At 40.2% G+C, this 144,179-nt stretch overlaps 2 protein-coding genes and 2 pseudogenes across 4 annotated transcripts; all 4 read right to left on the reverse strand.

Annotated features, from left to right (window-relative positions):
* Positions 1-13,702: 13,702 nt before the first annotated feature.
* Positions 13,703-26,415, reverse strand: LOC143128010 (uncharacterized). 3 transcript variants are annotated; one of them, XM_076289690.1, is made up of 11 exons: positions 26,170-26,415; positions 26,009-26,044; positions 25,457-25,720; positions 19,127-19,210; positions 18,892-19,002; positions 18,754-18,778; positions 18,574-18,638; positions 18,409-18,453; positions 17,954-18,019; positions 17,384-17,446; positions 13,703-15,095 (listed from the first exon to the last, which is right to left on the reverse strand). In XM_076289690.1, exons 2-11 carry the CDS (start codon positions 26,028-26,030, stop codon positions 15,055-15,057), a joined length of 786 nt encoding a protein of 261 aa, XP_076145805.1. In that variant the 5' UTR covers positions 26,031-26,044; positions 26,170-26,415; the 3' UTR covers positions 13,703-15,054. The 3 variants fall into 3 exon arrangements, with proteins under 3 accessions (XP_076145805.1, XP_076145806.1, XP_076145807.1); XM_076289691.1 differs by lacking the exon at positions 19,127-19,210; XM_076289692.1 differs by lacking the exons at positions 18,892-19,002; positions 19,127-19,210.
* A 12,387-nt stretch (positions 26,416-38,802) lies between these two features.
* On the reverse strand, positions 38,803-107,874 carry LOC143127381 (basement membrane-specific heparan sulfate proteoglycan core protein-like). The gene is made up of 20 exons (XM_076288857.1): positions 107,843-107,874; positions 96,096-96,131; positions 95,441-95,707; positions 94,128-94,394; positions 93,403-93,681; positions 93,049-93,321; positions 90,768-91,097; positions 90,359-90,634; positions 87,900-88,145; positions 53,447-53,779; positions 53,040-53,312; positions 40,919-41,161; positions 40,693-40,809; positions 40,551-40,575; positions 40,358-40,431; positions 40,220-40,267; positions 40,021-40,107; positions 39,540-39,608; positions 39,333-39,407; positions 38,803-39,201 (listed from the first exon to the last, which is right to left on the reverse strand). The coding sequence occupies exons 2-20, from the start codon at positions 96,127-96,129 to the stop codon at positions 39,194-39,196; spliced, it is 3,324 nt and encodes a 1,107-aa protein (XP_076144972.1). The 5' UTR covers positions 96,130-96,131; positions 107,843-107,874; the 3' UTR covers positions 38,803-39,193.
* Positions 107,875-115,031: 7,157 nt separating this feature from the next.
* On the reverse strand, positions 115,032-137,401 carry LOC143127385 (Fc receptor-like protein 5; annotated as a pseudogene).
* Positions 137,402-138,785: 1,384 nt separating this feature from the next.
* LOC143127382 (basement membrane-specific heparan sulfate proteoglycan core protein-like) overlaps positions 138,786-144,179 on the reverse strand; it is a 19,170-nt pseudogene continuing 13,776 nt past the window's right edge.

Raw genomic sequence — 144,179 nt, forward strand, 5'->3', positions numbered from 1 at the left:
TGCATGCATAGTGGTTAACAGCAGTGCAAGAGAGGCCAGAGAGTTAAAACAGTGCACATCACTTCACTAGAGTGATGTTTTCTGGGAGTGTATGATGGCGTCTTCTCGCAAGATGACAACAACTGGCAAGGACTGGAAGAATGGCAACAAACTTGCCTGGGAGGGAAGTATATCTCAATTTTGACTAAAAATAAGCTTCCCTTGTGTAGGAAAGCCTATTAAATTCATGCAGTGAGTAAACAGTAGGCCTACTTATGCCTATGTGTTTGGATGTTGCTGGATAGTGGCTGCTACAACAATGAGGGAGAGAGTGCTGGAGGAGGAGGAGGAGGAGAAGAAGGTCGAAAAGAAGGAGAAGAGAGGGGAGAAAGAGTACAGGCTGGGCAGTCCAGTACCAGGCAGGAGGAGGAGGAGAGAGACAGGCAAGAAACGGATGAGGACATGATGGGGGGCTAGACGTAAAAGCCATTTATTTCATATTGTGCGCACATTTAAACATTTTTTTTTTTTTTATGTATTGGGAGATGGGGGGCTGTGCCCCAGCAAAGCTCTAGGTCTAGAATCGCCCCTGGTCAGTGGGTGGTAATTTTACACAATTTGAGCTATAACTTAGCACATAACCTGCTTTTGTCACTTCTCCGATAGGCATAATGGTTCATTGAATCGCGGGCAGTTAGAAAAAAAGAAAACAAACTTTTCTCCAATCAGGAAATACTTGCTAATTTGGCATCATCAAACAAACATACTGTAGGCATTCAATAAAGTGATAGTGGCGTTCATTCAGTGTGCGTGCGCCGCAGCTGCCCAAAATCAATTGAAACCACTCAAGTTGCACAGATATCGTTGGTAGACTGAGCTTTTGTTCAATATAACAAGTCAACCACGCATTTATAGTGGCATTGGCAATGCATAAGCCCGTTTATACAGTGTATAGAGATGCATCGTAAATATTAATAATAGGTGAAATTTGAGCATTAAATATTCAAATATAATTTGATTATTAAAAATAATAATGAATGAAATTCGAATTGGTTTATGGAAGACGATTGACAGCCCTATTTTGTAGTCGACCAGAGGATACTAAGGATCAAGGAGCTCATCAAGTGCCATAAATGTGAATGTCCGTGAGGGTGCTGGGCTGAGTTTGAAACCTCTATGGTCTTTTTTACCATTGAACTCTTCTACGATGAAAAAGACACACGTATAATGACGATTTCGTCAATTTCACCAAAGTCTGGCAATCCGTGCTGCTCTGTGGGCCAGTATCATTCCTTTATTTTCCTTTCGTATGTTATTCCCTTGGTTGTCACACACTTTGAAAGGTGAATCTGAGATGTTTCCAGAAACCTTTGTTTAATTAATCTGTGCAATCTCCTCTTTGAGTAAATCTACTGGTTGCGTGAATACAGTTGAGACCTCTAGGTCAGGCTTGCCCATACAGGGAGGGCTCAGATGGTAAGCAATCATCAGCTGATGCTTTCATGCCAATGACAGAGGCACACTTATAAAACAGCTTGTGTGCCTGATGACTTGCTTGAAATTTCTGTAATTCTACGATTGGACCAAACAACCTAATCATCTGGGGATAATGTTCCAAATAATGCTGTTTTGGTAACAGCCTGATGTTAGGGAACAACTTTTGGTATCTCTGCCTGTGTTCTATGATTTTGCTTTCTAAAATAGCAAGGGAATCATCAGTATGCACAGGGACTACCACAAGTTCCGCAGATATGCAGTGCTCAAAGGGCCACCTTTCTGCATGGATCTTTGCACAAGACACACAGAACTAATTCCATCAACAATTTCTCCGACCAAAATGTCATCAACAAGGAGGTTTCTTTGATGAAGGATGTCACTAACAATTTTTAAAAGCAATGGACCAGAAGCAGAAAAAACTCAAGAGCTGTGCTTGGCACATGAATCAAATGCTCCAAATTCAGCAGTGAAGCTGCAAATCTCTGCTCTACCATCATAAGCAAGTTCTCAGCATCAAAGTGACCGGTTGATGGAGTGGCAGAATCCCACAGTTCAACATCCTCACTACTCTGCTCCAATTCATCAACAGGGGGAACCTCTGAAATCACGATTACAGGTTTATCAACTAAATCAACTAGTGTATGACGACTGTGTTTTCAGTTCTTGTGTGTCTGAAATGTGGACACTGCTTCAGCAAACCCAGAGTGCCTGCATCTGGAGAGGGAGGCTTTGGCATTGTCAATGACCCTGACAGCAATGTCAAGCTGCATTGAACTAGTCTGCAGAAGCGTGTTTTCTTGGTTAGTGGTCGTAAGAATTTCACACCACTACATGATTTCACATTTAGGTTGACGTGTTTTGTCAAGATGCTCCATCGCTGTGTAGCTCCTGAGAAGAAACAAAATAGCTTCTGCAAATAACCAAAAAAAGCCAGCAGCATCCCTGGACGACTTGGCAGCATCAGCTATGACAAGATTCACTGAACGAGCTGCGCAAGGAACAAACAACAATCTCGATTTAAGTTGTAGCAGTCGGGCCTGAACTCCTTGATTTTTCCCCTTCATGTTTGCTACATTGTCATAGGCCTGTCCGCAACAATTATCAAACGGAATGTCGAGTTCCTTCAACCTGTCTAGAAGGACAGTAGACAGGTTCAGTCCAGTTGTTTCAACCACTATCATATACCCAAGGAAATACTCCTTGATATTTGGCTTTGACACCAAATCAACAATGGGTACCATGAGAGACATTTGTTCATTGTGGCTTATATCAGGTGTACAGTCAAGAATAAGGGCCTGGACCCACCAAACACGTTTTTTGCGCCGACGGCGGCTATTTTCAATACAAATCCTATGAATTTTCCCTGGTGGAAAAAAGCTGGGCTCGTCAATGTCACTTCTCTCTTGCTAGCCAATTGAAATCAAGGAAGGGGCGGGACCTACACTGTCGACAATGTTGGTAGTGGCAGAGAAAAACTCAATCAGTCAAGTCCTATTGTGACTAATATTAAACCACTGCTGCAAACTGAACGCAAATTACAAAGCCTAGAGGGATGACCTATTCTATTGTAATGGCAAATAGATAGATAGATAGATAGATAGATAGATACTTTATTGATCCCCAGGGGAAATTCAAGGTCTCAGTAGCATACAGACAACACACACACATTCACTAACAGCAGAAAAAGTAATTAAAAGTATATAATATAAAAACACAACTAAGCAATAAGGACAGTAGAAGATAAAGAATATACTAAATATACTAAAATACAAATTATACTAAGTAACACTTAATCTAAATCAATTCTAAAAACAGTATCCACATAGTGGTGATTAATCAATCAAGAGGCGCTTACAATGACTGAGGCAGGGACTGAGCCTGTGATTCTCTGTGCATAGTAAGGTAAGGTAAGGTGCTCTGTGTGAGTGAGTGTCACGGTGATAGTGCAATGGTGATAGTGCAAATGAGTAAGTCCAACAGTGCAACAGTGCAAGAATAAGTCTATATATCTATATATATAACTATTTAAGAAAAGGTATAAGTGTGGCCACAGTTCGGCTGTGGCATGGAGGGAGGGGTTATGCATATGTGCTAATATAGCACGCAAACAGTGAGGCAGAAAGACAGTGGTAAAAAGTGGCTAGTGGACAGACAGTATCCGAACATGGAGGGGGTGAAGAGGCAGACAGACTATGCAGAGAAGTCTATCTCTCCTCTTCCCTTCAGTGAAGCATTGAACAGTTCAATGGCCCTGGGGACAAATGACTTCCTCAGTCTGTCTGTTGTGCAAGGCAGTGAGTGAAGTCTCCAGCTGATCAGGCTCTTCTGCTTAACAATAGTGCTGTGGAGTGGGTGAACTCCTTTTGTCGGTCAAAGTCATATTTAGCGAGCTGAGTCCTGAAGGATTGCTGCCATTTCAGTAGAGCTGGACAGTAACGGAGTACATTTACTTGAGTACAGTACTTGAGTACAATTTTGAGGGATCTGTACTTTACTCGAGTATCATATTTGGGGAGTACTCATGACTCTACTCAAGTACATTTGAGAGGCAAATATTGTACTCTTTACTCCACTACATTTCTATCCATAACCGTGAGTACCCGTTACTACTTCTAAAAAAAAAAGGTAAAAAGAAAAATCTCAGAAACCCTCAATTTGTTGTTTCCCTCTCAAACGTGATTGGATTGTGCAGGCGCGATTGATTGGGACAGCCTATCAGCATTCACCTTTAGCTTTCCGCCAAAGTCAACTCCATGGTCAGATTTAGATAAGAGATGAAACCATGGACGAAACAATGGATAAAGACGCAGCAGGTCCATCCCGGGAATGTGCCAACCTGTGCCCCCACCTCGCCAGACTATTTCAATTTTCTGAACAAGTTAATGATAGTTTTCGCTTCAAGTGTTTGAATTACAAAATAGTATTTTGTATTTGAAATATGTATTTTAAATACATGTATTAGAAATACTGCCCATCCCTGGCAACATGGTAAAAAGATGAAAATGACTTGATTTTACTTCCCATTCATTTTACATTCTCCAAGGTATTAACATTATTATTTTTCATAACTCCATGTAGGACGTTTCTGTACATAAATTTAAGCACTGTGGCAGTAGTAATGCAATATTTAGAAAATGTAGGCTACTCTTGTACTCTTGATACTCAAGTACTTTTAAAAACAAGTACTTCAGTACTTTTACTTAAGTAGACATCTGACTGTTGTACTTTTACTTGTACTTGAGTAAAATTTAGCAAAGGGTATCTGTACTTTTACTCAAGTAATGAAGCTGTGTACTCTGTCCGCCTCTGCATTTCAGTTAGCTAGTTAGCATTAGACAATATTCCAAAAAGACGTGCTGGCAGAAGATTTTGGTAACATATCAACAACTATGCGGTACAAAATATGACCGCCGCTCAGTCCTGTACATCCGTTCCGCGAAAATAAATCACACTTCAATTTGTCTCCATATTTTACTCCATCCCCCACTCTTGAAACTTTTGTGTATGCTTGTTTGGCATGCCTGAGTGTGTGTGCGGCTGCACAGAAAGAAGCCTACTGGTGCTGAAAAGGTGAATAGATTGTAGAATAGCCAAAGAAGATGTAGCATTGTTATAAAACCTTTAAAATCTCTAAACAATCACAAGTAGGGCAGTTCATCACAGTTCATCCATTGCAACTGGATTGATGAAAGGTCACTTACACCTGTAGGCTAGGCCTACATTGTAAAAGCAAAAGGTATCAGCATAATGTTATTTATTTATTTGTTTGTTTGTTTATTTATGAACAAAAACATCTCTGTCAGTTCCATGCCGTTTTCAACAGCTATCAAAAACAAAGGTCATTTTTGGATGGATGGATTTTTTGTGAATGTTTCTTCTTCTACATAAGATTTTAGTCATCTTTAGTTCATGTAATACTTTATTGTCAATGCACAAATTAAGTAACAGTAGTCTTAAACGTTATTGTTAATGCACAAATTAAGTAACAGTAGTCTGAAACGAAATGCTGTTTTACATCTAACCAGTGGTGCAAATAACTGACATGTCCAAATGGGCCTTGATTAAATGCGTCGCTAGACACATTTTAACGGGCCAACGTTGAAGAGCTGTTGTCCGTTATTGTTCGTGCAAATATAGGCTGATTCATGTTCCCTTGCATTGTGTAACTGAGGTCCATGTCTAGTCTGTCTTTCACCAGACCAAGCTCAATCTTTTAAGAAATCAAAAAATAAATAGCGGGCAGATCAGGCTGGGTTCACCCAGCCTAGTTCATAGGCACCCGATATTGTTTAATTTTCCGATTGAGATATCCACGCTCTGGCTATTGACCCCTTGCAAGTGACGTCACGCTTTGTTCGCGCCACAGCAAAATAGCCTAGTGGACGGCAAGAACACGAATCAAATCAATGGGTTGTAATGGGACATATCGCACAGCTAGGAGATTATAGTGAGATTTAACCGTAGTAATGCCCTTCCACGACTGTTGGCTTATTGTTTGGAATACAACAACATCCCATGTTCTTGCATAGATATATTTTGGTTTGTTTTCTTTGTGTTTCGGGAGTATTTCAACCACAATTGCATGCTTATCTCCTCAGTGTATGAAGCACAGCAGCGGTTGCTATAGCAACCATAGACTCTGAACAGGACGGCAGATAGCACTTAGGCAAAGTCTTTGGCAAGATCTGAATGTAAACAGATAATGCCGTTCTAGTTTTTTTATTTCCTATTTCTTTCAATTCTTTAACTTAAGACATGTAGGCCTAAGAAGTAAGTTTATTCACTGGGCAACGTACAAACTGACGAGTTACATTAGCCCTAGCACTATGAGCTACGATAAACATTAGCTAGAATAGCTAGCTTCTAAGTGTGGCAGCTAAGTTATTATTTCATGTTCTGATATGACATTCTTAACGTTTTGACTATGTTACAACTGATAAAAGCAAGACAAATAAAGTAACCAAATTGCTTTGCAATATTTTAGTCTAGAAATACTTATGGGTGTTCATTTACCATAATGTTAATTACAGTAGCCTAACGTTACGAACGTTATCTCCACTTGCTGTTACCACCAGTTTTAATAACTTTACATTTGCGATCATGACCCATTTCATCTAACAACACCACTGGCATCTTTCTTTGACTATCAGACCCCAAACAGCAATACATTGAACTACAAAGATGTTATAGTAATCGTGTTCAGTTCATCATAATCGTTATGACATAATGTAATTTGCCGTCCGTCTCCTATCTTTTTGCCGTCCAGCATGGAGCCGTCACGTGACTTAAGTCACGTGTCTGCAAGGGGTGAATTCTAATAGCAAAAATGCATCAGGGAGTTATGACAAAACTGTAACTAACAAACTAGATCCTAATAGAAAGCTGCTAACTTCCCTAAGCTACAGGGGCCTGTACTACGAAGCGGGGTTTCTGGCTTTATCTGGGTAACTTCGAGAGTAACTTGATCACGTGTGGCGTAACTTCCCGATTAACCCGTACTACGAAAGGTGGATAGGTTTTAACCGAGGTATGCCATGGCAATTTACGCTGCATCTCAAACCTGCTCCGACCAGGTTATGTTCTTGGTTAACCCGAGGTTTCCGTTAACCACACCCTTTATAAGTACCACCCCTCCACTAACAATTTCTCCCGAGACATGTCGGCGTGGATGATCCATACGACATTGGAGCGCAAATCGAGGGACTCTCTTCGCAGGGCGAGGGGTTTTAGAGACCGCCAGAAAATATATATAGCCTACCCGGACGATATTCTCTATGAAGATATAGATTGTCAGCCGAGGGAATTCGTTATCTTTGTCAGATGATCTAGGAAGACGTCTCATAGCAATGCCCGTACGTGGACATTAATGTGGTGATGCTGAACATCTGACCAAGAATACTGTATGTCCGAAAATAAATCGGACATAGGCCTACAGTATGCTGAACATCTGAGCAAGAATAAATCGGACATAGCCTACAGTAGGCTTAGGCCTAATAAATTAAAATCACCATTTTAACAAACTTATTGAATTGAATGTCATATTACTGTACCCTGCACATAAAGGCTACACATTTCCACACCAGAATCCGACCGAATGCCTCCCTCAACCCCCTCCATAATCGGCCTTCCACTATTATTTGCGATGGCCAACTCCTCTGCTACTGTAAAACACTCTGGTGCCTTACAGTAGTGTTCAAAGACACCTTTTTCTTGTTAGCTGTAAAACAGAGGCCAAGTGAAGGCTATAACCTATAAGCATACTAGGCCTGCATGTTTTCATAATTAAGAAATATTAATGCAAGCTATGACTATATAAACCACTATTCTGAATAATGTGTTTGTGTTTCATTTTCACCTGCTGCCATGTGCGTTTGGCAATGGTGTTGCATCTGAAATGTTCACAGGATTAGGCATACACTAAATCAGTCAATGGGGCTACTTAAACATTCAATTATCCTTATTACTGTAATCTATATGCCCACTTCTAAATTGTGTTGCATCTGTAGGCATTTCTATGAACTCAAAATAGGCAATTTAATTATTTCAACTCATTAAATACATTCCGCAAGCTATTAATCCTCCGTATTTGAAGAACATGTGGAAATAAAACTTTACTTTTAGGCATTTAGGCTACCCGATCTGCAATACGTTGCCAACAGCCTTGCCTTGCTTTGTTCACTGCCGACGTATTTGATTTTTGTCGTAGAGTGGGTTTTAATTCCCCATAACTTGTCGTAATAATTTTGCATTCCTCATCCGTAAAATAAGGTGAACGCGTCATCACTGAAAGTGGTGATTTGCGCTGCAACCCGCCCCTTTTATGTGAACGCGCACAAACTCCAATGAGGTTAACCCCGGCTCAACAAATCAACTTCATAATCAGCGTCGTAGTACCGATTAACACCACTTAAGATAACCAGGTTTTGTCAACCCCGGTTTAACAAAATAACCCTGGGTTACATCTGGGTAGGTTAAGCTCCCTTCGTAGTACAGGCCCCATGGCTTATAAGGTAGGCCTATTTACAACATAAATTGTCAATAGGCTATGCTGGCGACACAAATAAAATCTCCTTTGGAAACCAATGGCTTACGCCTTACAGTATCAAGCGGACTTAAACTGCCATATCGTGGCGAAAAGTTGTAATAAAATTCACGCAGCTCCATGAGTCAAGGAAAGCGCGAATGAAGTAGCCACTTCTAAATGGGACCCACTACATAGTAGCTTAAGGTGTGTTGCTAAAGCAGCCATAATGAAATGAAGGTGTCATTGTTTGGATACTTCACACACACGGGCTTTTTAATTTCATAGACTACAACTACCAAGCTGGAATCAAAGCACATCGATTCCCCTCTCACACCCTGCACGCACTTAAAACAAAATAAACAGGCGTCTCAGTCTCACGCATGTATAGGCAAAACTGTATCAGACCGGTGTAACGTTGGTAAATCTTCCATTGCACAGAATGATTTTTGTAGCACGTGCAACAAATGACAGTCGAAAGATACAATTACAGTGCTGCTATCAATTTGCTTGGTATAACCGCATTTATAGTTTTCTACAAATGCAATCAATCAAATTGGCCTCCATCACTCAACCAACGCTAACGGTAACACTAGGTCCTTATTGATATTATAAGATTAACGTAGGCCTACCTGCAGTAAAAACCAAGCATGTCCGATAAACATCCTCAGATTTATTTCAGCTTCAAGAAGAAATGGGAATTACATTTCATGTGAACATCATCCTATCCTTATTAGACGTTCTCTGCGGTAAACTAGTCCTTGTAGGAAGCGTCCATTGTTCCAACCCACTTTTAACTTCCAACAAAATTACGTCTCACTACAACGATGCGCCATCTAGTGGACAAACGACAACTTATCGCCAATACTGGATATGCAGCCATGATGATGAATATTTATTTTGGCTTTCTTTTAATGCTACTAAATTTGTAATTATGTATTGGCCGTTCTAATACCGATAGTAAGTGGGTGCCTGTGTGTGTGTGCATGTGTATATGTGTGCACTGCCATCTACAGGCCAATGAGTGTACAGTCACTAAATGTACACCAAACCTAATTTGTTTTAGACCCCCCCATGGATGAAATTCTACCAAACTTGGCATACCCCCAGAAAAATGCCAGGTCAATCATACACATAAAATTTGGTGCAGTTCTGAACATCTTAACTGAAGATAGGGGCGATTAAAGCAGAATAATATTGCATTTTAATTTTTTACCGGGGGGGGGGGTGCAAATCACAAATGAGTGATTATGGGCCAGATTGATGTGGGCCCTTGAGACCAACATACCATAAAAGATTCTTCATCCTCAGTGCCACGGTTCAGGTAGTTATTTAGGAAAAACTGCTTTTTTTGCGGTTCGGGGGGCCCAGCACGGGGGGGGGGGGAGTAGCCCCCGGGGACGAAACGAAATTTTTTTAAAAGTCTAGTGGGGCTACATACCCACCAAATTTCATGTGCCCCGGTGGTTCGGTGTCCCGGGTATCGTTGACCAAAAATTCAGGAAGTAGATGACGAGGAAAAAAAAAAAAAAAAAAAAAACTTTGACAATCCCTATATGACCGCTTCGCTAGCTTTGCTAGCGGCGGTCATAATAAACACTTGACCGAATCGCTCTGAATATGAGGTTGAGGTCGCTGTCGCTGCAAAAAACGTGATTGGTGGACACAGGCCCTAATGGCAGTGCCGGTTCAGACCTCCATGGGGCCCTAAGCAAAATCCTCCTACCTGAACTCTGAGGGCCAAAATGTAACCATTTTTTTTACAGCATCATCCCTCAGTGCTCCCAATACAATCATCCCACCCCATTTTGGATGTCTATGGAAGTTACCAAACATAATGTTTTTCCCCATGAAGGACTAAAAATAATAATATTTCTTTGTGAATCAGTTTCACAGCTATACATGCCCAGTTTCAGGGTCTGGGCTGTTTGCTTTTGATGCTTGCTGTACTCATCCCCTAGCAAAAAATAACTGCAGTTTTTTCGAAGTACAGTTCAGTTATACTACAGTAGGCTACAGTGCAGTATAGTATTTTGATACTCAGAAATCTGCAGTTTGACACTTTGTAAGGGTCTGATTGTGCTAGTAGCCTACTGGCTGACTGTTCTTCACCTGTGTCTGTAGTAGGCTACTTGCCAAAGACATACGCTACTGAACTGGCTCCCCTGATTCCCTTCAATATTTTTTCAAACGTAGACTATTTTAAACAATAGGCTAATTTTAATACTTCATGATATAGGCCTAATTTATCTATAATTATTCCACTGCTTGGTTGAATTCCCCATTGTCCTACGTAATTTAGAATGACCATTTACCGTATGTTATTTGCACACCTATGAAGTAGATCCATTTTTTTGGCCGTATCACACTTGTATATTAATTCGCCGAACTCGTTGTAAAGTTTAAATGAACTTTCACGTTGCATCCGAGCTGTAAAATGCAGACATGGCAACATTGTAGCATATGACGGAGGTGGCTTTTAGCTAGAGGGATGACAGCAGGCTAAGTAAAATAGCGATGTTTCAAAGCTAAAGTTCATCAGAATCTTGGGATACGCCCGCTTGACAACGGGAGAGATAGAACTAACGACTGGCCTTTGGCCGTAGCAACCATCCATTTAGAACTAGTAACGGCAGTTTGTCCTGCAAGTTGAGAAATTAGTTGATATGTGTCGGAAGAAATTAGTTCTACAAACAAGAAAGTTTTAGCGATTAAAACGTTACAATTGTAACAGGAAATGAACACAACGCAAGTAGCAACAGTGGAATAAACGGGATAATGGACTACTCCACGGTGGTCTGTTCACAGAAGTTAATGCACTTAACTTCCGCTTCGCGTCGGGGCCGTTTTACAACCTCGACCGTGCATTAACTTCTGTGAACAGACCACCGTCTCGTCCATTATCCCTTACCTAAAGCTTGACTGAAATATTGTAAAACAATTTAGTTATTTTAAAAATGTATGGGAAGAGGGAAATCACTTATTAGTTACGACGGGTCCTCGCATGTTTCTGCTGAAAAACTGCTAGTTTCATCCCGAGCTGCACGTTATTATGAACGCATTTAAAGAAATACAGTAATATTGGCATTATGATTATTATGACTATGAGGATTTTTCATTAGGCTATTTTTGGTGCCCTAAGCACAACATGTGATGCGCGCGGTGGGAACGGCGGCACTGGTAGTAAGCTTGACCCCAACGCTATGCCATGCCTATGTCAGAGTTTCCGCTAGAAAAAAATGGTGCCGGTCAAAGTGACCGGCAGAGGTTTCGTTTTCCGGACATTTTGATGATATGCCGGTCAAATATCCTATTATCGCTATTCGCTACTTAATTAGTCAAGTTGAGGAAAACTGGAGACAGGCTATGTAGCTTAAAGAATGACATAGGCTAAGCAGGCTGAATAGAATGCAACATGTTCATTAGCCTAACTTATGTAAACATGCTTAACAAGATCTAGCCAGTATATGTTTTCACGGACAGCAAGAGTCCGCTTCGTTCGTTGTTTTAAAAAGGCTACGTTGTTTGTTGCTGCTACCCACGTTATCTCCAGTGGTTCCACTGTTTAACTTGCACAGATGCGCACACAAAAGAAAAGAAAGGAAATTATCCGCGGACCAGCAATCTCCTTGTCGAGGAGGCCCTAACCCTGCAGATCATAGACAGAGAAAGCATAGGCCTACTGTATACTTTGGGTACAGAAAACAATTGCATGTCCAGTGTACACGGAGAATGCAGTGTCTTGGAGCGGCCGCAACCCCGCAACTCGACTTTCAACGTCATGATTCTGACAGATAGCCTACGCCCGACACTTCTACTTTTGTTGAGTTGACCGGACATCTGAGGCTTCAGACGTTACCAATTTATCATCATACATCGCGTCTGGCCTCTGAAAAAACTTTTAAGGCTAGTCTGCCTGGGCCTGGCCATGTTTGAACCGCCTCACTCATTTGTTCGTTGTTTAACATGGACGTTTTAAGCGTGCGCTTCCTATTTGAAATGCAGCATATAGGCTATGCGTGTTGTTTAATAGCTTTAAAACGGTACATTTAAAAACCCTGGCCTATGTCTATTCCAGCCTTACTCAAAACTACTCCAATTAATGTCATTTTGGGCTAAACAAAAGTTTGCATTCGTTATCATTCCTAAATAGACCCTGGGTTGTTGCACCAAACTATACCTTTAAATCTTTCACTTACGTATGGTCTATTGCAGGGGTCGGCAATTACGTTTGGACCCGGGCCAATTTTTTTTCAGACAATGGCATCGCGGGCCATAGCTTTTGTAATGGGGGGGGGGGGGGGGGGGGGGGGGGGGGGTGTTATAGGCCTACTATTTAAATTATTAATTATTATATTATATTAAAATAAACATCATCTAACTTTTAAAATGCATTTAATTTAATTCCATTAAAAACGTTTATTTGCTTATGTGCGCTGTTTTTATGCCGCCTGCTGCATCTCCTGTCGTCTCTCATGAAACAGGCGACTTGCCTAGCAACTTGCCGTAACTAATGTGTAGGCTACAAATATTATTCTTTTGGATGACGTGTAAATGATTAGCTGAACATTGCTATATGCTAGTTATCGATGCAAAATGTCGTTGTCAAAAGCCTTGAAAAGAAAAATTGATTCAGAATGCAGGACCTACAAAGAAGAATGGAAGCAGAGGTATGTGTTGAGCCTGCCTGCATTTCTTAATGCCAAGCCTATTAATTTAACGAAACATAGGCTATTTTTGACCTTGCCCACTGGAAGAGGGAGACAGGACACTGTTGTTGTTTTTTTGCACAAGATTACGCGCACTCGCGTGCCAATACCGTTCCGACCTGTGCGTCATGGATAACTGCAAGGATGTTCCACCTGTTTTGTCACTTTAGTAGGACTATCATCTATACCTCAATAAATGTTTTGAAATTGATGGGATTGCTGTAGGCCTTTTTTTCTTTTTAAAAACATGGGGTTAAAAAAAAAATTCATTCAACAGCAAATTAACGTCATCTCGCGGGCCAGATAGAATCAATGGCGGGCCAAAATTGGCCCGCGGGCCACTATTTGCCGACCCCTGGTCTATTGTCTACTTGTTCACGATCAGGGGGAAAAAATAGAGATTTGGAGGGAAGGAAGAAAGAAAGATAGAGTAAAGGGTTGAAATAACTTTAAAATTTACTCATTGAAAATTTGAAAGTTACACTTGGACCAACAACATAATAAAAACATCATACAGCATAATGACAATATCAGTTCAGATGTTCATATGTGAATGGATGGTAAACATTGAAAAGCATTGGGCGAAAAAATCAGAACATATTAATTTGAAAACAAAATCAGAACATATGAATTGAAAAAAAAAATCTCAACATATGACCACAATGTGATGATCTGAGGTCGTCTTATGGGTAATGCAGTGCAGATACTGTATATTTCTTACTTCACATTCATGGGCTACATTAAATATCATTACAGTAATGAATATTGTAGAAAGAAGCAACAAAATGGACCATGATAAATTTAATCAAGTCAATGTTTCTGATGCTCAAGAATAGACTGCTTGAAAATGCTTGATAAAACAATTAATAAAAATGTGCATGATGCTGGGATAGGTTTGAAGTTGTGTGCTGCAGACTAGTTTGATAGACTAGATGTAAGAACTTTGCCTGACACAAAAAGAGGAAGTGAAAAAAAAAAAAGTTTCAACCGTTTTACCTTCACCTCACGGTGACAGGCGCCCCAGATGCAGGCAGCTCTCAAAAAGGAAATGCATCCGGTCAAAGGGAGTATAAAATAAAAAGATAGAACCCTTTGTTGGCGGCTCCGCAGACCTCAGAATTTAGACTATAGCTTTAGTTTTTGCTCGCTTTGAGACGAGCTATAGAACAAATTCTCTTTTGAGCACTCCCCTTCATATAACAGAGGACAATTTTAAAGAAAGGTTTTCTTGACAAATAGACCAAAACCTCCTTTAAGCATTCACCTTCTCTTGCTGTATGAAATATAGAAGTCAATCTTATGTGCATTTATCTTCTTTAACAAAGAAGGTGTCAATCTTCTAATGTACTAATTTTATACATACAAATGAGTGAATATTGATTAGAAATTGAGATGAGTGTCTCTAATGATGTACTAGTGAGAACAGGCGCGCTCAACTTCCAATCTGAGAGCAATTTCCGGTGCGAGTTATAAAGTGACTGTCAAATTAGAGGAGAAAAACCACACTCAGTTTTTTCTCATTACTTATTTATTGATTAATGCCATCGCCACAGACACATTTCAGCCTAAGCCATTGTCAGTGTACTAAATTATGTACTAAAACCTCTTATTATATGAGCCTACACAAACACTGCAGGCCATGGGTCATTGGAGAATGTGAAAGAAAGAAAAAGACAGACCATGTACACCAGGTGACAAAGACAAAGTAAAAAAGTAATGAACACAGATAAACAAGCTAATTTCACAATAAAATGGGTCATATTCATATTTAAAGAAAATATTAAAAGTTGTGCCCCTCCATAATTGGCTTCTGCAGAAGTATTGCTCCTCAGTATTGGTAAAACTGCTTCAGTCACTTTGAAAGTGGGTGGGCAGAAGGGAGACGGCTCCTGTAGGCCAGAGACATACTGATGTTGAAACTCATACTTTGGAATATATTGCTTGGTGATGTACTGAATACAATATGTCTTAATTCAGCTATGTGTGATGTATGATAAACGCCTTATGTTTCAAAATCTGTTTACAAAATCTCCACCTGCTCAGGTTGAAATTGTAAATAACACACACACGCACAGAGAGAGAGAGAGAGAGAGAGAGAGGGGAGGGGGGAACAGAAACTCTCCACCTGCTCAGGTTGAAATTGTAAATAACACACACACGCACAGAGAGAGAGAGAGAGAGAGAGAGAGAGAGGGGAGGGGGGAACAGAAACTCTCCACCTGCTCAGGTTGAAATTGTAGATAACACACACACGCACAGAGAGAGAGAGGGGGGAACAGAAACTCTTGTGTTCTTGGCTGGTGTCAGTGTGACATACACAGTGTGGTTTTCTTGCATCATCTTAAATTAGCCAGAGCATGTAGAAGTGTTCATCAGTAACTAAGTATAACCTCTCAAACAGGGGCGTGCAGAGACCTTTGAAGAGGCAGGGGCTCAAATTTAACAAAGGGCATATGGAACAAAATTTTCAGAAAACGTGTTAACTTTATTTAAAACTTAATTTTGATTACAACCCAATAGAGAATAGGCTACATGCAAATTATATCAAAATAATTACTATTCCCTAGCCTATAAAGCTTTAATCATCTGAACCTGAGCTGGACATTTTTTTTTCTTTTTTGCATTTAAATTCTAGCATTATGCTATTTCAATGATGATGGTGGGACAGGCTATTATATGGTTTAGCAATTTGCAAAGTATTCTAATGTACTGATAAACATTTTATAAATGTTCATATTTATTCATTATGTATCAAGAAGAATGGGTGTAAATAGCAGACAGAGCTGTAACACATTTTTCTCATTTCTCTCCTTGGTTCTGAAAATTCAATATGAGTGCATGTAGTGTAGGCCTACTGTAGCCAGGGCACAGACAGATAGGTCTTTTCAGTTTTCATTAGGCTATTGTCTACACAGCGATCATAGGCTAAGGCTACATGTTAGACCTATTGATTAAATTCAAAGCTAACTGTAATAGCCTAGAAATCTAGCAAATATGTTATTGTCTAGTCTGGCTTGTCAGGCTATAATTTTAATGTTTATCACAGTGAACTACCACCATTAGCAAGCTGGTGTCTTGCAGATTCCCGTGCTGTGCGTGTGGCCACTGAGTGAAATGACGCGTAATGTAGCCTACTGTAAACAGAGAACGACGTGTGGAGTTGGGTTAGTTAAACAACTACAGTAGCCTATGTCGTCGGCTTATGACGATTTAGAAAATGTTTGCCTACTCTGTTTTATGAACTAGGTCTACTAACCTAAGCTACTATAACATAGAAACCTAAACAGAATATGTTATGAATGTTCAGCCTTAGATTTTCGAAGCTGCCAGGTTATTGAAATGGATGGACCATGACATGGTTAAAACGGGTTTGATAGCCTACTTCATTAAACATGAAACAACTTTATCTCTAAGCTGAATAATATTGCATGTTCAGACAGGCTAACTGCCAAGTGACCTTACCGTGCTCCCAAACGTCTCCTGCAGCATTGTGCCTGCGTGCACTTTCTGAGAGTTCACTGAATGTATGACGTCACGGATTGGTGGCCGCAAGGCATTTCAATTAACACAGAACATTTTTATTTTTGTAAATTTCTAATTTCAGGTTGGCGAATTATTCATTTAGCGAATATTCAGGTTGGAACTAGCGGAAGTATTACACATTTTAAAAAGTAAAAAACGGGTCCTGTCAAAAGGGCACTTGGATATCAAAGGGGCAAAAGGGCAGGTGCTAGAGCCCCTGTAGCCCCCCTTCTCTGCACGTGCCTGCTCTCAAACATTTAAACTTGTTCTGTTATAAAGGACAGATGTGCTTCTGTTACAGTGCAACAATTAGCTGACATCAATGAGAACAACAAATGAATGATGATAAGAGTGAGACACAGATGCAAGCTTGATGTACACTGTTTAGGTCCTTTTGTATATTCAGCTGGGGAGAGAACAGTTTTACCTATTTTAAAAACGTTCTTTTAAAGGTATATTTGGAGTCAGTGTGCAAACATGATGGACGCAACGCATGTATTTATTTTTTAATCGTCCAGAGCAGTTTTGCACAAAACATACATACACAGTGTGCAAAGACCTTAATGTGCTCCCACCCTATAACCCTGATGCCGAGAGAAACCTACCTAGATGTTTAGAAAACAGATAGAGAAGTCAGAGAGATAAAGATACTCACTACATTGAGCTGTGGTCTTGGGTGGTGCCAGCTTCACATACACTGTTTGTGGGCCTCTGGCTTCTTCAATTGGAGAGAGAACAGTGTTATCTTCACCAGGAATACAACATTTAAAATACCAACTGTCCATACATAGGTCCTCAGCCTCAAACCACAAACCATAAGGAATGGTAAGAAATGGATGACTGATGTAGAGGTTGACCGATTGCTGATTTATCGGCCAGTTCTGATCACATGGTTCATATCATCATCGACCTCCTCGTATCACTTTTTGTTGATATTTGTTGAAATGTGCCATCTTGTTTTTAGACCAACATATTTTATTTCGCACAAACTAAAATAAAGAATTCTTTTCTTTACATTTATGTGATTGTTATACCTAATAGCTTCTAGTTTGCATGTTGTCCAACCAGAGCCATTATATATCAATTTTGTTATTGACTATTAACCTATTTTATACAGTCTACTCTATGCTATTACCAATTCCAACACTGTGACTGATGCCATATGCATATGTTTACACTTGGGGAATGCATATAACAGAGAAAGATGAGAGGGAGATAAACTCACCATATGAAGTTGTAGATTTGGGCTTTTTCAACTTGACATACACTGTTTTTGGCCCTCTTGCCTCATTTTGAATTAGTGAAAAAATATATTGTTACTCCAATATATACACTAAAATTCACACAACAACCCACACAACGTGACAATAGGTCTGTTGTCATTTTCTCATCCTCTAATGTTTCTCATCATGTTATGAAATTACAGTTCCCTTTGTGTGTCTGTGACTGTGCGTCGTATGGCCCTTTTCCACTATTGGGTAAAACCCAGGTGTCTGGGGTAAAGCCTCTGGCTTGTTTCTATTTCCATGATTGAAACCGGGTCCACGGCCTCAGGTTGGCCTATAGGGCATGATTTTGCTTGTATTTGTGAAGAAAAACGATCTACATAATATAAAACCTTTGCGAAAGAATGACGGATTCTTACAATTTAATGACTTGTTGCTGTTGCTTACACTTTACCTTCTGTGCAATCATCTACAATGGTTTCATAGATATGATGGTTCACTAAAAAAATAAAAATAATAATATCAATAAAAGCTTCTAATTGTGGCACTTTTGAACTATGGATGTCAGAATTAACAGTAAATGAAACCAGTTCTGAATGATACAAATAGCTCTTCTCACCTCCAGCCAAATTCTGGTCTCGATGAGTGCTTCTCTCAGCCTGCCCACTAGAGGGAGCCGTAGATCTATATTGATCAATAACAAATTAGTCAGTGAAGCTTAGTAAGTTAGTTGCTTTTCTAGTTGTGGTATTTAAGAATAGTTTGCTATTTGTGTCAGTGAGGCAGCTGAACTACTTACGGGGCCCTTGGTACGACGCCCAGAGCTGCAAAGAGACACACAGTCCCAATAAATGACATTTAATCCAAGTGCATTATCTGCTTAAATTCATATGAATAGTAATATATTGTAAATAAATGACAAATGGGCACAGTTTACCTCTCAGTTTTAGAAAGCAATATGGACAAATTTTAAAAAGGAAGGCTGTGAAGAGTGATCCCAGCACTACCCCCGTGACCACACCCACTGCACACTGATTGGATTGTTGATCTACGATGAGGCATTTGTGTGTTTACAAAACAGATAGAAACAGGTTCAGATATCAAATGTAAAGAAGTATATACATTAAGTAAGTATTTAATATCCTGAATACATTTTAGATAAAATCACACACCCCTTCCAGTAATGCAAACTGAGTTACTGGAAGATGTCAAGTTGGACGAATCCTCTCCCTGGCACCGGTATATGCCTTCAGCAGCTGTATGTAATGTGGTTCATGGTTAATGTGGTTTGTCTTACAGAATGAATCTGAGATGTCTCTGTACCCAACTTACATGTACCGTATGTGCATAATTTACACCACTGCTTGGTTGAATTTCCTATTGTGATGCGTTGTTTAGAACAGGGGTTCCCAAACCTTTCCATGACAAGGCCCCCCAAATACCAGTCTGGCCAAGGCCCCCCCTTTTTGAGAGATGTTTATTAAACTCATCGACAAAACTACGCCAAATTGAAAAATACATTCTCTGTGTTAAGCCATAAGCATGTTGTGTGGATTAGAGTTCTCAACGGGCCTGAAAATTACAACCCGACCCGACCCGGCCCGTGGCTTTTAAAGCCCGGACCCGATGTAACCCGACACATCAACATGAATTATCTGCCCGAACCCGGCCCGCGGCCCGACGTAAAACATAGGCTACGTTTTGACTGTTAAACCCTGACTTTATTTAGGTGAAGATTCAACACATTAGCGTGACAATTTACTTAAAACGGTGATTTTCTCCTCTTCTGGCGTATCGTGACGGAAGAACCATGCCAACTTTGGATGCGGTTATCTTAGCGATACTTTTTGCAATAGGCTTACCCTCGATACCGTTGGAAAGCTTAGTTCATGGCCGTTCATGTGAGCACAATAACTTAATTTTGTAAATTTTACCAAAGCGACTGGTTTCGCCTTGCAGGGTCACATATTTAATCAGCACCTTGCATTTTGAGCATTGCACATAACCTGTAGAATTTTCATCAGAATCCAGCACCACTCCAAACACTTTCCAGACCTCTGATTTCCCCACTAGTAGCGACGATGAATTCACCTGCGGCAAGTTCAGCCTACTTTTCACCAACTCCATCTTCTCCAGGCTAAAGGCGTGCACGCAGCGTCTGCCCCTGCCCCTCTCCATGATGCACGTTGCACGCAGCAGCAGACTTTCTTTACGGTGAACAGCTGCGATGATTAATCATTTTTTTTTTTCACTGAGCAGAAAAGATTAAGCCCGAGGTCCGACCCGACCCGAGTCATTTGCTTATATTTTCGACCCGAACCCGGCCCGAACCTGCGGGTCCCGTCGGGTTTGTCGGGCCGACCCGACCCTTTGAGAACTCTAGGGTGGATTAGTTTGTGAAAGGGTCAGGGGGTCAAGTGTGACGCAGGAGAGTTACAGGAAACAATGCAAGACTGAAGAGTTAAGAGTTCAGCAAACTGGATAACTTTATTAGCCTAGAAATCTAGACGCACCCTAGCAGCGGCAAATTAATTTGCTCAGCCTGTACGTCTAGTAGCAAACCATAGGAATTTCTATTGGCTGACGCCGTGGACGTCATCCAATCACAGCGCTCTATTTTGTTAGAGTCTTAAGGCGGGCTTAACAGGATGACGACAGTCCTACGACGGTGAACAACAAGGAAGGTGGCTATGGCGAACGAAGAGCGGTTGTTTGAATCGGCGTTGGCGTCAACTTTGGAGGAGTTGGACTTGTGCTTTTCTTTGAAAGTTGAGCAACACAATGCACTTAAGTCATTGCTTTCGAAGAAGGATGTATTTGCCGTTTTGCCAACCGGATACGGATATGGTCGTAGCGCTGGCCTATTGCATGCCTAGGCAGTTTGAAAGACAATTCTCTGCCCGCCCCTTGGATTAAGCGAGGTGAATGGGTCGATTCCAGACTATACATTTCAATGATATAGGATGGCCCGCCAGGCTATAACTTTATACCTCTGTGTTGCCGTGTTCTTCTATGCACCAACTTGTATAACAAAGCACTTTGCGATGGAGCATACAGTGTGAGAAAATTGCATTTGGGCTTTCTACCGGAAGAGAGCTGTCAATCCAATGTCATTCCCAGTCACAGCCGCGGCCCTGTCTGAACACACTCCATCACACCAAGACCAGCCAAGTCCATTTGCTTTAAGACCTACGAACACGGCCGGGCGAAGCAACGGCGATTTATGGCAGGTGACCGGCAAAAAGGAATAGAATTTATTGAAGTGAATGGTGCAACGCACACGGCAAGTGGAACGACAGGGCGATCGTCGCCATCACTCGACCCCTTTCTATTTTCAGGGAGATTTTGATACGTCATGATACAAAACAGCTGTCTGGTCAGTGTATCTCCACTGAATCGATAGGTGATCGCGTCGCCAGCAGTGTGTGTAGTAAATCGATTACAGAATTCCACCGTCGTGTTTGACTGTTGCATCGCCGGCTGTGTGCGGTGGGCTCATGGAGGTATTATATATAACTGGAGAGAGTGACTAAGTCCCACCCCCGTTCATTTCAATGGCCCATGCTAGGCTAGCTACTTCAGCCAAAAAAGCATGAAATTGACCGCAGCCATCTTTACGAAAATGGCGTTTCATGGGTGTTCGTTTCCGGCACCAGCTAGAATTAACCTATTAGATTCCACGTTACAGACGAAGACAACTTAAGGTACAACGGTATGTCGTTGATGAAGATTGGCCATTCCCTCAGAGGAAAAGAAGTTGTTCGGGAACGCGCTTCACCTCGTTATAAGTGCAAATTCATTTAATTGGTTGGGAACATTTTGGGAATGGTGGTAAAGTTTGCCCTGTCTCTGAAGTCCTAGGTTATTTAATGTGATGTTCATATGTGATAATAAACTATGCAAATCAATATTGACTCACTTTAGGCTACACAAATAATGATCCCTAAATGTATATTTGGACAGGCTGTATACTAATTGCGCAATAAGCTATTCAACGAAAATGACTATAATTATGTAGACATGGGACGAAGAAACTTGTGGATAGCTGGGATTTTTGCTGCACCCAGTGTGAATTTGCAGCTTGTTAAACCTAGGCTACATTTGCAGGCAGACGAAATGAAGGCAACGCAAATTAAACTTACCGATAGAAGCGCAAATCCCTCGGGTATTGAGGTTCGAGCAGGCATTTCAAGAGTCTGCAACTGTTGTTGGATATTTGGCTTTTGCTTCGACTGGCAGCCTGGCCATTTAAATCAAATGCATGGCCTAATCATGTCAATGTTGCAAGAAAGCAAACTAAATAAGCTTTGTTTTAAATGACTTGGGGAGGTTACATGATCCCGACGTTGCGTTGTCATGGACTACAGGTAGGCTACTACAGCGTTTTAAAATAGTTTTCATACACAACGCAATGAGTAGGCTAATAATTGGATATAGGTCATTGCTATGCATACAATTGTCATAGTCAGTTACCTTGTCAACTCACAAATAAGGCAAATAATAGTATATGACAACATTTACTTTTTTCTTTTATTTACCACAAAGTCTGGTATAATAAGCCTAAACAATGTAGGCATTAAGTCAAGTATCAGTAGCTTAATCCAAGTAGTTAGTTGTTTTATTTGTCATCTTCCAGAAATGCAAACCAACATGGACGCGCGAGGACGCTCGTGCCCAACACTAAACTCGTGCATGAGCTGTCATCTACCAATCAGCATGTAAAAACCGGTGCCGGAAGTTGCAACCATGTAACGCCATGTTTTCAAAAATGTCGGCGGCCAAATGCCATGCTAAGTGGCTGAAGCTAACCCTTCAAATCCTGACCCCCTGGGTGGGCTACAGTGTACTCGTGCAAAACGTAAAAAATATCTCTCCCTTTGGCTGTAGGCCTACTTTCAAAAAGGTTTCCATTTTAGCAGAGCTAACCAGCTAGATAAATGACAGGAGTACTCATGGATGTCACACTTTACCAGGGCTACGCCGACAGTTTATGTGATGATGAAGGTGTTTGAATAACAGCCAATAAAAAGATTATCATGGAAAATAAAATGTTCAGATATGCGACAAAATGATTGTAATGGTATTTTATAACAATACTCATAATGATGTTTGTACGCTTTTAATTAATTTATTTTTTGCTTTTATTTTTCCTTCCACTTTGCTTCATCCCCCCTGCCGTCTGATCGCGACCCCCACTGGTCAATTATTATGACCGCCGCGCAGCGAAGCGGCGGTCATATAGGTTTAGTCAGATTTTTTTTTTTAATTATTTTTTTTTTTTTCTTTTTCGCATGCCCAAATTTCTGTCAATGATTCCCGGGACACTGAAAGACCGGGGTACACGAAACTTGGTGGGCATGTAACCCCACATGGATAGCATGGAACCATCGTTTTTCGTTTTGATCTGTAGCCCCCCCGCTGGACTGGACCCCCCGAAAGGAGGGTAGGGCAGACACAGTTTTCTGTGAATATCTCGAAAACCGTAGGGTTTAGGAGGACCATTTTTTTTTTGTATGTTGATCTCAAGGGGCCATGTCAACCCATTCCATAACCACTCATCTCATGTATAGCGCCACCTAGTTAAACACAAAAAAGTAAAAATGAGGTGTTGTAATTGAAGGTATCTGTGACCTAACAAAGTCAAAACTGTACAAAATTGGAAGTGTAGGATCATTATGACACCCTCTGTATGCACGCCAAGTTTCGTGGAATTCCGTTCATGGGGGGCCACACAATAAATTAATTTATGTTACTATACACCAACTGGCCTGTAGGTGGCCGGAGACAGTTTTCTGTGAATATCTCGATAACCGTAGGGCCTAGGAGGTCCACCTTTTTTATGTATGTTGGTCTTAAGGGGGCATGTCAACCCATCCCATTACCACTTATTTTATGTATAGCGCCACCTAGTTAAAAATGAAAAAGCAAAAAATTAGGTGTTTTCATCACAATATCTCTGGCTGACAAGGTCAAAACTGCACGAAATTAAAAGTGTAGGATCATTATGACACCCTCCGAATGCATGCCAAGTTTTGTGTATTTTCGTTCATGGGGGGCCTTACAATAAAATAATTTATGTGTACATTTAGTGACGTACACCAACAAGGATTCCCGGGACACTGAAAGACCGGGGTACACAAAACTTGGTGGGCATGTACCCCCACATGGATAGCATGGAACCGTCATTTTTCGTTTTGATCTGTAGCCCCCCCGCTGGACTGGACCCCCCGAAAGGAGGGTAGGGCAGACACAGTTCTCTGTGAATATCTTGAGAACTGTAGGGACTAGGATGACCATTTTTTTCTGTATGTTTGCCTCCAGGGGTCATTTTAACCCATTTCATGTGCACACCTCTGCACAGATACACACACACACACACATACATTCACAGTAATCATACGTATGACACATACTCACACAGTAGACATATGTACGCTTGCATGCACAGGCACATACGCAGGCACAAACACAAGCACGCACGCACACACACACACACACACACACACACACTCACACACACACACACACACACACATAACATAAACATAACACAAACAATCAAGAATTTCTCAGAATTATAAACAGGCAAGATGGAGGTGGGGTTGTATAAAATGAATTTTACATGTGAAATCTATGAACTAATCATGTTTTGGTACTTGTTGTCTAGCAGATACCAGTGAGAATTGAGTGTGGATAATGCAATTTAGTGAGACAGTTAGAATCATATAGGCCTTTCAGCGTGATTTCTTTTTGTGGAAAAAATGTGCTGGACTGGGCGGCGGTCATATTTTGTACCGCTCTGCGGTACATCTAGTTGTATATTGATTTGTTGAACATGTGACGTTTAAATGAACTGTCATGTTGCATCAGAGCTATAAAATAGCAATCTGACAGACGTTTAGAACATAGCAACATTGTAGCATAGGACTGAGAAGGATTTAGCTCAGTCACAACTAGTAACGGCAGTTTGTCCTGCAAGTTGAGAAATGAATTGATATGTGGCAGAAAGAAGTAGTTCTACAAACAAAACAGTTTTAGCGATTACAAAGTAGAAATTATAATAGGAGATTAACACAATGCAAGAGGCAACAGTGGTTCGGTTAACAGAAGAATAATGTGAGTATGAGGTGTAACGGCATCCTCCGCTGCGCGTCGGGCCACATTACCACCTTGAACATACATTATTTTTCTGTTAACCCAACGCCGTGGCATCCATTATCCCTTACATAATATGTATAATATGCACTATATGGATTGTTTCCTTTGTTCTTATGTGTGGTTCATGCTTGCATGCATGTATGTATTTGTATACATTTGCCACTTTTTTCATTTCTGAATGAACTCTGCTGAAGGCACGTCTGGCTTGTCCTCTTCACCTGTTCCCTCCTCCTCTTAGTCCCTCTTATCATTTAACCTGGCTGCAGGAGACCCTCTGTACCACTGCCTCTTCAAGAAGTAAGAAAGTATTTTATATCAGATAGATGTCAGATAAAATCACTCACCCCTTTCAATAAGGTAAACTGAGTTGCTAGGAGATGAAGTGAAGTTGGGTGAACCATCTCCCTGGCACCAGTACAAGCCTTCATTAGCTGCAGACATGCTGATTGTGATGTTGTTATGTATAGTCTTAGAGAATAGATTTGAGATGTCTTTGTACCATTTATATTTCCAGTCACCGCCAGGCTCAATCACACATATCAGAGTGACATTCTGTCCAGTGGACACAAGATTTTGTGGCTGCACAATCAGTACGGCTGTGGGAATATCTGTGGGAGTAGAAGGAAGAAAAAGTAAAGGAATGTGAATTATGTTAGGTATGGAATGTACATTTAATGATGCATCTACAGTAGGAAACAACAGAAAACATGATAAAAGTACACACATAATAAAGACATTACTTTTCAGTGCATTATCGTGTGGTGCATATTAAGTGAGCACAATCCATGAAACATCATAACCTCAACTTCAGCTTTCGAAATACTCTGACTCTGTTCCATTGCTAGGCAACACTAGTAATAGGTGTAAAGTGTGACTCAGAGTCTAAATGTAATTACCTGCTGTAGGACCACAGGACATTAAGGATCCCAGCACTGAAAGACACAGTAGAATACTATAAATACTGTAGCTCTATGTAAACTTGGCATTTATGCACAGGAGCTGTGAAGACATTTTTTTTTCAACTTAAAGACATGCTGTCAGTGTTCAGTACACTCACCTGCTAAGAAAAATAGTCTCTGCTGTGGAATCTTTTGATGCACCACACAGGAGGCAAGCTGACATGTTGAATCTTCCGTCCATGAGCTGAAAACCACCCCACTATCATGTTCTCAGAACTGGGGGATTACTACTAGTTAGCAATATTTAGTGACGGTATTCAGTGATGATTTTTAATCATTTTTGCCGCTGATTACGACATGTTTTAAACTTCACTCAAGGTAGTCAGGCAGTTAACGAGCAATGTCTCATTTGGGAGTGTGTGTGTGTGTGGGAGGGATCTTCTGTGTGGGTTAGAGAATTCATCACACACATCCTTAATTTCAATTCCCTGCATAACCAGTGATGCAGGCCATTTCCCAAAGTCAAGGAAACATACTCAATGGCCGCCTTTTTAAGGACGCCACGTCATCGAACTCCCCTGAGCACTGTTCCAATGTCAAGAATGCTCTGAAAGTTGCACCTTTTCATTTAAGGAGGTATCTGTGGATCCTCAGGTGAACAAAAATACCCATAATTTATTGCGTTGACATTCATCAGATCAGCGCCGCTACTGAAACAGAAGCATGCAGTGAAAAGCAGAAGCGCTCGGGCGGAACAGCGGTGACGTGCACGTCCACACTTGCTAGTCTGTTCCAAAGTAAAGTCCGAGAAGGAGGCCTCTAGCCTCAACTTCGTAGAACCCGACTCGCAAGGAAGCATTTTATCAAGGAAGTATGCTCAACTTTGGGAAACAGCAGCAGTCTAGATTGCAGTGGTGGGTGTTTTTTTTTTCATGTCCAGCGTTCAAATCACTCACATCTTGTTAGTTGTATGTATGTTGTTAGAATCTGCATAGATTTGCAAATCACATAGACTACACCACTGAATCCTGAAAAGATGTTACACGGTGATACCTATTCCTGTTCATGACAGTTGCTATTGACCCTTCACGGTCCACGTCACAGGAAAATGCCCACACATGTCAGTACATATAGCCATATATGGTGGGCCAATGAATCTCTACCCACTTGCTAACAACGTTGTCTACCCATTCTGTTATCAGCTCAGGATCAGGCAGATAATAGCCATTAGCTAAGACTAATTTCTTTAGGCATGGTTTGTGCTCCTTGGGTGACAATGCATACCTTGACAGCTCAACATGCTGGTCTATTAGCTGCACTTTTTTCCTGACCCCATGCTGCGCGCCCATCCAATTGGATATTTATAAACATTGAAGGGGTAAATATTTATCATTTGTTGTTCATACAGGAGTATTTTTGCGCACAATAGGTGATTTGTGTGTCATTGCCATGTTGGGATGTTTTCACACTATTTTTAAAATAGGAAATACCCCTAATTTCAAGGTGAGTTCTCATATCAAATGCAAATACAACTCAAATAAAATGTACTAAAATACAGGTTGCTGTGTGATAGTTATTCAGACAGTTGGCCATGCATTCAAATTTGGACATTTTAACTTGTTGATTTGTGGTGGCTCTTAAAGACGTAGGATGATGCCTGGTGTTATCCCTTGGGCAATTTCATAGTTAATATATATAGGAAATTGCCCAAGGGAATTCACGGGGCTCCCTCCTAAGTAATTCACAAAACCAGGCCTGGCCCCATGGCTGCCGGACTACACTAGCTGTTTTGTTACGTTTCTCTTCCCTCTTTCATGTTGAGTCGGTTTGGCAATATAGCTTTCAGTTCCTTGGTAACACTTTACTTGGGTAATCCAGTATCCACCCACAGAGGCTTAGATCATCTATTAATACTCAAGTTCAGTACTGTATGTGACATTTGTGTTGAATGTTACCTTAACCAAATCCAACCCCTAGCTTTTACCTTAACCATAAATCAGAACATCTGTAGATATTGTATAGATAGGCCATCCAAGTTAGGTGTCATCAGTTCCTCAGCTAATATGAGGCACACACGAATGCTTTTTGGCCTTTTCTTTCACTTTCACTGTATGTACTGGTATGTCTCCATATAAAATACAGAACAGTGACATGGCATTTCCTCATAATTCATGCCATATTCAACTGCTTGTTACAATAGCATAATATAGCATGACCCTAACATAACATGTAACCTGTATGCCAGTTGTAAATTAATTTCAAAATGCCTTATTCACTATTCACCATGGCACTCTAGTACACGTTCAACTGAGCATACAGACATTATACAGTATGAATGACCATCAAACAACTTCACAAACAAATGTAGTAATAAATCATTTTATCAATAAAGAAGGGTGTCACTGGAGATATTTTCCTAAAAACGAGAGAGAAAAGATAACATGGTGATTCATTTAATAATTTTATGATTGTATACTAGGGAGAAATCAACACGGGCGCTAACTGCATATGATGGAGAATAAATACAACATCATGTCACACAGCAAGGTTAAGTCATAAGGCATTCACAATAGAGTTATATAATGATCTCACATGATCAACTTTTCTGTGGTTATCAAAGTAACAATGACACTTCTCTCCTGCAATAGTCACAGAAATTAAACAAAAAAAGACAAACTAATTACTTGTGACAAGCTGACTCGGTCCCTAAACATGAAGAATCATTCATACAACTCTTTACATGCACACACACACACACAAAGTGCTCGGACATAAATACTTCTATATACCTACACCTTTTTGTCTTTATACATTTCTACAATAATAGTAATACTTTTACAGTACATTGAAGCACAGAGGCAGAAAGTGGTTAAAGGTACAACATATGTCAATAGCAAGAGCAGGATCATTCAAAGAAATATTCAGACCAACTAAAAAGCAGCAGAAATATGCCCACAAGATATCAAAACTCATTACAGTCTGTCAATACGAAAGACAAAGCTGATACTCAGGCCTCTGCTCAAGGTCCACCAATCAGTAGCCAGTTGGAAAAGGTTTAGATTGACTCAGCCAGTGGCTTCCCACTTATCAATCTGCAATTACAACACCTAAAAGCATACCATCAGCTTTCATAGGTGATAAAACAAAACAAATGTCATCATTGGGCAGCACAGAAGAAGGTTCTAGAAATTAGCTTTGAGGGATCCCCCTGGTGGCCACTAGAGATATTAACTGACTTGGTTTGTGTGCCGATGGGGAGGGAGGGTGGCGTTATAGATAGCCCTTTTCCACTGACAGAGAACTGGTTCTGTTCCCATTCACGAACCAACATTTAGACCATTCGGAGCATTTTGCCCAAACAAAAACGGTTCAGAATGTGGCACTTTGGTTTGGAGCTGGAACCAAAAAAATAGTTGTTTTTTCCTGCGAACCGGAATGGTGTACCATTCTACCATTCAGAGGGATGAAGGCTAAAAACATGAGTTTTCCCAGTGTTCTCAGTACCACATTTGCTCAACCCTGCTAAGAATAAACAGGCACGTAAGTGCTGCCACCCATGCAATTCTAATTAGTGACTAATTGCTTCCTTACTCAACGAAACTTCCCCTTCAAGCGGAAACTGTTGTTGTCTTCTAGAAATGCTCCCTGGGGGGGGCACCAACAAGGAGCACCCAAGAGCAACAGAGGCAAGGAAAAACTCCCTTACCAAGGAAGAAACCTTGGGCAGATCCACGGCTCAAGGGGCTAACCCAACTGCCAGGGGTCTTGGTGTGTGACATTAGACAGCACAAGAGGTGTGGACTGCTTGAGGGTTGCAACAGTGTTCTTTGCAACATTTCTGTTCAGAATATTGACTGTGGAAGCTCTCACCCTTGTGATATATTTTGTAAGAGAGGAGTTTGGGACAAACTTAGATCTTATTTGATCCTATTTGATTATTTCTCTTCTTCCCAGCAGGTTTTGAGGTAGGACCTCTGAGCATTCGTAAGTCAACATGTCGTGTTTTGAAATGCATTTCCTTCATGATAGTTTGGGCTTCTTTCAGTATCACATCAATAGTTAGCTGTTATTCATATTGAAAATTAGCAGTTCTTCATGAAGCATCTGTCATGATGAATAGGCAGGTATAAATAGGCAAGTGCAACTAAATGCTTAATGATGCTTATTGTTTTGCCAACTGTCGTTAATCTATCAGAAAAGTTAATCATACACCTATGAGGTGGATAATACTCCGATGGTTCTCAAATCTCACACAATGGGATCAGTTCACACCCTCACATGCCACACCTTGTATTTCTTACAAAGGTTCCACTGGGTGATAATACTGTAAGAATTCACAGGGATTACATCAAACTGCTACAGTAACAATTCTACTGTGTTTGTTGCCATTGATCTTTAAAATATTTTGTAAATAATGAAAGCAACAACCATTACAATCAAGGCAATAGAGAATATGGTTTATGTAAGTTTGTGTGCATGGGTATTATGTTTTCATCAATATAGACTATGTCAGTGAGGGTGAAAAGCCTACCAATCATGAGTGAGTTAATGTGGGCTCTGTGTAGGCCCCTGATGAATTAAATCAAATCATCAAAGAATTATAAAGTCAGATACATATACTTGCAAATTATACGTACACTATAAATTAAACCTTTACATAAATCTGCATTTGGAAAATTTAGGAGAACGCCTAGTGCAAGCATCAAGTTTAAGGCGTACAATAAAGGAGTTCAACATTGAGATACAGGACTGAGGACTGGCTGTCCCTCAGGTTATGGCAGGCTGCTACAAATTTTGCAGCCACAATGGCCACATCCTCGTTTTCTCAGAGGATGTAAGGCAATTTACCCTCATTTGTCAAAGTTCGAAACTCTGGGAGACACACACAGAGAGAGAGAGAGAGAGAGAGAGAGAGAGGAAGACCCTGGGCAGGACTAAGGTTTATCTCAGTCCAGATAGCTTACAGAGCAAAAAAAAAAAAAAACTGCTCAGATGTTGCATTTTTACATGGTTGGATTTTTGACCAATCTGTGTAAAATGTTCCCATTTAAACCTGTTAGCGCGTCAACATTTCTATTTTCTTGCTAAATCAATTTCATCATGTCAACATGTAACTCAATAATGTTCTACACCACACCCCATTATCATCATCAGAACACAGACTGATACCTGACATGTTTGTCTTTTTAGAAATTGTACCATGAGCATGACTCTATAGCACATGTCTCAAATATTTTTTGTTCCATTTTCTTTTTTTATCCTGGTTTATCAGAATTAAGGAAGACCAAATCTAAAAGATGAAGTGCATTCAATGCTGAAAAGGCCCCGTGATTTCACTAAAAACTTTACTTTTGTATGAAACAGGAAGCAAAAATAGCTGACAGCCACAAATGTTCATGACCTTTTCCCTTGGAATAACAACTTGGTTAAGCGGTTTCAACCAAAGACAATTCAGTTTTTTTCTGTTTTGTTATTAACTGCTTTATTTATGTAGCTGTTTTTTGTATGTTTGGCTGTTTTTTGCTTACAACATAACTCCATATCTCGTATTTCATCATTGTGACCCTTGTTTTAAAATGTAGAAAACGATCTAAACTAGATGTACCGCAGAGCGGTACAAAATATGACCGCCGCCCAGTCCAGCACATTTTTTCCACAAAAATAAATCACGCTCAAAGGCCTATATGATTCTAACTGTCTCACTAAATTGCATTATCCACACTCAATTCTCACTGGTATCTGCTAGACAACAAGTACCAAAACATGATTAGTGCATAGATTTCACATGTAAAATTCATTTTATACAACCCCACCTCCATCTTGCCTGTTCATAATTCTGAGAAATTCTTAAATTGTGTGCATGTGTGCATGTACATGTTTATGTTATGTGTGTGGGTGTGTGTGTGTGTGTGTGTGTGTGTGTGTGTGTGTGTGTGTGCGTGCTTGTGTGTGTGCCTGCGTATGTGCCTGTGCATGCAAGCGTACATATGTCTACTGTGTGAGTATGTGTCATACGTATGATTACTGTGAATGTATGTGTGTGTGTGTGTGTGTGTATCTGTTTGTGCACATGTGTGCACATGAAATGGGTTAACATGACCCCTGGAGGCAAACATACGGAAAAAAATGGTCATCCTAGGCCCTACAGTTCTCAAGATATTCACAGAGAACTGTGTCTGCCCTACCCTCCTTTCGGGGGGTCCAGTCCAGCGGGGGGGCTACAGATCAAAACGAAAAACGACGGTTCCATGCTATCAATGTGGGGTTACATGCCCACCAAGTTTTGTGTACCCCGGTCTTTCAGTGTCCCGGGAATCATTGACGGAAATTTGGGCATGCGAAAAAGAAAAAAAAAAAAAAAAAATCTGACTAAACCTATATGACCGCCGCTTCGCTGCGCGGCGGTGATAATAAAGGAAAATCCCATGAATGACTTTTGATTGGTACTATATATCAACAGGGGTTTTTGAATCAACTTGAGTGCCTCAAGGAAAATTCTGTCTAGGGTGTTGAAGTGTTGTCAGTCAGTCAGATTCTCTAGCATTTTTAGAATTTTAATAATCACCCCAGTGGGCCATTGAGAACATATGAACTCATATGTGACAGAAATAAGCATGTGTGTAAAGTCAACAGTAAAGTCAACATCACTTTTTCATTGTCATTTTTGCTGAGTGACATTTGAATGAGTTGACGGTCATAATTAAAAATTAAGAGACCACTGCAAAGTTGAATATGACTGTCAACTCATTTTAATGTCACTCAGCAACCATTGGATGATATCAGAAAAATGTGCAGTGGTCCAAAGCTGTATAATATTGCTATATTATATTGTACTGTATAATAAGTTATATAGTATTGCATTGTATGTGTATACCTTTGCACACCAGTTCTCTGGAGTCCTGGGCACACCAACTCTGGAAAACTAGCCCACAGATCAGCAGCTCGTTGAACCCCCAAACTGCGTCAGGCCGGCCCATTGCTGGAGTGAATCCATCCTCTCGGAAGGAGAATCACCAGCTGTGTCCAAGTCCAAGCGCTCTCTGACCAGAAGCTGGAAGTGCAGCTCAGTAGCAGACAGTCAGACAGTCAGTGACAGATTTCACAGACCTACATTATGTAGTCCAAGACTCCCCAGCCGGCTCAAGCGGTGTTACAGTAAGTAATGTCAAGGTAACGTTAGCCTGATGCAGATGGAAAAACTAACATGCTTTCTAGTGACACCATGGCAGCTTTGTCACTCCACACACTTTGTGACATGGAACACTTTCATTCAAATGCACTATTGGGTAACCCTTGCTTTTACAGTTATCTAATGTATCTGGTAAGTACATAGTAAATTATAGTATTGTGTAGGGTAATTACTACAGATAACATGTAGAAAAATGCCAGAGAAACTACATCTGAAATACTTAGTAATTAGGGTACTGTAAATGAAAGGATAAATGTCACTCACCCTAAGAATGTTAACTATAACAACAAAAAAGTATCGTTCTGGCTGATATTAATGACAATGTCCACATACTCAATAACAACATTAAGAACAATATTGTTTGGGATCACTTTAAGAGTGATTTTAACCGGCACCAAAAAGAGATTGGAGAAAAAAGATGGGGGAAATGGTCCATTTAGGTAAATGACCTAGAACTGTCAATGTAGGCTAATTAGCCATGCCTGACTGACTATCACTTGTATACTTTATCTTTATGACCTCATGTTGCTATATTTTCTGTTTTTTTGTTTGTTTTTCTTGTTTCTTCTTTGTAGCTCTGTCTGCTTGTTTCATTTTCTTTCCTTCATTTAACCCTTTACTGTTATTGTGAAAAAGCATCATAAATAAAAAGTTACAAAAGAAAGAGTTATTTTAACGATAAAAATCCGACAGGTGATTAGAGAGACTTTCCTCATCATTGGACACCGTGGACGCTAATAGTTATAGTTATTATTACAGATTCCTGGTGTTAATGGCCCTTTACCACTATGGTAATTTTTTCCCATTCCATATGATTTTCAGTAAGGCGGGGATCACATTTGCCAGTGGCAAGCGGCAGGTTTCCTAATTGCTCTCTATGGTTCGGTCAGTTAAGGCATTAATTAATTTTAGTTAAGGCGTTAATTGCCGCTGGCCAATATGATCCCCGCCTAAGTGGGGCATACAATTCAGTAACAAACTATTTCCAATCCTATCTGTTGTTTTCCAATATAATTTATTTGTTTTGCGTTTTAAGTTAATGGCAATCTTAAACAGGGTCTCCCAAAGTGACACTGTCAGAAAGAGAATTCTCACAGGACGTGGCGGCTTTATCCTCATACCTATCTAAGTGTTTATTATACAAATCTACATTCCACCTGATACACAATACCAACAGCCAAATAAATAAAACTGACGTTTGAAAACAACCGATGTTATAGAATGACACTTTAGATTCTCAATGTGAATAACTCATAAATGTCAATATTTCAGACAAGGAAATTCTGTCAATGCATTGTTTTTTCAGTTTACTGAAGCCAAATAAGCTTGAAGCCAACCATCTGTTACACCCATGTTTCTAAATGGTACCTTATGCAACAGTGTGTTTCCTTTAAGGGAATGTTTTCATATCCAAGAAATTGAGATAGCATCACAGTAAACTTCCTCCATTAAAACAACCATCTGCCTCTTCTTTTGCACGCTACACTTGTCCACCAGACGACGCAACGACGGTGCTGGAAGGTGGTGTGTATTCTCGAGACTCCTCTCATTCCTACGATGTCTTCGTGTCCAGCAGCCTTCCTTCTGGCTCTGGTGGCCATGATGCCTGTCCAACTCCTACTTGTATCAGGTTAGTCTGTAACAATACCTTACGATATAGAATTGTTTCCTGAAACAGGTTAGATGCACCCGATCATATTATCTTGTGTCATGCAGGTTATGAGGGCGAAGATAATCAAAGTAGACTGCCAGGCGGTGAGTACCACAAGCTGCTTTTAAATATATTTTGTTTGGAGTGAAATGCTATACTGTATTCTAATTAGTTTACCATTAAGGATATCTTTCTCGTTCTCGTGAGGGCATCTTCTGGTGTTTTTTAACATCCCTTTTAGGATGTGTATAAAAACACCTTGTTTGACCTTGTATGTTAAACAATCTGAACTGACCAAGCAAACTGTTTCTTATGATTCGTATGTGACTGTATACAGTACATTTTCTCTGTTTGATATCTCCAGTGATTTACCTTTTTCTTTCCTTCCCCATTCATAGGCTATGATACCAGGCGCCAACCACGAATAATAGGTAGTAAACATGTACTGTAAATTCCTTATGAGCACTGAGGAATTTGCTTATATAGCCTACTGTAAATGAATTAGTTATCAAGTGTTTATCCTTGACAAGTAGCTCTTCATTTATCATTTTGGAGCTACAAACATTACAAGAAAGATGATTATTTTAGCTCTGAAAGCTGTTATGATTCCTAAAATTGTTATTTTATGGAATTTGTAAAACAATGACAACTAATAGTAAACCATATGAAGAACCCTCCAGAATTATTGGCAACTCTGCTAAAGTTGACCGAAAACCAGTATATATCTGTTGGTGATTTATTGTAATAGGCAGCCATGGCCTACTGGTTAGTGCTTCGGACTTGTAACCGGAGAGTTGCCGGTTCGAACCCCGACCAGTAGGCACGGCTGAAGTGCCCTTGAGCAAGGCACCTAACCCCTCATTGCTCCCCGAGCGCTGCTGTTGTTGCAGGCAGCTCACTGCGCTGGGATTAGTGTGTGCTGAGTGTGTTCATAGATTTGGATAAATGCAGAGACCAAATTTCCCTCACAGGCTCAAAATAATCTATACTTATAATCTATTTATAAGTATAAGTACTTATAATCTATACTTATAATCTCACAATGAAAAAAATGAGGAAAAATACAACCTTGAAGGGAAGAAAAATTTTTTTGAGACAAAGGAAAATCTCATAAAGAAATAAATATTTTTTAACTAAAACATGTTGCTCACAATTGGCACCCCTGAAAAATCCTATAAACAAGACCTAACAGAAGCACTTTCCTATCTATTTTCAATTTATTTAAGTTACTGTAATCAGAGTGTCTGTGAACTTTCAGAAGTAGTTAATTACTTTCTTTTTCACTATGGTATGGAAATAAAGTCACACAGAGGCTAAATCCTCTAGATATTTTTCAACATTGGAAAGACAAGAGAATACACTAAATTTAAATAAAAAGAAAGTGTGTTGACGTTTGTAAGTCAGAGAATGTCTATGACAACTATGTACTTTGTTGAAAATGCCTATATTTACAGTTAAAACAATTATTAAAAGGTTCTAAACATCTGGAAATGTGACAAACATGCTTGCAATAATTGTGAGCGATTTGTTTTTATTAAAAATATGTATTTCTTTATGAGATTTTCCTTTTTCTCAAAATAAATTTTCTTCCCTTCAAGGCATTTTTCCTCATTTTTTTCATTGTGACATTACAATAAATCACCAACAGGTTACGTTTTATACTTTTTTTAGTCAACTTGAGCAGAGGTGCCAATAATTCTGGAGGGTACTGCATTATGATAAAAAAATCTGTCTTAACAAAAAAGGTGGAGTCCAATAGCAAAGACCCCTAAAATAGGTCATCTTTTTTTGAAAATGTGTATGTTCACTCTTCCTAAAGGAATTTCCAGGACCCAGCCAAATGATCCTAATTACAAGTCTACCTCACCAGATAAGACAGTAGACATAACATCCTGCACAAGTTGAGAAAAAGACTTTGAAGAGCGATATCACACTCTGAGTATCTGATGGGGGCATCTTCTGGCGTAGAATAATGCACTTTCATTTTGGCCTGAGAGACAGCATAGTTGATCTGGTAGACTGTATTTAGACTAACTAATAGAAAAGTACAACATTTCATTTGTGTTAATTTCATAGTTGTTGTTTGATATGATAAATGTAATTGTGTAAGATAGGTAGGATAGGTATGTTTTGACCTTTGTGTGTGAGTTGTGTTATTTAGGAAGTCAGTCAGAAATTCTTGTGAAAATCTGAAATGACTGACCTTTTGAACAAATTTAGCAGTGCCTTCACTTTGCCAATGTCCAATGCAAGCACAAAGTGTAAGCTGGCGTAAAATAAAGGACTTCAACATTGAGCTGTGGAAACCTTCTTGTGGGACTGAAATAATGTAAGTGTCTTTTCGCAGGCCTCATATATTTGAATTCAATTTTAATTTGCATTTTAGATTAACTATTGACTATTAATGTTATGCAATTACTGATATTTTCTCAATCTATGTGTTTACTGTGTGCATGTTTGTGCATTGTTTAGCCTATGTTTGTGTGCGGCTGTTTGTTTTCCAGACTGAGCCTAGAAGAAACACAGGTGTGTCTCAGTCCTGATGGTCACCAAGGTAAAAGGCTACTCAGTTGTTGGAATAGGTAAGGGATATATGATTTATTTCTTATTTTTTTTGCAAAACAGCTGCATTTACATTCAGTAATACTTTGATCCAAGTTTGTAATTGTATAAAATTATCATTATAATGGCATGGTGTTACATTGACCATGTTTTCAGTTGCATTTTTGTTAATACCACATACACATGTATGCTTCCATTCATAATAATACTAATTTAACTGTATTGGCATGCAGCAGTTTTTAATGACACATGGGATGCTGAATATGATACTACAGGAAGTGTTTATTACTCTGTACTTTTTAGAATTAATCAAAACCAAAACCATAAGAAGAGATGCATCAGACGAAGAAAAAGCCCATTAAAGCAACCAACCCCCTGATTAATTCCATTCCTTTATGAAGCAGGAAATTGAAGCAACTGACAGATATTTTCCTCAAACATTTTATATAATCATTTAGTCAGTCATCTTTTTCCATGCCCTATCCCTTGTCATATTCTCATGTTAGCCAGTTGAAATAATAGTCACATGCAGCTAATTTATTAGGCAGAATTGACCTCACCAGTTATTACTGTATATGATGAGTGTATGCATATGTTTTTTTTTTTTATGCTATAAGTGATTCTGCTGGATTCAAGTTGTCTTGAATGCAACCACACAGGACTCTTCCATTGACTTGCATTGTATTTAAGACAGTGCCACACATGGTACAACGTGGTATTACAAGACAACCAGTCAGACACTAGCTGGCTTGCATGCCAACTGGTGGATTATAGGCAACACAGTTTTTGACATTATCAAAAAGGCTGTCTGTACACAACTGTTGCTATTTCTTAACATGTTTATGGTTAAAATTAATATATATTATTTTCCATCTATGTATAAATGTACCTGTTTAACTCAAAGTATTGAGTTTTGATTAAAAACACAAATGTTTCACAGATCTGCTGTGATTTCATCAGACGTCAAGGTAAAGGTAAACCCTGAAGGACAGTGATCAGATTCTGCACATGTGCTCTGTACTAGACCACTCTGAAAGTTAAACTAGTATCACTCAAATCACTTTATTACCCTTCTCATGTCCTCCTTTTTGTGATATTGACATGTAAAAGGAATGGTAAGCGCTTTAATCAAGACAGATTGGAAAATGGTCATAGCTGCTCAAAGATGTTGCGATCACAATTATTATGAAAAAAATATGATTTGGCAGGTGCCCCACACATGAGATGATAAGTACAGTATACTGTACATCACCTTCAACATCACCTTCATAACCATATGCCCCCCCCCCATTGTTGGAAATTCATCATGACCAAAATGCCCCCATGTCAATGGCATTTGTCAAACTTCATTGAAATGTTCCAATAAAAAGATAAAGATACATTGATATTCTAAATCTCCTGTTTTTGTTTGGAAATGCTGAAGCTCACAGTTCCCACAATTTATAACTTGTGGCCTCAAATGTTGCAGATCTCTCTCCGTCTGTCTGTGTGTATTTGGAATGTTTTGCATTATACAGTTTTTCACAATTGCTAAAACACATTTTTTTTTAACCTGTCACCCTTTTCTCAAAACTATTCAGTTTTGTGTATGTGTGTGTGTGTGTAAGAGAGAGAGAGAGAGAGAGAGTGTGTGTGTGTGCTTACAATACTTTGTGGCTTCTCTTAAAGTAACATGCATGGTAGCATTACATTTTGGCACACTTTATACTTTTTGAAAGTAATGCTGACATTCATCAAAATCTTCTGGTTTTCAAACCCTGAATGACACGATGGTCCAGCTTCAGTGATCTGTTTAAAATATGTTTAATTTAAATATTAAACTGAATATTAGTTAGCCTACATTTCACACAAAACTATTGCACTATGACTTAGCCATAAAATATCACCATTGTGCAATGCTGAATAAAAAAGAGCCCTACCTTTTGTACTAAACTCCTTTGCTCTAACATTGACTGTAGCGTATGTTACATCGCCATTTGGTGGCTGATCTTCCCCTGTAATTCAATTGACATGGGATCTTTTACATTATGAATGAATATGTAATTGGCACAATTAGTTCAACTGAACTGTATAGTCTGTTGCAATTATGAATTACTGAATGATATTAGATAGAGAGAGAAAGATACCTTTATTTTTTGGCTTCTTTGCTGTAATGTTAACCTTAGCGTAGATCACATCACTGGGCACATGTTCATCTTTAAGGAATGGAGATTTTACTGAATCAAAATCCACTGTACTCAACAACTGGTAGAGAAATCCACCCTTAGCCATCAACATGTGCGATTCATCACAAATAGAGATACATCTATTTTTAAGCTAGATGAAGTGTAACAGCTCCTAACACTTGTTATTGCTATTATTATGGTTGCAGTGGTGGGTTGTGTTGTGTGTGAGTAAGACAGAGAGAGAGAGAGAGAGAGTGAGTGAGTCCATGTGTGTTGGCACTCAGGATAAACTAAACATGTTTCATCTGAACTGTTTACTGCTTTGAGTTCTGAATACACATGTTCTTTAGTTGTGTCCTCATCTCCTGTTAAAAATGAAGAGAACATTTGGCAAAAGAGAATATTTGTAATGGGATTTCTCTAAAACAAATGTCTAACTTACCACTGTTGATTTTCTGCTTATTTTTGATCGGTTTCAGTTCAAGTTGAGCATATGTCAAATCAGTTGTAGATCCTGTTGTATCCTCATCTGGAGCGTTGTACAAATGATATTGAGCATGTTCAGTTTAATTCAGAGATAAAGTCAGAATAGCAGTTACAGAATTCAAATTCAAAATTCAAATGAAAACAAAAAGTAATACCTTCTCCTCCATTTTGCATGTTGACTGTGTCATACACATGTGTTATGTCTGTAAGAAAGAATTTGATAAATACAGTACCTAGATGCACTCTGTTCAACACATATTTCATGCAGATAATTTTTTATTCAATCAACTGACCACTCTCCAGATGAGTACATCCTTGCTGATTCAGGTGTTGAGTTTGGTCATTAAGTCTCTGATCTTGATGAGCGCTACAGGCAGACAAAGGCATTCAATATGAAGATATTAGCGGTATACAGAGAAAATGTGTACCAGATAGCATGAATTGTGAAATGACTGTCACAAAGGCAACAAAAGAAAGGAAACTCACAAAGTTGTTGTATGATCATGCAAACCTGCAAAGAGATGTATAACACACAGAATGTTTACATAATGTAGGTGGATTGCCCAGCAGTGATTATTCTAGCAGTGATTTTGGGGTCTTTTGTTTTTGTTCTCAACCTCACTCTTACCCTTGACTTTTTTGGAGCAAAACAGCAGGGCCAGCATGATAACCAAAATTAAGAGAGTCACCAGTACCACAGACACAGCGACTAGCACGTGGGAGGACCCAGGCTCTGAGAATGAGGCTGTAGGCACAGAAGCATTACATTGGTCACAGCAGTCCACAAACTGTTGTATTAAAGTTCAATAGTCTTAGATTTACTGTTCTTTCAATTTCAGAGTTTTAGGCCTTACCTTTAACTGTAACATAGGCCATAAGTGATATTCCTTGTGTGTTGTCACATTGGTAGTAGCCCTCATCCTTCCTTGAGACAGCAGTGATGGTCATTTCTCCACTTGTATGGTTTTTCAAAGGCAAGCTGTCTTTAAAGAAATTAGCGTGGAATTCAGCTGGCTGAGAGCGATACACACAGCGCAGACTCAAAGGATCTCCCTCAGTCACTGGGTAGGCAGGGCTGTCAATGATCACAGGCCCATCTGATAGAACACACACAACATAAACAACAAGTTGGATGCACATGTTAAATAAAAGGCCTACAGTCACTGTTAGCTTCAGTGCGGCCTATAGTGACCGTTAGCTTGTCCCATACAGCACTATAACCCCCAACCCCTCAGAGCAAGCCAGCAGCAGTCAACAGAAGAAAGCAAACACCACAATTTTTAAAACAATACATACCAAACAATGTAGCATGTGTAGTGAATGTGACAGGCATAATTCACCTTTGTTATTAAAGGGACACCAGGCAAGCCTGATGCTTTTTCTCTACGAAACTCCCCCTCGCTCGGCCTGAAGCTCTTTTCCTTTTCTTTGCGTCTTCTGTCAAGGGTTTTCGCTGCTTCTTCGCCGGCTCTTTTATACACACGTTTGCAACAATCTCTAGCATTTTGTTAACCTGCCTGCTTCGGTCGGCGGGTAGGATACACTGAACTTGCAAGCGGGATATTCTTCCTACAGGCAGTAGGGGCGGGCGAGAGAGTCTTCATTCGCCCTGTAACGAGTAATTTAACCATATACCGACTTACGAAGATGAATAATTAACACAAAAACGTTGCCTGGTGTCCCTTTAAGTGTGGTTCTACACACCGTTCATATTAAACGCAGCACTTTGTTCTGTCTGTAGTTACTTCATGTAAGTATGACTGTTTAGGGATCGGGGTCCCTTTAAATGTTATGAATGTGTGATGACATCTAGCCCCATGCCTGTTTTGTTGCTGGACAGCGGCATTTTTGATTTCAGTGTTTTTCCAATGAAAATAAACGACACACAAATTTGTGTGCTTAACATGAGAAATTGTCTCTTGCGATTTACTGCAATTTCCACACATACATACAATAAATGGATGCATCAAAGGCTAAGGTAATTTAAAACCCTAACAAAACAAAAGTGGAGCTGGGGTATTTGTTTGGCAAGCTGATGATAGTTTAGTGCAACCAGATGATAGTTTACGCGAAATTGTCTCTTGCGATTTACTGCAATTTCCACACTGGTGACCCCGACGTTAGTCTGCTGGACGTATCCAGAGACACGACCATGACCGCGAACGCTGTTACCCTCAAACTCCCCGAATTCTGGGAATCGTCGGCGTCGGCATGGTTTGCCCAGACTGAAGCGCAGATCACGTTGTGTGAGATCACCGCAGATACAACAAAGTACTACTACGTTGTGTCGGCTCTCGGAAATTCAACAGCATTCAGAGTGGTGTCTCTTCTTAAAAACCCTCCGGCACCTGAGAAGTATATAGCACTCAAAGCCCACCTGTTGAAAATGTTTGAACTGTCAGACGCTGAGAGAGCCAGCAGGCTTTTCTCCCTTCAAGGACTGGGTGACAGCAAACCGTCTGAGCTCATTGACCATATGCTGGCCCCCCTATGGAAGCTGCCAATGGTAGCCCCATCCGCACGTATGGAACGAGGTACGTTGAATTGTGTTTCGCAGGACAGCAATTTGGCTGGGACTTTGTTACAGCAAAGGTTGCCGTTCCCCTCCTCGGAGCCGATTTTCTGTATGCACATGGACTGTTGGTAGATGTAAAGAACCGCCGTTTGATTGATGCCGTCAGATTTTGTTCTTATACGTGCACGCTCAGCGGGACGGACTCCATACGACTCTCTAGAATGCTCTCAGCCTCAGATGACTTCCACCGTCTACTTGCCGAGTTCCCAGCGCTCACTCAGCCCACTTTCTCTGCATCCGCCGTGAAGCATAGTGTGGAGCAACATCTCGCCACTACTGGTCCACCCGTCTACGCCCACGCTCGGCGCCTCGACCCAACCAAGCTTGCCATTGCAAAGGCTGAATTTGCAAACATGGAATGCCTGGGTATAGTCCGTCGATCCGACAGCCTGTGGGCATCACTCCTCCACATCGTCCCCAAACCGGGTGGCGGCTGGCGCCCGTGTGGCGACTACCGGCGGCTTAATGAGGCAACGACACCTGACCGATACCCAGTCCCGAACGTACAGGATTTTTCAGCTCACCTGGCAGGTAAGGTGATTTTTTTCAAGGTGGACCTCGTCCGGGGATATCATCAGGTGCCGGTACACCCACTGGACATTCCCAAAACAGCCGTGATCATGCCGTTTTGTCTTTTTGAGTTCCTGCGCATGCCTTTCGGCCTCAAAAACGCCGCCCAATCTTTTCAACACCTCATGGACTCATGGACTGGTTTTACGGAACCTACCTTTTCTTTTTGTGTACCTGGATGACATCCAAGTACAAGTATCAGCACCTGGCGCACCTCCGAACACTTTTTGAGTGACTTGAGTGACCCCAACACGGGCTAATTGTCAACCCCGCCAAGTGCCAGTTTGGTCTCTCCACCGTTGACTTCCTGGGACACAGTCACTAAGGACGGTGCAGTCCCTCTCCCATCAAAGGTGGAGGCAGTAACACAGTTCCCACGCCCGCTCACTGTCAAATCCCTGCAGGTGTTCCTCGGCATGGTGAATTTTTACCACTGCTTCATCCCTCGAGCTGCTCAGCTCATGCGGCGCTTGCACGAGGCCTTGAAAGGTAAGCCCAAGCACCTTGCGGACTGGTCAGAGAGCAGGGACAAGGCATTCGCTGCCACTAAGGCAGCCCTAGCAAATGCCACCATGCTGGCGCATCCTTCTTCAACAGCCTCTATCGCCATCAATTCGGACGCCTCGGACTACGCTGTCGGTGCTGTCTACGAGCAGTGGGTAGGCGGGGCCTGGCAGCCGCTGGCTTTCTTTAGCCATCAGCTGCGTCCCAGCGAGCGTAAGTATAGCACTTTCGACCGGGAGCTGCTTGGTCTCTACCTCGCCATCAGACATTTTCGTTCCTTGCTGGAAGGTTGACGCTTTTGTGGACCATAAGCCACTGACTTTTGCCATTGCCAAGGTGGCTGAGCCGTGGTCCGCCCGCCAGCAACGTCATCAGTCCTACATTTCAGAGTTCACTACGGACTTGCAACATGTTGCTGGTAAGAACAACTACGTGGCGGACTGTATGTCACGGGCTGTGGTGGGGGCAGTCCATCTTGGCTTTGATTACAACCGCATGTCAGCAGATCAGACCACAGACCCGGACGTGCAACTCCTGAGGACCTCAACTACAGGGCTGCAGATCGAGGATGCTGGCACCATGCTCCTGTGTGACGTCTCCACAGGCAGTCCTCGGCCAATCGTTCCCACAGGATGGAGTTTTTGATGCCATCCATGGTCTCTCCCACCCAGGTTCGAAAGCGTCACAGAGACTGGTTGCAGCAAAGTTTGTCTGGCACGGCCTCAAGAAGGACGTTAGGGACTGGACTAACCCCTGTGTTGAGTGCCAACGGGCCAAAGTACACCGTCACACTAAAGCCCCGCTGGAGTTGTTCCCGGTTCCAGAGAGACATTTTGACCGTGTGAATGTAGATCTGGTCGGCCCTCTGCCATCCTCTCACGGTTTCACATACCTGTTAACCATGGTTAACAGGACCACCCGCTGGCCTGAGGCTGTGCCATTGACGTCGGTGGCGACTGTTGAGATGACACGGGCATTTATCGGAACCTGGGTTGCTAGTTTCGGCACCCCTTCGGATATATCCTCTGACTGAGGCACGCAGTTCACGTCTGAGCTGTGGAATCCACTCTACCGCACGACTGCATATCACCCGGAGGCTAACGGACTCTGTGAACGTTTTCATAGGTCAATGAAGGCTGCCCTGCGTGCCAGCCTCAAAGACAGCAACTGGGTCAACAAACTCCCGTGGGTGATGCTGGGCATCAGGACCGCGCAAAAAGAGGACCTACAGTCCTCATCCGCCGAACTTGTTTATGGACAGCCGCTGGGGGTCCCAGGGGATTTTGTCCCTAGCACCACGGTTCCTTGGTCTGCTACTCTCCAGCGGTCTACTCTATTGGACAATGCGAGGCTTTTCGCACCTGTACCTACCAGGGCTCCGAACCGGTTCAAGGAACGAAAACCGAAAACGCATGGAATTTCCGAGGAGCGGAAACGGAAACGAAAACAAAATGGTCTTCAACTGTTCCGGAACAGAAGCGTTATTCTGAAATCCACAAAACCGGTTAATAACGATTTTTTTTTTCGTTCTCTATATATTTTATAAAATTTCACAAAAGCATATCCTATGTCAGGGAGACTATTTCCGGTTGTGCGAAAAACAAGCCAGCATCTACACTGTTAATGTGAGCTAACAAGCCGCTATGTAGCCAACTACTGTAGGCGAACAGCCTAATAATTTGATTTCTGCAGTTTGAAAATAAAAAAACTAATAAATGGACCTTTGGTCCAAATGTGTATATTTTGTCTTGCTGTTGTAATGTAACTTATCCGTCTGCCACTTCGGATCTTAGGCCAGCTCGTCGCGTAGGCTCCTGAAACTGATTTGGAAATTGTTTGTAGCCTATGCGTAATAGCCTATTTTGGCTGTCCACACCTTGTCGTTTTAAAGTCGGGATTTGAAATGTTTGCGCAATTCTATGTAGAAGAGATACTGTAAACGGGAAATTTGAGATAGGCCTTGTCAGCAACAGACAGGTTCGTTTATAAACAGGGTTGGAATTATAGCGCAAGCCTTTAAGATCTCCATATGGATAAAACTTAGGCTACAACCAGGTTTAGCACGTATCCAGAAATATTTTTGATAAGAAATTATTTATAGGCATAGCAAGGCCGTAGTCATGATATCAACATTGGGGGGGACCAAATCTGTGGTGGGGTCTGAGGGACCCCCAAACAGAATTTCAATACATTTCCTACCATAAAAAAATATTATTAAAAATCACAAACAAGTCGTTAGTTAGGTCAGTCAATTAGGTTATTCCAAACTTTTGACGGACATAGGCATGGCATGGATGGATTATGAACCCCTGGACACAGATGCCCCCCCCCCCCCCTCTCTGGTGAGTTTTGTGAAATGAGAAGGGTGGAGAAGAAGCAACTTCACTGGTCCATCCCTGGACCCATGACTCCATTTGTTTTCAAAATGTATACTTTAAAAGAAATTACAAACTAGAGTATATTATGATAACCTCTATATTACACAGAATGTGGTTCTTTGATTTATTACTTACACCTGAAGATTTTTTCTAAGGCTTAGACTCATAGGTTTGGAGCCTAATAAGATTTTGTCTTTTAATTTAGATTTTATTATGCTGGCGGCTAATCACACAATTTTAACATAGTTTGAAAGGGACAGGATTCAGGAATAGACTACTAAGACAGGTCCCTCTACTGTCTGACTCACCTCATGTTACCCCCTGTATGCATTATAGACTGCCCAGCTAGCACAGTTACATTGCCAGTACGTTGCTGCAATGTAACTGAATGACCCAAAATACATTGCCACAACGTCGTATCCAACGTTGCCACAACATGCAAAGTGAAAGGTGAGAATTCGTAACCGCAACGTCACTCCCCAACGTTGCCAATCCGTAACTGCAACATTAAGTTACGTTGCAGCAACGTGGAATTGAAAGGTGCCGTTTCGTAACCGTAACGTAAGTTACTGACGCCACCAGTCCTGTTCAGCAACGTTGCCACAACATGCAAAGTGAAAGGTGACAATTCGTAACCGCAACGTAACTCCCCAACGTCGCCACTCCGTAACCACAACATCAGGTGACGTTGCAGCAACGTGGAGTTGAAAGTTGCCGTTCCGTAACCGTAACGTAAGTTACCGACGCCACCAGTCCTGTTTAGCAACGTTGCCACAACATGCAAAGTGAAAGGTGACAATTCGTAACCGCAACGTAACTCCCCAACGTCGCCACTCCGTAACCACAACATCAGGTGACGTTGCAGCAACGTGGAGTTGAAAGTTGCCGTTCCGTAACCGTAACGTAAGTTACCGACGCCACCAGTCCTGTTTAGCAACGTTGCCACAACATGCAAAGTGAAAGGTGACAATTCGTAACCGCAACGTAACTCCCCAACGTCGCCACTCCGTAACCGCAACATCAGGTGACGTTGCAGCAACGTGGAGTTGAAAGTTGCCGTTCCGTAACCGTAACGTAAGTTACCGACGCCACCAGTCCTGTTTAGCAACGTTGCCATAACATGCAAAGTGAAAGGTGACAATTCGTAACCGCAACGTAACTCCCCAACGTTGCCAATCCGTATCTGCAACATCAGGTTACGTTGTAGCAACATGGAATTGAAAGGTGCCGTTTCGTAACCGTAACGTAAGTTACCGACGTCGGCAGTCCTTAACAACAACTTCAGGGTACATTGCGGCAACGTCGCAAGTGGAAGGTTTCATTACGTAACCGCAACGTAACTTGCCAATCCGTAACCACAACAATAATAAAATTATAGTATGTGCCTTACATGACAACTACCCTTCTTACAGCACTTGTACATAGGCCAATTAATACCTGTAGGCACAGCGAATGCTTTGATCCGGGTGATATTACTGTTACTGTGGGAGAGAGACAACCTATGTAACATCAGATCACATCTTCATGGTTATCCATTTTGCTATTAATTACATACAGTCTATGTATGAACTTACCTTATGTGTGTAGCTGATTTTCAACCATTCAGGCTTATGTCCTCCAACAACATACACGATGGAATTGTCAGCTGGACTTTTATACTGGGTTAGAACTAGTAGTTTCACGTCCATGGTTTCTTTTTTTTTAAATAAACCATTGAATTTATTGTTCAAAACATCATAGTTGAGCCTAAGCTAAACTGTTTCAACCATATTGTTTCAAAATCAATAACAATAATAGCCTATAAACGAGGCAACTGACTTGCAATGCATGCTGGGAAGCAAACCTCAACATGAAATAAGAGACACCTTAGGCTACATTAGTTCCCCCCTCATTATGAAATACTTTTTACAGTTTTTCACCGTTTTTCTCATTTGCTAAAACACTAAAACCCATGGGCTGAAGAAGGTTCTCAGTTGCCTGAACTCATTTAGCTACTGTAATTGTTCAGTCTGTTGTCAATACCTTAAACCATTTCACAGTTGCAGATCCCACTTACACTTTTCAGCAAAACTAAACACATTCGCATTCTCAAAACACATTTTGAACTCTAATGCACATGTCATCCATACTGGTAAACACAAGTGACAACAATTACAGTTTTTTTTAATTGCTAAAACACAATTTCTGAAACCTTGCTCCATTTTCTTAAAGCATTAAACACAAAACCCTATTTACAAGCACTATTTACAAAACCTCTGACTCCTCTTGCAAAATCAAACTTTCGCCTCAAAACAGGAAACATCAAGTAGAAATTACTACTTTGCTTTGCTCTTTGCATTTTTTTGTTCTTCCTCCTCCTTGTACCTCTATTTTTACAGTATCCTGCATCTCACAAACTTGTCCTTTGATTCTTGTTCTTTGTTGATATGAACTTGCACCAGTCAAAATCTATTGAGCAGTCAGTACTGTAAACAAATGGAAAGCACAATGTTCAGGGCCATACGATTTGTTTACAGTATTGTACAGTGTCCAATAAAAATCCTCTTTCTTGCCATCCTCCCCTTCCTCCTCATCCCCCACTTTGCATATGCACTCGTCTTCTTACATAGTTTCTTCTATCCATTTTCATTCCCACCTTCAACAACCTGTTTGCTCTCTGAACTGGCGTATATTGGTTTTGTCACATCATTTGAAACAAGTGAAATCAATTTTGAGTGGTTGTGTTTAATCGATGATATGTGTATGTCTATTTCTATTTCATTTTTGCCACTTGTGTTTACCAGTATGGATACAGTACATGAGCATTAGTGCAGAATGTGTTTTGAGAATGAGTGTTTAAAGTTTTTCTAAAAATTGTGTTTTACCATGTGAAATGGTTTAAGGTATTGACAACAGACTGAATAATTAGCTTAATGAGTTCAAGCAACTGAGAACTTTCTTCAGCCAATGGATTTTAGTGTTTTATCAACTGAGAAAAACTGTAAGTACTCCTATATTTTAGATGTTACATGTAATGTACATATACTGTATATATCACCACATATGTATTGTGCATACATTGTATGTGCATGGTCTCATATATACATATATATTGTAACATATATGGTGCATATATGTTACAATATATATGTACATATATCTTTACAAATATTACCAATACATTTCCCCATATACATCTGAATACATTATGGTGGATATTTCTAACTAATTTGGGGCAGTCATGGCCTACTGGTCAGGACTTGAAACCGAAGGGTTGCTGGTTCGATCCCCGACCAATAGGTAAAATGCTGACCTGATCACGATATTGTGGCACCATTCTTCATGGTAGCATTAGTGCAGAATGTGTTTTGAGAATGAGTGTTTAAAGTTTTTCTAAAAATTGTGTTTTACCATGTGAAATGGTTTAAGGTATTGACAACAGACTGAATAATTAGCTTAATGAGTTCAAGCAACTGAGAACTTTCTTCAGCCAATGGGTTTTAGTGTTTTAGCAACTGAGAAAAACTGTAAGTACTCATATATTTTAGATGTTACATGTACTGTACATATACTGTATATACTGTATCACCACATATGTATTGTGCATACATTGTATGTGCATGGTCTCATATATGTACATATATTGTGCATATACATATATCTTTACAAATATTACCAATACATTTCCCCATATACATCTGAATACATTATGGTGGATATTTCTAACTAATTTGGGGCAGTCATGGCCTACTGGTCAGAACTTGAAACCGAAGGGTTGCTGGTTCGATCTCCGACCAATAGGTAAAATGCTGACCTGATCATGATGTTGTGGCACCATTCTTCATGGTAGCAAATGGCAACATCATCAGCTGACCAGTTCACAATGTTGTGGCAACATCACTCACAATACTACATGGCAATGTCATCGGCTGACGTCGCAGGGACGGTTCCCATGGCACCAAATGGCAACGTCATCAGTTGACCCGTTTACAACATTGTGGCAACATCACTCCAAATACTACATGGCAACATCATCGGCTGACGTCACCGGTACATTTCCCACAGCACCAAATGGCAACGTCATCGGCTGACCTAATCACGATGTTGTGGCAACATCACTCCAAATACTACATGGCAACATCATCGGCTGACGTCGCGGGGACGTATCCCACGGCACCAAATGTCAACGTCATCAGCTGACCCGTTTACAACGTTGTGGCAACATCACTCCAAATACTACATGTCAACGTCATTGGCTGACGTCGCGGGGACATTTCCTGATACTAAATGGCAACGTCATCAGCTGACCTGATCATGATGTTGTGGCAACATCACTCACAATACTACATGGCAACGTCATTGGCAGACGTCGCGGAAACGTTTCCCACGGCACCAAATGGCAATGTCACCAGCTGACCTAATCACAATGTTGTGGCACCGTTCTTAACGGTACCAAATTGCAACATCATCAGCTGACCAGGTCACAACGTCGCTGCAATGTCACTAATGGTACCAAGTGACAACATTGTCTTGCAAAGTAGCTGTGACGTTGCAACAACGTAGCCAGAAGGTAATGTCGCTGTGACCAAATGACAACTTTATGGCGACGTTGCTGCAATGTCATGTGTTAGCTGGGTGGCTTCTGACAGAAATTACGTTTTGTGCCAACATGTAGAAACACTAGGCCTACTACAGCCTTTAATTGGTGAATGGAGGTGCAAATTCCTTTCTTTGGTTATTGTCCGCGATTCACATTAACTGGCTATCACGTATTGTAAACGTCGCCACATTTGATCACGTTTTACCTGCATGTTTGCGCGATTGAGTGCGCATCTAAATAATATGCAGGATGCAACAATCATTTCTAAGAGGCCTATAAACTGTAATTTCTGGCATTACTACTAGCATATGAATGCATTATTTCTGTTGAAAGACGTGAAAGAAATGACACAGGCTTGCACAAATTCATCATTTAAAATAAAACGTTTCACTTTCGTGAGAATAGGCTACAATATGGAAAATGTTCCCTTTCAGTCTGATCGGCTCCAAACATGTATGGGATTTCCTTAGCCTGTGCTACACCTTTCCAAGAAGTTTTGTGAAAATTGTACCGGTAGCTTTTGCGATATTGTTGACAGCCCTACCTCACTGCAGTAGGGTGCAGTAAATGGAAGCTTTTGATAGCGCACGCCACTAACGAAAAACGGAAAATCACCAGGACAAACCACTCAGGGGTGTAGGCTACTCTGGAACCATAAGTCACTAATTTGTGCATGATTTACATTTGATTACATTTCAGATACGTGTTTGTTTCCTGTAGGCCTAGTATAGCGCTTTATTCTTTCTTTATTTTTTACTATGTCCGAATATTGGGGGGGACATTTTGATCATATTTGAATATTGGGGGGGACACGTCCCCCTCAATGTCTATGGTGACTACGGCCCTGAGGCATAGGTTAGGCCTACAGTAAGTCTGTAGGCTATGGGATGGACAGCCCATCTGAATGTTTTTGGATGCCGCCTGTGATTTATTATTTTTGGGCATAGCTACGATATAGGCTAAATCAAGGGGAAATAATGAATACGTCTATTCTAAGGTAAAGTCCACAAAAATAGACTTGATAGGCCCGAACTTTAAGAACGAACAATATTTTGCGGTCCGAACCGGTTCAGGACCGATATGTTGGTGGCGGAACGCATACAAGAACGAAAACGTTAAACATAGGCCTACCTGAACCGTTCGGAACGGAACGTTTGAAAAATAATTTTGTTTTCAAGCCCTGGTCCCTACTTCCCGTCACGGCCTCCCTCAGTCGCACATTCCCACTGGGCTTCAGACGGCTGACTATGTTTTCATTCGCCACGATGCCCACAGAGGACCGCTACGCCCGCCCTACGAGGGCCCATTCCGTGTTTTGGGCGGCAAACTGGAGCGCCTCTCCATTGACCGCCTCAAACCGGCTCACTTGGATGTGGCTAGGCCTGTTGACCTGGCCCAGCCCCCACGACACGGATGGCCTCCAGCTCTGCCCCCACCCCAAGCCCCAAACCCCAAACCCCAAGCCCCTCCCAAGCCTCCCACACTCCATGCCCCACACCCGTGTCATGACGGGACACCTGCCGCAGTTGGATCTCATCGACCTCCGGTACAGCACAGCCGTTGTGGACGGTTAATACGCCCACCTCCCTGTTAACTTCTGATATGGTGAATTCTGGGGGGACGTGTGTAGTGAATGTGACAGGCATAATTCACCTTTGTTATTAAGTGTGGTTCTACACACCATTCATATTAAACGTTGTTCTGTCTGTAGTTACTTCATGTAAGTATGACTGTTCAGGGATCGAGGTCTTTTTAAATGTTATGAATGTGTGATGACGTGTAGCCCCATGCCTGTTTTGTTGCTGGACAGCACCATTTTTGATTTCAGTGTTTTTCCTATAAAAATAAACAACACACACATTTGTGTGCTCAACGTCAGAAATTGTCTCTTGCGATTTACTGCAATTTCCACACATACATACAGTACAATAAATGGATGCACCAAAGGCTAAGGTAATTTAAAACCCTCACAAAACAAAAGTGGAGCTGAGGTATTTGTTTGGCAAGCTGATGATAGTTTAGTGCAACCAGATGATAGTTTACGCTAGGCAGACACTGTGCATTTTTTTCCAGCCATGACAGTATCCGACTGATTTGTGACAAAAACTGTCAGACCACCTTAATTCAATTGGGGAACTGTGTATGAATTAGGATCAGCTGAGCATCAGAGACTACAGTGCAATGCCGGAACTAATGCTACACTTGATATCCAGTATCAGGCTAAATTAATTATATACAGTAAGAGAGCCCAAACTACATGACCTTACCCTGCCAAGTTATCATGGTAGAGAAACCCTTCAGATGCTGGGGTAAAATATAAAGCAGTGATACGTGACATATGCAATATAAGAAATATGTTGTTGTCTTACTGTGCACGGTTATGTTGACAATGTGACTGTACTTGCTGTTGTCTGACTGACACCAGTACACGCCGCTGTCAGATGCGTACAAGACAGTATGACATCGAGGACCCGATGCTGCTGTCCACGAATATGGACACTGTGATATTTCCGGTTTCTTGGTAAACCACCTCAGTCTCCATCCAGTAGAGTTGCCCTGCACCTCACAGCTTAGGGAGAGAGAGTCACCTGTGAAGTGCTGGGTTCTATTGGGTTTAATCACCAAGGAGGCTGAAGGAACACCTGAGGAATCAGAACAAATGGAAGCACTGTATTTGTCTCAAAAGTCCCCTGATGCCACACCCTTGAAAATATATGGGCAAATACACAATGGTGCAATTATGATAAGCACATACTTATTTAATGACTGTACTAACCTGTGATAAAAAGAGGCTGAGGTTGGCTGAACTCTGTGTGATAGGCTGACTCTCCTCTCTCTGCTCTGCACACATAAACCCCTGTGTGTCTAAGAGCAGCAGGGCTGAGAGTGTAGGATCCTCCAGTTTCTCTCTCACCATTAGAGAGAAGCTCTAGATAGTATGTTGTGCCTCCATATGTAACAGTGGGTAATCTGTTTCTAAAAGGAACATATCTGTACCAGTGGAATCTCCAGCCTGTAGTGGAGCCTCTAACCTCACAGCTCAGAGTCACTGAGTCTCCTTCAGTCAGCCAGGGCTGTGGAGGTCCTCTAAGAACTGGCTTTGGTTTTTCTATTGAAAGAAAAACACTATTATGGTTAGTGACTAATTTGAGTTTGTAATGGTGCTAGCAAAGCCATTCTATGAAAACACTGAAAGAAAGAGTAAGTGCAATTTAAATTATTCAAAATATTCAAAATATTTTTTTTTATATAAAAAAATATATTTTATAAAAAAAAATATATAAAATATTTTATTTTTTTGCATAGTAGTTTATATATATATATATATATATATATATATATATATATATATATTGTTTTTTTAATGACTCTTGTTGAACCTATCAAAAGTTGTAGTTGTATAAAAGTAAAACTTACCAATCACATTCAAAGTAAAAGCTTCACTAAAGTCTGACTCCATCTGGTTGTTTTTTTGTTGTCCCCTGCATGTGTAGTTGTCTTTGGATATATAAGTAGCAGTGAAGGTATAGAGATGATTTACAGACCAACGAATCCCATTCCTGTACCAGCTGTACTCCCAGTCATGGTTTTCCTCTGTCTGGATGTTACACCGTAGGGTGACTGTCTCTCCACGGAAGATTTGTGTCCAATTAAGCTCCAAACTCACAACAGCTTTTGGTCTCTCTAAGGGCATATCATACAAATACATATACATGTGCACAGAGTTAGTGTAAATAACAACTAGATAGAGAGATAGATAGATAGATAGACAGACAGACAGACAGACAGATAGGCAGGCAGACAGACAGACAGACATGCATAATACTCACCAGTGACATTTACCCACAATGCATTGCTGTACTGTGTGTAGTGGACTGGGTCTCCTCTCCCAGCTCTGCACCAGTACTGTCCTCCATCAGATACTTTAACAGAGTTGATGCTGTAGGAGTTTATTTCAGACACACTAACATGCTGTGAGTCCAGTGTGGTTTTGTAATAGTAGAAGAGCCACCCAGCAGACTGCAATTCACAGGTCAGCGAGACATAGTTTCCAGTGAGAACTGGTGCAGAGCCCTTGAGAGAGAGTGTAGGTTTGGGCGGAGAACCTGAAGCAGATCATATTACAAATATCAGTCCTCTGGTTGCACTTGTGCACTCTCTCTCTCTCTCCCTCTCTCTTTCTCTCTCTCTCTCTCTCTCTCTCTCTCTCTAACACACACACACACACACACACACACACACACACACACACACATACACATCAACACACATACACACACACACACACACACACACACACACATGAAGATAACACTATATAGTCAGTAAGTGAGTGAGTGAATGAGTGAAGAAATGAGTGAACATTTCGAACACAGCTTAGAAGTCCTATAGTTCTGCCTGTGAACAGGTGATATTCACTAATTAGCTGAACTAACTGTCTGAGAATCTGTACTAATTGGAACCAGCTAATTTACTAACAAAAGGTTGGAAGAAATATGTGGTAGGATTTTTATCTTCAGAGGTAACTAGGTATTAGAATACAGTGGTCTCAGTGCATCAGACAATACATGAAGGAAAACCAGGATCACTCACCCGTCACTTTGAGAATCACTGATCCACTGGTGTATGATATTGTGGGTCTATCTCTCCTCTCCCCCTGACACATGAACTGGCCCTTATCAGATTCAGCAGCTCCTCTGATGGTGAAGGTGTTTCCATTTGACTCAAACACAGGATTTGAACTGGGGGCTTTGTACAACTTATACGTCCAGCCATCAAAATGGTATATTGTGCACTTGAAATTGACAGTCTCTCCAGTGAACACAGGACTCTGTGGCTCTACGGTTAGCATTGTCACAGGCAGACCTATGGGGACAAGCATAAAGTAAATACCAGCAGCACCTCTCTTCTCCCCTGAGTGAGCAGAGGGAAACAATCTAACTGAAGCTATGATAATTTAAAGACATGTACATGTTAATTGTATTACACTGTATGTGCTATCTATCTAGAGTATCTACAGTATCTATCTATCTATCTATCTATCTATCTATCTATCTAGAGTATCTATCCATCTAAATGTTTGAATAAGTAATCTATGGAGAATGGTGTGAGGATTATACACTGAAGCATTGCTGAATACAGAAAGCATTGACAACACCGCAGTTACCTTGGACAACAAGAATGATGATTCCACTGGTCTCTGATGCTGTGGGTCTGTCTCTCCTCTCCCCCCGACACCAGAACTGGCCCTCATCAGAGTAACCAGCTCCACTGATGGTGAAGGTGTTTTCTTCAGACTCAAACACCAGATTGAGATTTGGGCCTTTATACCACTTATATGTCCAGCCACGGTGAGACTCTATCTCACAAATCAGAGTGACCGTCTCGCCAATGAACACATGTCCCTGTGGCTTGATAGTCAGCTTAGCTTTAGGAAGACCTGTAAGGCATGGTTGAATACATTTAGTAAACATGCTGGTATGGGGCTGGCAGTGACCTAATAGCCAAGCATCTGGTCTTCCACTTGGAAAAGTTGTGACATACAGTACATATACTACATTTCAAATGAGCCATATGACCAAATTAATAAAATGTGATTAAGTATTGTTTGTTTATAGTAGTTAAACATGCTACAGGCAGCCTAACCTCACCCCCATCCCACAGCGGATAGTTATCTTTTATGGTGAATTGACACCTAAATGAATCACTGCAAATGACATTACTACAGTATGGAATACCAACCTGTAACAGTTAGAGTAAGAACATTACTGTAAAGATGACCATGTGTCGAACTTGCAACACAACGGTGCATCCCACTGTCAGACTCTTTTTGGAGATGCCTCTGAAATATGTTTTCGTGATCCCATGTAGTAAGGTCAAAAAAATGGCCATTAATGTCTCTGCTCTGCCATTTGTACCACCAGTCATGACTGTTCTTCCCTTTTACGCTACAGTTAAGGTGGACAGTCTCTCCTCGGAAGATTGTCGTTCTGTTGGACTCCAGAGTCAGAACAGCTTTGAGTTCAAATGCATCTGTCCCAACACAAGAAGTCAGTGCATGATGACACATGGCTTAATACAACACACATCAACACACTAATAAAACTATGAGTACCATACATTCTGCAATTATTACAATATACATTTAATTGTATGGAAGTACAGTATGACATCTCATATCAGAGAGAGAGAGAGTGAGAGAGAGAGAGAAAGAGAAAGAGAGACAGAGAGAGAATGGTTGGTCACTTTGTAGTTTGTAGATTATGAACAAATCATTACCTTCAGTGTTCCCAAAGTAGATGTGCATAGTAAAAACTGAAATATATATATATATATATATATATGAGCACCACTTGGGCAGGGACACATACATATAAACAAATAAACACAATGAAAATCACCTCACACACAAATCTGTACAATTCCTTTGCATCTCAGCTCATAGCAGATGGACTCAAAGGAAGTTACACAAAAGGAAGAACTTCAACCACACACATAAACACATGCAGCTACGGACATATATTCATATAAGTAATTATTTTAGAAAATAAAATCATGTGACCACAGCCTCTTTCACAACTGCACTTGGAAACGTTACAATTCTGTCTTTTTTACACCAAAAACACACATTGTATGTACACTGTTAAATCTAATAGCTATCCTTACTTAAAATGTTTAGTAACTCAGTTTTTGTCTTTTGTTGATTATGTTGATTTTGCCTTTTGAGATTACATGCCTAAAATGAGTACGTGTATTGAAGGTGTGGTACCTAATGTTACATTTCCCACAATGCATTTCCAGAATGCCACAGTCCCAGCCCTTGTAAAGATATCAACTAATCCTTACTGAAACTCAATCTGAAATTACAACAACAAAGTGGCAGTGACAATAAAGGTTATATATAGTATTGTTGTGTGAATTTATCTTGATGCATTACACCATCAGTAGATGACTGTCCAAAACGGGTGAAGCATGGCAGGCATGTGCCAGGAGACTTGCCACACACCAGCTTGAGGTGGAAGTGAGGGTGTTAAAGATCTTATTACACTGGGGAATGATTAGGGGATCAGACGGAGTCAGCCAAGAGTCCGCATTAAAAAAAATTGCAATTCAGTGTCCCCATAATTTCACAGAGACATTATGATTGATTTCTGGACCAGAGAGAAGATATACTGGTTAGCCACTAATACCTACGGAGCCCGGTGGGGTGTACTACGAATCTCGATTAGTGGGTTAGCGAGGTATGTTGCGTTCAAACCCAGGCTATGCTGTGACACGAAAGTGGATCTGTTTTAGTGTCACTATATCACCATGGTATCTTATGCTGTCAACCAAACCTGGTCGGGAGGAGGTTATGTGCTAAGTTATAGCTCAAATCGTGTAATCTACCGCACACTGACCAATCAATTGTCTTAAAAACGAAGTTATCTCACGTGTAGGATTCTGTCATATATCTTACAGGTGGAGCTCCGCCTCTACTAACATTTTGGATCTCGAATGCGCTTTAAAAGTGCTGTGCATGCAAATATCCCACTATGGACGTGCATACCATACAACAACTGGGGCCTATTGCACAAAACTAGGATAAGGGATTAAGCCGGGATATCTTGGTTATCCTGGCTCAATTTATCCGTGATCCAGTTGCACAAAAGCGGGATAGGGGGCAGCAGGATATGTTATGGTATAAATTACCATGGCGATTTATTCTGTGGAGCTAGCCTGCTCCAGACCAGGCTAAGTTCCAGGATCTATTTAATCTCATCCCTTATCTCAGTCAGGAGTCACCACAAACGGAAACCAATAATTTTTCCACTGCCCACTACACATTGTTATCACATATACCTAGACCCACTGTCATTATTTAAACGTTTGTGATCATTAAATAACTTTTACATACTCGCCATTCCCGACCTGCATATGCGACAATGTGACGTCACGGGAGTGCCTAACCATTTCACGCGTGGTGGTCGCGGAACTAGTTGCAATATTCTCCTTAACAGAGGTGTTGCTGTTTGTTGCTGTTGTGAGAAGGCTATCTACCTACTTCACACCGTAGAAGAAGCAACGACGCCCCTCTAGTTGCCATGGTGAATCAGTGAATCTGTGATCGGTGGCGGGGTCTATTTGAGGGAGCCGTGAGCGCGCACTTATCCAGGATAGGTTTCACCTGGCTTGATGAATCCGTGTCTGCTCATCCTGGCTTGCTCTTTGTGCAACCAATTAAGCCTGTACGATCGTGTTTTGGATTCATTGAGCGCAGCTCAGTAACTTATCCCGGATGTCTTAATTCTGCTTTTGTGCAACGGACCCCTGGTGACAATTGATTTATTTGATGTTATAGGTTAGACACAAAAAATCACCGCAGTGTAGATTAAGCTATCGCTCATGAATGCGGAAGTAATTGTTTTTAAATAGAGGCGGTCTTGTGCGTCTCCACGTTACACGATTGGCCAAAGTCATCCCAACACCGAGAACGCGCACAGATCTGAGCTGAAAGCCTAGTTTGACAAATATATCACATAACTGCAATCGTAGTATCACTTAACGTATACCCTTGAGTCAAGGCTTTGTCAAGCCTCGATATGTCTACATAGCCTAGATATGTCTAACGTGCTTCGTAGTATACCCCACGGGAGAGCTCACTTTAAAGCAACACCAAAGAGTTTTTTGTACCTTAAAATAATGTTTCCAAAATCGTTTCAGTGGTTCATCAACTCGTAACAGGGTGAACGGCACTTTCTGCATTCGCTTCGCGGCCCTCTATCGGCTATAACCGCACTATGTAAGTTTGCCGGATCGGGTAGCGGATCTAGTTCGATGGAATGAGACATAAGAAACTACAAATTTGACTTGCATCTGATGTCGCAATACATCGTACTTTCATAAAATCATGCAACATATTCTACCTTGTCTGTGGACATTTGTTATTTGCAAAGCTGGTGCTGGATAAACAAATAGTGCGTGCGACAGAGGAAAAGTTCTTTGGTGTTGCTTTAAGTGATATTTTTTCTGGTCTTTTTTGACCTACCCATGTCAAAACACATCTGGTGAACTCGGATTACTGCTCTATATAGTACACAAAGCTTCTTTTTCCCAAAAATACATTCTTTGATTTTATAAATATTTTCTAATGTAAAAAAAATGCTTTAAATGCTTTAAATCTATTATGTGGCTTGACCTTTTGACCTAACCATGTCAAAACACATCTGTTGCACTCGGCTAACTGCCCTACATAGTACACAAGGCTTCTTTTTTCCAAAAAAGCACTCTTTGATTTTATATTATTTTTTTACTATTCAAAAATGCTATAAATCTATTATGTGCCTTTACCTTTCGACCTACCCATGTCAAAACACATCTGCTGCACTCAGCTAACTGCCCTACATTGTACACAAAGCTTCTTTTTTTCAAAAACGCACTCTTTGATTTTATATACATTTTTTACTTTTCAAAAATGCTATAAATCTATTATGCAGCTTGACCTTTCGACTTACCCATGTCAAAACACATCTGTTGCACTCAGCTAACTTGCCTACATATTACACAAAGCTTCTTTTTTTCAAAAACGCACTCTTTGATTTTATATAAATTTTTTACTTTTCAAAAATGCTATAAATCTATTATGTGCCTTCCCCTTTCGACTTACCCATATCAAAACACATCTGCTGCACTCGGCTAACTGCCCTACATAGTACACAAAACTTATTTTTTTCAAAAACGCACTCTTTGATTTTATATTAATTTTTTACTATTCAAAAATGCTATAAATCTATTACGTGACCTGACCTTTTGACCTACCCATGTCAAAACACATCTGCCGCACTCAGCTAACTGGCCTTCATAGTACACAAAGTTTCAAAAACTCACTCTTTGATTTTATATAAATTTTTTACTATTCAAAAATGCTATAAATCTATTATGTGAATTGACCTTTTGACCTAACCATGTCAAAACATATCTATTGCACTCAGGTAACTGCCCTATATAGTACACAAAGCCTATTTTTTTCAAAAACTCTTTCTTTGATTTTATATTATTTTTTTTACTATTAAAAAATGCTATAAATCTATTATGCGCCTTCACCTTTTGACCTACCCATGTCAAAACACATCTGCTGCACTCAGTTAACTGCCCTACATAGTACACAAAGCTTCTTTTTTTCAAAAACTTACTCTTTGATTTTATATAAATTTGTTACTATTCAAAAATGCTATAAATCTATTATGTGCCTTCACCTTTTGATCTACCCATGTCAAAACACATCTGCTGCACTCGGCTAACTGCCCTACATAGTACACATAGCTTCTTTTTTTCAAAAACGCACTCTTTGATTTTATATTAAGTTTTTTACTATTCAAAAATGCTATAAATCTATTATGCGACCTGACCTTTTGACCTACCCATGTCAAAACACATCTGCCGCACTCAGCTAACTGCCCTACATAATACACAAAGCTTCTTTTTTCCAAAAACTCACTCTTTGATTTTATATAATTTTTTTACTTTATAAAAATGCTATAAATCTATTATGTGCCTTCCCCTTTCGACTTACCCATATCAAAACACATCTGCTGCACTCGGCTAACTGCCCTACATAGTACACAAAACTTCTTTTTTTCAAAAACGCACTCTTTGATTTTATATAAATTTTTTACTATTCAAAAATGCTATAAATCTATTACGCGACCTGACCTTTTGACCTACCCATGTCAAAACACATCTGCCGCACTCAGCTAACTGGCCTTCATAGTACACAAAGTTTCAAAAACTCACTCTTTGATTTTATATTAATTTTTTACTATTCAAAAATGCTATAAATCTATTATGCGAATTGACCTTTTGACCTACCCATGTCAAAACATATCTATTGCACTCAGGTAACTGCCCTACATAGTACACAAAGCCTATTTTTTTCAAAAACTCTTTCTTTGATTTTATATTATTTTTTTACTATTAAAAAATGCTATAAATCTATTATGCGCCTTCACCTTTTGACCTACCCATGTCAAAACACATCTGCTGCACTCAGTTAACTGCCCTACATAGTACACAAAGCTTCTTTTTTTCAAAAACTTACTCTTTGATTTTATATAAATTTGTTACTATTCAAAAATGCTATAAATCTATTATGTGCCTTCACCTTTTGACCTACCCATGTCAGAACACATCTGCTGCACTCGGCTAACTGCCCTACATAGTACACAAAGCTTCTTTTTTTCAAAAACGCACTCTTTGATTTTATATTAAGTTTTTTACTATTCAAAAATGCTATAAATCTATTATGCGACCTGACCTTTTGACCTACCCATGTCAAAACACATCTGCCGCACTCAGCTAACTGCCCTACATAATACACAAAGCTTCTTTTTTCCAAAAACTCACTCTTTGATTTTATATAATTTTTTTACTTTATAAAAATGCTATAAATCTATTATGTGCCTTCACCTTTTGACCTACCCATGTCAAAACACATCTGTTGCACTCAGCTAACTGGCCTTCATAGTACACAAAGCTTCTTTTTTTCAAAAACTCACTCTTTGATTTTATATTAATTTTTTACTATTCAAAAATGCTATAAATCTATTATGCGAATTGAGCTTTTGACCAACCCATGTCAAAACACATCTGCTGCACTCAGTTAACTGCCCTACATAGTACACAAAGCTTCTTTTTTTCAAAAACTTACTCTTTGATTTTATATAAATTTGTTACAATTCAAAAATGCTATAAATCTATTATGTGCCTTCACCTTTCGACCTACCCATGTCAAAACACATCTGCTGCACTCGGCTAATTGCCCTACATAGTACACAAAGCTTATTTTTTTCAAAAACGCACTCTTTGATTTTATATTAATATGTTACTATTCAAAAATGCTATAAATCTATTATGCGGCTTCCCCTTTTGACTTACCCATGTCAAAACACATCTGTTGCATTCAGTTAACTGGCCTTCATAGTACACAAAGCTTCTTTTTTTCAAAAACTCACTCTTTGATTTTATATTAATTTTTTACTATTCAAAAATGCTATAAATCTATTATGCGAATTGAACTTTTGACCTACCCATGTCAAAACATATCTATTGCACTCAGGTAACTGCCCTACATAGTACACAAAGCCTATTTTTTTCAAAAACTCTTTCTTTGATTTTATTTTATTTTTTTAATATAAAAAAATGCTATAAATCTATTATGCGCCTTCACCTTTTGACCTACCCATGTCAAAACACATCTGCTACACTCAGCTAACTGCCCTACATAGTACACAAAACGTATTTTTTCCAAAAACTCTCTCTTTGATTTTATATTAATATTTTACTATTCAAAAATGCTATAAATCTATTATGCGCCTTCACTTTTTGACCTACCCATGTCAAAACATATCTGCTGCACTCAGCTAACTGCCCTACATAGTACACAAAGCTTATTTTTTCCAAAGCCCACTCTATGATTTTATAGATGTTTTGGTAACACTTTATAATAACTACACACAATTCATCATTTATTAAGCCTTTGTTACTTATTAGTTAATGGTTTGTTCATCGTTAGTAGTTTCTTGTTCATACAAAATTTTTATCATCAGTAAAGCATTTGTTCACACAATTATAAATGGTTTGTTTATAGTAAATAAGCCTATCCAAAAATATGTTTGTAAGTACATGATACTTAATAAGTAATGAAACAACCACTTATAATGAAATCATTTTCTTATTATAAACCAGTTGCAAACTATTACAAAATGCTTTGTTCATCATTTGTAAAGCATTGTTCCTATGTTGATTCTCATAAACAAAGTATTTGTACACACAATTATAAATAGTTTGTTCATAGTAAATAAGCCTATATCTAAAATATGTTTATGAATTATTGTTAATACTTAATACATTTTGCAATAATATTTTGTTGATGAAGTAATATTTCCATTATTTAACAGTTGTTACATACACATGCACTAATGATTAATTAGGGTGAGGATACATATTTTATAAACCACTTCCTAATACTATAATTCATGATTAACTCAGGAGTTACAAGTGGTTAGTTAATGATATTTTGTGAGCTTATCTAAAGTGAGGACTTTCTATGCCTTGCAACACATTTTCAAATGAGTTGTAAAGATTACATTCACATTCATTCATTTAGCAGACAAGCGACGTAAACATATCAATTAAATTGAAGGCCATTGACATAACAATGAAAGCCGGGAATCGAACCCCCAACTTTTCAGGCTACTGCATGCTAATCCTGCTCCTTATCCACTACACTACCTTGGCCCAGACAGAAACCCCTACAACTATGCAAGAGTTTCTGTTTTCTTCTACTACACACTGTTATTAAACATCTGTAAAGTATTATTAAATGCTGTATTCTTCGTTTGTAAAGCATTATTCCTACATTAATTCTCATCTGTAAATCATATTTACACACAGTTAAAAATGGTTTGTTCATAGAAAACACGCATATCTATATTATATTTTTGAATTGACTGTTGTAATACCACTGGGCAGAGGTAGTGTAGTGGATAGGGAGCTGGGTTAACATGCAGTAATCCATAAAGTTGGGGGTTCAAACCCCGGCGTCCACCAATGTGGCCTTGCCCTTTAATTTCATTGACATGTGTCGCTTTGGGTGAAAGTGTCGGCTAAATTGATAAATGCATGTGTAAACTTTATAACTCATTTGTAACTGTGTTGCAAGGCATAAAAAGTCCTCACTTTAGATGAGCTCACAAAATATCATTAACTAACCACTTGTAACTCCTGAGTTAATTATGAATTATAGTATTAGGAAGTGGTTGTATGTATTCTCACCCTAACTAATCATTAGTGCATGTGTATGTTACAACTGTTAAATAATGGAAATATTACTTAATCAAAAACATATTATTGCATCATTTATTAAGTATTAACAATAATGTATAAACATATTTTAGATATAGGCTTATTTACTATGAACAAACTATTTATAACTGTGTGAACAAATGCTTTACTGATGATAAATTAGAAATTAATAATGATGAACAAACCATTAACTAATAAGTAACAAAGGCTTAATAAATGATGAATTGTGTGTAGTTATTATAAAGTGTTACCGATGTTTTATTATCAAAAAATGCTATAAATCTATATTATACATTTATTGAAAATATAAAAAAATCCAGTTGATTTACACAGCCAAATGGAACTTTGGATGGAAAACAAAATATAGTTAACTTAATAAATATAAATGATGTATGTCTACCTACAAAGAGGTAGCTTGTTTTTTTGCATTTTTGAATAGTAAAAAATTAATATAAAATCAAAGAGTGAGTTTTTGGAAAAAAGAAGCTTTGTGTACTATGTAGGACAGTTAGCTGAGTGCAGCAGATGAGTTTTGACATGGGTAGGTCAAAAGATGTAGGCGCATAATAAATGTATAGCATTTTTGAATAGTAAAAAATTTATATAAAATCAAAGAGTGAGTTTTTGGAAAAAATAAGCTTTGTGTACTATGTAGGGCAGTTAGCCGAGTGCAACAAATGTGTTTTGACATGGGTAGGTCAAAAGGTCAAGCCGCATAATAGATTTATAGCATTTTTGAATAGTAAAACATTTATATAAAATCAAAGAGTACGTTTTTGGACAAAATAAGCTTTGTGTATTATGTAGGGCAGTTAGCTGAGTGCAGCAGATGTGTTTTGACATGGGGAGGTCAAAAGGTCGATTCGCATAATAGATTTATAGCATTTTTATAAAGTAAAAAATTATTATAAAATCAAAGAGTGAGTTTTTGGAAAAAATAAGCTTTGTGTACTATGAAGGCCAGTTAGCTGATTGCAACAGATGTGTTTTGACATGGGTAGGTCAAAAGGTCAAGCCACATAATAGATTTATAGCATTTTTGAATAGTAAAAAATGTATATAAAATCAAAGAGTGAGTTTCTGGGAAAAAAAGAAGCGTTGTGCATTATGAAGGGCAGTTAGCTGAGTGCAACAGATGTGTTGACATGGTTAGGTCAAAAGGTCAAGCCGCAAAATAGATTTAAAGCATTTAAAGCATTTTTTTTACATTAAAAAATATTTATAAAATCAAAGAATGTATTTTTGGGAAAAAGAAGCTTTGTGTACTATATAGAGCAGTAATCCGAGTTCACCAGATGTGTTTTGACATGGGTAGGTCAAAAGGGCAAGCCGCATAATAGATTTGAAACATTTAACATTAAAAATTGTATAAAATCAAAGAGTAGGTTTTAGGGAAAAAGAAGCTTTGTGTACTAGAAAGGGCAGTAAGCCGAATTCAGGAGATGTGTTTTAGTATGGGTAAGTCAAAAGGTGAAGCCGCATAATAGATTGAAATCTTTTATCAGCCTAAAACATTAATAAAATCAAAACATGGGTTTTTGGACAAAAGAAGCTTTGTGTAATATAGGCAGGCCTTGTTTAAACACATTAAAGTTGGTTTGACACAAATTTGACCCTCGTAGTCAGTGCTAAATAGATTTTTCGAATGTGTCGAATATCCAACGTCCAATATAAAACCAACTTTACCACGGTCTTCTTTTCCAAGGACGTCTCCCATTCAAGTAGGCTAATAACAAGCCCGCATCAGCGTATAGTCTCAGTAGTTTAGAAGAAACAGGGTCTTGGTGTAGTTGCTGGCTACAGATCTGCATCTGTCTGCCACATTGCTAATTTTTATTCTACTCACAGGATTACAGTGTTTGGATAGTCCTCTACTTGATGGTGTGATGCATCAACATAAATTACACTTACATTGCACAACAACAGTATATTTACTGTAGCTTTTAGTGTCACTGCCACTTTGTTAAATATTGTATTTTAAGATTGAATTTCAGTAAGGATTCATATGTGATTCCTTTAGATCAGTGGTTCTCAATTTTTTTCTGTCATTCCCCACTTTGGAGGTGAGGAATTTTCAAGGCCCATCTGACCCCATCAAAATGGTAATATTAATAATGAATAATTTTTTTCGCGTTTTGGTTCCACGTTACATTTCCCGTCTCAATCCGCTGGATCAGATGCTATTTTAATTCATATGTCGGTCTGTTTATGACTCCTATGTTTGTGTGTGGCTATTTTGTTTTGAATCTATAATCTTCTTTGTCAAAAAAGAAAGGCATTATTAAAGATAGGCACAAAAAAACGAATTTCCTCCTGTTCATCGCGCCCCACTTGTCATGTCTCTATTCCCCACTAGTGGGGCCACCCCACACTTTGAGAACCACTGCTTTAGATATGCAGGACGTGGCTGTGGCGTTCTGGAAATGCATTGTGGGAAATGTCATATTAGTTAGCCGAACTGTAACATTAGTTAGCACAACTTCAATACACATGTTGGGCCTTTTCATGACATTCTAAAGTGCATCGTCACTCGTCAAAAGTCTATTCAAATTTAGTAGGATGTCCAGTTCACATAGACCTCTGAAGTTCGCCTACAAAAAAGATCCAAAACGGCCATCTTTGCCCATATAAGGAGATCCGGTTGTTAATTGAAGCTAACTACCTATGGCAAATTGCATTGCAAGTTAGCTCTGGAGTAGTAAAAATCTAAGTGTGCCGCCTTCACTTACCGGAGATCACAGTATCCACTCGAAGGCAGAGGACAAAAGTGTGTTCAGGAAACCGTCTGCATTTCAGACTTTTTCATCCCCACGAGACTTTAACAGGTGCGATTATTCAAAATCCCCATGTTATTTTCCCATAGGAAAAATCGCCAGATACCGGATGTCAAAGATGGCAGCTTTTTTGTAGGCGAACTTCAGAGGTCTATTGGGAGGGGTTTCGTTCTCAAAAGTGAAGCGCATGGCGTAACAAGGTGTTCCTAGGTCTTTTAATCATTCATATGGGTGTGTTTGGGGCGTAACATAATTTTAAACCAATGAGAATGACATCTGTCATTCCCTTTAACGGCGCAACGCGCGATATGTCAAATAAATGCATCGGTATTTTGGCATTCAACGGCGCATTTGAAGGAGGCTGCTTGCGAGACCATGGAATAGTCATTCTTAAACCATGCTTTACTAAAACCTAGCATAGCTTTCACGCATTTGCACTCGTCTATTATTATGACCGCCGCGCAGTGAAGCGGCGGTCATATAGGTTTAGTCAGATTTTTTTTTTTTTTTTTTTTTTTTTTTCGCATGTCAAAATTTCCGTCAATGATTCCCGGGACACTGAAAGACCGGGGTAGACGAAACTTGGTGGGCATGTAACCCCACATGGATAGCATGGAACCATCGTTTTTCGTTTTGATCTGTAGCCCCCCCGCTGGACTGCACCCCCCGAAAGGAGGGTAGGGCAGACACAGTTTTCTGTGAATATCTCGAGAACCGTAAGGTTTAGGAGGACCATTTTGTTTTTGTATGTTGATCTCAAGGGGCTATGTCAACCCATTCCATAACCACTCATTTCATGTATAGCGCCACCTAGTTAAACACAAAAAAGTAAAAATGAGGTGTTGTAATCGCAGGTATCTGTGACCTAACATAGTCAAAACTGCACGAAATTGGAAGTGTAGGATCATTATGACACCCTCTGAATGCACGCCAAGTTTCGTGGAATTCCGTTCATGGGGGGCCACACAATAAATTAATTTATGCTACTATACACCAACTGGCCTGTAGGTGGCCGGAGACAGTTTTCTGTGAATATCTCGAGAACCGTAGGGCCTAGGAGGTCCACCTTTTTTTCGTATGTTGGTCTTAAGGGGGCATGTCAACCCATCCCATTACTGACATGGTCAAAACTGCACGAAATTGAAAGTGTAGGATCATTATGACACTCTCCGAATGCATGCCAAGTTTTGTGAACTTTCGTTCATGGGAGGCCTTACAATAAAATAATCTATGTGTACATTTAGTGACCATGCACCAACAAGGATTCCCGGGACACTGAAAGACCGGGGTACACGAAACTTGGTGGGCATGTAACCCCACATGGATAGCATGGAACCATCGTTTTTCGTTTTGATCTGTAGCCCCCCCCGCTGTACTGGACCCCCCGAAAGGAGGGTAGGGCAGACACAGTTTTCTGTGAATATCTTGAGAACCGTAAGGCCTAGGATGACCAATTTTTTTCGTATGTTTGCCTCCAGGGGTCATGTTAACCCATTCCATGTGCACACATGTGCATAAACAGATACACACGCACACACATACATTCACAGTAATCATACGTATGACACATACTCACACAGTAGACATATGTATGCATGCACATGCACAAACACACATACGCAGGCAAACACACAAGCACGCACACACACACATACACACACACACCCACACACATAAACATAAACGTGTACATGCACACATGCACACAATTCAAGAATTTCTCAGAATTATGAACAGGCAAGATGGGGGTGGGGTTGTATAAAATAAATTTTACATGTGGAATCTGTGAACTAATTATGTTTTGGTATTTGTTGTCTAGCAGATACCAGTGAGAATTGAGTGTGGCTAATGCAATTTAGTGAGACAGTTAGAATCATATAGGCCTTTCAGCGTGATTTATTTTTGTGGAAAAAATGAGCTGGACTGGGCGGCGGTCATATTTTGTACCGCTCTGCGGTACATCTAGTTTGAACTCATTGGCAAAGTGAAACTAACTTCACCAAGGAGTCAGTCAACGACAAGACAGTTATATGCAGTTACTTTCACTATTGACTGACAATGGGTTACCATCGAAAACATAGGCTGGAAAAAGCAACACTTACCCTAATGTTGCTCAAATGACTGAATAAAACAACATTTATCCTGCAGAGGAGTTGCTTATATCTCGTGACAGTGCGTCTTCAGCTGTGCTCCATACGTGTCTCTCGCCTCTCCCCTTCACTTTTAACCGTCATTACCAATTTGCAAATGATGGTGAATAACTACTCATCATGAGATGTACAGTATTTTGTAATATCTTTATTCTAATTATGTTTACCATTGTAATTGTTACGGTTTTAGGGTGCAGTTTGAGATTAATGGGAGAAAGCTGCCGGGAAAAAAAAAAAAAAAAAAAAAAAAAAACAGTGGTGGCGATTTCACTTTCTGACGGGTTAGCAGAGGAATCAGCTGAAGTCAATCAAGCCTCTTTCCATCGCCTCAGCCTGCAACGTCACGCGGGCGACGCATCTCCAAGACAGGTGGCTAATTAAGTACAAAGCGGGAGTGAGTAATGGAGGCACGACAGTAAACGCTAGAGCAGACGCTAGCAAATGCTGAAGCAAACTGCAAAGGATTACCTGCGTAGGTAGGCTACACGAAGTTCTGTGCAATTCTGGGACATCTAAAAGCTGGAGAGACTGACGGTAAGGGATTTATGCCACTTTGAGCAATGATTGTGCTCGAATCAAATGCACGCTTTAACTGGCTTGGGACATGAACGTCTGTGGAGTTGCGGTTCCACCTGCTGTCCGTGCTTTTAAGTAAATGCACAAATTGTTATTGCATAAGCCTAGCGATTTAAGCAATGTTTGCTAATAGAGGGTGCTAATGGGCCTGTGAAATTTTAAGCTACTGTTTGCTTTGGGATGATTGTGGGGTTCTACTGTATGTCATGTAATATGGGCTATATGTGTTTTCTACTCGTATGTGGTTTCTACTTCAATATATTTTTCTACTCATAGATATATTTTTCTACTCATAGATATATTTTTCTATTAAATTAGGGATATTTTTCTACTCGTAGATGTATTTTTATTAAATTAGTTTGTAGTTGAACATTCATTGCCTATTTAAACGTCTGGTTATCCATGCTTATTTACTGCTATGTTTGGAACAGCCATTTCAATCTATTTTTCTATTGAGTAATTCCCGAATGTTACACTTGGAAATTTTGAAGTAGTATTTATTACATTTAGATATCAAATGCTGTTGAAAGATGCGTAATTTTCTGTATTTCTCATGGAATGTTGCACGTGTTTAAATGTTTACTGTTGGATGTATGGCCTCATCTCATATACTTTCTGTTCTCCATTTTTTTTGTCTGTCTTTTAAAGGTTTTTCACCTGGTGAAAAATGACTGTTCATAACGGCTGAATGTGAAGTAACTGCATAGTAGCATAGCATAGCACAGTTTATTTCTCAAGTCATTGAGTGGAATCCAGCATTCTTAATCTCCATAGATGTCCTTCCGTTTTTCAAGTTGAGGAATTTGCACAAAACACTAGGCACAACTTGACAGTGAAAAACCGTGGGGGCAGGAACTGGAAGAAACATGTCCGAAGAAGCCGTAAAGACCGTCGAACACCTTAAGATGGAGAGAACCACATCGAAAAGAGCATTCTCTCGCCTTGCAAACAGGTTAGTAAGAAATTATGAGGACATGGCTGAGGAAGACCTGAAGGGGGCCCTCAGTGGACTCACGATGGCAGCAGAGAAGGTCCTAGGTATAAATGAAGACTTGGAGGCCAAACTCCTTGCAGACATTGAGGCCGGTCTGGACGCTGGAGAAGAGGCAATGCTGTCGGAACAGCAGAAAGCTGACATAACAAAAACTGCAGGTGACTGCGAGAAAAAACTTAAAACAATCAAAGCTCTTGTCCAAGACACACTGTGGTCCAGCTATGGAGCCCTTGAAGTGTTGACTGTGCTACGAGTGGCAGAATCAGCCTGCAGAAATACCATCACAGTTGACCTAAGTAGCAAACAAGAGGCATATGAGTTCATGCTTACCAACCTACAAGAGCTTGCAAGGTCAGCAAAGGAAGTCCACAACAGCTGGAAGAAATGGATCCCCTCTGACCAAAAGAAAGATCTTCAAGACAGGCTCCAGGAACTTCAGCTGACTATTCCTAAGCTCATACTCAGAAAAGCTGATTTCATTCAGGAAAGGCTGAAGGATGAAGAGAGAAGACAAGCACCAATAGCCCTCCCAAATCTCCCTGTAGCAACCATCAAGCTAAAACCAACAGCCCTGGTTCTCTGGAAATAGGCGTGATTTCCATAGGTGGAGGAAGGACTGGGAAGCACTGCAGAGGCAAGGTGAGCCAACTGGGTCTAAGGAAGTGAAGAAATTCCAGTTGCTGGACAGCCTGGAAGAAAAGGTCACCAGAGACCTTCGACTCACTGCCTACAACACAGCAGAAGACGTTTTCCGTGTCCTTGAGAATCGCTATGGCAACCAGACCGCCATCGCCATCGAAATTGTGGAGGAGCTACAGAGGATGCCAGCCACAAGGAGTCATCAGCCAAGAAAGATTGTGGAGCTGATCCAAGCGGTAGAGAAGGCTCTGCAAGACTTGAGCGATCTAGGAGACACAGGAGCAATAAAAAATCCACTGGTCATAAACTCGATCGAAAGTAATCTTCCGGACTCTCTGAAGAAGGAGTGGCTCATGTATGTGGCAGATAGTCGAAATGCTGTGACCCATGACAACCGATTTGACACCTTGTTGGCATTCCTGAAACAGCAAGAGAGGATTTATGAGCAGCTAGAGCAACTGATGGATGATGAGGCAAGGAGGGAAGCAAGACCTGAGTCTAAATATGCCAAGACAAGGGCCACCAAGTTGGATGATTCCCATTCAGGATGTGTAGTTTGTGGCGATTGGAAACACAGGACTAGGCTGTACTTCTGCCAGCAGTTTCGAGCACTAAAGCCTGTAGAAAGAGAAGCTGCAGTTAAGAAGCTAGGAGCATGTGAGCGGTGCCTTGAAGTACACGATGACCTGGCATTGTGTAAGCCCACCTTCCTCTGCAAACATCCAGAGTGCCAGGATGGACATGAGCCAGAACATCATTATTACTTGTGCCCCAACACCGACACAGGAAGAGGTGCAAGCCAGAAAAGGAGTGGATGTGATCCCGGGAAAGAAAGGGAAAGGTACACCGCTGACCAAGAGGACTTCTTGAGGAAACTCTCTCCAGAGCTTGCAAACCAGTGCAGAGACGTCTTTTCAAACACTGCCTCAAGAACCATGAGTATATCAACGGAGCAATCGAGCCTCCTCATAGGAAGTGGGATACAAGAATCGCCAGTCATCATGATGCTTCTTAAGGTAACTGCAAATGCTGGACAGAGAATTGGGGCCTTGATCGACTTGGCATCTGATACAAACTACATTACACACAGGGCTGCAAGAAGGCTGAACCTAAAGAGTGAAGATGTCACCCTCATTGTTCATGGTGTTGGAGGGATGAAGGTCCGTGTAGAGACAGTGGTACCTCTTAAAGATCAGAGTAAAGACCCCCAAGGGTGCCCTCAAATCTCACCAGCTAGTTTGTTACGGACTAAACAATATTGCAGATGTCCACCAAGGCGTGACAGCGCGGCAGCTGCAGAAGTTCTTCTCAGATGTCCCTGTTTATGAGCTTGAGCGGCCCAAGGAGATCAGCCTACTGATAAGCCACCGAGAGGGTAAGCTGGCTCCTCAACGCATCAGAGTCATCGGAGATCTTGTGCTGTGGGACGGGCCCCTGGGGAAAACTGTTGGAGGTACGCATCCGGACCTTTTCGAGAGCGTTACCGTGTCCACCCATATGTCCAAAACCCACTTTGCCAGGTCAATGAGAGCAGTTGCAATAAAGTATGAAGAGCTCGCTGCCAGGATCCCAGAACAACTGCCATCAACTAGCCAAAATGGCTGCAACTTTCAGGAGTCTAAGACTCTTTCCACCAACCATGACTTCCTGGAATGGTGGAAACAGGACAACTATGATTTCCTGACATCACATGACGACCTTGACCACCTGAAATCCACTGCCGCAAGTAAGGAGCAAATCCAGAAGACTGGAGGATTTCAGCTCAAATCATGGGCATGCTCTGAGCAAAGTGGGAGGCAGGAGTCTCATGAAGACCCGGATGACAAACTGAAAGCCACGGTCCTCCCAAATCAAATGGGTGACTGCGACAACAAAGCTAAACTAACCCTCTTGGATCAGAAGGAAGATGCTGTGGAAGCAGGGGTGTCTGGAGCCGTGTTTGCCTCCGGCCTCAAGGGGTACGTCAAGATGCACAGCCGGACCGAAGGTGGAAGATGGCATCACCTTGACAGCCAGATTGTCCTTGGCGCAACACAGAGAGAGAGCTATGGTTACCAAATCTTTTTTGCAAATCATGTTGGAGAAATCCGAAGCAACTCACAAGTCCGAGACCAGAGGTGGGTCCCAGGTCCACAAAAAATTGCTGACTTGATCACAAAAGGAGGTGGCCCCAAGAGCCTTGATGAGGATTCAGAGGGGCAACAAGTTCCTGAGCATACCTGTGAGTAGATGGCCCATCAAATCCTCTAGGGGAAATGCTACTGCTGCTAGTGAAAGCATCATCAAGGTGCAGAAGAAAACCTCTGTCTCCGCACTGACAAGGGCCCTAGAGATAAAGCCACTACAGGACCAGAATCTATCTCAAATAGGGCAACAAAAACCACCTGCAGGGCCAGCGATCCAGAGCCTTATGGACGTTACGTGGTTCAGTGTCTTACTCAGGCTGGTTGAGACCATTGCATGGATCTGGAGTGCTGTAAAAAAGAAAAAGGAAAAAGTTCCTTGGATCAAACCAGGCCCTGAGAAGACCAAAGTGGGAGGCAGTCCTTCACCGGGACTTCCGGGCCTAGTTGCCCTGTTGCCTGTTGAAGAACAAATTGCAAATTCAAGTTAGGTGACCTACCTCAATTGGAGTTTGACGTTGAGTAGCGACCTTCCCAGTATGAATCAGGGAAGCTCGAGTGGGAGGTGTTACGTCAAACTGGATTTAGGGTGCAGTTTGAGATTAATGGGAGAAAGCTGCCGGAAAAAAAAACAAAAACAAAAAAAAAAAAAACAGTGGTGGCGATTTCACTTTCTGACGGGTTAGCAGAGGAATCAGCTGAAGTCAATCAAGCCTCTTTCCATCGCCTCAGCCTGCAACGTCACGCGGGCGACGCATCTCCAAGACAGGTGGCTAATTAAGTACAAAGCGGGAGTGAGTAATGGAGGCACGACAGTAAACGCTAGAGCAGACGCTAGCAAATGCTGAAGCAAACTGCAAAGGATTACCTGCGTAGGTAGGCTACACGAAGTTCTGTGCAATTCTGTCCCGAAGTTCTGGGACATCTAAAAGCTGGAGAGACTGACGGTAAGGGATTTATGCCACTTTGAGCAATGATTGTGCTCGAATCAAATGCACGCTTTAACTGGCTTGGGACATGAACGTCTGTGGAGTTGCGGTTCCACCTGCTGTCCGTGCTTTTAAGTAAATGCACAAATTGTTATTGCATATGCCTAGCGATTTAAGCAATGTTTGCTAATAGAGGGTGCTAATGGGCCTGTGAAATTTTAAGCTACTGTTTGCTTTGGGATGATTGTGGGGTTCTACTGTATGTCATGTAATATGGGCTATATGTGTTTTCTACTCGTATGTGGTTTCTACTTCAATATATTTTTCTACTCATAGATATATTTTTCTATTAAATTAGGGATATTTTTCTACTCGTAGATGTATTTTTATTAAATTAGTTTGTAGTTGAACATTCATTGCCTATTTAAACGTCTGGTTATCCATGCTTATTTACTGCTATGTTTGGAACTGCCATTTCAATCTATTTTTCTATTGAGTAATTCCCGAATGTTACACTTGGAAATTTTGAAGTAGTATTTATTACATTTAGATATCAAATGCTGTTGAAAGATGCGTAATTTTCTGTATTTCTCATGGAATGTTGCACGTGTTTAAATGTTTACTGTTGGATGTATGGCCTCATCTCATATACTTTCTGTTTTCCATTTTTTTTGTCTGTCTTTTAAAGGTTTTTCACCTGGTGAAAAATGACTGTTCATAACGGCTGAATGTGAAGTAACTGCATATGCCTGCCTTTGAATTCAAAGAAAATAAAAGAAACAAAAAGAGGAAACAAAGCACAGTTTATTTCTCAAGTCATTGAGTGGAATCCAGCATTCTTAATCTCCATAGATGTCCTTCCGTTTTTCAAGTTGAGGAATTTGCACAAAACACTAGGCACAACTTGACAGTAATCGTGCAATTTGTAATGCTTTGCATGGACGTGCACTGGTGTGCGTTCATGAATGATAGAAGGATGGTGCGTGCACCTGCCAATATGACTGTTGACATGCGCTCTTAAAATAGCATATGAACAACTCGCCATTGACTTCTGACCAGGTTTAGGTGGTGTATGATAGCGATTTTTAGACAACGCGCCAGGTCCCTCCCTAGGTTGTTAATTGCCACACCCCTGGGCGCAATGCTTAAAAAATAAAGGTGCAAAATAACGAATTCAACTTCGCGCCGGTGAATAACGAACTTAACGCCATGCGCTGGTGACCCAAAATACAGCCCGTTGTGTTTAATAACAGTATACTTTACTTGTAATGACCAAGTTAGGTGAAATAGGAATTCTCAGTAGTGTAAGTGCACTACACTAAGTAAGCATTTGTTTGCCCAATTTGCAATTCCTATTCCAGATTAGTCTGTTATTTCAAGGGCAATTGTTTTGCATGCTTTACTTGTTTGTTTACTTTTCCACCTGATAATTAAGTAACACTCATTTTAGGCAAGTAATCTCAACAAAAGACAAAAACTGAATTCCACTTACTAGAACATTTTAAGTAAGGAAACCTTACTTACCTTATAACCACACACACACAAACAAACATACACCATGTCTCTTTCTCAGAGTCTTATAGATAGAACTCACAGATGAGCAGGAACAGGCATCTTGTGTCCATGCTGTCGTGTATCTTCAGCATTCTGACAGATTCAGATCCAACATTACCAGCACAGTTTTAGACAGTTTCAATCTGCTGGGCACTCACTTCCTCTATATAATGAACTTTCACCCGCTACCTTTATGTATTGCTTCATAAAAACATACTAGAAATGTGGAAGATTATGTTACATTAATTGACTTTGAAAAATGATTTGATAGTTAATAAAGTTAAAATCAAAGACTCACCGATAATTCCTTATATCCATGTTGATCATAATCAGTTAAGATGTTTAGTGCTATGCTGACTGACAGCAAAGGATGTTGTCGCCAGTAACAGGAAGGAAATCAAATGTTGTAATCATGGAAGTGACTTTGCTGGCACACTCAAACACATTTCTCTCTCTCTTTCTCTCTCTAAGTGTGTTTGTGTGTGTGCATGTGAGAGGCTTACACTTATTTTAGAACAGCTAAAATATTGCTGTTCTAAACGGGTTACTATTACAACATTTCATAAATTAAAGGCACAGCAGAGAAATGGAACAATTTATTCATATACAATCATTGTTCCGCCAAGAAATATATTTCCTCAATCAAAATGGTTGCCAACCAATGTTGAAACGCAGCTACTCTCTTTTGAAAGAATTGAAAGAAATGAAATGCGATCAAGATGTATGTTTGTGCTGGATTTTACAATGCCATCGAACGTGATTCAGCCAATCAAAATCAAGGACCAGAACTATCAATTTTAAAATTCATGTTATTCCTTTCTAGCTATGCATCAGAGTTTAGAATGCTTCAACAAGTGGTTGGCATGGTTCAGATGCAATATTTCTTTGTCCGTGCCAGAGCCTTAGGAGCTCTCTCTAGGGCTCTGGTCAGTGCCATTGAGAAATTTCATTAGAGGACACCTAAAACAGATACAATAGGTAACATACTACAGTACTTAGATGCCCATTTTGTGTGTGTGTGTGTGTGTGTCTGTCTGTGTTCTTGTTGGTGTGTCAGGGTCACAATATGACAATGTAAGATATGGAGGCAGAGGTCATGTCCCTAATGTGTCTCTTGCCAGATACCAGGTGCCTGTTTCTGTTATATCTGAAGATGAAAGTCAAAAGTAAAGACCCTGATATATCACTATAGTGCCCACATACTGTTTCTGTTTTACTAACCTTTGCCGTTGAACACCACTTGGTTTAACTCACAGAGGAAAACACTCTCCACCTCTGTACACACTGTGGTGAGTTAAAAGGAAGTGCAAAACCACAGAAAGTACCATACCACTCTGTTCACTTTTCATTCATAGCTCCTGCCTGTGTTCTCTGTTTTGTTTGTAACACATTATAATAGCTACCATATAATGTAATCATTTAAAACAATCTCTATTTTTCTAGTCATACAGAAAGTAAGGAGAGCCCTTGAATGGAAAGGCATACTTTATAGTGACATATCTGTAAAATAAGGGAGGTGGGGTGGTGTTGATGGCGGTTATAAAGAAAACATGGAAAGGTAAGAGTAATGTGTAAACAGCAGGTGGGCATAGTATTTCCTACATTTGATTTCAACATCCTTATTTTGCTGAGTTGTCTCTGGACTGGGGACTCTTGTCATAGTGTAGGTATATAATGTGCTAAAATCTGCCTCAGGGAGGTAGCTTTAACTCTGAATGACACTGAGAGTTGCAAATATGTTTTAACTATTTTATTGACAATTGACCAATACGGAGATTAGGCTACTTACAACAAATGCAAACAAACTAAAAAAGATCAAAAACACAAGAACTGATAGGCTAACTGAAATAACTGATATCGTTCTTCCAAAGAAACTCCATAGACGGAAAAAAATCATCAAATATAAAAAGCAGATAAAGGAAAAAGAACGGCTTAAAAAACCTTAAGAACACAGTTTTTATGCAATCATATGTAGCCTGTATTTCAAAATATGTCTCTGCGAAAGTAAGAATATATATTATTTGGATTTCTTGTTTTCACCAGCAGTGAATCAATGCTCACAATATAGAAATCTGCTCCATGCTCTCAGACAGGGTCGTAGTCACCATAGACATTGAGGGGGACGTGTCCCCCCCAATATTCAAATATGACCAAAATGTCCCCCCCAATATTCGGACATAGAAAAATAAAGAAAGAATAAAGCGCTATACTAGGCCTACAGGAAACCAACACGTATCTGAAATGTAATCAAACGTAAATAACGCACAAATTAGTGACCTATGGTTCCAGAGTAGCCTACACCCCTGAGTGGTTTGTCCTGGTGATTTTCCGTTTTTCGTTAGTGGCGTGCGCTATCAAAAGCTTCCATTTACTGCACCCTACTGCGGTGAGGTAGGACTGTCAACAATATCGCAAAAGCTACCGGAACAATTTTCACAAAACTTCTTGGAAAGGTGTAGCACAGGCTAAGGAAATCCCATACATGTTTGGAGCCGATCAGACTGAAAGGGAACATTTTCCATATTGTAGCCTATTCTCGCAATGATCATTTTAAATTATGAATTTGTGCAAGCCTGTGTCATTTCTTTCACGTCTTTAATGCATTCATATGCTAGTAGTAATGCCAAAAATTACCGTGTATAGGCCTCTTACAAATGATTGTTGCATCTTGCATATTATTTAGATGCTTATTGGTGTGTCAGGGTCACAATATGACAATGTAAGATATGGAGGCAGAGGTCATGTCCCTAATGTGTCTCTTGCCAGATACCAGGTGCCTGTTTCTGTTATATCTGAAGATGAAAGTCAAAAGTAAAGACCCTGATATATCACTATAGTGCCCACATACTGTTTCTGTTTTACTAACCTTTGCAGTTGAGCACCACTTGGTTTAACTCACAGAGGAAAACACTCTCCACCTCTGTACACACTGTGGTGAGTTAAAAGGAAGTGCAAAACCACTCTGTTCACTTTTCATTCATTGCTCCTGCCTGTGTTCTCTGTTTTGTTTGTAACACATTATAATAGTTACCATATAATGTAATCATTTAAAACAATCTCTATTTTTCTAGTCATACAGAAAGTAAGGAGAGCCCTTGAATGGAAAGGCATACTTTATAGTGACATATCTGAAAAATAAGGGAGGTGGGGTGGTGTTGATGGCGGTTATAAAGAAAACATGGAAAGGTAAGAGTAATGTGTAAACAGCAGGTGGGCATAGTATTTCCTACATTTGATTTCAACATCCTTATTTTGCTGAGTTGTCTCTGGACTGGGGACTCTTGTCATAGTGTAGGTATATAATGTGCTAAAATCTGCCTCAGGGAGGTAGCTTTAACTCTGAATGACACTGAGAGTTGCAAATATGTTTTAACTATTTTATTGACAATTGACCAATACGGAGATTAGGCTACTTACAACAAATGCAAACAAACTAAAAAAGATCAAAAACACAAGAACTGATAGGCTAACTGAAATAACTGATATCGTTCTTCCAAAGAAACTCCATAGACGGAAAAAAATCATCAAATATAAAAAGCAGATAAAGGAAAAAGAACGGCTTAAAAAACCTTAAGAACACAGTTTTTATGCAATCATATGTAGCCTGTATTTCAAAATATGTCTCTGCGAAAGTAAGAATATATATTATTTGGATTTCTTGTTTTCACCAGCAGTGAATCAATGCTCACAATATAGAAATCTGCTCCATGCTCTCAGACAGGGTCGTAGTCACCATAGACATTGAGGGGGATGTGTCCCCCCCAATATTCAAATATGACCAAAATGTCCCCCCCAATATTCGGACATAGAAAAATAAAGAAAGAATAAAGCGCTATACTAGGCCTACAGGAAACCAACACGTATCTGAAATGTAATCAAACGTAAATAACGCACAAATTAGTGACCTATGGTTCCAGAGTAGCCTACACCCCTGAGTGGTTTGTCCTGGTGATTTTCCGTTTTTCGTTAGTGGCGTGCGCTATCAAAAGCTTCCATTTACTGCACCCTACTGCGGTGAGGTAGGACTGTCAACAATATCGCAAAAGCTACCGGAACAATTTTCACAAAACTTCTTGGAAAGGTGTAGCACAGGCTAAGGAAATCCCATACATGTTTGGAGCCGATCAGACTGAAAGGGAACATTTTCCATATTGTAGCCTATTCTCGCAATGATCATTTTAAATTATGAATTTGTGCAAGCCTGTGTCATTTCTTTCACGTCTTTAATGCATTCATATGCTAGTAGTAATGCCAAAAATTACCGTGTATAGGCCTCTTACAAATGATTGTTGCATCTTGCATATTATTTAGATGCTTGTTGGTGTGTCAGGGTCACAATATGACAATGTAAGATATGGAGGCAGAGGTCATGTCCCTAATGTGTCTCTTGCCAGATACCAGGTGCCTGTTTCTGTTATATCTGAAGATGAAAGTCAAAAGTAAAGACCCTGATATATCACTATAGTGCCCACATACTGTTTCTGTTTTACTAACCTTTGCCGTTGAGCACCACTTGGTTTAACTCACAGAGGAAAACACTCTCCACCTCTGTACACACTGTGGTGAGTTAAAAGGAAGTGCAAAACCACTCTGTTCACTTTTCATTCATTGCTCCTGCCTGTGTTCTCTCTTTTGTTTGTAACACATTATAATAGCTACCATATAATGTAATCATTTAAAACAATCTCTATTTTTCTAGTCATACAGAAAGTAAGGAGAGCCCTTGAATGGAAAGGCATACTTTATAGTGACATATCTGAAAAATAAGGGAGGTGGGGTGGTGTTGATGGCGGTTATAAAGAAAACATGGAAAGGTAAGAGTAATGTGTAAACAGCAGGTGGGCATAGTATTTCCTACATTTGATTTCAACATCCTTATTTTGCTGAGTTGTCTCTGGACTGGGGACTCTTGTCATAGTGTAGGTATATAATGTGCTAAAATCTGCCTCAGGGAGGTAGCTTTAACTCTGAATGACACTGAGAGTTGCAAATATGTTTTAACTATTTTATTGACAATTGACCAATACGGAGATTAGGCTACTTACAACAAATGCAAACAAACTAAAAAAGATCAAAAACACAAGAACTGATAGGCTAACTGAAATAACTGATATCGTTCTTCCAAAGAAACTCCATAGACAGAAAAAAATCATCAAATATAAAAAGCAGATAAAGGAAAAAGAACGGCTTAAAAAACCTTAAGAACACAGTTTTTATGCAATCATATGTAGCCTGTATTTCAAAATATGTCTCTGCGAAAGTAAGAATATATATTATTTGGATTTCTTGTTTTCACCAGCAGTGAATCAATGCTCACAATATAGAAATCTGCTCCATGCTCTCAGACAGGGTCGTAGTCACCATAGACATTGAGGGGGATGTGTCCCCCCCAATATTCAAATATGACCAAAATGTCCCCCCCAATATTCGGACATAGAAAAATAAAGAAAGAATAAAGCGCTATACTAGGCCTACAGGAAACCAACACGTATCTGAAATGTAATCAAACGTAAATAACGCACAAATTAGTGACCTATGGTTCCAGAGTAGCCTACACCCCTGAGTGGTTTGTCCTGGTGATTTTCCGTTTTTCGTTAGTGGCGTGCGCTATCAAAAGCTTCCATTTACTGCACCCTACTGCGGTGAGGTAGGACTGTCAACAATATCGCAAAAGCTACCGGAACAATTTTCACAAAACTTCTTGGAAAGGTGTAGCACAGGCTAAGGAAATCCCATACATGTTTGGAGCCGATCAGACTGAAAGGGAACATTTTCCATATTGTAGCCTATTCTCGCAATGATCATTTTAAATTATGAATTTGTGCAAGCCTGTGTCATTTCTTTCACGTCTTTAATGCATTCATATGCTAGTAGTAATGCCAAAAATTACCGTGTATAGGCCTCTTAGAAATGATTGTTGCATCTTGCATATTATTTAGATGCGCACTCAATCGCGCATCCATGCAGGCAAAACGTGATCAAATTTGGCGACGTTTACGATAGCCTAGTTAATGTGGATCGCGGACAATAACCAAAGAAAGGAATTTGCACCTCCATTCACCAAGTAAAGGCTGTAGTAGGCCTAGTGTTTCTACATATTGGCACAATGTTGCGCGGGTTTGGTCACATGCGGCCCGCGGTCGCCCGATATTTTAATTTATCAACCCGACCGCAACTCGGACCGCGAATATTAATTAGGACAAAATTATACCCGACCCGCGATCCGACCCGCTTATTTACAAAATTTGTGCTTTTGGTTATAGCCTGCATGCAGTGTTACAGTAGGCTATTTCTGTAAAACAAAATAATTTATTTGCGAAACTTTATGCAGTAGAACTACACGCAGTAGGCATGCAGGACATAATGTTTGCGCAGGAGAGAGAATGAGAATAAGAGCGCAAGCACTCACGCAACCACCAAGGATTAGAACACTAGGATAAGATTTGAAGGCCATGGACATACATCTTTCTTTCGAAAACAGAAATGGTGAGGCAAGGTAGGCAAGACAGATACATTGCTGGTCAAAACGTTAGCGTAAGAACTGGTTGATAATGCTGAATGAAGCATAAAGCTTTACTAAAGCACGTCCACTGTTTAAAGTCACAAACACAACGAACTAAGGTAACTTTTATGCATGCGCGAACCTACATACCGGTAGATATGGCTGTGTAGTCTGTGCCATAAGATTTATTCCTGCAGGCTGCCCGTTTTGGCTGTCATACTTTTAAATGGCTTCACAAGAAGTAGGCCTAGACCATAACTAATGTCATCTTCTTTAACAACTTTTCCCAATATTTCCCATAGCCTATATCGCTTTTCCTGAAGGGGTGTCTTTATTATTTTAACTCGCTTCTTGCTTGTTGCTACTGTTGACTTTACTTGATGCTAGCCTTCTCGTGATATTTTAAAAAGGCCTTTTTGTAGAAAATATATATTAAATTAATTTTAACTGACCCGCCCGCAAATGACCCGAATATCATTAAAATATTTTGTTTATGACTCATAACCGCGGGTGACCGCGGTCATCTGCGGGCGACCGCTTAATTTCGGGCAGACCGCACAACACTAGTAGCCTATTCCTGAATCCTGTCCCTTTCAAACTACGTTAAAATTGTGTGATTAGCCGCCAGCATAATAAATCTAAATTAAAAGACAAAATCTTATTAGGCTCCAAACCTATGAGTCTAAGCCTTAGTTTAAAAAAATCTTCAGGTGTAAGTAATAAGTCAAAGAACCACATTCTGTGTAATATAGAGGTTATCAAAAGATACTCTAGTTTGTAATTTCTTTTAAAGTATACATTGGGGGGGGGGGGGGGGGCTTCTGTTTGGGGGTCCCTCAGGCCCCATTACAGATTTGGTCCCCCCCAATGTTGACATCATGACTACGGCCTTGCTCTCAGACACCTGTAAAGCATCAATACATAGGAAATGTATTTAGGATATCTTTGGCATGCCATAACATACTTTACTCCAGACATTAGATGGTGTTGTGATATCAGGTGATCCTCTCACCTGAAGAGGTTGGGTGCTTCACTTCAGAGTAAACCGCATCCACTTGAGACTCTTTGACTTTGGCTAGAGATAGATAGATAGATAGAGAGAGAGAGAGAGAGAGAGAGAATAGAGCATGGATATTATATCGTATTCAAAGAAAGCTTACAAAAATAAATACCAATGTCAAATATAGAGGACAGAAGTAAACTACGGAGCCCTCCGGGTGACATGGGGAAAAAAAACATGGGTTAAAAAAAAAAAAAAAAAAAGTAATGGGGAAAAAAAACATGAAGAAGAAAAAAAAACGATGCACTTTTGCGGGATCTCATTGCGGGATCTCGCAAAACTTTTTTTCTACTTTTGGAACTTGCTGGGCTTCCTACTTGACCCCAATAGGTCCACAAACCATACCGCCAGATGGCAATCGTATCATGATACTATGATTGCTCTATCACTGTTACGTGTTGTGGGTTTTCTGGACACATTACATAGGCCTATGACACGGGAGGGAGAGGGAGACACCTGCGTGCAGACACGCACACACACCAGGCGCATAGCAAGCGTGGGGGATGTGGGTGTTATAACGTACACAGTTTTGCTGGAACACGATTCTATCCCCCACACTTTTTGTCAGATTAAATTGAAAGTAAAATATGGAAATAAACGCTCCCGTAAAGATTTGGAACCGTATCTATAACGCACACACAGAGACACAAATAGGTCTGTTGATTTGATTGAACGGTCATCCAGCCAATCACATCAAGTTAGGTGAAGAACCAGAGCCGCTCTGATCAAATTCAAAGTGTACGTCTTTCAAGGCTATGCTGCTGCTTGGGTCTGCATTGTAACGTCTGCAGTGAGCAGATTTCAGATAGAATTGAAATGATAACTGTTACCGCATTATGCTAATTTAGTAAACCAAAATTCACTGTCTGACTGACAGTTTTTGTCACAATGCAGGGAGTCTAAAGTGAAAGCGGGGTGCGTGCACCAAGGCACCTGTTTCTGCAGGAAAACCTTTGGCTACTGTTCTCAGAGCATTATGCTTTCTCTGCCTATGATCTGCAGCTTTTCTCAAACTATGGGCCTCCTCAACAATTAACCTACTACTGCTCCACGTAGCTGCGAAATTAAGTTATGCCCGGTGCTTCACACGTCTGCTCATTTACAGCATACTTATTCATTTGGTGTCATCAACTATATAGACATAGCCCAGTCAGCACACATACAGTACGTCTCCAAGACGCTTGGAAAGGAACAGCTTAATTACATCGCGTTCCATTTAGAACGTCTTATTTGATCTGATCTTACAAACGGCGGCGTCAAGACACATTTGAGTTCTACATCGGAGATAGAACGCTTATGATCGCTCATGCAATGTGTACGTCCCTGCAGCAAGTGAAACTGGAGGTAACGTGGGCTAGAAGCAACAATAGTTTAAACAACAACGTGGCTTCCTGTAACTATCAATGGAAAAATGCATAGAAACTGCTAATCATAATCTTTAAATTGACATTAATTAAGCTGGCTATATGCAACACAATTTATATATATTCCCTTTGCATATGTTTGGGTAGACTTCAAACGTTTTTGAATTTGAGCTTACAGTTCTGTGTCCTTTACATTTATTAAATAGGTATCAGTGATACCTCGAAATTAGGCTGCTGTCTGTTAGGTAATTTATTGTAGCCTGCTGTGTGTGCGTGTCTGCACGCAGGTGTCTCCCTCTCCCTCCCGTGTCATAGGCCTATGTAATGTGTCCAGAAAACCCACAACACGCAACAGTGATAGAGCAATCATAGTATCATGATACGATTGTCATCTGGCGGTAGTGGTTTGTGGGCCTATTGGGGTCAAGTAGGAAGCCCAGCAAGTTCCAAAAGTAGAAAAAAAGTTCTGCGAGATCTCGCAAAACTTTGCGAGATCCCGCAATGAGATCCCGCAAAAGTGCATCGTTTTTTTTTTTCTTCTTCATGTTTTTTTCCCCATTACTTTTTTTTTTTTTTTTTTTTAACCCATGTTTTTTTCCCCTGTCACCCGGAGGGCTCCGTTGTAAACATACTTGTCACACCCTTTTTCTTTCCTGTAACCTGAACATAAGTTAAGTCATTGTCTCCCGTTTCATTTTCTCCTTTAGAAAATACACATCAGAAATAGAAATCATTGCATATTCAAACAAATTACCATGGATGACTATGTCCAGTTAACATATTTTTGCACATATGGGTGTTGGGACTGGAGGAAGGAATAACAAAAAAAAATGTCACCGATTTTACCTGTGACCTTCACTGCTTTGAGCTCTGAGTAAACTACATCTGGCTCTGGTTTACCTCCATTTTCTGTTGTCAGAGAATGCAACATGAAGACAGATACCTGTTTATTTAATGCATTGTAGTGCTACTATTAATACTAGTAATGCTAGTATATTCTCATGTATACTGTAGGAATTTAAATGCTGTTTTACTTCTCCTCTTCTTTTTGACTTTGTCACAAGTACTCTTCTGATCAATGGTGGCATACGTCACATCGCTCTGTCCTACTGTGGCAGCACCTATTGGAAAACACATACAAGTTTTCAGTAGTTTGTGTGCAGTGTTACAGTTTATTTCATTGATCAGCCAGTGAGATGATCTGAGAAATGAATGGCCAAGGGATAGATCTGATATAAAGGTACCCAAAACAGTTTCTAAAGTTGCAAAGTATTTGTATTTTACTCAACTGTCATAAATACCACTCATGGCTTGCACCATATACCCTAGACATGATACATGTGGATTTGCTTACAAAATATAATCTCGAAAGGGCCATGTCAACTGACAAGGTAATATTCCACGATTTCCTGTAAATAGGCTATTGCACAATTGTTGCAAACTAATTTGTGATTGTCCAGGTCAGAGGAGAGCGATGTTGCAAGGCTGGTTTTCTATGTATTTGTAATCTGTTCATTTACAATTGTGTATTGTATAGTTTATATTCCTCTTTCTGGTCAGCTGTACCGACAGTGTCATACAGATTTGTGGTTCCTAGAGGCAGAAAAATGTATGCACATATATAAAAAAAACATTTTATCCATATATATATATATATATATATATATATATATATATATATATGATAAACACATGAATGATAATATAGTCAGATAGAAAACAATTAACTGACCACTGTGCAATGGTTCATATCCTGTCTGATCTCCTTCATTTCCTGCAGATTGGCTCAGGTCCTGATTCTGACTGGTGTTGAGCTGTTGTTGGCCACTAGATGGTGACAAAAGCCAGTGTTACAAACATGCAAGTAAAAAATGTAAGTAATCGGTATTGATTTTTTTGGGGGGTATTTTTACAATAGAAACAATGTATCTGTGATGCTCCTGGGCTAAGTAGCTACAGACTTAAAGGTTGTATCCGCGATTTCAGGCCCAAAAAAGGCCCAAACATAAATGATCACATTCATCTAATTTTTCCTAACGATCCGCTAGCTGTCTGCCCCATAAGCAGGCTGTCAAAAATGCGTCTCTGTAGGCAGCCTAGGCTCCGATATCTGTACACAATTGCTACCAATAAGGGTTGGCAACCCACTCAAAGGCAAAATAAAGTGTTTCAACCAATAACCGACAAGATGCATGCTTAGGAGAGTTTTAATTGCACGGGATGGAGGGGGAGGGAGTAGCGAGCTAGCTCTCTATTTAGTTTGAACATCAACAGAAGTGACGCATCCCCGCTATCGCTGATACAACCTTTAAAAGCTGAACATGTATTTATGGTGATCCCAATGGTGGGTGAATATACACTTACGGAGGAGGTGTTTGTATGACACCTGCTGTAGGACAAGAAAATCAACATATCATTTTAATCGTACTGCAGTATAACCTTTCACTTTAAAATGAGATCAACATTGTAGCTTGGTTTACTTTTCCTTCAGCAGTTGGATGCTTTAAGAGCTCCTACCTTTCAGCTTTTTGAAGTGAAACAGCAGAACCAGGATTATGATGAGCACGATCATGAGCACCAGTCCAACAACAACACCCACAGTTACCAGCAGAGAGGACCCAGAATGTGGTGCTGCAACTGAAGAGACAATCAAATTAGCATCTGTGATGAATGAGATTATTTCATGTATTTACTATACTGTATGGGAGTATTTCAGATTTACCATTTACGGTGATCCAGCTCTCTGGTGACTCTCCTCTCTCTGGGTTGCTGCACTTGTAGAGGCCTTCATGAAACTTTGAGACTGCAGGGATGGTCATCTCTCCTGTGGTGAAGGTCTGCAGGAGTGTCCCATCTTTATAGAAGTCAGCACTGATGTTTGATGGCTGGTAGCTATATCTACAGCGCAGAATCAGAGGATCTCCTTCAGTCACAGGATGGGCATGACTCTCCAGGATCACACGACCAGCTATGCAGCACACAATTGTCACAATAAATGTTTTACAGCACATTAAAGTTATTTGTTTCTCAAGGCTACATACTGTACAGTAGATTATGTTTTTAAACCTAATAATGAAGAGCAATATTCTTTCAGCTTTACTCATTGGTTTCTATTCTTTCATTTGATAAGTGTGCATGTTTCACCCTGATCTTGTTAACATTTTAAATGGTAATGGCACAGTAAGTACAACCAAACCCCATACCCTCATCATTGCCATACTGATTTAATATCCAGCCATTTTAGAAATACAATTGCAGTAAGACATTAGTAATGACTAGTTAGTTAGTAGTGGTTATGATATTTAGCAGAAAAAAGTGACTGTCTAAAGCAACTTACTGCACAATGACATCAATTTATATTACATTAGCATTATACTTGGCAAAGAAGGAGAAAGCATTACAATGTACAAGAAGTTTAAAAAGAGGGAAAAAAGGGAAATATATCACATATAACAATCTTCCACAGAACAGTGATGTTATAACCCCATTATGGATATAACTAGATGTACCGCAGAGCGGTACAAAATATGACCGCCGCCCAGTCCAGCACATTTTTTCCACAAAAATAAATCACGCTGAAAGGCCTATATGATTCTAACTGTCTCACTAAATTGCATTAGCCACACTCAATTCTCACTGGTATCTGCTAGACAACAAGTACCAAAACATAATTAGTTCATAGATTCCACATGTAAAATTCATTTTATACAACCCCACCCCCATCTTGCCTGTTCATAATTCTGAGAAATTCTTGAATTGTGTGCATGTGTGCATGTACACGTTTATGTTTATGTGTGTGGGTGTGTGTGTGTGTGTGTGTGTGTGTTTGTGCGTGCTTGTGTGTTTGCCTGCGTATGTGTGTTTGTGCATGTGCATGCATACATATGTCTACTGTGTGAGTATGTGTCATACGTATGATTACTGTGAATGTATGTGTGTGCGTGTGTATCTGTTTATGCACATGTGTGCACATGGAATGGGTTAACATGACCCCTGGAGGCAAACATACGAAAAAAATTGGTCATCCTAGGCCTTACGGTTCTCAAGATATTCACAGAAAACTGTGTCTGCCCTACCCTCCTTTCGGGGGGTCCAGTACAGCGGGGGGGCTACAGATCAAAACGAAAAACGATGGTTCCATGCTATCCATGTGGGGTTACATGCCCACCAAGTTTCGTGTACCCCGGTCTTTCAGTGTCCCGGGAATCCTTGTTGGTGCATGGTCACTAAATGTACATATAAATTATTTTATTGTAAGGCCCCCCATGAACGAAAGTTCACAAAACTTGGCATGCATTCGGAGGGTGTCATAATGATCCTACACTTTCAATTTCGTGCAGTTTTGACCATGTCAGCCAGAGTTATTGTGATGAAAACACCTAATGTTTTGCTTTTTAATTTTCAACTAGGTGGCGCTATACATGAAATAAGTGGTAATGGGATGGGTTGACATGCCCCCTTAAGACCAACATACAAAAAAAAGGTGGACCTCCTAGGCCCTACGGTTCTCGAGATATTCACAGAAAACTGTCTCCGGCCACCTACAGGCCAGTTGGTGTATAGTAACATAAATTAATTTATTGTGTGGCCCCCCATGAACGGAATTCCACGAAACTTGGCGTGCATTCAGAGGGTGTCATAATGATCCTACACTTCCAATTTCGTGCAGTTTTGACTATTTTAGGTCACAGATACCTGCGATTACAACACCTCATTTTTACTTTTTTGTGTTTAACTAGGTGGCGCTATACATGAAATGAGTGGTTATGGAATGGGTTGACATGGCCCCTTGAGATCAACATACAAAAAAAAAATGGTCCTCCTAAACCTTACGGTTCTCGAGATACTGTGTCTGCCCTACCCTCCTTTCGGGGGGTGCAGTCCAGCGGGGGGGCTACAGATCAAAACGAAAAACGATGGTTCCATGCTATCCATGTGGGGTTACATGCCCACCAAGTTTCGTCTACCCCGGTCTTTCAGTGTCGCGGGAATCATTGACGGAAATTTTGACATGCGAAAAAGAAGAAAAAAAAAATCTGACTAAACCTATATGACCGCCGCGCAGCGAAGCGGCGGTCATAATGATATGTACAATATGTTAACAATAAATCATGTTTTGTTCATGACAATGAAATAAATATGTTTCAAAAAGATATCAATATTTACTGAAGGTTTACTCACTGTGCACTGTGATGTTGACAGGATTACTCTGCCCTCCAGATTCAGACTGACACCAGTAAACTCCACTGTCTGGTGAAGATGCTACTTCTGTTGTACAGGTGGATCCTGCTTCTGCCCAACCACTGGGACACATTTCATACTCTGACCATCCTGTGAACCATCTCAATCTCCATCCAGTTAAGTTTACGCTCCCCACACAGCTCAGGGAAAGAGAGTCAAGAGCAAAATGATGATTTGTATTGGGATGGACAACCAGGGAGGATGGAGGGGAATGACCTAAATCAAATAGGGAAAACAGTTTATGACACAGTCTGAAAATGTTTATTTTAGGACAAAACAGCAGCTGTGTCCTGGGCAGTTTGTTTTACAGTAAAACTAATCGGCATTGCAATAAAAAAGTGTACATCACCTGTGACCCAGAGAGGCTGAGGTTGGCTGAACTCCGTGTGAGAGGCTGACTCTCCTCTCTGTGCTCTGCACACATAAACCCCTGTGTGTCTAAGAGCAGCAGGGCTGAGAGTGTAGGAGCCTCCAGCTCCTCTGATGTTGTCTGAGAGATCAACATAATATCCTTTGCTTTCATGTGACATATATGTCAACTCAGGCCTGTAGGCGGCAGTCTTGTACCAGTGGAATCTCCAGTCTGTAGTGGAGCCTGTAACCTCACAGCTCAGAGTCACTGAGTCTCCTTCAGTCAGCCAGGTCTGTGGAGGTCCTCTAAGAACTGTCTTTGGTTTTTCTATTTGTGATTAGAATATTTTCATATAAAATGTTAAAGACTATGCCATAGACATATGCAGAAAATGTACTGTAATTATTACAAAAAAGGAAAATGACTCACATTACAGTCACAATGTTGTAATACCGTTTTTCCACAATAGCTAAAACACTAAATTCTCAGTTGCCTGAACACATTTCTTGAATTGATCACCCTTTTGGCAAAACCTTATCAGGTTTCACATATAAAACACAATTTGCAGATCTGAGACTCTTTTGGCAAAACTCTAAACACATTCTCATGCAGTAAAACACATTTTGCATTGTGATGCACTTGTGATGCATAATGGTAACCACAAGTGGCAAAGGGTAAACACAAATAAAGTAAAAATGTTATATGTTAAACACAACCACTCAAAATTGTTTCAAATGATGTGACACAACCGATATAAGCTTGCTCAGAGTGTTAACAGGTTGCTGAACAGTGCAGGTTCATATCAACAATGGACAGAAATTATCAGTGAGGCATTCAGAGTATATTGTACATACCCACCTCTTATTTTACCACTACACCCCTGATGACAGTGTTCCAAAGGGTGTCATTTCCAGTACAGAAAGTACAGAATGCAGTAGAATGTACAGTAGCCCTCTAAATTGGACTAGGCTACATGTGAGAAAGAAGTGCCAACGTAGGTGCTCCTCTAGTGGATAAAATGTGATGCAGTGAAGTAAAGGGCTTGCACCAATTTAGGAAAGTTTCCTAATGGATCCACTGCAGTGGAAAATATGTGGTAGGTGCCTTTACAATGGGATACACTTGAGGTTCCCTACAGGTGCTTTTCTGATGATACAGAAATATTAAGTGCCCTCTTAGATAGTACTGCGCTAACTGCGGCACTACTATGAAGTGTCCTTGCAATGAACAAATCCCAGTTTAATGAGATGTAGTGCCCTACAGTCTTCCTTACCATGCACCCTCTACGGAAGGTTTCTCCAAAGTCAGTGCCATGACGCGAGTCTAGGGTGCCACCAAATACTTTTTCTGTATTTCGGCAACTAGGGGCAGATCAGGCTAATATCTAGCTGACATTTTGATGTTATCTCATCTGCACTGTCCATATTTTCATTTTCAATGGGCTCTTTAGGCCTGGGCATTTGGTGTTGCAATAATAACATGAGCAGCATAGTCACCCTCACCCTTATCTTAGTCACAACGGAAAGGACAGTCATGTAGGAGGGCAGAGATGTGGGGTCTCTCACACGGATGATGTGATATGTCTTAATTGGGCCCCTCAGTTATATACCATGGGCCATGTTATTCAACCCTGAATGAGGCCCCTCAGTCAAATAACACAGTTCATGCTGTGATAATCATGTGTGATATCATGCTTTGTAATTGGCATCTTTTTTCACATTGCCATTCATTTTTGAAGCATTCTACCCTTTTATCAAAACTGTAAACACAAACCCCCATTTTTTTCTGGATTTCCAGTAAATGTTGTTGAATCCACTGAGTTATGCAATCTTTTTGCTTTATTTGGTTTAGTTTCATTTTTTAGATACAAAATGCAGTTACTGTATTTTGAAAAATGAAAATGTCTCCAGGAGCTTTATGAGCTGCCCTGAACACTGTGTCTTTTATGTAGTGTCTAATGACTGCTCAGTAGTGTTTTCATTTTGACTGCTGTGTGAGATGATCTAAAGACACTGTTTGGTTTTGAGCACAGGTATAACTGTTTTGAGTCGATTGTTCAGTTTTGCAGAGGTCATCAGAGGTTTTGTGAATGTAGTTTGAGATTTGGTGTTCGTGTTTACAGTTTTGAGAAAAGGATGGCAGGTTTTAAAAAAAATGTTTTTGCAGTTGTGAACAACTGTAAATTAAGTTATTATCGTTGTAGCAGTACTACATGCATCAACCACACACATGTACAGCATTTCCTTCTAGAAGAAACACACAGCAAATGTCCACTCACCTGACACTGTAATTCTGACAGGTTCACTGGTCTCTGATGTCTGTGAGTCTCTTCTGTGTGTTCCTCTGCAGCTGTACTCACCACTGTGGGACTCTTGAGCATTATATATTGTGTACTCGTGCCATGAATTAGGTATCACAGTCCTGTTTTTATACCAGCTGTATTGCCAGTCTCTGTGTTGATCTCCCTGTATGTCGCATCTGAACTTGATCCTTTCTTCACGGAAGAAGTCTGTCCAGTTGGACAGGAGGGTGGCAACAGCTTTGGGACTTTCTAGTCAAAATAGAACTCACAAAGTCATTTCAGTTATAGTTTTTCCAATGTCAGACCTATACTAAACGCCACACCACTCACCTGTGATTTTCACCCGCACCTCATTGCTGTGGTGTGTGTAGTAGACTGGGTCTCCTCTCCCAGCTCTGCACCAGTACTGTCCTCCATCAGAGACTTTAACAGAGCTGATGCTGTAGGAGATTCCATCAGTCTGGGCCACAGGATCAGAGGTCTGTGTGCCTCTGTACCAGTAGAATGTCCATCCAGTAGACTGGCCCATGTCACATCTCAGGGTAACTGAGTTTCCTGTGAACACTGGTGCCCCTCTGTATGTACTAATGGTTGGAGTTGGCGTTTCTTCTAGATTGGTTTGTTGGAAATTAATGTAACCACAGTCAGTAGTACATATTGTTTAATGTATGAACACATTTTATTAAATGTCAGGTCTGTCACATGTGGCACTTAAGATGGCGCTGTACAGTTTATCCCTTCAGAAAAATCACTTTCTTCTTTCTATACTCAGTACTTACTGGATGCTTAATTTCTGGTAGGGGATATTTGACAAAACAGTAACACTTATACATACATTTCTACATTTTAAAACACAATTTATTGAAAGTCACTAATGCCAAATACCATGCCTCTATTCTTTGGACTGTGAAATGGTAACAAAAGTTAACTCTTGTTACCTCACCATTCTCCATTACCCTTCAAAGACAGCATAATTCCATTCGTTATTTTGTTCTGCCAGAAGATTCCATTGAGTCTTCATGCTGTTACACAAACCGATTTCAAAATTGACTCACCTTTGCACTTGATGTGACTATGCTCACTTAAAGATGATGTCTGGGGACGGTCCTTCCTCTGTCCAGAACACTGGTACTGACCAGCCTCTTGTGGGAGTGTGATGGTGATGGTCTCACTGTTCCCGCCTGGAACTGGGCTGTTGTCTCTGAACCAGGAATACTGACCCCAGTCTGTGTACTGTGCTATGTTACACCTGAGAATGACTCTCTCTCCAGAGTAAAAAGGACTCTGAGGAGACACCACCACTGTAGCAGCTGTAGGTAAAACTGTGGGAGTAAAGACAAACTAAATGGCAATACAGTGAATATCAGCACAATGTTCAGTCATGTTTAGATGATCAGTACATTTAATCAGACACAACCAAGCACACAAAGGTCTTCTCATTGATTTATTGATACATAATAATTATATTGGAACGACCCCCATTACCACCAGTCCCATGTTTCCGTCGTCTTGCATGTATATGTCACTTACTATTAATTTCTGTACAAACCAAGACGGCGGATTCCTAAAGAAACGCAAGTTCCCACACCATTGGTGTATCTAAATTAGCTATGTACCAAAAATGACATTTTACCGTGACTCGAAGAGCTGTAAACAGTGGTGTAAAGCTGCGTGTACAAATGCGCTTGGAACTCCAGTGGAATTTTGAAGTAGCGACGAGAATTCTCGGTCTAACCGTTCATGTGCCGTGTGAAAGGGCGGAAGTAGACGACCCACCAGGCCAGCACTAACCTCCGAGCGTGGTAAACAAAATATTTCAGGCAGTAAAAGCCCTGGTAAGAACCAAACCAGATTTTGTTCAAATCTACACACCTATGGCTACTGAAAAATGTAAGGTTCATTTATCAAATGTTATTTTGAATTATAAAAACATTGTTGTTTTAGAATTTTCGAACGGAATGGGTGATAATTGGAGGTGTTACGATAATACGATTTGAATGTGTGTTATGAGTGGTTTCAGTACATTTAGATTTGTTTCATGCTCTCATGGTTAACTGTTTAGTGACACAAGTGATGGTGGACACTGTTTTGGTGACATCCAGCATTTCATTACATTCATTTTCAGTCTGCATTGCATAATTAAATCAGACTGATCCACAAAGATATTAAAGTGGTTGGAGTGAGAAGTATCCTCGTCTGTTTTTTTATGAGACACACATGCACGTCATCCTGATCATGGCAGGAGGGTTGGGATCTTATATGTAGATGCAACTCAGTAGCACAACACTCTGGCACATTACAATACAAATAAAGTTCTTTTGGCTTCTGAAGGAAATTAAATTGTGTTGATCATCCAATGTTGACTTACCATGATATGTAATTTCAGTAGATGGACTTGTAGATGATGTCTGGGGATAATCCTTTCTCTTTCCATAGCACTGGTACTGACCAGCCTCTTGTGGGAGTGTGATGGTGATGGTATCACTGGTCTGACTGGAAACTGTTTTTTTGTCTCTGTACCAGCAATACTGATCCCAGTCTGAGAACTTAGTTATGTTACACCTGAGAATGACTATCTCTCCAGAGTAAAAAGGACTCTGAGGAGACACCACCACCACTGCAGCTGTAGTGGGAGCTGAGGTAGTAAAGACAAACACAAATGGCAGTACAGCGAATATCAGCACAGTGAACAAAGTTCAGTCACATTTAGATGATCAGTACATTTAATTGCACACAACCAAGCACACAAAGGTCTTCTCATTGATTTATTTATACATAATAATTATAATAAGATTTTAATGTGTGTAATGAGTGGTTTCAGTACATTTAGATTTGTTTCATGCCCTAATGGTTAACTGTTTAATGCCTAACACAAGTGACGGTGGACATTGTATGCACTAAGAGGAAAGTGAGATTCTGCACACAGTGTCCACACCCATTACATTCATATCAGTGAAACAGCACCAACAATATATTGGTAGGGTGTCAGGCAAGTGTATCAATGTATCAAACAGCATAAATACCTTCTGAAGATCCGATGTGGATTTCTGCACTCATGACTGATTTCAAAAGGGGAATAGTGAGAGAAAAGCAGTAGAATTTTAGAGAACTCTTTAGGAAACCTTGCAGAGGAAATTCAGATAACGTCACATATAATGTGTACCTGTATTTTCTCTCTCTCTCTGTCACACACACATGCGTGAAAACACACTCACACGCAAGCACACACACACACACACACACACACACACACACACACACAGCTGTCAACTAGTCAACATCTACAGGTGTGCTATAGAGTCAATCATCCCATACTGCATCACGCAATGGAAACCTTACTGCAGAGCACTACACAGAGAATTATCAGTTCACTGCTCCCATCTCTGGAGGAGATCCACAGAAGCCGATGCAGCAGCAAAGCAATGAACAGTTGCATAGACCTGACCTACCCGAAACATTGCTTTCTCACTCTTCTGCACTCTGGCAAGAACTATGGATCTCTTTATGCTTGCACCAGCAGGCTGAATATCCCCCAACCTCCCATCCCTGCCTTGCCCTTAACCTCCCACCCCAGCCTGGGTGCAATAATTTGTTCATATATGTATTACGGATAAATAATGTAAATAATACATACATAATATATGTATAATATATAGTCTGTGCAATATTAGTTCAAGTGCAATACTATGTAAAGGTATCCAATGCATTTTTTCCCACTACTGGGCTCCACCTGCAGTTGTGGAGTTTATGTATTTAAAACAACTTTCCTTAATTTAGGGATTAAACTGATATTTGATTTTTGAAGTGATACTGTTGAATTAAAAATATAATCAAAGAATTCCACAGCACCCCTAGACTGGTGTACATGGCAGTCGTGGCCTACCGGTTAGGGCTTCGGGATTGTAACCGAAGGGTTGCTGGTTCGATCCCCGACCAGTAGGAAAAATGTGGGCTTGGGAAGTGGCTGAGCACTGCTCTCCCATGCCCTCCCACATCCACGGCTGAAGTGCCTTTGAGCAAGGAACCCAAGCCCTCACTGCTCCCTGCGTGCCGCTCTAGATGGCAGCTCACTGCTCCAGGTTAGTGTGTGCTTCACCTCACTGTGTGTTCACTGTGTGCAGTTTGTGTTTCACTAATTCACAGATTGGGATAAATGCAGAGACCAAATTTCCCTCACTCTCTCAAAAGAGTATATATATATATATATATATATATATATATATTATATATATTAGAGTATGGCCTCCTGACACCATCAATTATCGGCGGTTCATGGAACTTTTTAACTAAGTTTCAGTAAAAATGTGTCAGAATGGGGAACATTTCACCATGTAAATGCATCAGAGTTCTACAGAAGTCTAAAAAAAACTTTGTGTTTAATTACGTTTCATCAACCTGCAGTCATTCTCAGACCATAGCCAATGCAATATTGCTAATTGCCCTGTTCATAATATTTAGTACTGTTCACCACAAGCCAAGAACTCACTGAAACATGTTTGAAATGGGAAGTTGACACTGGTGGCTGTTATGGACACTGGTGAGAGGGTGAATCTGCACTGACATTCATCTAAGGTGCTACTATGCATGTTGAGTTGAACCGCGCGGCTCAGCCCGGCACACGCCCGGTCTCAAACTCCCGAACAGCAGCACCTTAGAACTGAAGTCTAGCGTGCTGACAATTGAGCTAAATGTCCAGGTTGCTATCTTTCATGCCAGCACTACTCTTAAGGTATCGGGAGGGAGGTTTACCAACGTACATACTGCACAGCTACGGACCAGCTGGCTACAGTACCAATACACTTATCCCCCTAAACTTGCAGTTGAACTGCGTGGCTCAACCCTGAAAATGCCTTGACTCGAACATACGAACAGCAGCACCTCTGATCGGAAATCTAGCATGCTGGCAATCGAGCATAAAGCCCAGGCTGCTAACTCTATCGCCAGCACTACTCTTAAGCCGTTGGAAGGCAGGTTTACCATCATACATACATACTGCACAGCTATGAACCAGCTGGGTACTGTTACACCAGCTCCCTGTTTGAGGTCATTACAAAAGTGCATGAATCAGGGTTTTTCTCAACTGCTACAAAATTCCCCACAGAACTTAAAAGGAGTTCAAAGTGATGTCTTCAGTGTGCCATACTTGTGTGTTAAATCTGGAGAGTTCTGGCTGCAGGATCTATGTTAGCTGTGTGACTGGTGGTCAGGAAGTCACGAGTTGCCCATCTGAATGGCCCATTCTGATCACATGCATTGTTTGCCTATTGGTGACTAAACAAATTCCCAAATACAATTAGTTACAATTCTAATAACAAGCACACTGTAGAGACATATGGTTTAGACTCCCAATGAGTATTTCATTTAGTGAGAGATTCATAAACAGGTCGAGGTCAATCCAGTTATCTTAACAGTGGCAATTTATCAATATTAAGACAATGCTCTCAATGAAAAGAACATACAGTTGAACTCATACGTTTATGAACCCATGCTAAAGGTGACTAAAAAGAGGAATAATTTTTTTTTTTCGAAATTGATCTTAATGTCTTAAGTAAAAAATTAGGAAATATCCAACCTTTGACGACACCAATTTTCTTTGTGAATGAATAATGTATCTTCTAATGTAATAATGTATATTCACACCCCTATGTTAAATTCCCATAGATTTTTATTTTTAAAGGCCAGTTATTTAATGGATCCAGGGTACTATACATGCTGATAAAGTTCCCTTGGCCTTTGGAATTTAAATAACCCCACATTATCACATACTCTTCACCATACCTAGAGATTGGCATGATTTTTATTTCAGTTCAGCCTAATAGCTGGTTTGATTTGCATTGAGAGAAAGTACCCCCATGCCATTCATGAGATACCCTGGATCAAAAACTGGCCTTTAAAAATAAAAATCTGTCTGCCTCTATGGGAATTTAACTTTAGTCTGCTGCAATTTTTAAAGACAGCACTAACACTATTGCTTTAAACAAAGAAGGCACAGCAATCATTTCACACCAAACCTCCGAAATCAGAAGTCTTCTTGGTATGGCTAACTACTGCTCCAGATTCATCAAAGATTTCTCTACCATCACTGCACCTCTCAGAGAGCTGACTAAGAAAGGAGTGCCATGGCACTGGGGTAAAAACATTCAGCAGCTCTTCAAGCATTCAAGGAGGGTCTGACTAGCAACATGTCCTACTTTGACCCAAAGAAAAACACCAAACTGATTGTGGACGCAAGCCCATTCTGTTTAGGTACCATTCTTCCTCAGGAAGAAAAGGGAGAGAAGCACATCATAGCATATGGCAGTCCCGTGCTCACTGACGTTGAAGGGCGATACTCACACAACAAACTAGAAGCTCTGGCCATCATGTGGAGCTGTGAGCGTTTCCATCTATATCTCTATGGACATCCGTTTACCTTAGTCAGAGACTTTCTAATGAGGAGACACAGCTAGGGTTGCCAACCATTCGTCCCGTATTTGAAAGGAAAAAGATGTGTTCCGTATTAAACTGATACGGAACGCATTTTGTTCCGTATGATTGAGTATCAACTTGTGCAAATATGACAGATCACTGGAACGCCGCTCAGCCAATCAGAATTGAGCTGAGCCTATTATAATGGTGGAAATCTTTCCCTGTTTGTACATTAAAAAATGTGTGTATCTTATGTCTTATTATTGTGTGATTTGGGTTTTACAGTACTTTCCAATCTGATGTAATGTGAGACTTTGTTCCTAATGACATTCTGATCATGTCTGGTTGAATGGCTCCTTCATGTCTGGCCTGTGAAGGGTCGGTGCTTTCCCTTCTCGACCGTACGTGGTCTACTTCCCTTTTCCTTGGTCATATATGGTTATGGTCCTTTCCTGTTGATTCACACCTTTAACTCCTCTACTTTAACATTTAGTCTGTCTCCCCATGTCTCATTCTTCGCCCCCTGTCTGACAGTTCAGCTTACAATACATGTCGCACCTTTCCATACCTATTAATAAATGCAGTAGTCCTGAGACTTAAATATATAAATGTGTTATTGAAACAAGGAAAAAACACCACAAATGTAGTATATTATGCGTTCATTTTAGCAAATAGTGACTCATTCTAGTGCGTTCATTTGACAAAATGTAGTAAACGGACCCACAATTTTGTAAAATGTTGCACGATTTTTTAATATACGTCTTGCAATACACACACACACACCACATAGCTTATATCAATATCCCCCGCCCCCAGTAACTGACTGGATGCCAGTGTACTGAAGTATAGCCCTCCCCCAACCCCCCCGTTCCTTATTTTCATATCAGAAAGTTGGCAACCCTAGACACAGCACCATGGACGGATTATGAACTTTCGGGCCCCTGGGCCCAGATGTGTTAAGGGCCCCCCACTATTTGTTGCATATGTGGGAAGGGGGGTTTGGGGGTCCTCCCCCAGATTTTTTTTTTATTTGTTTGATTTGATTTCCTGTATTCTGGTGCATTTTGCGGATGGCCAATACTAAATTCAATCAGATTCATAGCCTACATCCTGATTTGTTGATATTGAGGAAATGATTCCATGCAATGGCTTGGGCTTCAGGGCCCCCTGACCCCTTGGGCCCCTGGGCCTTGGCACGGTAGGCCCGTGCAGTAATCCATCCCTGCACAGCACTCAAAAAATCCTCCATAGAAATGCATGGAGTTTGTAACGCCAATATGGCAGTTGTGTACACATATCCCGGCCCTTCTGCGGCAAAAAAGTCGACATGTGAATAAATTGTGCCAATCATGTGGTGTGTTATGAACACATTGTGCCAATCATGTGTTGTGATCTCACCACTGGAGCAAGGTTAGTGTTGTGAAGCCATGCGCACGCGCATTTCTGTCGAAATAGATGCCTGATAAGTGCCCAAAAAGCATTACAATATGGCCGCCGGGTGAAGGGGCTTGCCTAAAAGGACATTGCCTTAGTGACTGACCACAAGTAATTAGAGCTGATATGGAATAATCCAAGCTCAACGCAACCTGCCCAAATAAAGCAATGGGGACTCAGGCTCCAGCCTTATGACTTCCATATTGTCTACAGAAAGGGTGCCGACAATCCAGCTGATTACATATCAGATTCCTATGCAAATGTCCGAAAACACAAGAGCATTAAAAGTTCCTGAAGAGTATGTCAACTTCATATCTCAACTGGCCACACTTAAGGCGATGACATTGGAAAAGAAAAAAAAACAGACACATTAAAGGACAACACTCTACGACAGGTTAGTGCACACATCAGGAACAAGTTGTAGCACACAAAATGCCAAATGCTGCTGCATGATAGATATGTCAACAGAGAACTCACACTGTCAGCAAGCGACGACCTCATATTCAGGGGCTGCAGAATTGTCACTACAGCAGCGAGTCCTAGAACTTGCACAGAAAGTCCATCAGGGCATTGTCAAGACCAAAGTCCTCCGCCTAGAAAAAGTGTGGTTTCTCAAAATTGACCATCAAGCTGAGGCCATCAAAGCTGAGGCCATCATCAGAAATTGCATGGTGTGTCAGGCTAACACTCCAGTCACCAGATCAGAACCACTCAAGATGTCTGAGCTAGCTGAGGCGCTGTGGCATGCTATAAGCGCAGACTACGGTCTCCTTCCATCTGGAGAATACATGCTGGTGATCGTGAATGATTACACCTGCTACCCGGTGGTGGACATCGTCTGTTCCATCTCCACCAATGTGGTAATACCCAACATGGACAATGCCTTCTCTATGTTCGGAATACCACGGGTCGTTAAGACAGACAACTACTTAGAAACACAAACCCATGTATCCAAAGTTTTTAACTATTAAACATTCATTCACATGTGCAGCAGGGTAATTCAAGACTGCCCCTTTAATTCCTAAATTACCTATAGCTGTTCAGTGAAAGGGAAGTTCATCATAGCAGTTTGAAGACAACCTTCTTCCTCATTTGTCTTTCACACGACTTTGATCTACGCCATCTTAGCTCACAACCTCCCAATTCCCAAGTACATTCTAAATAAAAGTGAACTGTAGAGAACGGTATCATTGAATCGCGGCCGAAAGAAAAAGAAACTAAACATTTCCCAGGCCAGAATAGGAAAAATTTCTTAATTTATTGTTATCAAATAAAGAGGCATAGCATTAGGGGCTAGTGGTGTAAGCGCTCATGCTTGTGTGTGCGCATCTGTGTAAGTTAAACAGTCACCACTGGAGATAACGTGGGTATAGCAGCATAAAACAACGTCGCCTTTTTGAAACAACGAACGAAGCGGACTCTTGCTGTCCATGAAAAGATACTGGCTAGATCTTGTTAGGCATGTTTAAGTTAGGCTAATGAACATGTTGCATTCTATACAGCCTGATTATGTCATTCTTTAAGCTACATAGCCTGTCTCCAGTTTTCCTCAATTTGACTAATTAAGAAGCGATAATATGATATTTGACCGGCATATCATCAAAATGTCCGGAAAACGAAACCTCTGCCGGTCACTTTGACCGGCACCATTTTTTTCTAGCGGAAACTCTGAAACACGCATATCTATATTATATTTTTGAATTGACTGTTGTAATACTACTGGACAGAGGTAGTGTAGTGGATAGGGAGCCGGGTTAACATGCAGTAACCCATAAAGCAGGGGTCGGCAATTACGTTTGGACCCGGGCCAATTTTTTTTCAGACAATGGCATCGCGGGCCATAGCTTTTGTAATGGGGGGGGGGGGGGGGGGGGGGGTTATAGGCCTACTATTTAAATTATTAATTATTATATTATATTAAAATAAACATCATCTAACTTTTAAAATGCATTTAATTTAATTCCATTAAAAACGTTTATTTGCTTATGTGCGCTGTTTTTATGCCGCCTGCTGCATCTCCTGTCGTCTCTCATGAAACAGGTGACTTGCCTAGCAACTTGCCGTAACTAATGTGTAGGCTACAAATATTATTCTTTTGGATGACGTGTAAATGATTAGCTGAACATTGCTATATGCTAGTTATCGATGCAAAATGTCGTTGTCAAAAGCCTTGAAAAGAAAAATTGATTCAGAATGCAGGACCTACAAAGAAGAATGGAAGCAGAGGTATGTGTTGAGCCTGCCTGCATTTCTTAATGCCAAGCCTATTAATTTAACGAAACATAGGCTATTTTTGACCTTGCCCACTGGAAGAGGGAGACAGGACACTGTTGTTTTTTTTTTGCACAAGATTACGCGCACTCGCGTGCCAATACCGTTCCGACCTGTGCGTCATGGATAACTGCAAGGATGTTCCACCTGTTTTGTCACTTTAGTAGGACTATCATCTATACCTCAATAAATGTTTTGAAATTGATGGAATTGCTGTAGGCCTTTTTTTCTTTTTAAAAACATGGGGTTAAAAAAAAATTCATTCAACAGCAAATTAACGTCATCTCGCGGGCCAGATAGAATCAATGGCGGGCCATTGTTTGGCCCGCGGGCCACTATTTGCCGACCCCTGCCATAAAGTTTGGGGTTCAAGCCCCGGCGTCCACCAATGTGGCCTTGCCCTTTAATTTTATTGACATGTGTAAGCCGCTTTGGGTGAAAGTGTCGGCTAAATAAATAAATGCAAGTGTAAACTTTATAATTCATTTGTGTGTTGCAAGGCATTAAATGTCCTCACTTTAGATGAGCTCACAAAATATCACTAATATATTAATGTGATTAACTATCATTAATCACAAATATCATTAACTAACCACTTAACTCCTGAGATAATCATGAATTATAGTATTAGGAAGTGGTTTATAAAATATGTATCCTTACCCTAACTAATCATTAGTGCATGTGTATGTAACAACTATTAAATAATGGAAATATTACTTAATCAAAAACATATTATTGAATAATTTATTAAGTATTAACAATAATGTATATACATAGTTTAGATATAAGCTTATTTACTATGAACAAACTATTTATAACTGTGTGAACAAATGCTTTATTGATGATAAAATAGAAATTACTAATGATGAACAAACCATTAACTAATAAGTACAAAGGCTTAATAAATGATGAATTGTGTGTAGTTATTATAAAGTGTTACCTGTATTTCAACATATACATAAATAAAAAATATGTGTGTCTTACAGAGCAGTAGAAAAAGTTGACTTGGTCCCATGCTGTCCTCTCTGTGTCTAAACTACTTCCTGTCTCTGAAATGTCTCTTAGTCTAGTGTGGTTGCACTATTAATAGATGCATACTTTTGATAATGCAATTCTCTCTTGTACTCATGCTGAATAAAGTAATACATGTTGGTTTTGATGTGTCATATTTAATGTATATGTTTGCTTTTTGTAGGCCTACTTTTAGCACTGTAGGCTGTTGCAATATTTACGTTTTTCACAATCGTTTTGATGCTTGTGTCAACTCTGACGTTACTCAGAGTTAACACCCGTGTCTGAACAAAAGCACTCTGGCCAAAATGACACATTTTGCTTGCAAAAGGCTGTTACTCTCAAAACACTTAAAACATGCAGCAGAAGCAAATCTTGCCTTCAAACAACACATCCTGTCGTCAAATCACTGTGTGATTTCAATCAATCATTACACACTGGACAACAATATGCAAAATCTAGTTCTAAAAATTAGCATTTTTGCTATGTCTGTTCCATTTTTCTGGTATCAGAAAAAACTGAAAAGGCAAAATGTACTGAATAAAAAAATATTTATTTATTTATTTATTCAGTCATTTTTCATCAAAATAGACCTACAGTAAACATCTTTTGTGCTGTTTTCTTTACCAAATAGGCTTTACAATAATTTCTCTAAATGTGCCTTAGATCCTTAGGCTATTAACCTGGCCCTAGCCAGATGAATTTCGCTCCGCCCAGCTCCACTCATCCATCTGGAACCGATCCATTGAAGTGTTGCTTCAGAAGGCTGGGCCTAATCAAAAAATGCTTGCATATGATTGAATAAGCCACTTGTCCATCATCTATTGACGTGCTACTTCAACCACTCACATCGAAGCTAACCCGTGACGCTGATAACAGTCTCACAGTTGCTTACGCTATGTCACATCTATGAAACTCCCGCCCTGCGTCCTGATTGGCTGTACCATAAAATCGGTTGCAGAAATCACTCTCAATGGAAGAGGTCCCAGATGGATGTGAGTGAAGCTAGGCGGAGCTAAGCGGAACGAAATTCATCTGGCTAGGGTCCGGTTATTAGGCTATAGCCTACTTGCAAATAGCAACACAGGACAGACATGGCATCTCTTATGGATAATGAATGATTGCTGATTAAAGAATTGTGCAAAGGAGTTTCACACAGATGTATCAAAGATTCAGACTTGCGCAAGGAATCTCTACTACCTGTGAAAAGATGTTTTCCTTTTATTTAGCACGGGGGACTTTGAATAACATCTGTGTTAACTGTTTTGCAAAAGGGTGTGAGAACTGTGTGAACCCAATGAAAACGTATGAACACATTTGCAAGAGATGACTTCTGCTGTGCAAATTAAGTGTTCATGAAGACCAAGTGGATCCCAGTTTCCTTAAGCAGGTCAAAGCAATCAAGAAAAACTGTAAAGATCACTAACACTATCCCTTTGAACAAAGAGGGCACAGCAATCATTTCACACCACACCTCTTATGTGGCTTGCAGGCTACAGTCACATGAGCCCACGGCTGTGTCTCAGGTCTTTCATTGTTGTACCACTCCTGTCATTTTGACTCAAAGCTTCCAGACTCAGACTTCCCACTACAAGTTTACTGTAAACCATGGCAATGTTGGTCAGAATACAGTGCTGACTGATGCTATTAGTCTCCATAAAAATATGTGATAAATCATGCTAGTGATATATAGTTAGTTAGTTTAAATATCCAACTTGATTGCATGTCTGCATCCTGACTCCGTCAAACCACATTCAGTTCTTCAAACTGTACCCATACCAATTTGTCTACCGATGCAACAGATCAACAGAGGATGTCATCTCCACAGCGCTCCACCTGGAACTCACCCACCTGGACAGTCCCAATACATATGTTAGAATGCTGTTCACTGACTCCAGTTCAGCATTCAACACTGTGATCCCCTCCAAGATGATCTCCAAGCTCTGACAACTCACTCAGCAACTGGTTATGGACTATTATGGATTTCCTTACTACAGACTGCCGCAGGGCTGTGTTTTGAGTTGCACAGTTTTAAAAACGAACGTTAAGGGTTGTGCATGCCCATAGCCAGCCACTCTGAAACAGTCAAAGGCGATTCAAAATGAGTCAGAAAGTCGAGACAGGACCTATCGTCAAAATGTCGGTGTCCACCACTCTAGTTCATCCAAAACAAATCAGAAAAGGGACTCAAAGTGCTAAATACCGGAATTATCCTTTAACCAACATGGACTTGTGAGGATGCTTGTGCCCAACACTAAACTCGTACATGAGCTGTCATCTACCAATCAGCATGTAAAAACTGGTGCCGGAAGTGGCAACCATGTAACGCCATATTTTCTAAAATGTCAGCGGGCAAATGACATGCTAACTGGCTGAAGCTAACCCTCCAAATCCTGACCCCCTGGTCTACACAGATGTTTTCTGTATGTGACAAAAAATGTTTTAGCTTAGAATCTGCCTAATATCGCTTAGAATACCTTTAAACATATTGCCATTGTGGAATATATATTGAGACATCATGCACATTCAAACCACATTCAGTTCTTCAAACTATATTTTAGAGAAGTATAAGTTTAAGTTAATAGGTGCCTGAAAAAAGGGGAACATTTCACCATGAGAACACTGTGCAAATGTAATGACATCACCAGTGTGCATTACATTCACATCACACAGTTGGATCTCCAGTCCATCATTATGCAGTAATGCACATAATAGCAAGTCTGCATCACTAACATGAACAAAGATACAATGAAACCATGCTAAAACTGTAAGCTAAAACTGCCCTTTCCAGCAAAGACAAGATCTCACTGAAGCATGTTTAAAACAGGATGTGGTGGACACTGTGGTTGTTCCGTGTGTAACTGCCTTCTCGGCTTCAGTTAAGATCTAAAAATATGTGACAATTTACTCACAATTCAGGATTTTAAGTTCACAATGTAATATTCTCACCCCTTTGAACATATGTGTGCAGCGTGCTAATCATAAACATATTTAATATTTAGCAACAACAGTCGTTGCTTGCACGATTGTGCATGTTTGGATTCAATGTGCGTGCTGAGGAGGTGTGTGTCCATTGAGACAGAGAGACGAGCAAGGAGGGGCTGTAAGGACGAGTTACAGTGTTTAAGTGTTCATCAAACCAAGCTATTCAGTTGTTCAGTTCATCCTGACTGGTTTTGAACTAACCACAGACCAACACAGATGCAGCAACATGGCTGGTGTGCACGTGACATAATTCAAGACTGCCTCTATAATATCTGTATTGCCTATTGCTGTTGTTCAGTGCAAAGTTCATCACTGGAGTTTGAAGATGACCTTCTTCCACATTTTTCTTTCATATAACTTTGATCTATGCCATCTTAGCTGCAACTTCCCAATTCCCAAGTACAATATGTTACAATTCTAATGACAAGCAAACTGTAGAGACATATGATGCAGACTCACACATGAGTATTTTAGTTAGTGAGAGATTCAATTAATGGCATCTACAGTACACAGGTCATCTCAACAGTGCATTTTACAATTCGTCACTATCAGAACAAAGCGCTCAAACAAAAACATACAGTATATTGACATACACAAACAATCTATGTGTACATATACACATACAGTAAACTTGAAATAAAGTTATGCTTGTCAGACTTACAGAGCAGCAGAACAAGTTTCCTTGGCGGTCCCATGTTGTCCTCTCTATGTGTCTAAACTATTTCCTGTTTCTGAAATTTTGTCTCTTTATCTAACAGAAGTGGGATTGCACTGTTGCACCATTAATAGAGGTTTTGTGCAAAAAATGTTCTCTCTTGAGCTCTTGCTATAAAGTAACGCATATACTGTACGTAGAGGTTTTGATGTCTCTATACCAGTGTTTCCCAAACTTTTTTTCTGGGGACCCACTTTTTAAAAATGATAGACCATCGCGACCCATTTCACTTCAGATCTAACATGCAACCTGCATGCAATCATATTGTTTTAGGCCACAGGTTCTCAAACTTTTCTTGGGGGTATTCTTGCATGCTACACAGTCGTCACTCTTCAGCATAGTAAGCTGTTCCTATATTTCTAAAGAGAGATGTTGTAGGCTACGTTGCGTTGCAGACAAATGGATCCATAACACATCAATTCCTATGTAAACATAGCAAGTAACTCAAGTCGTTATATTGTATGTAGCCTATTTGTGGAGGTTTCTTTATTTGGAAAGTTGAATCCGCATTTTCCTCTGGAGTTAAACGTTTGTTTGTAGGCCGTATACCATGGCTGTGTATTGATGTTGTGGGAAGCTCGGAGCTAAGCGGAACGAAATTCATCTGGCTAGGGTCCGGTTATTAGGCTATAGCCTACTTGCAAATAGCAACACAGAACAGACATGGCATCTCTTATGGATAATGAATGATTGCTGATTAAAGAATTGTGCAAAGGAGTTTCACACAGGTGTATCAAAGATTCAGACTTGCGCAAGGAATCTCTACTACCTGTGAAAAGATGTTTTCCTTTTATTTAGCACGGGGGACTTTGAATAACATCTGTGGTAACTGTTTTGCAAAAGGGTGTGAGAACTGTGTGAACCCAATGAAAACGTATGAACAAATTTGCAAGAGATGACTTCTGCTGTGCAAATTAAGTGTTCATGAAGACCAAGTGGATCCCAGTTTCCTTAAGCAGGTCAAAGCAATCAAGAAAAACTGTAAAGATCACTAACACTATCACTTTGAACAAAGAGGGCACAGCGATCATTTCACACCACACCTCTTATGTGGCTTGCAGGCTACAGTCACATGAGCCCACGGCTGTGTCTCAGGTCTTTCATTGTTGTACCACTCCTGTCATTTTGACTCAAAGCTTCCAGACTCAGACTTCCCACTACAAGTTTACTGTAAACCATGGCAATGTTGGTCAGAATACAGTGCTGACTGATGCTATTAGTCTCCATAAAAATATGTGATAAATCATGCTAGTGATATATAGTTAGTTAGTTTAAATATCCAACTTGATTGCATGTCTGCATCCTGACTCCGTCAAACCACATTCAGTTCTTCAAACTGTACCCATACCAATTTGTCTACCGATGCAACAGATCAACAGAGGATGTCATCTCCACAGCGCTCCACCTGGAACTCACCCACCTGGACAGTCCCAATACATATGTTAGAATGCTGTTCATTGACTCCAGTTCAGCATTCAACACTGTGATCCCCTCCAAGATGATCTCCAAGCTCTGGCAACTCACTCAGCAACTGGTTATGGACTATTATGGATTTCCTTACTAACAGACTGCCGCAGGGCTGTGTTTTGAGTTGCACAGTTTTAAAAACGAACGTTAAGGGTTGTGCATGCATAGCCAGCCACTCTGAAACAGTCAAAGGCTATTCAAAACGATTCAGAAAGTCGAGACATGACCTATCGTCAAAATGTCGGTGTCCACCACTCTAGTTCATCCAAAACAAATCAGAAAAGGGACTCAAAGTGTTAAATACCGGAATTATCCTTTAACCAACATGGACTTGTGAGGATGCTTGTGCCCAACACTAAACTCGTACATGAGCTGTCATCTACCAATCAGCATGTAAAAACTGGTGCCGGAAGTGGCAACCATGTAACGCCGTGTTTTCTAAAATGTCAGCGGCCAAATGACATGCTAACTGGCTGAAGCTAACCCTCCAAATCCTGACCCTCTGGTCTACACAGATGTTTTCTGTATGTGACAAAAAATGTTTTAGCTTAGAATCTGCCTAATATCGCTTAGAATACCTTTAAACATATTGCCATTGTGTAATATATATATTGAGACATCATGCATATGTTTATGGTTATGGGATTTGGCAGACGGTTTTGTCCAAAGTGACATACGTCAAATAAGTCAAGACAGTTTTATTTTTATAGCGCATTTAACATGCAGAGTGCAACACAAAGTGCTCCACATCAGGCACGGCGCCAGGATTCCAGCTTTGGATGGGCCAGACCAATTGTGGGTGGGCCTTAAAAAAAAAAACTTTATCAAATCACTGTTTAACCTAATAAAAATGTATACTGTTATATTATTTGTGCAATAGAGATTTGAATAGCTTGATGCTCTTTAAAGAGTTTGTTGCATTGTAAAAAGTTTCGGTGCATAGGACGGACGTACCTATCCTCGATCACTGTCCTTGGTTCTGACCAAATAAGAGAGCTTTGGAATTTCCATTACGCACCATACCTGGCTGTGCTTTAGCGCATCTCTCTAATAGACCTAAGGCCTATAGGCTGTAAAAGTGGAAATCTAATATTTCCCCCAAACATAGTTTAGTTCTGCTTGTATAACATGAGGTCGAATATTTCATTTGTTTTAGGTTTTCAACAATACAGATCAACCACACTGCCCGACAGTTTCAATCAATATGCAGGGCAGTTGAAAACATTCGGGGCTTAGCCCATAGAGTCTAAACGGTTTTCATAATTTCAATTTTGCCTGACTTGCTGCTAGGGGTGGGCGATATATATATAGTCTGCGATAATATCGTGATTGTTGTTTTAACGATGTGCAAATTGACATTATCAAGTATTTAAATTACTCGAAATCACGCATTGAAGACTCATTGATAAAGGGGTATATAAGTTTAAGAAGGGATAGATTAGAGGGAAATGGTGGAGGGTGTGCTATTTTTCTAAGACAAGGTTTACAATATAGAGAGTTAAGGAAGGGAAATGAGTGGGAGTTTATTGCAGTGGAGGTATGGACAAGTGAGGGAAGTGTTAAAATAATTAACTTTTATAATCCATGTAAGCAACTGGAAATTGGGCACTTGCAAGACATTTGGGGTGAGTTAAATGGGAAAGTTATTTGGTGTGGAGATTTTAATGCACATAGCATATTATGGGGAGTAAAGGATGACAGTAATGGGAGCATTGTTGAGGAATTTATGGAAGAGAAAGAGCTAGTGTGTTTAAATGATGGAACTGGGACAAGGATAGATGTAGCAAGGGGGACAGAGTCTACAGTAGACATTACACTAGCTACAGTAACAATAGCTAGGAAGTGTAGGTGGGAGGTAATGAGAGAAAGTACAATGGGAAGTGATCATTATCCTATACGAATTCAAACAGAAATGGAATTGACTGTGGAAAAGGTAGTGAGGGAGGGGAGATGGAGGTTGGAAGAGGCTGACTGGGAGAAGTTTAGAGAAATCAGTGAGTGTTCTTTGTTGTGGGTCAGAGATGATCAAAAAGTTGAGGAGTTAAATACAGAGATAAGTAGCACTATAATTCAGGCAGCAATAGAGGCTATTCCAAAGTCTAAACCCACAAAGTTGTGTAAAATTGTGCCATGGTGGTCAAAAGAATGTGGTGAGGTAATACGGAAAAGAAATAGAGCTTTTAAAGAGTTGAAGAAGACACATAATTTTCAAAATCTAGTTGAATATAAGAGACTACAGGCAATAGTGAGGCAAACAATTAGGAGATATAAAAAAGAGTATTGGAAAAGGTTTTGTGACTCAATTGGAAGGTCAACACCAGTGGAGAAAGTATGGGGAACTATAAAGAGAATGAGAGGCTGTGGGAAAGAGTTTGGTTACCCAGTAATGAAGAATGGCCAAAATAGTGTTACTAGTAGTGAAGCTAAAGCGGAGCTAATAGCAAAGACACTAGTAAAAGTACATAGTTCTGAAAATTTAAGTCAAGAGGAAAGAAGAGGAAGGGAGGATACTATTGCAAGATATGGGAGTATCAGTCAGGAAGGTGATGGTGAAGATGGTAGTGCGTTAAATAGGGTATTTACAATAGCTGAACTTAATAATGCCTTAAGGAAGCTGGGTAAGTCAACTCCAGGAAGGGACAGTATCTGTTATGTCATGCTAGAACAGTTAAGTGATAAAGGGAAAGAGATGTTGCTAAATTTGTACAATAAGGTATGGATGGAAGGCACTATTCCAAGAAGTTGGAAGGAGTCTATAATTATACCTATAAGGAAGCCAGGGAAAGATCCAACAGTTCCAGAAAGTTATAGACCGATTGCTTTGACCTCTCAGATGGGGAAAACTATGGAAAGGATGGTCAATGATAGAATGGTATACTACCTGGAGACTAGAGGTCTGATCAAAAATTATCAGAGTGGGTTTAGAAGAGGAAGAGGAACAATGGATCCTATGGTGTGTTTGGAGTATGACGTAAGGAGAGCTCAGACAAATAAAGAGACAGTATTAGTGGTGTTCTTTGATATTGAAAAGGCTTATGATATGCTGTGGAAGAAGGGACTGCTTATCAAGTTAAAACTAATGGGAATAAAAGGAAGAGTTTTTAGCTGGTGTAAGGATTTCTTAACAGAAAGGAAAATAGCAGTTAAAATTAATGAAGTATTAAGTAGTTAAGTAGTTATTATGAAGTAGAGAATGGCACTCCTCAAGGGAGCATCATTAGTCCTTTGTTTTTTTCTATAATGATTAATGATGTGTTTAAAGATGTAGGAGGCTCAGTCGATGTAGCTCTGTTTGCAGATGATGGTGCAATGTGGAAGAAGAGTAGAAATGTTGAATATGTTGTTAATAAAATGCAACAAGCAATTAGTCATATTGAAAGATGGGCATTTGAATGGGGATTTAGATTCTCAGTGGATAAAACAAAGACCATGTTTTTTACAAGAAAGAAAATAAGTCCAGATTTAAAACTTAGGATATATGGATCAGAATTAGAAAGAGTAGACTTCTTTAGGTATTTAGGTCTATGGTATGACAAGACGCTTACATGGGCAATTCATGTCCAAAAAGTAGTGGAAAAGTGTAAGAAGGTCTTAAATGTTATGCGTTGTTTGAGGGGAGTAGAGTGGGGTGCAAGCAGACCAGCTATGAAAACTATTTATATAGGATTAATAAGGTCAGTGTTGGATTATGGATGTTTTATATATGGGTCTGCTTCTGCAACTCAGTTAAGTAAGCTGGATGCAATACAATATCAGGCTCTGAGATTATGTAGTGGGGCATATAAAACTACTCCTGTGGCTGCTATCCAGGTAGAGATGGGAGAGATGCCTCTTAAGCTAAGAAGAGAGCAGTTGGCCCTTGTTTACTGGGCAAACCTTAAGGGCCACAAAGATGACCATCCTTGTCAGAGGGTTCTAATGCCCTGCCAAGAGAAGGAAAAAAAACAAAGCTCATGTTTTGGTTGGATAATAGGAAATGTTGCAAGAGAAATGGAAATTACAACGCTAAGTGTAAGTCCAACAGTAGCATATTCAAATGTTCCTCCATGGATGTTTAAAGAAGTAGCAATAGATTTAGCATTATTGGAAGAAAGGGAGAGTGGAGTTACTATTGATAATTGTGCATTTGAAATGTATGTCAGAGGAAAGTATGGAAATAATATTCATGTGTACACAGATGCATCAAAAATAAACAAGAGAGTAGGAGTTGCATATGCAATTCCTGAATTACAGTTGGTAAAGGCTAAGAGAGTTAGTGATGATCTTGCTGTATATACAGCTGAATTAATTGCAATATGGTTGGCGTTATTATGGGTGGAGGAGTATAGATCTAAAAGTGTAGCAATATGGTCTGACTCAAGTTCAGCGTTATTAAGTATAAGGAATGTACATTCTGAATCTAGGCAGGATATTATATATGAGATAGTGCATTTGGTAAATAGGTTAACCAATTCAGGAGTCAACGTCCTTCTGGGGTGGGTTTCAGCCCATGTAGGAGTAGTGGGGAATGAAGTGGCAGACAAGTATGCTAAACAGGCAACAAAACAAGACAGTATAGGTGTTCAGGTACTATATAGCAAAGCTGAAATTAAAAACATGATTAAAGCTAAGAATAAGGAAATATGGCAATATTTATGGGATAATGAAGTTACAGGCAGGCATCTGTATTCAATTCAAAAGAATGTAGGATGGAGTAGGAGTACCAGCAGAAACAAACAGGAGGAGGATATTGGGTCAAGAATGAACATGTCATAGTACAGTGTCCTAAATTCCAACAGGAACGACAGACACTTATAGAGCAGCTAGCACAAGAAAAAATAAGTCTGGACATAACAGATATACTGCAAAGAAATTCTGGGGAACAATGCTTTAGATGTGTTTTCAATATTTGAAAACAACAGGTTTATTCCATAGAATTTAGAGGGATGTAGTATTCAGACTCACACTCCTATTCAGAAGGTGGCGGTAATGCACCTACAAGCTGTTTGCCAACCGCCAAAGGAAAAAAGAAGAAGAAGAAGAAGAATTGAAGACTCATACATTCCCAGGAGGTGTATGCGGGAGAAGCCCCTGGCTGCAGCAGAGCAAGTGTCACGTGATCAGTGGGTCACAACGTTGTCACACACATGTTTATTTTGTGCAGCCAGAGTAGCCTACTTGGGGTTTTATGCGGCTACTTCTGTTCAAGTAGCATTGATGAGACAGTCACGTTTTTTCCTACACGTATTATATGGAGAGAAAACATTAGCCTTTGAGTCAGTTGTAAACAAAGAACTATTCTCATGTAACTCTTTTGTAAATCTCCTTCATCTCCTGGTTACAGCGATACAACGAGACTGCTTGTGCACGTTTAAGGTACCTAAACAACGACTGTTGCAACACTGTCCTTTACTGGAAATTATTTTCACACTTTCAGATCACTTGGAGCTAGCCTAGCATACCGACAAGCTAGATCCGACCCAGAACCTCACCTATCTGGCACTGCTGAACTTGCGCAGAAACATCACCAGCTCACCACCAAAATATTTTTGAAAACTAAACATTTAGACTATTTTAGCACAGATTATGAGATTATTTGCCGCTTTTAAATAATTCTTGACAAAATTAAAATATATTAAAAGTTTTTTATTATTATTATTTTTTTAAGAAAGGTTTTGGGTGGGCCTGTTGAAAGTGCCTGCTCCACATATAAGACACATAACAAAAACACAAAAAATGCCGGACGGAGCGGCATAGTCGCCAGCGTACCCATGACACCAAGACATACGAGACAGACAACAAACAAATTAACAGATAAAAAGTAAAAAAGAAAATAAATTTAAAAAGAAAAAAATCATGTTAAATTAGTTCAATTTCCAAACTGGCTGAAAATGTCCAAAGGCAATGATGACCCGCGTGAAAACTGTGCACGGCTGTGTCTTCACAACCGATGCAACGCCAACAAAGTTCTTTATAGCAGCTAACTGACCAACCCGGAGAATTCACTGCCAGTCTGGAGAGCACTGGAAGAACAAGACAGTCCGAAGTCGTGATGGGCGACCCTGCCGATTAGCAGCTCGGTGGTCCTACAGCAGTCTGTTGTTTCATGGTTATTGATTGACGGTGTCAGCAGAGTTCCTTAGCACTCAATCCAGATTCCAGGCACCTAATGGTAGATGCTAGCATGGCAGCTCGCATGTCAGCCACAGCTCGGTGGTCGTGGCAGCTAGAAGGGCAGATTAGGCCCTTGCCCTGAGCAATCCCTCCGTCCAGACATTGGATGTGCAGCGTCGTTCACGGATGGATGAGATGAGAGACTTCAGAGACACAAGGCAGGCTAACCAAGGCAAGCTCATCAGCCCAAAGGAAGCTAAATTAGTTAACGTTAACGTTAACTTGATGTTGTTGACGATGTCAGCTGAGTATGTTTATCAGAAAAAAGAACTAAGAATAACACAAAAACTATTGAAAAGAACATAAATAAAGAGTGATTACATTTAACTAGAAAAACTAGATGTATCGCAGAGCGGTACAAAATATGACCGCCGCCCAGTCCAGCACATTTTTTCCAGAAAAATAAGTCACGCTTGTCAAATTGTGTTAATTTCTTACTTTGTTCCTTTTTTGTGTGTTTGTAATTGAGTGTCTGCAGAGTGTTTGGTTGTTTTTGTATATGTGTTTTGTGTGTGTTTTTTTGTGTGTGAGTGTGTGTGTGTGTGCGTGTGTTTGTGTATGTAGGTGTGTTTGTATGTGTGGGTGCATGTGTGTGTGTTTGTATGTGTGTTTATGTGTTTGTGTGCATGTATGTGTGTGTGCATGTGTAGTGTGTGTGTGTGTGTTTTTGTATGTGTGTGTGTGTGCGCATGTGTGTGTGTCTTTATGTATGTGTACATAAACAAAGCAAATCAGGGAACCACCTACTCTTTGCGATAAGTGCCATGGGATCTTTAACAACCATGGTGAGTAAGGACCTCAATTTAACATTCATGCAAAGGAAAACATCTCCTGCAGAACAGTGTCCCTGTCACTGCAATAGGACATTGGGATTGATATTTGTTTGGTGGCTTTTGGCCACAGGGAAGAGTGCCACCTACTGGCCAGCCACCAACACCGCTTCCAGAAGGAACCTACTCTTCCAAGGAGGTTTCTTATCCAAGTACTAACTAAGCCTGCTTAGCTTCAGTAATTCAGCAAAGTCAGGGTATCTGCTGGTCTGGCTGCTGGCTAAAAACAAAAGGTGAAAGGCATATAGGATTCTAACTGTCTCACTGAATTGCATTATGCACACTTAATTCTTACTGGTATCTGCTAGCCAACAAGTACCAAAACATGATTAGTTAATAGATTTCACATGTAAAATATATTTTATACAACCCCACCCCCATCTTGCCTGTTCATAATTCTGAGAAATTCTTGAATTGTGTGCATGTGTGCGTGTACATGTTTATGTTTGTGTGTGTGTGTGTGTGTGTGTGTGTGTGTGAGTGTGTGCATGCGTGCATGTGCTTGTGGGTGTGTCTGTGTGTGTGCCTGTTTGTGTGCATGTGCATGCATGCATACATATGTCTACTGTGTGTGTATGTATCATACTACTGTGAATGTATGTGTGTGTGCGTGTGTATCTGTTTATGCACATGTGTGCATATGGAATGAGAGAAAACTCTGTTGGTGTACGGTCACTAAATGTACACATAAATTATTTTATTGTATGGCCCCCCATGAATGAAAGTTCACAAAACTTGGCATGCATTCGCAGGGTGTCATAATGATCCTACACTTTCAATTTCGTGCAGTTTTGACCATGTCAGCCAGAGATATTACCTAATTTTTTGCTTTTTAATTTTTAACTAGGTGGCGCTATACATGAAAAAAGTGGTAATGGGATGGGTTGCCATTGCCCCTTAAGACAAACATACAAAAAAAAGGTGGTCTTCCTAGGCCCTACGCTTCTCGAGATATTCACAGAAAACTGTCTCCGGCCACCTACAGGCCAGTTGGTGTACAGTAACATAAATTAATTTATTGTGTGGCCCCCCATGAACGGAATTCCACGAAACTTGGCGTGCATTCAGATGGTGTCATAATGATCCTACACTTCCAATTTCGTGCAGTTTTGACCATGTTAGGTCACAGATACCTGAAATGATTAGCATTAGTAGCAAGATACATGAAATGAGTGGTTATGGAATGGGTTTACATGGCCCCTTAAGATCAACATACAAAAAAAAGGTGGTCCTCCTAAACCCTACGGTTCTCGAGATATTCACAGAAAACTGTGTCTGCCCTACCCTCCTTTCGGGGGGTCCAGTTCAGCGGGGGGGCTACAGATCAAAGCGAAAAATGATTGTTCCATGCTATCCATGTGGGGCTACATGGCCACCAAGGCTCGTGTACCCCGGTCTTTCAGTGTCCCGGGAATCCTTGACGGAAATTTGGCCATGCGAAAAAAAACAAAAAAAAAAACAATCTGACTAAACCTATATGACCGCCGCTTCGCTGCGCGGTGGTCATAATAAATAAAATTACGAACATTACATAAAAACAAACAAAAACATGATGCCAGACGGAGCGGCGTGTCTCGCCAGCGTCCCCGTAACCTAGCAAATAATACTTAAATTTAACACGGAACAATTTAAAATGTTGGTCAGACGGCATTAAGGAGAATAGCAATAATAAACAACAAAGTCAATTCAATCAATCTTGAAATACCCAAATCTATCAAAGGAACGGAGAGCACTGGGCAATTCATTCCACCAACATGGAACCACTGAGGGAAAGAGTCTTGAATTTGACCTAGCGTTTATGACTAGTCGACACAACAGACGCTCATCAAAAGACCGCAGTGGGCGGATGGGGATGTACATCTTGATCATTGAATTAAAATAACAGGGAGCAGATCCAGTCAGTGTCCTATATCACCATCACATGTTAGTGTGATATTTTCAAAGTTTCATATATGTTGTTATTTCCTGTAATTTAAAGTAAAATAAACATTACAAAAATATTTGTACCAAATGTTACAGAATATCATACATCATCTGAGACCATTCATAATAACAAACTTACTTGGTTGTAGAGGCATGTAATCTGCTTTTATGGTGTCATAGACATCGGTGGTACCTAAAGAGACAAGAATATGGTTATAGATATATCACAATTATATTATAAATTTGATATTATTTCTGTCGTCACAGGCAACCACTGTTGGCGGCTGTGTTCATTCAACCATGCATTAAAGGTACAGTCAGCGATGGTACACTATTTGAAACATAACATTTTTCAACACATTCAACAATCATCTCCTCGACCGCTAGCTGCCCATTCTGTGAGTACACTGTAAAAAAGTCTGGTCTCTGTTGTCAGCCCAGGCTCTGAAAACTGTCCCTGTCTGTCCCCCAAACAAAAATGAAACCTTTCGTGGAATTTCTCTGGGAATATTGAAGGAAGGGGTGAGCTACCTCTCTATTGTGTTTCATTTGGTTCTTGGTTAAAATATAATGTATTGTAATGAACTGAGCCTAGCTGTTATGACTGTGCTCCCATGATGCTGTGCAGTGTGATGTGTGATGTTGAATGTTGATGTTTAACCATGCAAGTTGCCAATGTTGTACTGTATGTCATGTCTGTCGTGTTTATGTTTTACGGTGAGTTGGAGTGTTACAGTAAGAGCCAGGACGGTTTGGCTGGTGTGTGTTTGCAATGCAGCCTAGGGCAGATGTTCAGTGCTGGGGCATAAGGGCCGGGTCTGGCCCGGCATTAGTGTTCGTGTGTTTAAGTGTTCTAAGACAACTTTGCCGTTTGTTACAGTATGTTGTTTTGGTCAAAAGTGTCTGCTAAGTGCTAATACATTTAAATAGAAATATAAACATAAACATAAACAAACGTTACATCCTGTGTCATCACTGACCTCACCTTTAAATCTACATACAAAAAAGCGACATTTTACCTATTCCAGACAATATTCGTCCGATGTAACATGCAGTCATTATCCAATAATAAGCAGACAACAGCAAGTTTCAGCCACAGATAATTCATTAAAATGTAAAGCTAAACACTTGTCGAAACATTCAATGTCGTGCTTGTCATCCTCAAGTTGTGAGGGAGGACCAAATGTTACAAAATATGTAAAATATGAAACTATTTTTTAATGATAATAAACTTACTTTGTTGTAGAGGCATGTATACTGCTTGTATGGTTTCATAGACATCAGTGGTACCTAGCAAGATAATGGTTGTAGATTAATCACAATTGAATAATAAATGTGATACGAGTTACTGTACTATTCTCATGGGAATGTCAGCTGCTTGACCTCTTTGCAGTGGCATATATTCTGACTCGGCCCCATCTCTTCCAGCAGGCTGACTCTGATCCTGGTTTGGTCTGTGATTGGTATGTTGTTGCTGTTGACCACTAGAGGGAGACAGAGATCTGCACTGAAGCTTCATGAATGCAAATCAAATGAAATCAAATATTCCCTCCATCTGAAAGTTATCGTTCTAATTTGTTCTAGTTTGTTCTAATACTCATGTTAACAGTTCCAGCAATGAATACTTTATCAGGGTACCCGCGGAGTCTTAAAAGTATTAAAAAGTATTACATTTCATTTTCCTAAATTAAGGCCTTAAAAAGTATTGAATTTCACCTCAAAGTCTGGAATTTTTTCACGGAGGTCTTAATTTTTCAAATGATCAGTATCTAAGGTATGAGCTACACCAGGCGCGTAACTGAAGCGTTCAGTTCGCGACGCGTAAAATTTTAGATGAATGGTCTATTTTTTTCGAACGTACGCCCCACTGTCACGTCTGGTGTAGCTACTTCCATTGATTATAATGGAAGCTAATTATTGCAGGAGACGCAACGCGAACGGAACGCTTCAGTTACGCGCCTGGTGTAGCTCAGCCCTAAGTCTAATATCCTCACGTAGCGTAAATCACAAGGATTAAAGTTCTCCGTTGTACGACGGATTTCCGTCAATTTGATTTTAGATGCAGATCCGGTGAGAAAATCACCTTTTCTTTTCCTTTTTTTAAGGCAACTACAAATATAAGGTCCGATGAATGAACGTGTGTGATGGTAAATGTTTAAAGACCTAATAGTGTTCTTGAGAACTTTCTGTGTCTCAATCAGAGATCGCTCAAGAAGATAAGTCAGCCATGAGTTTCGCTTTGTTTATGTTGTAGCTACACGCTTGTCTCATTGGTACGGAGCCCTCCGGGTGACATGGGGAAAAAAAACATGGGTTAGAAAAAAAAAAAAAAAAAAGTGGGAAAAAAAAAACATGAAGAAGAAAAAAAAAACGATGCACTTTTGCGGGATCTCATTGCGGGATCTCGCAAAGTTTTGCGAGATCTCGCAAAAACTTTTGCGAGATCTCGCAAAACTTTTGCGAGATCCCGCAAAAGTTTTGCAAGATCTCGCAAAACTTTTTTTCTACTTTTGGAACTTGCTGGGCTTCCTACTTGACCCCAATAGGCCCACAAACCACTACCGCCAGATGGCAATCGTATCATGATACTCTGATTGCTCTATCACTGTTGCGTGTTGTGGGTTTTCTGGACACATTGACCTCTGAAGTTCGCCTACAAAAAAGAACCAAAACGGCCATCTTTGCCCATATAAGGAGATCCGGTTCTTAATTGAAGCTAACTACCTATGGCAAGTTGCATTGAAAGTTAGCTCTGGGGTAGCAAAAATCTAAGTGTGCCGCCTTCACGTACCGGAGATCACAATATCCACTCAAAGGCAGAGGACAAAAGTGTGTTCAGGAAAACGTCTGCATTTCAGACTTTTTCATCCCCGCGAAAGTTTAGCAGGTGCGATAATTCAAAATCCCCATGTTATTTTCCCATAGGAAAAATCGCCAGATACCGGATGTCAAAGATGGCAGCTTTTTTGTAGGCGAACTTCAGAGGTCTATTACATAGGCCTATGACAAGGGAGGGAGAGGGAGACACCTGAGTGCAGACACGCACACACAGCAGGCTACAATAAATTGCCTAACAGACAGCAGCCTAATTTCGAGGTATCACCAGGGTGCGATTTGTAGGGGGGGATGGTGAGGATTTCCCCAACTCTGGTTTTCCTATCCCTACCTCTGCTAAATTATTTTTATCTCTGGTGGGGACAAGGATTAAACCCCTTGATAGCGATGAATGCAACTTAACTGCTAGCCTACTTAAACTCTTGAAATCTAGCGATCTTCAGTGTCAATACATCAGAGTAGGCTATTCAGTAGCATTCGGGCAGACGGCATTTCTGAACGTCATCGAACACAAAAACATTGTAACATTTTCAGTCCCTCTCAACATTTTAGTGCGGGAACTTCCGCAGGGAAAACAGCGCTGAACCAAACATGAAACGCGCTCAGAGCAGCATATCGTCTTACTTTAAACACCTAGTAGGCTAGTTTGCGGAGGACGAACGAGAAAGCACTCGTTTGATAAATCAGCCAGTAGGCTAGGCCTAGTAGACAAATAACTTACAGAAATAATCTGTACAGCAAAAACAAATGTTGGTGGCGGGTATTTAAACTATCTAGCGGGTGTTTTAACAGCTGCAAGAAATAGAAGCTTATGGCCCATATATTCTGGTTCGTAAATTATTTTCATAAAACTTCAAGTTGCCCTATAACTTCTCTCCAAACTCTTCACTGCACTGTAGCCAATTAACTGACAGTATGATAGTAAGCTATTTCTTTTCTGTAGGCTTCAATAAACACATTTATTTTTTCAACTTTTACAATATTACGCACTTGGCTACTGAACGCAAATCTGCAGGAGAGAGAATGCACGCAGCCTACGCAGCGTGTAGCGCAATGTGTAGGCTATTTGTATACCAACTAACACTGTTAGCCAATTCACTAACTCAAGACTTCAGTGTCATCATATACAACATTTTACATAACAAATACAGAAAGGATGGAGGCAGCAAAGGTAGAGGAGTCATTTCAGATGGGTCAAGAACAAGGTGAATTTGTATGTTTATCAAAACGTAGTCCAACCCTGCATTAGAGGAGCTGAGCACAATCGCTGTTTAAAGTCATACACAACGGTAAACTAAAACTAAGCTAAAGGTAAATGTTACAAAGTTGGCAAAATTAATATAGGCTATTATTAGCTATGAAATTATTCGTTCGTTCATTTTTTTTTTTTTTTTTTGGGGGGGGGGGGGTTACAAACATATTCAAAATCCCCCCCTCTGTTTTTTACACAAAATCGCACCCTGGGTATCACTAATACCTATTAAATAAATGTAAAGGACACAGAACTGTAAGCTCAAATTCAAAAACGTTTGAAGTCTACCCAAACATATGCAAAGGGAATATATATAAATTGTGTTGCATATAGCCAGCTTAATTAATGTCAATTTAAAGATTATGATTAGCAGTTTCTATGCATTTTTCCATTGATAGTTACAGGAAGCCACGTTTTGTTTAAACTATTGTTGCTTCTAGCCCACGTTACCTCCAGTTTCACTTGCTGCATGGACGCACACATCGCATGATCGATCATAAGCCCTCTATCTCCGATGTAGAACTCAAATGTGTCTTGACGCCGCCATTTGTAAGATCAGATCAAATAAAACGTTCTAAATGGAACGCGATGTAAGCTGTTCCTTTCCAAGCGTCTTGGAGACGTACTGTATGTGTGCTGACTGGGCTATGTCTATATAGTTGATGGCACCAAATGAATAAGTATTGTAATTATGTTATTGGTAGTCGGAGGAGGAGTTACACACACACACACAACTCGGGATTTACTTTTCACAGTTTATTCACAAGAATTAATTAATACACCACTACCTCCCACACACAACCACCCCGCATTCATACAACCCGCTTAAACTAGCCCTCTCTATGGCCGAGTTAAACTAGGGGAAGGGACTGGCCATTAACCCCGGCCGGGGGCTAAACTCAAAGCGCGCACACACACACACGCGCGCGCACACACACACACACACACAGTAGGCCACACTAGACTGCAATAACAAGGCAATCAATAGACTGAGCTAGATCACAGGGTCCTATGACCGGCTTTAAGAAAGTACTGGTTTAGTCCGTACAGCAGCTCCAGCCTGGAGCGTTATGAGACTGACCGTAAGTGTCCAGAGATAATTCAGAGTCCGCAAGTAGCCTAATCCACAGAGTTCGCAAGTATCCACAGTGTTCGCAAGTAATCCACAATGTTCGCAAGTAATCCACAACGTTCGCAAGTAGCCATTCACTATATGCTGCAAATGAGCAGATGTGTGAAGCATCGGGCATAACTTAATTTCGCGGCTACGTGGAGCAGTAGTAGGTTCATTGTTGAGGAGGCCCATAGTTTGAGAAAAGCTGCAGATCATAGGCAGAGAAAGCATAATGCTCTGAGAACAGTAGCCAAAGGTTTTCCTGCAGAAACAGGTGCCTTGGTGCACGCACCCCGCTTTCACTTTGACTCCCTGCATTGTGGCAAAAACTGTCAGTCAGACAGTGAATTTTGATTTACTAAATTAGCATAATGCGGTAACAATTATCATTTCAATTCTATCCTATCTGAAATCTGCTCACTGCAGACGTTACAATGCAGACCCAAGCAGCAGCCTTGAAAGACGTACACTTTGAATTTGATCAGAGCGGCTCTGGTTCTTCACCTAACTTGGTGTGATTGGCTGGATGACCGTTCAATCAAATCAACAGACCTATTTGTGTCTCTGTGTGTTCGTTATAGATACGGTTCCAACTCTTTACGGGAGCGTTTATTTCCATATTTTACTTTCAATTTAATCTGACAAAAAGTGTGGGGGATATAATCGTGTTCCAGCAAAACTGTGTACATTATAACACCCACATCCCCCACGCTTGCTACGCGCCTGCGTGTGTGCGTGTCTGCACGCAGGTGTCTCCCTCTCCCTCCCGTGTCATAGGCCTATGTAATGTGTCCAGAAAACCCACAACACGCAACAGTGATAGAGCAATCATAGTATCATGATACGATTGCCATCTGGCGGTAGTGGTTTGTGGGCCTATTGGGGTCAAGTAGGAAGCCCAGCAAGTTCCAAAAGTAGAAAAAAAGTTTTGCGAGATCTCGCAAAGTTTTGCGAGATCTCGCAAAAAGTTTTTGCGGGATCTCGCAAAACTTTTGCGGGATCTCGCAAAACTTTTTGCGAGATCTCGCAAAACTTTGCGAGATCCCGCAATGAGATCCCGCAAAAGTGCATTGTTTTTTTTTTCTTCCTCATGTTTTTTTTCCCCACTACTTTTTTTTTTTTTTTTCTAACCCATGTTTTTTTTTCCCCCATGTCACCCGGAGGGCTCCGTACATTGGCCTGGGGCGGTTGCTTAAAAAAAAAAAAAAAACACGTCTGGAGGACGGTCTAAAAGTTGGATTACAGTGACACAATCGAGACAGCTGATGAGGTTCCCCAATCCGTTTACCTTTTTTGGATATGCTTTTGTGAGCTCTATGTGCAAATTCGGAGGCTGTGTTCTTTCCATGCATCAATGTAGACAATTTCTTACTATCGCGAACTAGGGGAGCTCATTCATTTTGGGTGTCACCTATGACTTGAACAGATAGCCTGCTATGCCACCCGATGTACTATTATTGTTACAGTTTTTAATCAATGCAACTAACATTATGTGTAAAGCGACGCAATATAAACCGTAGCCTATGCCTCCCGTCTGTTATGACATGTACAACAATGTTTTTCACAATTTCCGACGGAAGGTTTTGACTGAGCGTGTTCAGTTCAGAGCGTGAACAGTTCGCGACATTATTATTTTATGTTAAGTAAGGGGGTCAGTCGTGTTTATGACGTACAGACAGCCTTGTAGCCTATTTTGCTTAGGCCTCACTTTTAACGACAGTAGGTTGTGAGCGTATGTTGACAAAAAATAACCATGCAATTAAAATAGTCAACTTAAAACTTTGCTATTATTAATGTATAGCACAAAACCATAACCAGTAGGCCTACCAGAACCTCGCATATTAGCGTCATGATTTGTGTACGTTTATCTATGGCTGACCGTTTTTGCGCTAAGTAGGCTACGCATGTTCTTTCATAGCGCAACACGACCTGTCCCTCACCATATCGCAACCTCTTGTCAACCTTATACAATCTGTTGCTGAAGACAAAAGCGCCCTCTCCAGATTGTCGTTATCAGATGCGCAGACCTCCTGCATGAGCACACACAGTATTGCTGCTCATTGGAAAACCGAGTTGTCTGTAAAACTCAAAATTACCATGTTTTCATTAAATGCGGATGAGGCAACAAATGGAAATATGAACAGTATCTAGACTGTTCTGATTCATTACTTGGTGATGAGGAAATGTGAAGTCTTGCAAACTTGATTTTATAGATTTTACTTGGTGTTGAATTGCATATTAAGAAAAAAAATCTCCCCTTTAAATATGTTTGGCCTGAAGTAATTAAATAAGAGTTTAAGTTAAAGCCTTGCTACAATATTGCTGCAGTAGAAAAGAACAGCAATGGCTAATCAGCAATGGTCAGGGATGGTATTGAAATATTGTTTTGTTCATCAGGAAAACTCAATCTCAATCAAGAACACTCTCAATTCGCCTTATTCACATGGCGGCCATTGGCGGCTAAAACGAGGCTACAGGGTACGCAAACCATAGGATTGTTATGTTCTATGCATCCACCTGTAGGTGGCATTAATTATATAGTAACTTAAGAGTACCCTGTAGCCTCGTTTTGGTGTTTATTTGGTGCTTTACTTTGCTGTTTGCATGTTTTTGTACATTAAAAACCAATAGGTCGCGACCGCAAAATGGGTGCTATCTCTATAGGTAGATATGAACAACGTATGACTTATGCCCTGAAAAAAGTTTTTTTTTTTTTCACTTTAATCCCTGAAATCAACTAGGTTCTATTCCGTGTAAATTTGTCCATGAAGCAGGACATTCAGTCACGTTACTACCACGACAAATTTTTGCGTTGCCACTGCACTGCTGTCATGTTCATGTTGGCATGTTCAAACACTTGTAAATAGTAATTATTTGAGGTTTAATCTTACCTTTAATATTATTTATTCTATCCGAATGGGTGCGATGTAGGTATTAAATTTCATCTGAAGTGGTATTAAAAAGGTCTTAAAAAGTCTTAAATTTAGGTCTGACAATTCTGGGGGTACCCTGTTTATGCAAAAAATTCCTCTGATTATGTACACTTACGGTAGTGTTGTCTGTGTCTCCAGACCTGCTGAGAGAAACCAAATATCAGCATTTCAACTCAATTTTGCTGGATAACAGCATTCTACTGCTCCTAGAGATTAACACTTTATCTTGGCTCACTTTTATTGTGTGCTTTTAATGGTGTAGCTGAGTCTCTGACTACCTTTCAGCTTCTTGAAGTGATACAGCAGAAACAGTATTATAATGAGAACGATCATGACCACCAGTCCAACAACGCTCAAAGTTACCAGAGAGGACCCAGAATGTGGTGCTGCAACTGAAAAAACAATCAAATGACCCTTTGTGGTGAATGAGATTATTTCATGTATTTATTATTTGTGGGTTTATTTCAGGTTTACCATTTATGGTGACCCAGCTCCCTGGTGACTCTCCTCTCTCTGGGTTCCTGCACTTCTAGAGGCCTTCATGTGACTTTGAGACTGCAGGGATGGTCATCTCTCCTGTGGTGGAGGTCTGCAGGTGTGTCCCATCTTTATAGAAGTCAGCACTGATGTTTGATGGCTGGTAGCGATATCTACAGCGCAGAGTCAGAGGATCTCCCTCAGTCACAGGATGGACAGGACTCTCCAGGATAACGTCACCATCTGTGCACAATGGGATATACCACATTGTCAAATTTGACAATACCGATAGGAAATGCCAGCAATATTTTAGTATTTGTTCCAGTTCTCATTGGTTCAGCAAATGAGTGGGGGTGGGCAGCGGTGATGTAACACCTAAGGAAGTGGTAATAGCCAGGAAGTTGTCAGGTTCCCACTGTGCCCCTGAGCAAGATACTTAAAGGTACCGTCAGAGATAACACATTTATTACATTTATTAGCAGACACTTTTGTCCAAAACAATGTACAACACCAAGGACAAACAGACCAGAGAGGTAGCTCACCTCTACCTACAGTATTACCAAAGAAACTCCAAATAGAGTTTCGTTTGGAGGATAGGCTACCTCCACTTTTTTCCCTGTTTTCCTACAGGGGTCTTCTGAAAATTTACTCACCTGTCAGTACAGTGATGTTGACAGGATTACTCTGCTCTCCAGATGCAGACTGACACCAGTAAACACCACTGTCTGTCTGAGTTGCTGAGCTGATGTGGCATTTGGATCCTGTCTTAGTCCAGTCAAAGGGACACACATCACGCTCCATTTTACCCGAGGACCATCTCAATCTCCATCTAATAAAACTCCCGCTCTGCTCCTCACAGCCGAGGGAAAGAGACTCAGATGTGAAATGTTGTGTTTTATTGGTACTGACAACCACAGATGCTAAAGAAGAAAGGCCTAAAACAAAGAGAGAAAATGGCATATGACACGGTCTGAGAGACCCTGTTCAAAACAGTGTCCATTTTGAAACACATTAGGAGCAGTTAAGAGGTTACTCACCTGTGACCCAGAGAGGCTGAGGTTGACTGAACCCTGTGTGATAGGGTGGCTCTCCTCTCTCTGCCTTGCATGCATAAACCCCAGTTTGTTTAAGAGCAACAGGGCTGAGAGTGTAATTGGCTCCAGCTCCTCTTCTGTCTGAGATTTGTGACCACCCAGCGCTGGTCGGAACAGTGACAACAGTCTTGAACCAGTGGAATCTCCAGCCTGTAGTGGAGCCTCTAACTTCACAGCTCAGAGTCACTGAGTCTCCTTCGGTCAGCCAGGTCTGTGGAGGACCTCTAACAACTGGCTTTGGTATTCCTGTTTGTAACATTTTAATTGAAATAAAAGGATGATTGTCGATTGCTTCAACTCTATAATGCAAATACTAGTTTTCTCAAAGGAACACAATATAGATTCCCCTTTGTGTCAAATTGCAATGTACCGGCTACCAACAGAGCCCATTCAACCCGTCTAAAACTGACAAAAAAGATGATGGTCCTCCCCGCAAAATATTAGTTAGATAGCGCAATGTCATGGCCCAGTTAGTTACACAGTGCAAAATCAGGTGCACATCGGCAATTTCAGAGACTTCATATTGTGCATCAATGGTATTTGGCTTTCACAGAATCATTGTTTAACATTAGGCTACTCTTTCATTCACTCACCAGAAACTGTAATGATGATGGCTTCACTGATCTCCGATGTCTGTGAGTCTGCGTTGCGTGTTGCTCTGCAGCTGTAGTCACCACTGTGTGACTCACGAGCCCATTTGATTTGGAATTCTGGCCCAGAACTCACATGCTTTAGCTCCTTCCCATTCTTATAAAAGCTGTATAGCCAGTCTGAGGGCTCTCCCCCATGTATGCCACATCTAAGAGTGATGGTCTCTCCACTGAAGGCATCTGTCCAGTTAGACAGCCGAGACACAATAGCTTTAGGAGACTCTGCACAAAACAACATTCTCTGAGTGAATATTATTTTAATAGAAAAAAAAAATGCTGCATTTTTTGTATAGCAATATTTTACTGTGTGTCATAAATAATCCCAAACATGCTAACTGAGTTATTTGTTTTATTCTGTTGACCTACACTTCTAACTTCTATGATCCGTGGTATAATGTAAATTAAAACAATTCAACTTCCTGAAAGGTAAATAAAGGGGTAGTGTATTACCGAAAAACAAAGCCCTCATAGCACTGTATTATCATCTCACCTTCAGTTTCCTCAGTGGTGACACATGGAATCAGAGCTGAGAGAGAGAGAGAGAGTCTGTGAGAGAGAAAGACAGCTAGCCCTTTAATGCATAACCTGGGTCAAAAGTGACCCGGATGACTTAAAATGTTGAATATTTTTGCGATAAATTGATTTTATCATCCAGTATTCCATGAATTCCTCAATTAACTTGTTTTTAACCATTACATATCTCTATTTTCATTTTTCCATTCTTTATTTTTTAGAAAAGTCGTTTATGTATCACTACCCCTTTAATGCGCAACATGGGTCAAAAATGACCCGCATTCATTTCCTATGGTTATTCATGCATACATGTGTTTATATTTGCAGTATTTTAGGAATTTATTTATTTCATCAGTCAATATTCCAGATATAAATGTAATATCTTGTTTTTGATTATTACAAATCATAATTTTTAACTTTTTCCTTTTTTACATTAACAACAACACAGTTTTTTCATTACTTCGTCCAGTTTTCAGACATGGGTCAAAAATGACCCGCATTCATTTCCCATGCTTTTTCATACATGGCTGGGTATTCCTTTGCTATATCTAGTGAAATAATGTTTGTATCATTTAATATTGCAGTTCATTTTACAGTTGTTCAGTAACAATCTTTTTGATTACTTCAAATAATTACACATATAGTTTTTCTATTACTAAATCAAGTTTACAGACATATGTCAAATGTGATCCCTGTGTGCACTTTTGATTAGAAGCAAAAACAAGATATATTAAAACAATTACTTTGATAAAAGTATTAGGTTGTAATTGTTTTAAACAAAATAACAACACATACTATAGTTGAAATATGTAAAATACACATATTTCATCTATCATATCTCACTTTGTCACACATGACATCACTAATAACCAATCACACGTATTGAAATATACTATATCTGAAGAGAACTGTGGTGAATGTGTCCAAATAAACTGAAGCTGATTAAGTAAAACACATGGGTACACTAAATGGCCATTTCAGCACTACATGACATTAACATTACATGTTTGCCCTTGTACACAGTCCTAGTGCATTGGAAACACCGCTTCCAACTTTTAGTATTCTTGGTTTCTGTGCAGCTCTAGCTCCTCTTCCACTTCACTTGTCCTTCCTCTCTGATGCTCTTTTATGGCTCTGTTTGGTTTCCTTTTTCTACATATTTCAATTGTAAGTAATGGGTGAATTTCAATATCCCTCCCTTAGCCCTGAACCCTCAAAGACTTAACTGCCATCAGGCCAAACATGAAATTGATTCATGTCAGTTCTATTTTTGAGGGTTCATAACTTAGGGGGTCTTGGGATTCAGCCTATATGTGTTAGGAAGAAGGAAGTGACCTCCACACTGCTTATCCTGTGTGGCATGACAAGCTCTTTGCCCAGCTTATTATCAGGGTATTGTGCAGTTAGTATATGCATCAAGTGCATCCAGTTCATTGGACAAGAGCACTATAGACACATGGGCCATCTCTATCCCTGCTTTCATTAGTATGCCTACACATCTATGCAGAGAACATAAATATGGCTCATGGTTCCCTGGTCCAGAGTGCTGCATGTTGTCACCCCTCAATACCAATAGCAGCTGATCAGCATCCTGATTGTATCGGTGGAGTTACTATGGATGTTCAAAATAGCTAGGTGAAGTATTCTCATGATGCATATGAAGAAGTGCATGCATGAAGCACTTCTAGCTCTGACCTCCAGAGCTATATGGATATGAAAAGATGTGGGACAAAGAAACCAGTCACAATGTGATATCAGACATGATGGTCAAGAGAAAAGGAAGAGATCTGGGGCCTCATTTATAAAAGGGTTGCGTAGAAACCATCCTTCATTTGATCTTAGATCATTTCTGAAATGATCGTACGTGTGATTCAGAGAAAACGAACGTACGCACAAAAAAACGTGCGTACGCCACCCTTCCAGATGTGCCCATTATAAATCACAAATGAACGTCAACTTGTGCGCAGCCGGATGGTTTTAGGTCTCCGCCTTGTAAACACCCCCTCATCAATATCATTAGCATATGTTTTAATGAAATCAATGGCCTAAAAGCTGTAGCTTATGTAAAATTATATATTGAAAACATTGTATAGGCCTAGCCTATGCCATCTGATGTTAACTAGCCTATATGCGAATAGCTTACCTAATTATGTTTTTTCCAGCAAAGCTTTCTGGAAAGAGATCGTATGCATCCATGTCCATTGTCCTCTGCTCGCTTTCATTCCGTTTGCTTGCAGTAATGTGAATAATCAACATTTCGTATGTTTAGGCCTATATACTTTGTAGAAAAAAAAATGGGTAGGCCTAGCTTATGAAGGAAAGACCTCTAGGCCTATATAATCCTGTACGTTATGGTACAGCCCAGCTAGCACAGTTACGTTGCCGGTACGTTGCTGCAATGTAACTGAATGACCCAAAATACATTGCCACAACGTCGTATCCAACGTTGCCACAACATGCAAAGTGAAAGGTGAGAATTCGTAACCGCAACGTCACTCCCCAACGTTGCCAATCCGTAACTGCAACATTAAGTTACGTTGCAGTAACGTGGAATTGAAAGGTGCCGTTTCGTAATCGTAACGTAAGTTACCGACGCCACCAGTCCTGTTCAGCAACGTTGCCACAACATGCAAAGTGAAAGGTGACAATTTGTAACCGCAACGTAACTCCCCAACGTCGCCACTCCGTAACCGCAACATCAGGTGACGTTGCAGCAACGTGGAGTTGAAAGTTGCCGTTCCGTAACCGTAACGTAAGTTACCGATGCCACCAGTCCTGTTTAGCAACGTTGCCACAACATGCAAAGTGAAAGGTGACAATTCGTAACTGCAACGTAACTCCCCAACGTCGCCACTCCGTAACCGCAACATCAGGTGACGTTGCAGCAACATGGAGTTGAAAGTTGCCGTTCCGTAACCATAACGTAAGTTACAGACGCCACCAGTCCTGTTTAGCAACGTTGCCACAACATGCAAAGTGAAAGGTGACAATTCGTAACCGACGTCGCCAGTCCTTAACAACTTCAGGCAACATTGCGGCAACGTCGCAAGTGGAAGGTTTCATTATGTAACCGCAACGTAACTTGCCAATCCGTAACCGCAACAATAATAAAATTATAGTATGTGCCTTACATGACAACTACCCTTCTTACAGCACTTGTACATAGGCCAATTAATACCTGTAGGCACAGCGAATGCTTTGATCCGGGTGATATTACTGTTACTGTGGGAGAGAGACAACTTGTAACATCAGATCACATCATCATGGTTATCCATTTTGCTATTAATTACATACAGTCTATGTATGAACTTAGCTTATGTGTGTAGCTGATTTGCTGATTTTCAACCATTCAGGCTTATGTCCTCCAACAAGATACACAATGGAATTGTCAGCTGGACTTTTATACTGGGTTAGAACTAGTAGTTTCACGTCCACGGTTTCTTTTTTAAAAAATATAAACTATTGAATTTATTGTTCAAAACATCAGTAAGAGTTGAGCCTAAGCTAAACTGTTTCAACCATATTGTTTCAAAATCAATAACAATAATAGCCTATAAACGAGACAACTGACTTGAAATGCATGCTGGGAAGCAAACCTCAACATGAAATAAGAGACACCTTAGGCTACATTAGTTCCCCCCGCATTATGAAATAGCCTACTTTTTACAGTTTTTCACTGTTTTTCTCAGTTGCTAAAACACTAAAACCCATTGGCTGAAGAAGGTTCTCAGTTGCCTGAACTCATTTAGCTAATTGTTCAGTCTGTTGTCAATACCTTAAACCATTTCACATGGTAAAACACAATTTTCAGATCCCACTTACACTTTTCAGCAAAACTCTAAACACATTCACATTCTCAAAACACATTCTGAACTCTAATGCACAAGTCATCCATACTGGTAAACACAAGTGACAACAATTACAGTTTTTTTCAATCGCTAAAACACAATTTCTGAAACCTTGCTCCATTTTCTTAAAGCATTAAACACAAAACCCTATTTACAAGCACTATTTACAAAACCTCTGACTCCTCTTGCAAAATCAAACTTTCGCCTCAAAACAAGGAAACATCAAGTGGAAATTACTACTTTGCTTTGCTCTTTGCATTTTTTTGTTCTTCCTCCTCCTTGTACCTCTATTTTTACAGTATCCTGCATCTCACAAACTTGTCCTTTGATTCTTGTTCTTTGTTGATATGAACGTGTACCAGTCAAAATCTATTGAGCAGTCAGTACTGCAAACAAATGGAAAGCACAATGTTCAGGGCCATACGATTTGTTTACAGTATTGTACAGTATACAGCCTACAATGCACTGTAGTTCAGTGTCCAATAAAAATCCTCTTTCTTGCCATCCTCCCCTTCCTCCTCATCCCCCACGTTGCATATGCACTCGTCTTCTTACATAGTTTCTTCTATCCATTTTCATTCCCACCTTCAACAACCTGTTTGCTCTCTGAACTGGCGTATATTGGTTTTGTCACATCATTTGAAACAAGTGAAATCAATTTTGAGTGGTTGTGTTTAATCGATGACATGTGTATGTCTATTTGTATTTTATTTTTGCCACTTGTGTTTACCAGTATGGATACAGTACATAAGAATTAGTGCAGAATGTGTTTTGAGAATGAGTGTTTAAAGTTTTTCTAAAAATTGTGTTTTACCATGTGAAATGGTTTAAGGTATTGACAACAGACTGAATAATTAGCTTAATGAGTTCAAGCAACTGAGAACTTTCTTCAGCCAATGGGTTTTAGTGTTTTAGCAACTGTGAAAAACTGTAAGTACATATATATTTTAGATGTTACATGTACTGTACATATACTGTATATACTGTATCACCACATATGTATTGTGCATACATTGTATGTGCATGGTCTCATATATGTACATATATTGTGTATATACATATATCTTTACAAATATTACCAATACATTTCCCCATATACATCTGAATACATTATGGTGGATATTTCTGACTAATTTGGGGCAGTCATGGCCTACTGGTCAGGACTTGAAACCGAAGGGTTGCTGGTTCGATCCCCGACCAATAGGTAAAATGCTGACCTGATCATGATGTTGTGGCACCATTCTTCATGGTAGCAAATGGCAACATCATCAGCTGACCAGTTCACAATGTTGTGGCAACATCACTCACAATACTACATGGCAATGTCATCGGCTGACGTCGCGGGGACGGTTCCAATGGCAGCAAATGGCAACGTCATCAGCTGACCCGTTTACAACGTTGTGGCAACATCACTCCAAATACTACATGGCAACATCATCGGCTGACGTCGCCGGTACATTTCCCACAGCACCAAATGGCAATGTCATCGGCTGACCTAATCACGATGTTGTGGCAACATCACTCCAAATACTACATGGCAACATCATCGGCTGACGTCGCCGGTACATTTCCCACAGCATCAAATGGCAACGTCATCGGCTGACCTAATCACGATGTTGTGGCAACATCACTCCAAATACTACATGGCAACATCATCGGCTGACGTCGCCGGTACATTTCCCACAGCACCAAATGGCAACGTCATCAGCTGACCCGTTTACAACGTTGGGGCAACATCACTCCAAATACTACATGTCAACGTCATTGGCTGACGTCGCGGGGACATTTCCTGATACTAAATGGCAACGTCATCAGCTGACCTGACCATGATGTTGTGGCAACATCACTCACAATACTACATGGCAACGTCATTGGCAGACGTCGCGGAAACGTTTCCCACGGCACCAAATGGCAATGTCACCAGCTGACCTAATCACAATGTTGTGGCACCGTTCTTAACGGTACCAAATTGCAACATCATCAGCTGACCAGGTCACAACGTCGCTGCAATGTCACTAATGGTACCAAGTGACAACATTGTCTTGCAAAGTAGCTGTGACGTTGCAACAACGTAGCCAGAAGGTAATGTCGCTGTGACCAAATGACAACTTTATGGCGACATTGCTGCAACGTCATGTGTTAGCTGGGAGTAGGCTACTGTACGTTTCCAATATGACCCAGGGTAATATGCTGATTTAGCCTACAAAACAGAGGACTAAATTATAAGCGTGATATGTCATGTAGGCTTAACGTTTCTTTTAGGGTAGGCTATGTTTTTGCTGAAAAAGTAGCCTAGTTCGCCGGTCATTTTTCATTCATTCTGCATATCTTTGCTATCGTTTTCTTTCAATAATGTCCAATGGTTTAAACATTGTCCTTTATTGTTGCTTTAGGCCTACCTTTATATTTTAGCCTACATTATTCAACTCACGTATTGTCATCTGATCTTGGGCACTGCCAGTCAAAAAAACAAACAGGTGCGCGCTCTGCACCTCTTTACGCAACTCCGACGCAACACTAAATATGAAGATGCCCTGCTTTAAGAGGATAACTTCCGTCCCTTGGTTGTGTAGGCTATATATGATATAAAATGTCTATAGCCTACATTGTATAGCTTACAGTCAAATATTACCTTTCTGTTACGAAGCTGGGAATAGGCCTATGAGCGCAAATTAGGATGTAGTGGAGGCTAAACGCGAGTAAACGCAGTTTATCCACCTCTGAAATTTCAGAAATAGAGTTTAGGCCTACCCACCTCTTATTAGAGTTTATCCACCTCTCAAAAAAGTTTATTCACTTTTAACATTCAAAACTGTATGATCAAATACTATCCTATATTCCCAATACTGCACAATAACCTCCAACATTATCAAACTGTTCGAATGCCTTTTTGAATGCCTTCCTCTCCTAAACGAGGGCAATTGGACATTTGATGGTCAATATTAGATTGGTGAGAACACTAAATATACTAGATCACCTGTAAGAATGTTTCAATTATTCTATCGTAGGTCTTGGTGTTTTTTTTTTAGATATTGTGAAATACATAAGCTATACGTCTTTTCACTTTCTTAAGTGGGCTATAGTTCTCATTAGCAGTTTTATGCCAAACTATGAAACATTAAGCTGCGTCCAAAAACGTCTTTAAAAATCTTCTGATATTGATCATGCATATGGCAAAGAAAGACATGAGATCGTTGGTCTTGGAATTTTGAAAATGCATCGCACTAACTTAGACCTCAGATTACTTGCAGTACCCCGGCATTACCACAAGGAAATTGTCGTACGTCAAGTTTGAACCTGACGTGGAGATAAGCACTTTTCCACGTCAAAGACGGTTTTTATAAATCTGAGCGTTGGCATGGATTTGAGCGTACGCACGGTCTAAGATCAAATCTGTGCGTAAGAACGCTTTATAAATGAGGCCCCTGACCTACCAATGACACTAAAAGTAAGAGACTGACCTATGTGCAAGGAACACAAACATGGTGGTCATTTGTGTGGGGCATATAAGACATGAAATATCAAATGGTGGGGTGCCCATGTTATGGATAATTATTTCCTATTCCCAAGTGAATTAACTACACTTTTGGTGACGTTCACTACAGTTCACAATACTATAGACATAGTACACAGTCCAACATAAGTGATATTAGTTATCTGTGTTTTTAACGTGTGACAAATTGAGAAATAAACTTGATATAGTGCTATTTGGATTAAAACACTATAGTAAATCTAAGAACATTATTCTAAGATTATTGTTTTAACAAAAAATGTTGTTATAGTTTATTTTTTATTAAAAACAAAACAAACTTGAATGCATGGGCCTTTTTGGCCCACACACATAAACAATAGAAAAAACTATGTTTGTTCAGAAAATAAGACAGGAAAAGTAAAAATAACTATATGTAGCAATCAAAAATATTTATATTGATAAATACAAACAATATTGAATGGTAAAATAAATTACTTTCAATAAATATAGGAATGGAAGACACAAATATCTATGAAATACCATAGGCCCATGTCTGAAAACTGGATGTAATAATGCAAAAACCTTGTTTGTTCATAATGTTAAAGAGGAAAAATAAAAAATATGATTTGCAGTGATCACAAACAAGTTATTTAATGGATATCTGACATATTGAAGGATAAAATACATATATTTGTTAAAATTTTGCAAATAAAAAAACAACTATGCATGAGTTACCATAGGAAATGAGTGCGGGTCATTTTTGACCCATGTTACGCATTAGAAGGGGTAAGCCTAGCTTGCGCATTAAAGGGCTAGAGAGAAAGAGAAACATACAGACAGATAGATAGATAAGACAGACAGATAGATAGATAGACAGACATGTGTTTCACTTACAGATCATCAGCAGAATCACTTTGGCTCCCATGTTATCCCGTGTCTGTGTCTCTGTGTGGGCCTGCGTTTATGTCCGTGTGTGTATGTGACTTCCTCTGTTCTCTGAGTTGTGGGCTATTTATGGCATGTGGCTGCAATAGATGTGTGTGCCACCAGTGTAGTAGTAGAATTTGTTCTCTTTTGTCTCAGTGTTCTCATCAAGCTGCACATTCCGTTGAATGCAGGATGGCATCCAGATACTGTAGTCCTGTTTTCATCTCACACCTCTCCTCCGTGCCTCTATGTCCAGTCACATGATCTTCAAAGTGTATCTTTGTTTGTTGTTTTTGTTGTCTGTTGTTGTTTTTAATCAACAATCACTATCAATTCAACCCAATCAACTCATCACTAATAATGTTATATGGTAGATAAGTACACAGTCACTGAGCAGATGACTATCACATTCAAAGTTAACTACCATAGCCAAACATTACACTGTAGCTCAATCCAACTATTGCCGTTTCATGGCACAGTGATCACAGTGTTGGCTGATCTTATCTTAAAAACTTATGTGTGGAAACGCCTCTTTCTGATAGTAGGGTGACTGCAATAAAACATAACACTTCTCAGTACTGGACAGTGGGAGTGTTTTTGAGAGATTGCAGTAGGGAGAGGATACAGTATGTCATCATTATGACCACAAGAAACACTTCTTCTTGGAACTACCTTTTAGAGAAGTTTATCGCGCTGAAAGATAATCACAGGGGGTTTCACACATTTCCTCACAGAAATATCCTGGAAATCGTGCCGAATCCTTAAAGAAGGAGATATTAATCAGAAGTATGGGCTGTGAGATTTATGATTCCTCTTTATTATTATTATCTTGCAGCCATCCTTAGATCTAAGAGCAGTTATTCCCAGCATACCAGATTTCACTGGGATACATTGAATTGCAACATTTGCTATTTTTATGTAAGACTAGATAGAATAACTCTAATGCATGATCTGCAGCAATTTTGTTCTTGCAATACGTACCATCCTGACCTGCAGATGTCCAGCACAAGAGCTCATTGAAACAAACAGGATGTGACATGTCTTGTGTTTATGTGTGAAGCTGCCTGCGCATATTGTACATTTGATAATGCCTTATTTCCTCTATCACACCCTCTGCTATAAAACACCTACACTTAGTCGTAACCACTCACGTTTTCCCACTCACAAACTCACACTTGCATTAACTTGAATTTTTTGGATTTTAGTTTAAATGCTTTAGGAGTAGAAGAGGATTTGTGTGGATAACATCATTACCGTACTGGTCATATGCTTTAAATGTGATAGGTGCATTGTATGAGAATACATTGCATACTGTAGATGCATTGTATTCTCAGCATTTAGTCTACTGCCCTCTGCTGGCCAGTGAAATAAAATACAAGACAAGAACAATAGTGTGTGGATATTTTTAATCAGAATTGTACAATCTAGTTGATGGTTAAATGTCAGTACTTCACAGCCACAGGGACATGCATATCAAATGCAAAAATGGCAAATCAACACCAGTAAACCCTAGGCTAAGCTGAAACACATCGAAACATTTATATGATCGAGAAGTTGCCAGCAATCAATAACCAAAACCATCAGACATATACAGTATGTAAAACCTTATCATTTGGGGGATACATAAGAATTCATTCGGTATGTCTCAGCATTTGTTTGGGTATTTAAATGTATATTCTTTGTCAGACTCCAGTCAAAATCTGTCTGAGGAGTTCCACTCGTGCTTGTACTCCATGGTTTTGAGACGGCATGTCATCGCATTCTTCTTCATGCCCTAGACATGGGAAGGAGAAGATTTTATTTTTACATCCAATTGTTTCTTTTTGTCATTATCCTGAATAAGCCAGTGAGTCTTCATTAGCACAACCTATAATCACCATCAGGCGCGCCTGCAGGTGTACGTCTGTACGCACTGTGCGTACCATCAAGCTACTCAACAACAGAAAATGTCCCTTGTGTGTGTGTGTATTTACACCAAATTGGCCTACCATACCTTCCCAACTATGCACAGTATCCCTTTAGCTGCATGCCATTAGGCTATTTACCATTTTGTATTACGTAAAGTTAGTGAACACGTTATCAAAATTAACGTGCACGCATTTTGTTTGAGCAGGAGAGAGAATACGCACGCAGACACGCAATAGGCTACTTGTTTTCTTTTACTCGGCTATGGTTATCAGCACACAATGTTGAGCTAATTCACTAACTCAATACTCATCATGGATATCACAAGTTTAAACAACGAAAACAGAAAGGATGGAGGCAGCAAAGCTAAGAGTTATTCCAGATGGGCAAGAACAAGGTAGGCAATTGGTGTGCTTGTCAGAACGTTAGACTGCACTAAAGCCAGACGTCACGTTACGCTAGAACAAATGGATGTGCGTACCATAGCATTAATTCCTGCAGGCGCCCCTGATCACCATGAAATGCAAAGTCATGGGACTATATGAGTTTTCTTGAACGTACCCTTGTTTCTAAGGTGACACACATCCACTGAGTTGTATATGCTCAATATAGCTCCATGTGAAGTACACAATATATTGAGAGACTACAGTCTGAAGCCAGTTGATTAATAGCATGTTACCTGTATAATGTAGAGAGTGTATACATGCAATCCTACTATTTACCCGTTTCAGGCCTATAGATAGATAGATAGATCCCGAGGGAAATTTTTGAATGACATTGAAGGATGCTACCAGACATTTCTCATAATCCTCCATTTGAAGTGTGCACACTGAAATCTTAATTTGAAGGGTCTTGTAGTCTTAGGGCAATTCCACGGAAAATTGACTTTTTGTCACATCCATAATGCCAGTGAAATGCCTTGGCATTTGAATGATGTGAATGATAATTCATTGTTTGTGCATTTTTTCTCATGTACATTCTTCAGCCAAAAATAGCAAATGCTGAAATTTCATGTAATCATTCACATCATACCATACCATCACATTTTATTGGCGTTATATGGATGTTACAAAAAAACATAATTTTCCATGGAATTGCCCCTTAACACTTTTTAATATCCTTCTAGCCTAAAACAGAATTTGGACGCCCCATGTAGGGATGCAAAATTGAGGGGTAGTGGTAGGGCGAAGAGCAGAAAAGGTATCAAGCACATTGTAATTGTCTAATATCAGGCACATTAGGAAGTATTTCACAACAACTTACTTGCAGAGGCATGTATTGCAGAGGCATGTTGCAGAGGGTGTTGTGTTGAGATGCTCTCATAGACATCATCTGTAATGCCTACAAAGATAGATTTGTCAGACTAGTACTTGTGAAACAAGTGATCATATTTATCTGACCTTAAAGGTATTTCAGATGCCTGACCTGCTTGCAGTAGTATACACTCTGACTGGGCCCCATTACTTCCTGTAGGCTGACTCTGATCCTGGGTAGATCCATGTATGGTACTTTCCTGCTTTTGACCACTAGAGGGTGACACAGATCTATAAAAGTTCATGAACACAATTAAAAAATAAAACCTTGTATTTAATTGAAATGGATAGGTTTGTATGGTGCTATATCAATGTCAGAACTGAAAGATGATATCTAAATATGAATCTGTGAATTTTAACATTTCATGCACGTAATAACCAAGTGCATGATCAAACCATAGCTGTCAACATTGAGCTTTGAAAATAAGGGAGATTTCCCGGGTTTCTCACGCAGAATACGGGAAAATGTCAACATTCGTCCCCCAACGTTGGAAGGGTTGCAGTATTAGTCCGTTTCATAATTGCAAGCTCGTGCATTGGTCAGCTAAACAATACAACAAAGTAGCCTACTTTATTTACGCCTAACAACAGCCTATATTAATTTGGTCAACTTTATACAGCCCTAGCAAGGCTAAAGTTCTGTAGCCTAATCGATGGCTCTGTGTGTCCCTGTGTCATTCTCTCTCCTGCGCAAACAAAATGTGTGCGTTCCAAGTAGCCAGTGCGTAATTCTTCTTCATAAAGTTGAACAAATGCATTTGGTTATTTTAGAGATTTTAGAGAGAAAATATAAATAGCCTGTCATGCAGTTTATGGGCTTTAGCCTAGTGCAGAGTTGGGAAGTTATGGTAGGCCAACTTGGAGTGAATATACAAACAGGGGAATTCTTTCTCTACTCGTAGCTGAGTGGTAGGCCGATACACACAGCGTTCGGCCGTAGCCTACACTATGCTGAATCGTGCTCTCGTGCATCTTAAATAGTCTCACTGTCGCCTTCAAGCAAGCAAAACGATGCTTTGAAAACATCTGTTTCGTTGAAAGGGCAAGGGTGTAGCAACAGGACAACAGTACAGAGACTGACAAGTCCGATGGTAGAGCTAATGTTATGAGATTGTTAAAATACGGGATATTTACGGGAAAATATTAAAACGGGAAGACAGCGTGAAAAAAGTTAAAATACGTGAGAAACCCGGAAAAAACGGGAGGGTTGACAGCTATGGATCAAACTGTCTGCCATTTTATTATTTTCTTTTCAATTTGATAATTTTCCTTGCGAGCAAAGTGGATTACCTCAGGTTCTTTTTCTATGTGAATGACAATTGTGTGCCCCAGCTTTTGACATCTGGATGCTTGGGGGTGGGCACATGATTTCTGTCAGCAAATACTATACCATATACTCTCCTGGTTTTGTAACCAGGCTGCACACTATGAAATAATTCTCTAGAAAACATATATGGTGGACAAAGAGGAACAAAGTCAGGTTGGCTGAAAGAGAAATATGATTTATCGATCTTATATTAATGATTTGATCTAAAACACTTTGATGAGCATGTACTGTACACTACCGGTCAAAAGCTTGGGGTCACTTAGACATTTCCATTCCACTCCAGAATACCAGCTGTGTTGTTTCTTTAATCAGGGCAACAGTTTTCAGATTAAATTATGTGCTTACATAATTATGACCGCCGCGCAGCGAAGCTGGGCATTGAACTGATTTCATGGGCCCGTTTCAGTTGCCAGTCTTTGGCTAGTTTTGACACTGATGTCAAACCATATGTCAAATATATTATATTATCTGTCTCCATGCCCGTATCTACTATTGAGGACATCGAGTTCATGCCCTCTGTATTTCTTTTTGCTCAGGTTTCGTTTCATCTATTAAGTGAAAATAGGCAAGACAAATATCACAAATATGACACATAGTTGCAGCTGCAATCTGATTTCTCAAAAAGGAGAGCACAGTAACGTGGAAATAGCAGAGTTTGAGGCTGCGGAATTAGGCTACCAATATGGTCCAATTGAAAAAGTTACCAGTAAGCTTTGAAGTAACAAAATGACCAGTATAGTGCAATTGAAGAAGTGTACACACACACACACAGACACACACACACACACAGACACAGACACACACACACTTTATATGGGTCTATAGCTAGCCTATAGTAGACTATTGGTTACAGTTAAACAGTTCACATCCTCCATTATCAGGGACGGATAACTGAATCTGAAGTCTCAATCTGTCCATTTCTTTCCAGAAAACTCACCAGAAGTCATAATTTTATTTGTTATTTTTTTCTAAATTAATTTTATTTTTCTCAAAATTAATTAATTTTCTCAGTTTTTGAAAACCCTGGCAACGACCCTGTCTATCTCAGAAATGGCCATAGGGAATGTTCACTTACGATTGTGTTGTTTGTGTACCCATACCTGCAGAGAGACATGAAACCAGAGACCAACATAAACTTTGAGCTCAGTTTTACTTAAATAAAATATTTCACCTCATTTAGAGATGGACACTTTAGCTTGGCTTTCTTTTACTGCAGTGGCTGGGTGTTTAAAGTGCTCTTACCATTTGGCTTTTTGAAGCGATGGATCAGAAGCAGTATTATTATGAAGCCAAAGAGGATCACCAGTCCAACAACTAGGCCCACAATTACCAGCAAAAATAATCCAGAATGTGGAGCCGACACTGTTAGGACAAGTGAGCAGAGATGTAAAAATCTGGCTTCAGAAAGTAACGGTCCTGCCATGTATTGGTTCTACCTGTGTGAATGGTTGGAACAAAAATGTGGCAAGGCTTTTACTTTATGAAACTGGTCTTTTACACCTCTGCAAGTGAGATACAATTTCTGGTGAATTGTGAGTTTTTGGCATTTATTTTTGCTTCTGTGGGTATTTGAGATTTACCCTTTACTGTGACCCAGCTCTCTGGTGACTCTTCTGTCTCTGGGTTCCTGCACTTATAGAGGCCTTCATGTGACTTTGAGACTGCAGGGATGGCCATCTCTCCTGTGGTGGAGGTCTGCAGGAGTGTCCCATCTTTATAGAAGACAGCACTGATGTGTGATGGCTGGTAGCGATATCTACAGCGCAGAGTCAGAGGATCTCCCTCAGTCACAGGATGGACAGGACTCTCCAGGATCACATCACCATCTGTACAGCACAATGATGACACAAGACCTTGTCACATTGTACAGCACATATATAAAGGGAATTTAGTATTCACTTCAATAATCATTGGTTCAGAAAATTATTGGTGGTGGGGTAGTGCCTAAGGAACAGCACTAACAAGGGCTAGCCAGGACTCTAGAAGCACTTGACCACCAACAAGAAGCACAATAGTGGCATACAAGATCCAATTATTTATACTATCCAGTATCACATAACCAGCTTCATAGTACACAACAGTAAAATAACAGATTACATTTTTACAACAAGTTACAGGAGGCAATGTGTACAAAACATAGGAAGGTAAACTATCAACATCAATACCATGAAATGACTTTCACATACATACAATACCAATGTATACAGTATTGAAATTGTTATATATTTTTTGAGAGCTATATCTGATTGT

Source organism: Alosa pseudoharengus, unplaced genomic scaffold (assembly GCF_046254945.1).
Source record: "Alosa pseudoharengus isolate Yale_2024_CS ecotype anadromous, Long Island Sound unplaced genomic scaffold, YU_APseudo_1.1 YU_APseudo_1.1_scf_17, whole genome shotgun sequence".
Taxonomy (NCBI): Eukaryota; Metazoa; Chordata; class Actinopteri; order Clupeiformes; family Clupeidae; genus Alosa; species Alosa pseudoharengus.

Coding starts and splice junctions, on each gene's coding strand:
- LOC143128010 (XM_076289690.1), bottom strand. CDS start 26,030: ATGTCCTGTGGTCCTACAGCAG. Junction 25,721..26,008: donor GTCCTGTGGTCCTACAGCAG/GTAATTACATTT, acceptor CTACTCCCACAG/ATATTCCCACAGCCGTACTG. Junction 15,096..17,383: donor CAAGACCACAGCTCAATGTA/GTGAGTATCTTT, acceptor TCTGGCCTACAG/GAGCCGTCTCCCTTCTGCCC.
- LOC143127381 (XM_076288857.1), bottom strand. CDS start 96,129: ATGAGTGCAGAAATCCACATCGGATCTTCAGAAG. Junction 93,682..94,127: donor TAGTCACATCAAGTGCAAAG/GTGAGTCAATTT, acceptor AAACCAATCTAG/AAGAAACGCCAACTCCAACC. Junction 39,408..39,539: donor AAAGAAGCCAAAAAATAAAG/GTATCTTTCTCT, acceptor ATTGAATTACAG/GGGAAGATCAGCCACCAAAT.